The sequence below is a fragment of the Sphaeramia orbicularis genome, chromosome 17 (assembly GCF_902148855.1).
Source record: "Sphaeramia orbicularis chromosome 17, fSphaOr1.1, whole genome shotgun sequence".
Taxonomy (NCBI): Eukaryota; Metazoa; Chordata; class Actinopteri; order Kurtiformes; family Apogonidae; genus Sphaeramia; species Sphaeramia orbicularis.
The window spans coordinates 20,005,026-20,149,204 of NC_043973.1; the positions used below are offsets into that span (position 1 = coordinate 20,005,026).

At 37.8% G+C, this 144,179-nt stretch overlaps 9 protein-coding genes across 10 annotated transcripts; 6 read left to right on the forward strand and 3 right to left on the reverse strand.

Moving 5' to 3' along the window:
• Positions 1-9,751: 9,751 nt before the first annotated feature.
• Positions 9,752-26,017, forward strand: LOC115436936 (nuclear receptor ROR-beta-like). Its single transcript, XM_030159956.1, has 10 exons — positions 9,752-10,185; positions 16,122-16,207; positions 16,302-16,443; positions 18,423-18,947; positions 20,388-20,509; positions 21,083-21,215; positions 21,698-21,805; positions 22,976-23,086; positions 23,302-23,414; positions 23,504-26,017. Exons 1-10 carry the CDS (start codon positions 10,179-10,181, stop codon positions 23,663-23,665), a joined length of 1,509 nt encoding a protein of 502 aa, XP_030015816.1. The 5' UTR covers positions 9,752-10,178; the 3' UTR covers positions 23,666-26,017.
• Positions 26,018-27,164: 1,147 nt separating this feature from the next.
• Positions 27,165-41,479, forward strand: LOC115436941 (endophilin-A2-like). Of its 2 annotated transcripts, XM_030159963.1 has the most exons (9): positions 27,166-27,366; positions 32,760-32,828; positions 34,085-34,301; positions 34,495-34,628; positions 34,876-35,034; positions 36,287-36,390; positions 36,786-36,919; positions 37,059-37,115; positions 38,599-41,479. In XM_030159963.1, exons 1-9 carry the CDS (start codon positions 27,322-27,324, stop codon positions 38,784-38,786), a joined length of 1,107 nt encoding a protein of 368 aa, XP_030015823.1. In that variant the 5' UTR covers positions 27,166-27,321; the 3' UTR covers positions 38,787-41,479. The 2 variants fall into 2 exon arrangements, with proteins under 2 accessions (XP_030015824.1, XP_030015823.1); XM_030159964.1 differs by lacking the exon at positions 37,059-37,115 and having other exon boundaries at positions 27,165-27,366; positions 38,599-38,786.
• A 335-nt stretch (positions 41,480-41,814) lies between these two features.
• On the forward strand, positions 41,815-48,382 carry stap2a (signal transducing adaptor family member 2a). Its single transcript, XM_030159965.1, has 11 exons — positions 41,815-41,981; positions 42,774-42,845; positions 42,937-43,056; positions 43,880-43,936; positions 44,031-44,182; positions 44,271-44,402; positions 44,512-44,581; positions 46,296-46,398; positions 46,485-46,580; positions 46,660-46,788; positions 46,871-48,382. The coding sequence occupies exons 1-11, from the start codon at positions 41,874-41,876 to the stop codon at positions 46,924-46,926; spliced, it is 1,095 nt and encodes a 364-aa protein (XP_030015825.1). The 5' UTR covers positions 41,815-41,873; the 3' UTR covers positions 46,927-48,382.
• Positions 48,383-50,079: 1,697 nt separating this feature from the next.
• Positions 50,080-58,322, forward strand: LOC115436930 (semaphorin-4E-like). The gene is made up of 15 exons (XM_030159939.1): positions 50,080-50,631; positions 51,579-51,894; positions 52,049-52,194; positions 53,355-53,417; positions 53,513-53,611; positions 53,705-53,804; positions 53,903-54,013; positions 54,123-54,274; positions 54,424-54,602; positions 54,713-54,869; positions 55,042-55,264; positions 55,395-55,510; positions 55,615-55,772; positions 55,860-55,912; positions 57,197-58,322. Exons 2-15 carry the CDS (start codon positions 51,786-51,788, stop codon positions 57,841-57,843), a joined length of 2,313 nt encoding a protein of 770 aa, XP_030015799.1. The 5' UTR covers positions 50,080-50,631; positions 51,579-51,785; the 3' UTR covers positions 57,844-58,322.
• Positions 58,323-58,579: 257 nt separating this feature from the next.
• On the reverse strand, positions 58,580-65,294 carry cactin. Its single transcript, XM_030159930.1, has 10 exons — positions 64,960-65,294; positions 63,265-63,877; positions 63,047-63,142; positions 61,584-61,729; positions 61,269-61,431; positions 60,661-60,775; positions 60,303-60,495; positions 60,088-60,210; positions 59,620-59,972; positions 58,580-59,263 (listed from the first exon to the last, which is right to left on the reverse strand). Exons 1-10 carry the CDS (start codon positions 65,262-65,264, stop codon positions 58,773-58,775), a joined length of 2,598 nt encoding a protein of 865 aa, XP_030015790.1. The 5' UTR covers positions 65,265-65,294; the 3' UTR covers positions 58,580-58,772.
• A 625-nt stretch (positions 65,295-65,919) lies between these two features.
• Positions 65,920-69,600, forward strand: cdc34b (cell division cycle 34 homolog (S. cerevisiae) b). Its single transcript, XM_030159971.1, has 5 exons — positions 65,920-66,700; positions 66,967-67,053; positions 67,167-67,264; positions 68,133-68,267; positions 68,392-69,600. Exons 1-5 carry the CDS (start codon positions 66,515-66,517, stop codon positions 68,600-68,602), a joined length of 717 nt encoding a protein of 238 aa, XP_030015831.1. The 5' UTR covers positions 65,920-66,514; the 3' UTR covers positions 68,603-69,600.
• A 675-nt stretch (positions 69,601-70,275) lies between these two features.
• On the forward strand, positions 70,276-89,678 carry sirt6 (sirtuin 6). Its single transcript, XM_030159966.1, has 9 exons — positions 70,276-70,902; positions 71,542-71,669; positions 78,282-78,464; positions 79,487-79,546; positions 85,467-85,562; positions 85,658-85,738; positions 86,429-86,552; positions 86,685-87,313; positions 87,982-89,678. The coding sequence occupies exons 1-8, from the start codon at positions 70,837-70,839 to the stop codon at positions 87,000-87,002; spliced, it is 1,056 nt and encodes a 351-aa protein (XP_030015826.1). The 5' UTR covers positions 70,276-70,836; the 3' UTR covers positions 87,003-87,313; positions 87,982-89,678.
• A 15,591-nt stretch (positions 89,679-105,269) lies between these two features.
• Positions 105,270-110,983, reverse strand: LOC115436939 (relaxin-3 receptor 1-like). Its single transcript, XM_030159959.1, has 3 exons — positions 110,475-110,983; positions 109,010-109,453; positions 105,270-106,602 (listed from the first exon to the last, which is right to left on the reverse strand). Exons 1-3 carry the CDS (start codon positions 110,679-110,681, stop codon positions 105,991-105,993), a joined length of 1,263 nt encoding a protein of 420 aa, XP_030015819.1. The 5' UTR covers positions 110,682-110,983; the 3' UTR covers positions 105,270-105,990.
• Positions 110,984-117,851: 6,868 nt separating this feature from the next.
• LOC115437356 (cyclic AMP-responsive element-binding protein 3-like protein 3-B) lies at positions 117,852-133,690 on the reverse strand. The gene is made up of 10 exons (XM_030160583.1): positions 133,670-133,690; positions 133,335-133,430; positions 129,609-129,894; positions 127,876-128,006; positions 127,530-127,640; positions 127,187-127,293; positions 120,481-120,549; positions 119,476-119,560; positions 119,066-119,159; positions 117,852-118,955 (listed from the first exon to the last, which is right to left on the reverse strand). Exons 1-10 carry the CDS (start codon positions 133,688-133,690, stop codon positions 118,786-118,788), a joined length of 1,170 nt encoding a protein of 389 aa, XP_030016443.1. The 3' UTR covers positions 117,852-118,785.
• Positions 133,691-144,179: the final 10,489 nt, after the last annotated feature.

The window sequence follows — 144,179 nt, forward strand, 5'->3', positions numbered from 1 at the left end:
AAGCTTTAAATCAACAAAAAGGAGCAAATTGAAGTACAACAAGACAAGCACTCAGAGAGCGCAGACCTCTGCCAAGCTAGATCTGCCCCCCCGATCAACACCAAAATTTTTATCATTTCTTCCTTGTGCCAGTATCAACATTTCCTGAAAATTTCATGAAAATCCGTCCATAACTTTTTGAGTTATCTTGCTAACAACCAAACACGCACGCAAACAAGCATGCAAACACACAAAGCAAAGTGATCTCAATACCTCCTGGTGGAGGTAAAAATAGAAATAATAATAATGATCATATATATATATATATATATATATATATATATATATATATATGTGTGTGTGTGTGTGTGTGTGTGTGTATACATATATACATATATATACATATATACATATATATATATATATATATATATATGTATATATATATATATATATATGTGTGTGTGTGTGTATATATATATATATATATATATATATATATATATATATATATATATATATATATATATATATATATATATATATATATATATATATATATATAAAAACTTCTGTCAGTAATGAAGGACAGCTACATTTTTGGTGGCCACCATAGGTGAGGGTGAGTGGGGGTATCTTCACACTTCATTCATTGGTCTGGTGTCCTCCACTGTCATTATGTAAATAGGTTATTATAATCTGTTCTGCTTGACTAGTTCTTGGGCGGTGCTAGGTGCAGGATGCTGCAACAATGCATTTGCAAAGTAGTGATGAATGGTTTTGGAGACGTGTGCATGAAGAAGTGTGTCAACTATTTAAATGACAGAGTGCTGGGGTGTCACCATGGCTCACCTAGTAGAACACATCCCACATAATCTAATCACAGCAACCAAAGTTTTATTCTAACTTCAGGCCATTTGCTGCATGTTATTCCCCTGCTCACTCCCCCCTCATTTCCTGTCTATTTCCACTGAATTCATGAAAATAATGGCAAACATACCTAAAAGAAGACTGAATCAGTACAAAAGAAAATGAAGCATAAAGAGACATAGGCCCTGTCAAAGCTTGCTATTTTCAGGCTGTCATCACAGTTGCATCTTAGGAGGGTGTTGTAAGAAAAGAGAATGACAATCCAGTTCACCTTTATTCTTGCACAGTACTTCCAACAAACCAACTAACTTCATGAGGTAGTCATAACCACCACATGTTATCTAATAAATAAAATTTAAAAAATTAAAATAAAATAAAATAAAATAAAATACTTATCACTTTTATTTATTTATTTATTTATTTATTTATTTATTTATTTATTTATTGGTCAAATATCCACTGCTAATTTGTCATCAGCTTCCATGATATACATTCAGCATTCATGGGAGTGAAACACCATAATATCAAGCGTACATAACATTAAAACTAATTTGCTCTCTAATGCATTCCTTGTAAATATATGTGATTGTTAGCAGTAAATAATCTTTACCAATTGCCAATTGAGATAATGCAGTCAAAAACATTTTGCTGAGTTTGTTATGGACTTTGGACTGATTTCGACAAGATTATAAATTCAATTGTTGCCTCTAATATAATCTTTTAACTACATGGGTACAGCAGTGTGCTCATTTCACAAGGGTGGGTGAGAGAGTGTTTGCAGGACAGACAGAACAGGAAAACATTGCTTTCACCTTGGGCGGGTGGCTTGTGGTTTTGGTAAATGAAATGGTGTCAAATGTTTAATACAGAAGAACAGCTTTGTTGGAAACAAAGGTAAATAAAGTGAAGAAAAGGCTGATGTGGTGAGGAAGGACACAGGTTTATATTAGCAAAGCTGAGCCATTGTTTGTGTGTTTCTTTGCCAATCATTGTGAAAAAACAAATACAATAATGAGCATTCAATAGGGTGTTATGCAGGACTTTGAAAATCACACAAAATCATTAATTGTAGACTCTCACCAATGATAAGTTGTACAAAGTGCAAAGATATCAAAAATATTCAGACAAGGACTTCAGCATCAATATTCAGAGCTCAATGTTCATTCAACAAGTAAAGTCAGAGAAGAAACAAGACTAAATGGGCCTTTTAAAAAAGGGAGGGAGTGGAAATCAGAAAATCTGATCTGGAAAAATATTTGTCTGGCAAAATGGAACAAATGAGAATACGACATAAAAACAGATGACAGCGCAGAAAAGTTTGGACCTGTGAAGTGACTCTTTAACTTGTTTTATTTAAATCTATTTTTAGCCAATACGGATATGATTCAGGAATGTTGTGGCATGGCAAGTCTGAAAAGGCAGAGCCATCGGTTTCTCTGTTAGGGTGACCTGTGGGCTGCCATGTGGGTGTGTGGAAGGCACAGAAGGACTAGACATTGGTTGATCTGCCTGTTTATGAGGATTTGGCAGTGGAATGAAATGAAATACACACACATTCACATACACACATACACATTTACTGGACATTTAAATGTTGTGTTGCAGTGAAATAGACTATTCTGAGTTTTGCAAGTAGATCCTTAGAAGGACAACATGCTAGATTAAATCCTGTTCATTAGTGGTTGCAGCTATTGCAATTTAAGGGTAACCTTTATTAAAAACTGTTTTATGCTTCAAAGATGTTCTCAATAAAAAAAGCCAAAGTCTAATATTGCACAGGATATGAATGGATTCAGTTTTTTAGATGCAGTCTGTTGTTATCATTAATTTGTTTGAAATCCCTTTAGGCTTATCCTGTTTTCACAGAGATATTTCCCAGGTCTACCCAGATCTGGTATATCATTGTGGATATATTTGTCTCCTGGTCTTATTTTTCTTGACTCACGTCTGCCTGTCTGTTGGTCTACCCCCTGCCTGTCTGTCTTGCTGCTTGGCTATCTCTTCTTCCTGCTGCTCAGCATTCATTCCTGTCTGTCTGGTACTGTTTGAAAGTGCCCTTTACACGTCAGTAGTGAGGCAGGGTGGAAGGATGAGGGGTTGAGAGGAGGAGGGGGGGGTTTCCATCGCTCTAACTAGGTCAGTGAAGACACACCCCTCTCTCCCCTTGCTGTGCCCCTGCTTTCCCCCCTCCTGTCTCTTTTTCTCCCTTTTCCTCTGCTCCCTACTGTGACGCAATGCAGACTTTCTGCACAGACCTCTTGTTTCTCCCTTCTCACCTCCTGACTCCGAAAAACACAACAAGCCCCTGTCACAATCTGCCACATCAATAAAACACTGATGCATCCTCCATGTCGCAAACATGGTTTCAGCTGAAGAAAAAAACAGGCTGCACTTTCACAGACGCCAATAAAGTTGATGAATCAGTTGCACCATATGGATGTATCAACGAGCCAGAATTATCATGATTTGGCCAACCTTTTGTTATGATGGATTACATAATGGTCTGTATAATGTTTACGGGGTTCTCAGTCTGTTATTAGGCACTTTGGGCACACACTTCAGGCAGACATTTGGAGGCACGGTTAAGTGTAGCCACCATAAATGTGTGTCAACGTAACTGTGTTTACATGGAAACACACCCTCATATAGAAACTCCTTTGCTGTAATAAAATGTGCATATGTACACACAGTCATATCCAACTCACGGAACAGAAGCAACTTCAGTTTTTGTGAGTCATAAAATACATTACACATGACTTTTTGTGTCTGTGTCTTTTCCCAATATGCACTAAAACCATGAAATATGTCTATTAAAGAGAAAACTCCAAGTATTACATAAGAGCCTGTTATATCACAACCTCAACACTAGATGTCTCTGTTCCTGGTGGCTTTGCTGCTGAAAGTCAACCAGGCAGTTACACAGGAAATGAATTATCAAATGTCACTTATCCCTGATTTTCTGTTGCGTAGCATTTATCAGAGGTGAGACATGTGTTTACACTGCATATTATAGGTGTTGAGCAAATGCTCTGTAAACAGGAGGCCAAAATTCTGGGTGATGTTTATCTTAAACATTTGTAGAAACCACACTGTGCAGACAAATATACAGGATTTTTATATATAGTCAGTGGTGTTGTTTTGATATAAGATTTAATGCATCCATCACTCATGAATCACTACAAGACAGTTACTGGATTGTTTCTTAATCATTTGTGACGGTTACAAACGTCAATGAATGTAGGACAATAAGAAGTTAATAAGAGGTTTGAAGTAATATGGGTGGATATGATTGTAAGAATATGGGATGGGCTCATGGGTGTCAGCAGTGCCCTGTGGATGTCACAAAGGCATCAACAGATGTAGGTCAGCAGGCCAAAGATGGAAGAAAGATGAAGAAAGTCGGAAGTGACAGTAGTTTCTGGAAATATACAGGATTCTGGAATAACTTATTCCATTTTGCAGTATTTCCTGGCCTTATTTCAACATAAATATCACACACTTGTCAGCTTTCATGTGTGTGCACATGTGCCTCCATGTGCGTGTGGAGCATGTATATTTGTGTGCATTCTCACTCACTTGGGTGTAAGTGGGTCATGTTCACATGGCAAAGAACATTGATTCACACAGGAGGTAAACACAATTCCGTTGTCTTGACAACCTCCTTTGGCTCATAGAAAATCTTTGCATGACATATGTCTGCATTTGCATCACATTTATGTGTTAATGTTGACACAGACAAAGCTCTACGACTTTTTCACTCTGATGTAAATGTGTATTAAAAAACTCAGCGCTGTATGAGCAGGTTTACACTTGAATCACTCATTTTGTTTAAACAATGTGTTTCTTAAATTACAGGTTCAACACTGTAAATGTGTCAACACCATAGTCTTCCCTCTATTCAAGTGTTTGTAGGTGTGGACCCATTTACAATGAACAAAAAGAAGATACGTGTGTTAGACAGTGACGTGTCTGAGATACGTTGTCGGTTGTGTTTGTCAAGGCAAGCCTGAACATACTGCACACAAAGGTGTAAGTCCATGGTATGTATGTACATGAGCATGTCTTTTACTGTATCATCTTAAACATCTAGAACATTAACAGGATGATCTACAGCCTGAATAATGAAATATGTCAATAGTTGAAAAAGGTGTGCGGGAAAAATAGAGAAGAATCATTCTTCCTCTGTCACTGTGGAATCCCTTTTAAAAAGTCACAAGATGTTCAGGTGCATTAACAGTGTTGTGGTTCCACCGTGCAAATATAATGCATGACCCTGATATTTAATGCTGTTAGTAAAAGCAGAAAAAACTTTCACTGACACAAATATGACACATTTCCATTAAACACATTATAATTAAACTGGGTCAGATTCTGTTTTCTTGTTTCTCTTACTCTTTTTACCCATTCTGTATGGGGCTGAGGTAGTTGATTGGCCCGTATGTTATGAGAAGGTCAAAGCTTCAATTCAGGTTAAATAAAAACAAAAAAACAAAAAAAAAAAACCATGACAAACAAGGCATTGTAGTAAGTCTGTAAACTGAAAAAATATTTCGCCTTTAGGCCATATTTAAGTTTTGTTTTTACAATCTTCCCTGATCAGTGTAGATTATCCTACTGCTACTGCTCTTAAAAAAATGGATTACATTGGCTAGAGATGTAAAGATGAAAACATAACCCCAGGTAAAGCAGGTGAAAGTGAAGCTTTTGCACTTAGTATGAATATAGAATAAAACATATAATTAGGTTATTAGGGAGCTATAGAGCCTCTTGTAGTTGTATTTTTTCTACCTGGTAGAGAGCCAGACTCTAATGTTTCCAGTCTTTGTGCAAAGCTAAGCTATCTGGCTGCTGGATGTAGTCTTTTAACAGTCACATATGTGAGTCTGTGCCAGATATGGAGTTTCCACTGAAAGCAAAGCAAGTCAGTTTCTAAAACTATTTTATTGGCGCATACTGTGGACAGTATGTTTGTGCAGATATATGATATGTGTGCATGTTATCAGGTCAGTGTAAGTGCTCAGTGAGATAATCTGTACTGTAATGACCTGTGATTGAACTCCTCTGCTATTTATTCTGCAGGCTCTATCAACTGTTACAGTTAAACGCTGTTTGAATTATGAAACAGATAAGGAGAGAGAAAGTAAAAGCTAGACAGTGAATAGTGGAAGGAGAATAGAATTAAATACAGTATAAAAAAAATAGAAAGAGGTAGATAAGACAGGATGTGCAGTGGAGATGAGTGGAGGAAGATGACAAGATCATGACAGGAGGGAACAATGTTTTTACTCCATCTGACACACTGACCTAGTGACGCAGCAAAGCTCACAGCCCAGATTACAGATCCATAGCTGGAGGGAGGGGGAGAGAGGGATTAATGGTACCTCCAGAGAGGAGAAAACAGGGAGATTAACTAAATGAGGGAAGCGGGAGTGAGGGATTACAGCTCTGTGGATGGCAGGAACCTGAAATAATTTCAGCAAACTGACTGGCACAGCCGATTACCACTGAATGTGCACGTCTGTGTTGGGGTTTTTTTTATCTTTTTTTGAGCGTACAAATTAGTAAAAAACTGGCTGCTGATAAAATACATAAAGTAGAGAACACCATCCATAATAAATGTAAATCGTCTCTGTTCACATCTGAATCAAAGTGAAGATTTTCAATATGCTGTGTGAGAAGCTACATTGGAATGCAAGAAGTTGATGCTGTTAAAGCAAAGAGATTGGATATGGGGCCCCACAGAAACCATGTGCAGCCAATCAGTTACAGTTGCTCCCTCATCCCTACAAAGACTCTTTGATGTGAGCGAGGCCTTTAAATTCAACCCTGGGGAGTCACAAGGCTACACTGGCTTTGATCTGAGTCAGGAGAAGCCTTATGCTATTCCTAACAACACGAAATAGTACACAACGTTCTGAAAAATCAGTGACAAAGACAGGTTTGTGGGGGTGGTTGGGAAAATCTGAAAATCAGGTTTGCACCACACAGAGCACCAATGTATTGTACGTAACTGATTCCTTGAACTGCTTTAACACTGCTTTTAAATTTAATCAGCAGCTCTCGCTACATCCAGATAATGTCTGCAAGGTCATGGCTGTGGCTGGGCAATGTAACTTTGCAAGGTGACTGCAAAAAGAATAGCTGTATTTTGACCTTCCAAGACTGCCCCATACAAAGTGGTTCAATTTATCTTCAAGATAATCCTAGAAGGTATAAAAAAAAAAAGATGTGATGAAGTATAATGAGGCTTTGCTGCTCTGCACATAGCTCATTTCTGTCCACTACAGCTCAAGAGGCGCTCACTTTATATCACTATGCTGCTTCTGCAACATTTTTCTGTAGTTGAGAAGACCCGAGCACAAGTCTGCTTATTGTCAGATAAATTATAATATAAATATCTGTGTATTTTGGTGTTATGTCTCCTGGCTTCTCCGTCAGCTCCCTGATCCTGTTATGTTACTTCTGGCAACCCACCAAAACCCTCCAACTCTCCTCTAGCTCTAAGCCTTTGTTTTTCTTTTTGTCTTGCCTCCTCTTTCACCTCTTTACTTTATCATCAGGCAACAAAATGTCTGCCATGCTGAATCCCTCCTCCTCCTCCTCCCCTCACTCCCTCTCTTTCCTCTGCTGTCTAGCTGAGCTCTACAGTAGTTACGTAAGAGCTAAGGTCAAAGTGTCACTGCCGTTGTCAAGGGAGACACAGAACAGAGGGTCTTTAGAGGAGATGTGCACCGGGAGAGGGAGAGGAAGAGGGAGAGGGGGGAAACAGCAGACAAAAATGGCTTAAAGGAAAAACTGTGCAGAAAGGGGTAGAAAAGTAAGAATTTGAATGTGTGTGCATGAGTTAAGACGTCGAGTTACGTCTGGAATTAAAACATATTTCATTTAGGCTGAGATGCAGGAGACAAGAATATGTAAGAGTAAAAAACAAGCACATGGAAAATAGAAGAGGAAGAGGGTTTGGGAGAGGAAAAAACAGAAGAATGTAAGTGGCGGTCGGTGTGTGAGAGAGACAGAAAAAGAATCTCTGACTGTAGGTGCTCTGTGCTCGGCTGCTCCACTAACCTAGTTTGAGTAATCTCTGCCTTCATGCTGTTTCATAACACTGCTGCCAGAACATTGCATCATAAGGCCACCCGCTACAGCAACCCCCCACCCCCCTCCCTCGTCCACGGTCCATACGCACACACCCTCAGCACCCACCCACCTTCTCATCTACACCCATAATCACACTTTGTTCCAGGAGTACGTTTACTTTAGAAATCCCTTTATTCATGGAATAAGCCAGGGGAGAGGAGGTGTACATATGCACAAAAGATCAGAAAACAGATGATTTAAGTAAACGCATGAACAGTTAGTGCAGTGAGCTTATGCTTAAGCACTAATAATTATGTAACAATTCAGATACATATTTTTGCAATATTCTTGTGTCATTTAATTATTTCTGGTGCATATTCCTGAAATAAGCAAGAATATAATAATGTGAATAAGAAACAGGAATTAGACTCAAATTCAGTGGGTTCACTGGGTGTAAAGTGAACTTAAGCTACTCTGCAGAGAACAACTGGAAAGATGGTGAGTAATTACTGGGAGTGTGGCCAGGTCTATTTTCCTGACTTCTCTTCCTTGTTAAAAAAAGGCCACTAAAAGGAACCAAAACTAATTTCACCACAACAGACACAGATCCCCAAAATTAGTTCTTTAGTCAGCAACTTTGTATTAGAGTATATATATTATGTTTCAGTAAAAGTGAAATCACTTCTTTTCTTATGCCTTTGGGACAAAACTCTTTATGTTCAATACATATTACAAGCATTGATATGTATATAAAAGACAAACATGCAGTCTTAACTGAGTGAATGAATGAATGAATGCATTATTTCTTTTGATCATTCATACTGCCTACAGTGTATGACATTTTATATCAACAGATTTCTCCATACATGTTGCTTGAAAAGGAGTAGGAAGAAGCTACAGCTTATTTACATCAGCCCTGCAGTGTTGTTTCAAGGTTTTGTCACATATTTATCTCAGAATGTCCATATCTGTACAATGAAAACATGTACATACCAGATACTCTTTTATATTTTTCTGTTTCACTCTGGAATGTTCTGTTTGTCTTCTGAACTTCATTTTCTGTACTTTGCTATATCTTATCTTATCTTATCTTATCTTATCTTATCTTATTTTATCATACTTCACTTAATACAATATGTCAATATATGTCAGGAAAAATAATTCAAGTGTTCAGAGCAATATGTCCATTATCTTAATTGAGCACATCTATGCAAAAGATAGACTTTATATAGCATACATTCCCAAATATTTACAAGAACCATCACCAAAAGGCCACAGAAAAGAAAAGAAAAAAATATATAATTGCTCAAGTTGTAACAGGTGAATTTTAGAATAGTTTCAACACATGGAGATTTAACCTTATTTTCATTTTCCATGGGGAAAATAGTCACATTCACCATGGTCCATACCACTTTCAGAAATTAGGAGTTAGTAAATAAGACATCCACTGCAGTCAACAATGATCTTGTTTCATTGCTTAATCTAGTTGTTTACCTACATCAAGCCAACACCTTATTAAAAGGATATAAATCTCAATGACAGGTTTATGGGCCCAGGCACGAGTTACTGTTTTGTTACAAAACTGGTGTGAATAAATTTACAGGAAGACAAGAGAAGGGAGGGGGCTGATGGGATATTTGCATCTCTATGGACAAAAAGAAGTGATAGTGGTGCTGATGACTTTCTCTGTATGTTTTAAATGTGGTTATCTTACATTTATCAGCTTTTACTCTGTGAGCAGCCGTCAGTCGTGAAGCAGAGCCACCTTAAACACGCTCCCGAGTGCGCGCTCCCGTGACTGCTGCGAGAGGAGCTGTCGGCAGTGAGATCATGTGAGAGTCCACGCTTGGAGAAAGTAGGTTAGCAGGGTAGACTGAGAGGAGAACAGGCGGAGAGTCACAGCACTGAGGGGGGTCTGGGCACCGCTAGACTTACCGTGGGACTATTCTGTCAAAAAGTTCAGCCGAACCCGTTCACCAGTGTACCGAGCCGGTTACCATGCAATTCAAGGCGTCTTTTTTAATTCTTTTATTTCGCTTGGAGTTCACCGAGCGATAAAGGAGAAGAGTTTAGAGGTAGTTTTTTCCCCTTTTTTTTGGTCGTGCTTTACGAGTGCGGTCTGCAGCCGGGACCAAGTTAATATTCCAGAGCTTGTTGACTCTGGCTCCTGCGCTTTTATTCTCCTCATCCTGTCATCTACATTAAACACATGTAGCCCAGTTTTCATCGTCTACAAAGAAAAGCAAGTCAAAATGCGAGGTAAGTTGGCTTTACGTTGGAATAAATCCATGCGTGCGTTGGTTGAACTTGATAAACACCAGTGGGGGTTTTTTTCACGAGGTTGAATGACCACATGTGTGCGCTCAGGGACTTGAGTGCGCCTGTTTTCCTCCTTGTGCGCATTAATCCCTCATGACTGGATTAATGCTGCACAGAGCCGGAGCTTGCAAGGTTCCACGCTCAAGTTTGGCGTGATCTGTGGTGGTAGTGTTCAATCACGAGAATTAATTCCATCAGATAAATTCAGTTTTAATCTTTCGACCACTGCAAGACTCAAGAAGACTCCAAATGCAGACGTGCGTAGTTTTGGTTTATGACTCGTGGCAGACGCAGATCTGTATGTTTATAAAACAAATGTGAGTCATATCACCTGGGAGTGCTTCAGTGAATTTTGCTAGGGGATCCATGTTTGAGTTATGCAATAAGGAAAGGGAGGGGCATGATATGAGGAGGTTGTTGTTAACCAAAACTGGAATTATGTAATCGAGAAATGATTACACTGTATATGTGTATTTTGGTCAGATTATAATTAAAACTTAAATCGTGGACGTTTTCATTCATATATCTGAAAGTTCAGTAATTACAATTTCTAATCAGTCGTCTTTATTTATTTGAAGTTTACTGGTGAATACTTTTGTTTTGCATCCTTTAACAATAATAATATCCTTGCGACGCTGTCAAACTTTTGGTTCATTTTGTGACTTTATTGGGTGAATCTCAGCAGTGATGATGCAGTTGTGATGTGATGGCTGTGCCAGCATGGCTGACTGTGTGAGTGTACAGGGGGAGAGAGCCCTGGCTGTTCCACTGACCTAGTTATGTCACCAAACATTATACAGCGTTCACAGCAGAGGGAGGGGGAGCGGCTCTGGGAAGCGCCGCGCCGCCGGTGTTCGTGCAGCGCCATGTGCGGCTACGACGCACAGTGACAGTCGGCCTCCAACGTGTCGCTGGCTTACAGACGTTGAACATGAAAGCTGGCAGTCAGACTTCAAAGGTGTTATTAATAGAGGCCAGACCTGTTTTATACGCAACGTGAAAATAATGAAAATAATCAACATATTTAATAAATCATGTGTAGGTCACTTTGTAATATATTATGAGCAGTGGCTTGTCATTTTCTGTGGTGCATGTTTTACAGTTCAGATAATGGTTTATGTGGTAGTCTTCAGTTGTGTAGAGCGGAGGTCTGGCTGCAAAGATTTGCATCTTTTTTTTTTTTTTTTTCTTTTACTATTTATATTTATTTATTTTTAGCCAAGGAGGAAAGAGAGTGTTTTTGCACTAATAAAGGAGAAAGAAATGGAGGAGGCCCCTGGTGGAGGGAGGCTCCCTTTCTGGCAGGATATCCAAATGTAAACAAACTGAGGCCTGGTCTTAGCTCACTGCTCTGAAAATGTAGGTTAGTAATTCAACCTGTCCTTTTGTGATAATGAAGGCATGTCAGCATTTCCATCCCACTTAGAACATGTGTGTACAGAACACACATTTGCAGTAACAGTTCTCATCTTAGTTGGTGAGTCATTTCAGCGCATTTGGCATGCTGACTGGCGTTCGGAAGAGGATGGTGATGTTTGGATATCCGACTTTTCCCTTGGTTTGTTAAATGCTACTGTGCATTTCTGAATTCTGTAGAAGGACTTATTGTATCTAGGTGGAGTTGAAGATCATAAGACTCATGTCGCATACAGACACCCAGTGAAAGAGGCCTATGGAATTCTTGCCTCTGTTCGAATCCCCCTTCTGTGGGCCTCAACTTGGCCTCCGCTGGTATTTGCATCTTTTAAAGTAAAGCTTTTTGATTTGAATGCAGGGGCAGCCACATAGACGGACTGTATGCATGTAGTCTGTGCTGCCCCAAAAGCACTGTTTTGTGTCAAGTGGTCTCAGAGGGAGCAGAAGTTATTTTGGTGAGAGACATCAGCTGTAAGACAGCGAGACAGCCAACTTTATCAGTCTAATTAGACTTGAAAATAAGGGAGGCTGATTGTTGTTGTATCTTAGAATGTATTTGTGTCCCTTTGCCTTTTCGCTGTATCCTTGAAGTCTGGTAAACTCTTACTGTCTTAATCAAAACAGTCTAGAAAAATTCTCTGTGGTGTGTGAACGTCATGACTTAAAAAGTGCAAAACAACATAACCACAGCAGATTGTTGTGATTCAAGCCTGTGCTTCTATGTAAGCCTACACCCAACTGGGCAGGCATGACACAACAAGCGCTTCACCATTGCTAATATATAGAGAGCTGAAGAACAAAGCCCCCAACCTCGTATTGAGGGAGTCCACTCATGCTGTCAGTCAGTCCTATGTCTAGGTAATGAACACCCACTTTCACTACTAGTACCAACCTGTTGCTCGAGGGCACGTACTGTACCAGTTCTTAAACTAGAGTGACTAGCATAATAAACAAACACAACCAACTTGCATGTTGCATAAATCAATCTGCAGGATTATGAAACACCATAGTGACAAAGGTGTAAGTAAGTTTGCACATACTATATATCATTCTACATGCATGTGTGATGGTGAACATGTGGAAGGTCAAAATTCACCTCCCTTTACTGACACACTGACATACTGACATGATTGACACACTCGCACAGATGGTTATGGCTGAGAATTATTGCCTGCTTGTTCCTCATTTGACACCAAGAAGTAAAGCACAAAGTCAGTGATTTTCCTGCCCCTTGCTGCCGCACCCCTTCTGAATTAGCCTTTTGTAGAGATAACAAGGTTACACATTTAACTGGCTGATAAACACACTGGGGCCACCGTGTTTGCAGTTGAACCATAAACTGTCTTTTTCCTTGTTCGTTTTGTGAAAAGGTTTGGGTGTGGCACACAAACGGACTGTGCACCCATTCTCTTACTGGCTTAACGCAGGGAAAGATCATATCTGTTTGTTGTTGGTGTAATTTTATCTTACCGCAACATTTTGTAACTTGAAGAGAAATGCAAGACCTTGAATGCATGTGCATAATTTCAGCAGAAACAGAGGATTTGGGGGATTGTAATACTTGGAATGCAAACCAAGGAGCCAAAGGTCAAATAGTGAAGACTGATGTTTTTGTCAAGATTAACAGTGATGTTCAGGGTTAAAGGTAAATGTTGTTTTAGCATTAGTGTGACCCTTGCCCCTGTGTGTCTGTCAGCCACATGAGAAGAAGAGTGTGTCTTAAGTATGATACATCTTTAAAAAGATCTGTTTCAAGTCTTCTGTTACTGTTGCTGGATCTTACTATGCAGTTTTTTTTGTTTTGTTTTACTGCAGCTGAAATAATTTTACTACTTTTGGACAAGACAATGCTATTAAAACAAGGACTGATATAAGAGCTACATCTTGTACTGGTTAGAGCCTGAATATCTGCTGAGAGGCAGAGAAGAAGAGTGAGAAATCATGTTGTAGCAACAGGGGTGGGTGGCTGGGTATCTGTGTAATTCTGGCTCTCAGCATAGGACAAGAATAGAATGGGTTGATGCAGAGGCTCAGTGTCAGAGACTGGGTAGGGGGGCAGGCATGAGATAGCTGACATTCAAGTTCATAGTTTGTCTGATCTGAGTGGAATATAGCCAGATACAGTGAGAGCAGATAGTCAGAGATAGTCAAAACAGCTGCACTTCAATAACAAAGCAAAGTGTTGGTTGTATTATTTTATTGCAGTAAGTACACCCATATGTAGACATAAAGAAAATTAGTAGACTTCTATGTTGGCTGGACAGTGAACTTGTAAAAGCAGTTTTTCAAGGTCTATAATAAGTGTGTGACTCATTAATTTTCTTGTTATGTAACACAGTCAATTTCCTGATGTAAGCTACAAGCCTTCAGGGAAATGTTTTACAGGCGATCTGAGTATTGTTCAGCTCCACCTTAAAAGTGGTTTGCAATGAGCCGGGATCGCGCCTGACTCCCTCCTCCCACTCCCCCTGCAGTGGGAAAGTGTGTCAGTAGGACAGAATGTCCACATGGGCTGACAGGCTACAGCGGCAGAGTGACAAATGAGTCAGCCAATACCAAGACGCCTCCGAACGCTGCTCAGCCAGTGAGAAAGGGCCAGTCTGAGGAGGGTGGGGTCTCAGTGTTGCTAGAGTGAGCCTGCTCAATGAGTGTTGTGAGGAATGCTCACAGACGAGAGTTATATAATCGTGAGAGAAGGGAGGGGTGGAGGGGAACCTGAGAGAAAGACAGGAAGGGAGGGAGGGAGATATTTTTCCATTGCATGCCTGCAGCTGCCCTGATCAGTTAAAGGATTTTCATCAACAGTTTTAGAGAGACGACTGTTTCATGAAACTGGAAAGAAGTGGAAAGTAGTGTTTCCAATACCTAAGTGTAAAACAATGCTGTCTCAATCCCAGACTTTAGTGATTTTCCCCACTTAGTCCTTTCAAACAGTAAAAATAATGACCATAAATGAGAGCTGTACAGACAGTGAGGTAGAACTGCAATAATCTTATGATATACTTGTTATTCCCTTAGTTGAGAAAGAAGGAGTCTTTGTATGTGTGTCATATGTGCAGCCGTCATATGATTCCCTATCTGTTTGTGTGCTCTGTGTACTCCCTCATGGGGGCCACATGCAGGGTTCAGACAAACACAGTTGGCATGGCAAGTGAGTTTCTCTTGCAATATATGTTCATGTTGTGAGGCAGTTTGTCTGCAGTCTTGTTTCCCTTAATAGAAAAATATGTGACATATGACATGGTGTTTTTATGCATCTTGTTGTTGTTACACCAGTACACACTCATGATAAGATGTTTTCTTCTGTCTATTTCTAGTTTGGTTCATTTGTAGTCATATTGTACCAAATAATTAAGTTCAGGAACTTACAGTATTGGAGACAAACCCGATGAATCCCCTTTGAGCAAGGACTTGGCAACAGTGCGCAGGAAAAAGTCCCTCTTAATGGAAGAAACATCCAACAGACCTGGAAAGATTACAACTCTGCGGAAAGAACAGTGTATATTTTTATGTGTGGATTATTTCATGATATTCAGAGAAAACTTTGGAATGTTATGTCTGTTACATTTTAGGTTATGGAGGATGAGAACTATTGAACAAAGTAAAGATACGATTCAAAGGTTTAGTTAAAAGGTCTCATTAATTTGGAGGCACATCTGCTCATATTTGTAGGCGGTAGGAGACTTAACAGTCCAGAGACATGATCTGGTCCCTCTTGTACTGGCATGTTTTAGCAACAACTGAGACTAACTCAGATGGATCTTAGACTTCACACCAGCTTAAAAGAGGCTTTTTAAATGTAACAAGGTATCTGAAAATACAAAAACTCAAGGTCTCACAGTGAAGGGAGGTGTGATATCATAACATCATCCCAGTAAAACAGATTTTGTGAAAAGCCTTGTATCAGCTGGAGACAGGAGATGGCCTTCAAACAACAGAGAGAACACAGAGTTACAGAAGTCTGATAAACGTGTGGTGACCTTTTCAAGGTCTACAGAAGATACTAAGGACTTAAAACTTGGGAAAGATAAAAAGCCTAAAACACTGTAAATAAATGGCAAAATTATGTGTCATTCTAAGTGGAGCTAGAAATTAATTTTATATTCATGACCTACACACCATTAAATGGTAATTTAGGTATGCCATACAATCTGTTACATAAGCTTTGGTTTCCCAGTTGTCCGTTGTTGGCAGTGACTCAAACATGAGTTTTATTTGTGTTATGGTTGAATGAGTGGTACTCTGTATTCTGTTTAGATATTAACTCCCGTGGGCACTTATCCAAAGTGTGACTAAATAGTCCACATTCTGTACCTGACATAGCTAATGTAACATTTGCACTTCACTTATCTGATGTTGACTGTCCAGTCTCTACGGTCTAAAGTCCATTTTTCTGGGAATAAAAAGTACATCTCTACAGACTCAGCAGCTTTCATGTTTTTTTTTTTGTAACCCTGCAGCTCAGATTGAGGTCATCCCCTGTAAGATCTGTGGGGACAAGTCCTCAGGAATCCACTATGGAGTCATCACCTGCGAAGGCTGCAAGGTAGTAAACTAAACTTCAGCTTGCCTGTTTGACTTAAATGATCGTGTTACTGTATTTGCACTATTTACATGTGCATGTCTGTGCTTCTGTGTAGGGTTTCTTCCGTCGCAGCCAGCAGAACAATGCCATGTACTCTTGTTCCCGCCAGAGGAACTGTCTGATCGACCGAACTAACCGCAACCGATGCCAGCACTGCCGCCTACAGAAATGTCTGGCTTTGGGCATGAGCCGAGATGGTAAATACACAAAGAGACCATGTTGCTCTCTATTTCTTTATTTACAAACTTCCTCTGTCCATTACATTTGGTGTCACAGGAGTCTGTTTAATCAAGTCTGTTTAATCTACAGTAAAACTTACTTGACAGATAAAGTTTAGTGGATGCACTTCTCCAGTGCAGCCCACTATGTTCCCTTAACCCAGAAGCTGATCCCAGGAGAATTTGAAGACTTCACTGCTAATGTTTCACATCAGCTGTTGCTCATCACTTCTGTAGGATGCAAAGTGAAAACAAATATATGCATACATATATAGAGAGAGACAGGGACTAGAACGTACAGTACTTAATAGTAGATAAGGTGGCAAAAGATATCTTGTATTTGAAGTAACAACTTTAGACAACCAATTCACTGTTTACCAAACACCACTGCAACATCTCTTTAATAATAAATGGATACATGAAACATTTCGTAAATTGGTTTCAAGGTAAATGAGATAACATCACAATATAGCAGAAACTTACAGAGATGGTCATGGTTTTAATGATCAAAAAGTCAGTCCTGTGCAAATGCTGTTGAAACAATTTGTTCATAGTAGGTAATCCCCATTCAGTGACCATGTTGACTGTTTAAATAAATCACAACATAAAGATAAAAACTGAAACTACAGTGAATCTCTTCGTTTTATCTGTATGCCAATGATATTTTGCATCTTGATGAAACATTTGCTTCAGCCTTGGCAATCCAAAGCTGGTGCTGTGTGCAGTGCATATTAAAATCATGCAGAAAGAGAATTATTTTGTTTCAGCCTCCTTGAAATTCATCACAAACAAGCCAACAACATGTAGCGGCTAGACTTGATATTCCTTAGGCTGTCTTCTGGCTGCTGCTGGTGGAGACAGAAAACAAATGCACATCAGGAAATGAGCTGGAAACTGACCTTATGAAATGGAACAGTCAACAAAATTCAGAGAAAAGTGACCCTTTCCATTTAATTACTGAACTGACTCAATAAATGCTGTGTACAAGATTGTAACCAATAAAAAGTCTGTTAAAACTCATGATCTGCTTATAGTGATCAGTTCGAAGCAGACAGATGGGCCAGATCAAGTGAAAGGGAACATCACTGTCAAAAATTAAAGTTTCACCTATCATTTCTCAAATAGTCTCATTTTTTAGCTTAAGAACTCTGTTTTATGGAACTGTTTATAAAAATTTCAGTTTCACTTGTGGAAAAAAGAAATAAAGATATAATCAATATAAAATGTAACCTAAAAAGAACTACAATTTGTAAATGCACTATTAACTTTAATAATATTTTTTTCTTGCTTGTAGACGTGATATTTTAAGTCTGAGAATCTTTAGGAACTAATTATTCAACAGTACCATAATATAGAAAGGTTATGTACAATCTAATTATTTGTGAAATATGCTCCGCTATTAGCTGTATATATCACTTCAGTTGTAATATGTATGTTAAATTAAAGTTTATTAGCATATTTGTAGTGTTTTAGTTCCAGCAAAGTCTTTTATTCTGACAACTGAACAAAGTGACAAACTGCTGTCCCCATGTCATAATATATCTGTGTTCATAAAAACTTATCACGTAAACATTTTTATCCAATATTGATCACAATTGTAGTTTAACATTGGAGTTAAAGCCCTGTCTTTCATTTAGTATCAGTTTCTTATGAGAACAGCATGTTTTGTACATTTGCATAAAGTGAAAAAAAAATTATGTTCATTTTGAGTCCCCATGTCACACAGCAGTAATTTAAGTATTTTTACCCCCAAATTTTATTTCCATACATTGTAACGTGTCATGTGAAAGTACTTACTGAGACCTATTCATACATGTATTAAATATGGAGATAAATTATTTGGTTTTCAACACAGAGCTTGTTGAACATGAAATGTGTCACCACTTTATCTGGCCCAGATGTGTTTGTTATAAGTGGGTTTCATCACCATCTATGTGAATTGTTTTTTTTTTCTGCAGCTGTGAAGTTTGGCCGTATGTCGAAGAAGCAGCGTGATAGCCTCTACGCTGAAGTGCAAAAGCACCAGAAGTCTCAGGAGTGTGTGGGCTCTGGAGGTGGAGGCTCTACTGCTCTGTCTTTACCCAGGGAGGATGGTGTCTGTGGTAGCGGTGGGGAGGACGGCGAGGAAGGTCTGAGCCGGTCCTACAGCACCGGGGGCTCCAGCTCCACCCTCAGCGACCTAGATGATATCGCAGCACTGCCTGACCTGTTTGACCTGCCACTGACCCCTGAGGAGGCCAGCGAGTACTGCAGCCTGGAGCTGCTCGGCGGAGGTGGAGGAGCCAGCACAGGGAACACCTCCAACTCATCATCCTCTTCTTCTTCCTCGTCATCCTTGTCTAATCAGAATTCCCCGCAGCAGACTATACTGGATGGAGCAGACGGCAATGGGATCCAGCTCCTGCATACACACTCACACACACTGCTGGGACACACTTCACTGCTGGACCATCTGCCTGATGACTCCTCAATAACAGACCTTGGTGAGTGGGACAATGTTTTCATCTATGACTGAAAACAAACAGGATATTTGAGAATACCTTCATTCTTCAAGCCCGTAATCTACCTCAGTTTAAGAGGGACCATGGCCTTTATGGTTCACCTTTGGGCTATTTAACTATTGTATGCTGTTGATAAAAAAAAAAAAAAAAACCTCCTTAAAACACTTTTAGCATAATGAGCTAGTGGACTTAAGTTTCACCACAAACAGCTGACATCAGTCAAATTAAGACAAGAAAGAAGAGTGACTATGTAATATGAGTAAACAAGAGCAACAGGATACTGTAATTATAGGTTTAACCGGCTTAATACAAAAGTAATTTTAGTGGTAATGTGTACTTCAACAAGCCTATTATCTACTCTTATCTGCTTTTACTTAGTTTGCATTATGCGGTTACTCTTGCCAGCATGGAAAATAACCAACGGGAAAACTGACTGAAATATAACCAAATGGAATCAATTGGGGAAAAAAAAAATGGGAGTGACAAATAAACCCTGGCAAAAGGCAGTACCAGTTTCTGCAAAACATACTGTAGTCCAGTAGTTAATGGGGAAAAAAAGCAATGTCAAATGGGCAGAAGGCATAAGGCACTGCATCAGCACAACAAAAAACAGCCAAATACTGGTGTTATGGTATTTATGGAGTTAGAGAGATAGTGGGACCTTGAGGGGAAACTAAGTTTACTTTTACATCTTTATACCTTCTGGCAACAACACACTGCAAAGGAGGCTTTGAAATGGGCTCTGGAGACTTTTAAAGGAGGCACGGAGTCAATACTTTGACGTATGGATACAATAAGTTTAAGAGATGGAACAGATCCAACAGATGGGAGAATAAGATGTTTAGAGCTATGGACCATGGGACCCATTTCAAATCGGTTGGACCCATAAAAGAAGGAAGTGGCCGTTTAACTTTAGCTGTATGAGCCAAGCAGCGTTGGTGTGTGAAAATTCAATTCACATTTATCCTTTGCACTCGGCGTTTAGGATATGCAGTTATTGTGTGTTCGTGTTTATCTGCCCAGGGACTGCAAATGGAGCTGAATCTGGCACAATGCATTTTTTCTTTTTTAATGAGACCAATGCTTTGTGTGTATGACCCTAGATAAACTACCTAATCCAACACTTGGACCATATCAAATGTATTTCAAATAACAGATAATAAATAATTCATTGCTTTTTTGGGACAAACAGAGAGGGAATTCTGACTTCCATACAAATTAAGCACCTGTTCCATGGTCCACAAGTAGAACCATTACCCATCAGTCCAATCAGGGGCATCATTGGTAAAACTATCAAATAACAGTGTGATGTGTGGAGTTAAATTCTCCCTCACTTGTGTTTCTTCAAAGCCCAAATCTGCACTACACTACAAATAACCCTGTGTGTGGCATTACTGATGTATGTTTATGCTTATTTTTCAGAGCGTATCACTCAGAGTATTGTCAAGTCTCATTTGGAGACGTGTCAGTACAGCGCTGAGGACATGAAGAGATTCACCTGGGTACAATACACACCTGAGGAAACACGTGCTTTTCAGAACAAGGTATATAATACACAGCCCCTGAAAGTCTAGAGTTGTCACACACATTCAAGGATTCAAGATACAAAGCATTTATTGCCAAATACACAGTAAGGTAACATGTTCTCTGTGCAATGAGATTATTGCTTTGCTGTACATAGAATGCCAAATATATAAAAATAAGTATAAATAGATAACAAGATAGAAAAAGATAAATAAAATACTGCAAAAAATACACAGTGAAAATGTAAATAGTGCAAGTTTGTCTCTGCAACTGAAAATGTAAAGGTAGTCCTTGGTTGTAAACTCCTGTTAGCTGTTTAGGAGTGTGATGGCAGTGGGAAAACAACAAGTCTTTACATTTTACAACCATGGAAAATCAATGACAGTTCAGTATCAGCCTAAAGTTACCCGTTTTGGAGTATGCTTGCAGTATTAAGTGAGCAGGTGTATGTTCTATTCCTTAAAAATACATGATTTCATTAGCATCAATTAGGGCAGCACAAATGAATAAATATGATATTGAGCAGTTTGAAGAAGATGCTGATGCTGCACAGAGTCATTTAATTCAACAACTGTGTCTTGTGTGTCCATCAGTCAGCTGAGTGGATGTGGCAGCAGTGCGCACACCACATCACCAATGCCATCCAGTACGTGGTGGAATTTGCCAAACGCATCGCTGGATTTATGGACCTGTGTCAGAATGACCAGATCATTTTGCTGAAAGCAGGTCAGTACACGATCTCAAAATATTCCAACATTAAATGCTTGATTTAAACAGCTTATTTTTGCAAAGTCTGAAACTTGCTAACTCTAGTTCCCTCCTGTTTTTTGTTTTTTTTCTTGTCTCCAACCTTGTACCTTTACCTTTTTTTTTTACACCATCTTTTATTTTTTTTAAACCTCATACACCTGGTTCATAACTGGGGAGAAAAAATGATTCTGGAAACAAAATTCACATTTATTTATCTTTTCAACACATGGATTTCTCAATGCATTTTTTAAATGTGTTGAAATTATTAAAACATGAAATGGTTGAAATGGTTAAAAAATGTCATGTCATGTATGCCATGCATCAATCTGGTCAAAATTATTCACATTATGTTGTGTGTCTGTGCATGTTGGAGTATCTTTGGTCTTTTCTGTTCCCCCTTCCCCGTTCCCATTTCTCCATCTCCATATCTTTTCCTCTATCTGTGACTCCCCTTTCAGGTTGTCTGGAGGTGCTGCTGATACGTATGTGCCGAGCTTTTAATGTCAACAACAGCACGATTTTCTTCAATGGAAAGTTTGCCCCAGCACAATTCTTCAAAGCACTTGGTGAGGATCAGATGAGAATGTAGTCGTTTAAACACTAAAGTGTTCAGATAATTGACACCTATTAAACATCTTATGCTAGCAGCACCTTTTTCCACACAAACTATGCAATAATTACTGTTAAAGCCTAAGAAAATGCATAGGTGCCCACTGTTAAAGCAATTATCGACAGCTCATTCAGATACCTCTGCAATGATTAGCGTGATTCAGTATTTTAAATGTCATTCACTGATTCTTAAAGCAGCGTATGACTTTGATTACACATTTTTTTTCAAATTTGTAAAACCTGAGTGATAGCCTAATTATCACTAATCCATTAGTTTTTCCGTGCTTACCCACCTGAATCACTTCCCTCACGGTGAACAGCTTCCAAGATTACTCCATCATAAACACAGTCCACTTGTTTGCATAACAAACCGAAACGTCACTTGGGCCTTTTTGTAAATTTTGTCGTGAAGTGCATTGTGGAAATGGGAATTTCATGCAAAGACCAAGCGAAAGTGGTTTCTCACAGATTTGGCAAGAAAGTGAACCAGTTCGCTACAACGTAAAATTCTCCAGTCCACCAGGGTTGTTTTAAAGAATGAGTATAGTTGGTGCATGGAGGTAAAGGCGACATTTGGGTTCAGCACTCATGAAGAGACAGCAAAATTGCTGCTGCTTGGAATTCCCATTCCCACAATGCATTTCGTGACAAAATTTCCAAAAAAGCCTGAGTGACGTTTTGGTTTGTTATGTAAGCAAGCAGACTGTGTTAATGATGGAGTCATTTTCGAAGTTGTTCACCGTGAGGGAAGTGATTCAGGTGCGTAAGTGTTTGTTTAATGATTTAAGTAGCACTAGAACCATGGATCTATAGCGCTAAAATACAAAATATAAAAGTAACACAGCAGATACACAATAAACTCACTTATTTGATGTAAAAATATGTATTAAGCCAGTCAGTACTGCAATATTTCCCCATGAACTGTCCATTAGAGCATATTTGAAAATATGGCTATTAAATCACAGATCCCATGCATTTTCACTCTAGAAAACAGACAGGAAAAAACAGGTCCTTATCAGTATTATCTTATCAGTCATATTATCTCATATATTAGTGTTGATTAAGCAGGGCTTGTAAGATCCTCAATGTAATATTTTTGATGTAATCTATATTTTATGTTTGTGCAGGTTGTGATGATCTTGTGAGTGCAGTGTTTGACCTGGGTAAAGGACTCTGCCGTCTCCAGCTGTCTGATGAAGAGATGGCTCTGTTCAGTGCGGCGGTCCTCTTATCTCCTGGTGATTATTTCTGTTCCTCTTTTCACTTAGAAACATATACAAGCACAAACATGTTCATAAGGAAGTGTTCATATGTCAGTCTGTCCACTGCAGTTTTGGTTTTTAAGCATGCAAATCACTCACACTGTTTAATTTGTTGTGCCGATTTTCTATTTAACTACAGCCTTTTCACTTGCAGTTTAATTTATTTATTTATTCACCCTTGTTTCCTGTAGATCGACCCTGGCTAACAGAAGGCCAGAAGGTTCAGAAACTCCAAGAGAAAGTCTACCTTGCTCTTCAGCACAGTCTAAATAAGAGCGGTGCTTCTGACGAGAAACTGGACAAGGTAAGGACAGGCAATCAAAGCTCTTCCTCAGGAAGTATAAATATGTACACACTCATAAACATACCGTTGTTTTTCTTCTGTTCCCATAGATGGTGTCCAAGCTGCCTATAATGAAGTCTATCTGTAACCTCCACATTGATAAACTGGAGTTTTTCCGTCTGGTCCACCCAGAGACCGCCTACAGTTTCCCGCCTCTTTACCGGGAAGTGTTTGGCAGTGAGATGTCTTTGCCGGACTCTACCGACAGCTAAACAAACAGCAAGACAGGCAGAGAGTTCGGAAAGAGGGTGTTAAAAGGTAGGGAAGAAAAAGGTGAGATAGAGAAGGAAAGAGATATGGAAGCGTAACAACCAGCAGTTCAGAGACAATCCAGGACTTTAGATATTCCTTCTCCCATGATCCCAAAGTAGACCTTCACTTTCCCAGCAGGCAAAGCACCTTACACTACAGACCACACATACTCATGGTCCTTTGCATATTGTAGCATTAATAACAACAAGCTGACGGGCATCCAAATAATAACACAACAGCCCTCTTTGCATGATACAGCTCTAAGCTCTAACACTTGTTTTAACATCTGATCCGCTTCGGATCACCCAAACAATTGAATGTACCTCATCCAGAAGCACCAGTGCACAAGCCAGAACACAAAAACAGTGAATGTACAAACCCTGTCACTCTGCAACAGAGTCTCAAGTAAACCTTTAGTATTAAAAATGAGTTTTGTTAATCAGCATTTGTCAATATTAGCACAGTTCAGTCAATAGTTTTCTCTATTAATGGATCTTAGTATGGCATCCAAGCTCATACAGACAATATTCTTCTTCTGACCATCACTTAGGGACCAACACTGAGTCACTGTCTTTGATGTAAAAAGAAACACGCAGGTATGATGTGACTCACAGCTCAGGCTGACCTCCCTAATCAGCTTAAACCAGTCTCACACATTTAGACAGTGTTCGGTGCTGCCTTTTGTAGGCTCTTGTAATGCAATGAGAAACCTCAGTCCCACACACCCCTTCCCTTGTAAATGCCACTTAGAGACAGGATAAGATGAAATTAACTTTAATTTATATACACATTTATAAACAAATATTTTAAATAAGAATGTAAATAGATGACTATATAAGTATATGGAGAGAGTTAGTGATTTCAGATCACGGTGGAAGAGAGAGAAAAGTGGATAGCAAGATGCAGAGAAAACAAGATGGATACATCAGGAAAGCTGATACATGGACTCAAAACTTTTTATGGACTATTTTCCTCTCGACAGTACTCTCAGGTTTTTAATGGCAACGTACCCCCTTGTCTCAACGATGACTCATCTGGGTTAGGCGCATGCAAGCGCTGGGGTGAACACTTGTTGCACGTGCAACACAGCACTGGGGGGGCAGTGTACACAACCTAAGGCACAGAATCCATTGATTTTTGCATTAAACTGAGATTCTGTGCTGTTGCTGCTCCCCTGCCTAAAGAGACAAGAGGACAAACGGGACACTACAGAAACGAGAAAGTAAGACGAATGATGACTCCATGAACTGTATGGAAAAAAGTGGGGGCGCACAGTCTCCCACCTGTTTCTAACCAGCACTCAGTGTAGTAGGTGTAGTATACCTGTCTTTCACTCATAATGTTTCCGTTGGTTAAAAGCCAGGACAGGACATGTATCATAAACCCTCCTTGCTGGTTGGAGCAAGTGTATTATTTTGTACATTGCGGTTCCTCTCTCCTTTAGCCCCACACCTACCACATGCCCAAATACAAAGCACTTATACTTTTCCTCTTTGTCAATGGACACAAAACCTGACAGAGCTACCAGCTGCCCCCTGAGTTGGGCTTCAATGCCAGTAAGACTTATTTTGGTAAATCTGTTTGTTTTTTCTTTTCTGTTCTGTATCTGTCAGTCAACCATAACTGTTTACATCTATTATGTACATAATTACACACTCTCTGGAGGCTTTCTGAATAGCATTGAGATGATATTGTCTTATCTGGAGTGCTGTGAAGTTGTCGAGCAGAGTCTGAAGACCTGCTGCCTGCCACTCAGGGAGCTAGCTGTGATCTCTTGTCCCTTTACCAGTGTCGTCCTTTAGACTTGTAATCCTCACACCTTTGCACCTAAGATGAGACCCATAACCATAATCACTGTGGACGTAAACTCTATTTTTGTGAATGTTACTCACAAAGTGTCAAAGCCCTTCCTGTTTGTCCTAATATTGTAAATTAAATTTACGAGGAATAGGAGTTAAAAAAAAAAAATCAGTTAGAGTTAAAGATGAATTTCATTATTGGGGTTTAATGTTTCTTTTTGCTGTGATTTTCATTTATTTGTCAGTCTTATATCCACATTTTTCTTTGTGTCTCCACTTCTGTCTTGTAAAGTCAGTGATCTATTTTTTTTTAATTGAAGAAAGATTAGGAAAAGTGCAAACAAAAACAAATAGTTTGTCTCCCTTCTCTTTCCCTGTATGACGAAATGTACAAGAGGTATATTACTAGTCCAAGAGTAACTGAGTCACACAGCTCGATATATATTGTCGTCCAATGGGATACATTATATGTGGTTTTAAGAATGTAATAAATGGTTTCTTTTTCTTTTGAAATGTTTCATTGTGTCTTATTGTTTCTGAAAGTGAGTAATGAAAAGTCTATAAAATGACTCTGCAGATTTATACACGGAACTTGCATAGGAATCAGAATCAGCTTTCTTGGCCAAGTACATGAAGACATGCAAGGAATTTGGCTTCGGCTTTTACATTGCTCACGACATACAGTTTCGGCATGAACCCAGACAACATGTGGACCTAGACACAATATAGACAAACAGTCCACTGGAGACAAAGACAGCAATGGGTGGAGATTTACAGTGGATTTACAATATGATATGTACAGAGTGCAAATTGGAGTTTTATACAGTGAGTGGATGAGTGGATCCGTTCTATTAAAAATATATGTATATGTATATATTATTTACAGTGGGTTTTACATTGTAGTATGTACAGAAAGTGCAAACTTAAGTATTTATACAGTGAGCAGATATGTACAGGGGTACAGTCTGTAAAAAAAAAAAAAAAAAAAAAAAAAAAAAAAAAATATATATATATATATATATATATATATATATATATATATATAACTGTAGTGCAAATAGGGTTTGGTTTTTTTTACAGAGTGCAAATTAGACAGTTTTATACAGAGTGCAAAAATGTACGTTTGTGAGTTGGTGAATTGAAGTCGGGGGGTATTGACACTGGATGGGTATGTTCAGAGACAACAGCTTGATGAATGAATGAATGAAGGATCCATCTGATTTAATTCAGACTAAAATGCTGGAGGAGGTATTTATTTTCTAGCATGTGTCAGAGTGTGTGATATGAGCATGTGTTAACATATTACAAACTAAATCTGTGAAGATGGTAGCTTCACTATACTGTAAATGAGTCGTTTTAAATAAAAGCTAGGGTAAAATGACCATAATGTGGTTACCAGAGACAGGAGTTGCAAACTATCCAAATGCAATATATTCTTTGTGCAGAACATCAGCTGTTGTTTATGTCCACTATGTTTCACAGGTTTGTCCCTGATAAATAATTGAATAAATATAATAAATAATTATTAAGGTTTGAATACGTGTCCAGGAAACTAGATAAACGTAATATCCCCTGAACACATGGAAATACAGCGTGTGTATGTGTTTCATGACCCACTTCTCCAGCAGGATGGGGCCTCCCACATGAAGCTGAGGCCAGGAAATTGTGGTTGCCTAGCAAGTTTCACATCCACGGCGCAAAGTTACAGACGAGTGTGTGAGTCGACTGGTGTTTGCGCTGTAAACTACAGACGCACTGCACTATTTCACAGGACTTTTTCCCCATCGAGGTCCAGGTGGCAACACTGACGGGGCAAGATGTCAGTCGCGGGATTAAAGAAGCAATTTTACAAAGCAAGTCAGGTAAACACGAGGTTTTTTTTTTTTTTAAAGATTAGCACCGTGCTAGCCGAGTTAGCTCGCGACCATTATCATTACTTTTCCTGCAACGTAGCTAACTAAAGCTAACTCCAAGCTAGCTCATAAACGAGAGTGGAAAAACGTCTGTAGACTTTTTTTTTTTTTTTTTACCTTATCATGAACTATTTTACCAACTGTACCAAATGTATTGTTCATAGGTCATGTTAAAGTGAATTTAATGCTTAACGAAGTTATATTGAAGTGAATTAAGATGATAATTGCAAAAGCAGACTCAACTTTAACGTAAACCAACTAGTTACTTGCCATTAGCTTCAAGATCGATTTCTGTTCGTAAATTAGCCAATGCTTATGGTAAAGTTAAAATAAAATGCAAAGGTAGATTAACCTGTTATTGGTGAAAAAATTGAGATCATGGGACGATAAGTTCCTAGTTTTAATAACTCATACAAAGTATGTGATTTCAGTTGTGTCCTTTGCAGATATTCATTATTTTCTTGGTACCTGTCGTTTATGTAACCTTACGAAGTTGCTTTAAAAATAAAAAAGTGGTTAATCTGTTGGGTTTTACCACAGTTTTAGTCTTACGCGAATAATTTCCGTGTTTAATAAATGCTAACTGTTGTAGTTTAACTGAGCTGATCTGCTAGCATCTCTATTTTGCTACATAAACATATCACTTCATATTATTAGGTGAAGACAGATAAATATCTGATACCAGTGAGATATTAGGGCTCCAAGAACCAAGTTAACTTAACTGTATAAACCAGTGGAAGTGATTTAATGCCCTCACGACAGATTATTCAGTATAGCTACTTTTAAGTGTTGCGTCAACTTAGCCATATTTTTGTTTTTTTGAGTGTCACACCTTCATTGTTGACAAAGCAGCTAAAGGATTAAATTTCCTTCAAATATGAAGCTCGACAAGACATGTCCTACAAAACTGGTGGCCTGTGTTTTGATGTCAGGGAGCTTCCAACAGGTTCCACCTTTGGTCAGTTATGCCACATGTAAGTGAGAGCTCCTTTGCCAGTGGGTGTATACCTCATTATTGGAAAAGGAATTCCACTTATGTGAATCATACTGTGCCCAAACAGGCTTCTGAATGTGAAGTAATTCTTTAGACACATGTGTAGTCACTATGCCTGTTGATTGACACAAAGTACATGGGTTTACAAGATACCAGAAATGTAGTTGCATTGGTCAAATGTTTAATTTCAGTACAAGAGAAGAGATTATTTTATTCCTCCCTCAAGCTTGAAGCACATTTCAAGTTTTTGTAAGTGCCCCCCCAAAAGAAATCAATATGAACTTCTTCAAGAATATGCCCCTTACATCCTTGTAGACATTGCATTAAAGAAAGAATGAACATTACTTTTGCTTTCACTTAGCTCATGTACTAAGATCATTCTTTTTCTGGCAGTTAAACTGCTAGTTTCTGTGGCTTAAGGTAATGATTATTTCTGAATGAATCTTTGTCCTGTTTAATTAATATTTTACACAGGGTTACAATTTTTATTTGGGTCATATATCTCTCTGTACACAAGAAGCATTTTGTTTCTTGTAAAAATTGTTATTTAAATTAATTTTAAGTATTTAACCCTTTAGCCCAGAGATGGCCCTTCAGAATATTAGTACATCAATAATAACTTGTTGCTCTGTTAATTTTCTCTTCTTTATCAACTTCTGCAAAACATAAAATGTTCAATTACTTAACCTAAACTACAGTGTAGTGGCACTGCATCAAATCCTACTTCAGAAGCCATAAACATAGATTCAGTGGACATCCCACCCTTTATTACAACAGACATCACTAATGACTGTGGTAGCTTGTCATTGGCTATGACAATAAAAACAAAAGCAGGGTGGAAAAGAATGACTTATTGTGTAAGCTAAATAACTCAAGGTACACATCTCAGTGCTACAACATGCACTTGATTTATTAAATTATTGAACAAATAATTGTGAGAATTCCATTGTCATTCTTCACATAGGTTTTATTATGTACCTACTACTTGTTCTAGTCTACATTGTTTTTCACATTATCTTTCATTTTGTCATTGATGGACAAGATCTTACCCAGGTGCTCTTACTTTTGTCTTCTTCCAAGAACCTTGGCTCTTGTTTTTTTCTTCTAACAACAGTAACATTTTTGTAATCTAAATTGAGTATAACATTTTGTCTTTCAGTTTCATCTTCCTATCATTTAACCTAAATAATTTAACATAGGTATACAACAAATAGCCTATCAGGTCATTTATATAGTGTAGTTTGACTATTCAGCTGTGTACACTATCATTTTATTTAGTATGCTACAAGAAGATTCAATATAGGCTACCCCATATCATACTATACTGGAAACCACATTCAAATGGGGAATTGTTTTAGAGAATGTACTACAGTGTCACAAAACTTACCATGGTCTAAAACTAAAAATGTTAATATTAGATGGTTCTGATTAGGCTAATATAAAATATATGTTTTGTTTTGTTTTGTTTTTTTGTTATTTCCTTTCAGTTTAATGGCTGTTTGGTGGTTCAGAGTCAAAGTTGAAGAAACAGTTATTTGTAGCGCTTTTTTTTTTTTTTTATGGTCAAAACATTTCAGAAGTGTAGAGGTGAAACATTCAGAACAATTAAAATGATCAAATCCTCTGTAGAATGCTGTATACAGTTTTATTATAACAGCTACGGATCTGATCTCTTAGCTGTTATCATTTGCTGTTCTGAGTGTGAATTCACGGTTGCATTCCAAGTATCGTACTTTTTTATTTACTTCAAATTTTTTGGACTGGATGCATGAGTATGAGGATCAGAATTAAAGATGCAGGGCTTTAACAAAGTATTTCCCATTCATATGCATACGTCATGAAATGGTATGTACTTTGTAAGGGTAATTACAACATGTAGCCTACTAGAAGTAAAAACAGAAACAGGGGACACAGGACACAGTGCTGGTTTATTTAGCTGTCCTGATTTTCTAGTCATGATGGACCTAAACTTGCACTCCATTATTTTATTCATAATCATGGGTCATAATTAGGTCTGTGTATGCAGAATCATATCCCAAGAGCCACCAATTGGCGGTTTTTAGAGCAGCCTCAGAACATGAACACTGAGTTCCCTACAAAGGAACGTTGCCAAACATGAATATTCTGGAGTCTAGAGGGGCTGGTCGGGGCATATGAGTTTGTATGTGCAATGTGGTGCCGACAGCTGCACCATGTAGAAAGCACATTTACACACACACAGACAGTGTCTTTCTGTTTGGCCTTCCAGCCAACTGCGAGAAATGAAGAATGCACCTATGGGTTACATATGTGAGTTAGGATATGAATTAGCAAGTGAGAGAAAAGCAAGGTTAGTATGTGTGTTTAGTAAAACTATCCATGGATGTGGCAGTCCTATAGGAAACTGCATATGTGTGCAGACTTGATGGAAACAGTGAACCTTTTGTATTACTCCTTATGGAGTCACGGCCGTGCATACTGTGAAGAGTCCAGAATATAGCTGTCAGTCGCTTCTGCAGATTTTAGTAGGTCTTTCCCCTCATTGAAAAATTGCACAAATTTTAATTGTGAGCCCTAAAAATTTTTAGTATTTACATGACATAGCCAAATAACCAAGAGTTCTGGTTCACACCCATGTTACTTTTGTTGCTGTTTTTGAGCAAGTTCATCTTCCTCTATCGACTACAAGCCCATGACCCTGATGAATCCTGGCAGAAAAAATGTATTATAAGGAAGAAAAAAACAACCTTTTCACTGAACAATTCAGGTAGTCAGCTGACTACTTTTCTGGCAAAATAACCTAGACCTGGCCAAGGCAACCCCGGGTCATATCACAGAGCCCACAAGCTTGTACTGTAGGCACTAGGCATGATGGTTAATCACTTCATCCACTTCTTCTCACCCATCATTCTGGAACAGGATCAATCTAGACCAGTGTTTTTCAACCTTGGGGTTGGAACCCCATGTGGGGTCGCTTGGAATTCAAATGGGGTCGCCTGAAATTTCTAGTTATTGATAAAAATACTAGAAGCACTCGGAGAGCGCAGACCTCCGCCAAGGCTGATCAGTGGCGCCCCCCGTGCCCCCCCGATCACCACCAAAATTTAATCATTTCTTCCTTATCCCATTTCCAACAAACCCTGAAAATTTCATCCAAATCTGTCCATAACTTTTTGAGTTATGTTGCACACTAACGGACAGACAAACAAACAGACAAACAAACCCTGGCAAAAACATAACCTCCTTGGCGGAGGTAAAAATATAAACTTACTAATAAAAAATATATGGTGAGTTGAGAGAGACAATCACAATACATAAAAGACATGACAAACTCTGAAGTTGAAACTGAAACACTGTGGTACTGTTTCTTTCAAATGTTAACTGTGGCTGGTTTAAGATGTTGCAGCTCTCTCATAATTCATAGTTTGAGTTATTGTTTTTTCAGTATTAATTTGCAGCCTTTTGACTGACTGTACAAAATTCTCACTTTGTGCAGTAATCTCAACCTGGCTTTTCTGCCTCCGTCCACAATAATATACATTATATAGCCTTAATGTTATGTAAAATTAACGCTTATTTGCAACATAGTATAGCAAACTATTACATGATCAAAAACAAATTTTAGCAAAAAAAAAAAGTCTCAGTTTTGAATGTCTGGAGTCGCCAGAAATTTGTGATGTTAAAATGGGGTTGCGAGCCAAAAAAGGTTGGGAACCACTGATCTAGACTCATCAAACCACATAACCTTTTCCATTGAAACACAGTCCAATCCTTATACTCCTTAACAAATAGAAGCTTTTTTTCCAATTAACCTAATGGATTTTCTGAAGGCTACACAGCTGTTTAGTCATAATCTCTGGTGCTCTCTCTTCATTATGCATATGGAAACCCTTTTACCTTTCATTATTAAACATAGCTGAGAGTTTTTGTTTTTTTAAATATGATTTCAGCAAATCTTTAAATGATCTTCAGTCACAGTCATTAAAGACCTTTTCTGGCCACCTTTCTTTCTATCCTACCAAATTTTAATAATGCGTTAAAAAAATTGTTAGCCCAGTTTTAATAGTTTCACTAATCTCTCTATGTATTTTCTTGAGGCAGGTCAATAATTTGTCCCTAGTGAAGCAGAGTCTTTTCCATGACTACAGGATATGGCTAAGAAATGACAAGCTATTCTCTGCATCAGTTAGGGTTAAAGAACTTATTTCGAGCTGAAACATATTAATCACTGCAGTAATTATCCAATGGAGGATTCTTTTGACTCACTGGCTCAGCTGTGTTTATACATATAAGTAAAAATTTTCTAATGAAATAATATAAAATATTCTAAGTTTGATTTGCTTCATTGCTGTTTTTGCTTTGTTCAAAGCTGATGAGTGAGAAGGTTGGGGGTGCAGAAGGAACTAAACTGGATGAAGACTTCAAGGAACTGGAAAGGGTAATTCCAAATGTTTTTGCATGCATTACACACAGACTGTTTTCTTTTCCTCTACTGTAAGTTGCATAAAGCCAGCCTAGGCGTATTAAACACTAGGGTGGTCCAAACAATCCAAGTTTTAGATAGTTTGGCTCCCAAGGTCTTAAGTGAGTCTACCTATGGAAAAATTAACTTGTGCAGAATTTTAGCCTAATAGGTAAATATTTAGGGGTAGCTCAAGCTTGGTATTTTGGCAACCATATGGCTTATGGAGCTCTCCCAGGTTATCAATTTATCAATAACCCGGGGGGCGGCTGTGGCTCAGTTTGTAGAATGCGTCGTCCAATGCCCGAATGATCGGCGGTCCGAGTCCTGGCTCCAACTATCGACATGTCAAAATGTCCTTGGGCAAATTGCTCCCAAATTGAGTGCGTGAACGGGTGAATGTGTGGCTTGTCGAAGGCAATGTCCAAGCAGCATGGCAAAGAGAATGTAGAGAAACCTGATAAGTGACGGCAACTGGAAATGCAGCAAATTCAACAAATTCCAGGAAGGTAGATCTAGGCTTTCTCATAGATGATGCCTCTTCCTGGAATGACAATCCAAAGTGTCAAGAAGCCAAGGCAAATATTGCAAACATCAAGGTGGTCAATGACCATGCAGAGAGGGGTGATCCAGTATTTCAATGGCTGCAGCACTAAGAATGAGGAGCTCTACAGGTGGTCAGTCAGCAGCTCTACAGGTGGTCAGTCAGCACAGGAGACAGTTCCATGATCCAAAAAAAATCCACTATGGTTAGTGGGCCACAGTGACTTCTGTTCTCGTGTTGGCACTTCAGTAATGACAGTAATTTACAATTTTTGCAGACATAGAATGATTGTAAATGTGTTACAAACTGTTCCATAAAGCACTAAGATGCAATTATACAAATTAAAGCTTATTTTATATTATTCAACTTTTCATTTAAATAAACTGTATTTATCTTTTATAAAACAATTGTCATCATTTAATACTGTTTGTAAAGCTAACGCTATCAATGCCAAATGATGACTCCAAAACAAAACTTTAGGATATTTGAGCTACCTCTAAATATCAGGCTGATATTTTACATGGAATATTTTTTCATGGGTTAGACTCAAATAAGACCTTGGGAGGAAAGACATATGAAACTTTTTTAAAACCCATTATTTTGTGGACCACCCTATTAAACATTGTATTTGAACTTAAACATTCTTCAAATAAGGTTAATTTTGTGTCTCCCTCTAACCCTTATCCAGAGAGCAGATATAACCAGCAAAGCAGTGGTCGAAGTCATCAATAAAACCTCAGAGTACCTTCAACCCAACCCTGCAACTAGAGCAAAGCTGTCTATGCTCAACACAGTGTCCAAAATCCGCGGGCAGGTGAAAAGTCCAGGCTACCCTCAGCCTGAGGGCCTCTTGGGAGAATGCATGACCAAATATGGGCAAGAGATGGGCGAGGACAATAACTTTGGTAAGAAGTGTTGTGAAAAAAGGAAAATAGGATACAAACTTAGTGGAGATGCGTAACTATGCACCTCTTGAAACTGTACAACTGTATGCTGCTTATATGTTTATGTTTACACCTTTATTTCCAGAACCTGTGATGATTAATGGTATGTCCCACACTCCCTTATGCTTGTATTTTGGATCTGTGTATACTACAGGTGGGGCCCTAGTAGACATAGGAGAGTCGATGAAAAGGATGGCAGAGGTCAAGGACTCTCTGGATATTGATGTAAAGCAGAACTTTATAGATCCACTCCAGGCAGTTGCTGAAAAAGACATCAAAGACATCCAGGTAGAGTTGAGGAGGTAGAATTCTTGACGCATACTTGCCCCGTATAGACTCTATAGCGTGTTTGATTGTGTTTCACATGCATTAGTATGAAATAATTATTACAACTTGTGTAAACATTTTAACAACTTGCTAATGTCAAAGGAAAGTTTTCCAGATTATTAAGCAAACCACTTATTTGTGGGAAATGATCAAATATCTAGTTTTTGAGATCTCATCCTCCTTTGTCTTTACCCTTTAACCCCCTCAGCACCACCTGAAAAAGCTAGAAGGCCGCCGTCTGGACTACGATTATAAAAAGAAACGTCAGGGAAAAATCCCAGACGAAGAGATCAGGCAGTCTCTGGAGAAATTCCACGAGTCCAAGGAGATGGCAGAGAGCTCCATGCACAACCTGCTTGAAACAGATGTGAGTAGCCAGTAGACTAAACTAAACTTTACTTTGCATTTTAGGTTTAGATTTCATTTGTGTGTCCTAAATATGTTTGTTGAATGCAAACCTAGAGTATCAGTTCACTTCTCAGATAATGGCCAGATGGTGACCCTATGACGGATCTTAAAGATGCTGACACAGACCAGCAACTAATTTATAAGTTGACCAAAGAAATAGGACAAATACTAGTGAATTAATAACTTAAATTTGGAGAAAAAAAAAGCACCAAAATCTGAAAATGCAAGCCTTCCTTCTGCAGCTTTCTCTTCTCTGTCCAAATCAAACGACTAAATATAAATAGCAGATGTATTGTCATTTCACAATGCAGTGGAAAACGGAACATATTTTTCCAAACTTCATGTCTGACTCACTCTGACAAGTGACTGGTAATTACAGGCAATTTGTACAGTAGTTGCATTAAGTCATGCACTTAACCACCCTGCCTGTCTGAACTCACCTGTGATTTGCCAAAGACTGCATCATGGGGTAGGTTTTCTACGACCCACAGAAGTTAGTAGAATTCTTGTTTGTTCTCAGACCAACTGAAGTACAATAAGCTAAAAAGTAATTATGGAACTTTTTTCCAATAATGCCAGAAAAATCAGCACTAAAACTTTAAGGCTTTGACACATATGTCACTTTGCCACATAATTCGACACGGTGAAAAAACATTTAATATATTTTTAAAAAGCCACATCAAAACTTGAGCTTTTCAGAAGGTTGATTGAGCTAAATTAACAGGATTCGCAAATGTATTCTTATTAAAAACTAGTTTCAGCATCTGAAAATAAAGGGAGAAATCTGACCCTACATAAGCAACCTGATAGCAGTGTCAGTGACTGTAGAAAAGTCAACAACAAACCAGAGTATGAGTTACCTTCTTTGTTATGCTGCTCTGAGACTTAGGAAATGGATATTGTTTGCTATGACAGGTTCTCAACTAGCAAGAGAGTTGTTTTGCCTTTAAGGACAGTAAATGTCAAGGGACACACCTTATTTCTTTCCACAGTGACTTGCACAACAGTGAGCTTGTCAAACCTGTTTTGTTTGTTTTGTGTTTTCCATTTCCATATCGATCGTAATCAGGTGTTGAGTGTAGCTTTTATAATGGAGAGTTGTGAGGTAATGACAAATAAATGTGAAGCTGTAATTAAGAGCCCCATAAGGAATACAAAAGACCAATATAATGAAGGAGCTGTGTGCGTCTTAAAATATTTTGTGTGTGTAGGTGGAGCAGGTGAGTCAGCTGTCATCTTTTGTGGAGTCTCTACTGCAGTACCATAAACAGGCCACGCAAGTACTGGAGGAGCTTTCTGAAAAACTGAGAGAAAGGTCAGCACCATGACTGTTTGTGGAAGACTGCATGCCTTTTGTATGTTGAGGCTGTGTGCTCTAGCTCATGACGAACAGTGATTCAGCATAATTTTGTTTCCTCAGCTGATTTCAGGTAGTGAATGTTAAGAGGAACCTGATGCTGAGGGACACCCGTTCACGAATAATCAAGTCTATATACTTACATTTTCTGTAGAAATGATTTCACTAATATGTTTTTAGAAATTATTGTTTTTCAAAATGAATTAGTTGTACATCTTGAACATTTATATGTAGGATCTGGTTTATTTTCTATAAGGTCATAGACTAACATAATTTAAAAGCAGCCAGAGCGTGGATCATCCACCATCCCCTTTTGAGCTCAGACAGATGTTTTATTATATGTTTGCATTCAGGGTGAACGAGGCTCAGTCTAGGCCAAGGCGTGAATACACACCAAAACCCAGGCCAGTCATTGACTTTGGAGAGGCTGAGAACACCAATGGAGGATATTCCCCACCTGCATCAAGCCCTCCAGCCTACTCTGCAGGTAAGCCTTGTCCTATATATTTCGGGAGTTTGAACTTGAACGTCTGTGTGTACGTGCCGTCCAACTGCAAAGAAGGCCTGTGTTCCCGTCGGTTTCATTCTTATGATTCTTGTGTCTTTCCTTTTGTGGCACTAATCAGCTCCAGCACAATATCCAGGTCCATCCTTCCAAAGAACCTCGATCAAGAACAGACCGTGTGAGTCAGACAGATGAAGACAGAGTGGTCAAATTGACTAATTGCCCTCAGTCAGTTGTATAAGTGTATGGCAGAGAGGTGTATGCATGTCTGCGTGTCAGTCAAGTATTTCACTAACATTGTTAATGTGTGTTCGGTCAACAACTCATCCTCTGCCAGGTCTCTGGAACATGATGGGATTTGTCAGAGTTTGAGCATTACAATGTCTGAGCAAGGCAGTACAAACACAGAAGCCTCAGTATGCATTGTGGTATTTTAATCACTCTCCGTATAATGTGACATTTTAAAGTGATCTGTACTTTGGTATGACATGTACCAAAGTACAAATTACTGATATGTTTTTCTCTGTTAAGTGCAGGGGGACTTTAAAGGGGTCATATTTTGCTAAACCCACATTTATTAGTCTTTGGTACATTTATTTTTGTATTTGGGGACCCTAATAGTTCAAAAAGTTAGAATTTGAACCCTCCAGGTGCTGCAAAGCTATCTTTATATTCATTTTGGCAAAAATCGAGTGGATTTCTACAACCCATTTCAATTCCTTCTTAATTGTATATTTTATAACTAATTACGTCACAACAATTGCATATATAAGGTCAAGACTTCCGATGAACTTTCCTCCAAGTATGACATAATTGTCAGCAGCAGCGGTTGTAGTCCATACTGAAAATATGTCCAAACTTCGAGCTGGTTATCTAAAATGTTCAGTTGTTGGTTGTATTAATGAACATAAGTGGTTGAACGGGACAGAGCAGCACAGTCAACTACCTGGAAGAGGGTGGGGCATGAAGTGGCTCATTTGCATTTAAAGGGCCAGCGCTCAAAATGACCTTTCTGGTTTCATTACTCAGAAATAGGGTTGAAGATGGACGTGTGGAGTTGAATTAATGAAGAATTCAGACCCAAACAGAGTATTTACAGTTTATGTAGACCACAGGGAAATGTTTTAAAATGCATAATTCCATTTTTTTTTTTTTTTTAAAAGCAAAATATCACTCCTTTAACAGATCTTATTTTTCTTCTTTTTTTTTTTTTTTTTTTTAAATCTATAATATTTTTAGCTGAATTACATGGGTCTGCCAGCCTGTTCTTTGACTCACTGAAACTTCTGAACCACAAGAACCAAAATAGCAATTTGTCTTTCCCTAATCTAATCAGACAGTCAGACAGAGCAAGTAAAATCTGATGCTTTAAAATCAAACAAAAAAAAGTGTGTGTTTTGTAACATGTCACTGCTTTGTTCTTGCACTTCAGAAGAATTCTTCCTTACCACACTGATGACTAACCTAAATGCTATTCCTGTTCTAATGTCTCCAGTTTTATGACCTATTTTGCTGTCCTGCTGGTAAACATACTGGAAACCACACTAAAATGGGAGATAGTTGTAGGGAATGAACAAAAGTTACCATCTCGTTTCTCATGTTGCCTCATTTGTTCTTTTTCCCTTCTCGCATCTCTCTATTTTTTGTGTCTCTTTGTGCAGCTGAGCCATGCTGTAAAGCCCTGTATGACTTCGAACCGGAGAACCCCGGAGAACTGGGCTTTCATGAGGGCGACATCATCACACTGATCAGTCAAATCGATGAAAACTGGTATGAGGGATCCCTTCATGGGAAATCCGGCTACTTCCCCAAGAACTATATTGAATTGGTGGTGCCTCTGCCATACTGAAAGCAACAAGGAAAGGACAGGATAGCACAGGGAAGACAATGATAAAGATGGATGATAGACGATTATTGACACTCAATAGTCGAAAAAATCTTGTCTTGTAATTAAAGGGCAAACCTCTCAAAACAGGGAACTAAATTTTGTCAAGCTTTTTAACTAAAGTGAAGATTTTGTAAAATTAAGATGAAAAATGTAATTTTAAAAGCAGTTGTGAAAGAGGGTTATTAAAAAAAAAGACAGCGTAATGTTTAGGTGCATTTACCATACCCTGAGGCTTCATAATCATTCTCTACACACTTGTGCACTTTGTACACTACACCTTATCACAGAGAGTGATAAAATTTGAAGAGTGAAGACATTTATCATGACAGTGAACACTAAGAAGTGCAACTACGTTATTCCTATTTCTAAACCCAGTTAATAATTTAAACATGGCATGTTTTGATCTTGGTACACTAAATCATAGTTTTTAGGTCTGTCTAGCTAAAACCAATGCTGCCTACAGTCACAGATTATACCTTAGTCTCATGAAGGATTGAATATTCACTTTGTGTTGAAGCTGTTCAAAAGAAAAGTGTAAATTCATCGATAAAGGATCTGTTTTGTGTTCTAATCATTTTGTCCACCTGATTCTTATCAATGAAGTGTGAATAAATATTAGAACCTCCAGACAGTATAACACAACACTAAAGCAAATTGCAACACAGCTGGTTACTTTTAACTAAATCTACCTAATAAACTGTAGCTGAAGGTATTGTTCATAATGGTACTGCACATGCATGTATTTTTGTATTCTTTTACACTCCTAGTTTTCACATCTTTGCCTACAGGCTTTAGTACTGTTTTGGGTGACTCATTGAAGTCAACATGGAGAACTGCCTGCCATGTGCCACGTTCATGTTTATCCTCTACTGCCATCTGGTGGCCATATGAGATATCATTCATAGTGTCACATGTCCTCTGTTAGTTCATATTTTTCTTTAGCACAAAAAGCTTTAAAACACCTGGAGCCAAACAGCAGTGAACATGGAAAGACTGGCTGCTTGTGTGTAACCTTTTTTGACCTGACAATTGTTAACGTGTTTCCAGTTATTTAAATTTCTTGATGTCTTTTGCTGCACTCCATCTGCTTGTCGTTTAGAGGTGATGCCAAAGAAAAGTTGCATATCATCAAATATCCAGATGCTGCCATTTGTTATATAAGAAAATGTGTTATATCTAACCTTAAGACTTTTGTACACAATGATGCCAAATATTGTTAAATATCAGACATAATTGACATAAAAATATTTTTTCGTTTTGTCTTTTTTTTTTTTTTTTTTTTTTTTTTTTTTTTACAATGGACATGACTCCCTCCTGGCCCCAAATATTTTACATTATGATACAAAGCCATTTATTTTCTCAGGCTCTGTTGATACTGCTGGCAGTGTCACTTTCAACTCTTTTGTAGGCTCTTAGTGAACTGTCAGTCTGTTTTGTTTTCTCCCTTCGTTATTTCGGGTATGTTTGCCTTAGTGCCCTAACCTGTAATTTAGAGCATGGAAATTAATCTGATGTGTTTTGGGTGTTTCTGTAGTTGCTTCAGTTTTCATGATGAAACTATGCACCAGAGCTGACAGCAAATGCTGCCCCACGTCTGTTGTGTACAGAAGTTTGTAATAATGAGAAAGACCTTTACACAATGGCTGGGAATTGCTGGTTTCAGTTTCAATTAAGTCTTTTACAAGGAGACTGAGAAGTGTGAGGGTCTGTATTATTCACTAAAATGCTAACTTTCTCCTCTTGTCATGATCCCCTTGTTAACCCGCCCCCGCTCCAGTCATCTCACCCATCGCTATTTAAACGGGGAGTGGAACAGACAGGTCTTTTCAGCAGAGAAGGGCACACAGCAGTGGATTATGCCCTCCCCCACTACTCTTTATTCACCACCTGCCTCTGTACCCCTAACCCCTTTCATATTATTTACCCCATCCCTGTCCCATGGTGCCTCTGGAGCAGTCTCAGGTCCACCCCTGAAATAATCTTCTTTGTTATCGTAGTATGTGCCTCTTAATGTTAGGTTTGCATGTGTCTTATGTTATTCATGTTAAGTGTAGGGCCATGCGTTGGCTGTGTTGAGTAATAATCTATGTGGTTCAGGTGTAGGTTTACATGCCTCATTACACTAAATCAAAAGCCTAGAGTTAGAGGGGGAGGAAGGGTCATGGGCTCAGCTTGGGCTATTATGTGGCTTGTATAATATTGATGATGAATAATGTTGTTGAACAAAGGGGTGAGATCAATTTTTGTGTGCTGCTGTCACAGTTGAAATAGTTGTCTGAATGCTGCAGATGACATTTATTACAACACTATATTCTGTGATAGCAGAGGCAAAAGTGTCTTTTACAATAGTAATTAATGAAGTATTATCTGACTTTGAAGCTCTTTTTATTATGCACAATCTTAAAGAAATTATCTGTATTAAGATGTAACTGCTTTGCATGTGTCTACTACAGCCTCAGTCTTAAGCAATTTCTTATTTTTGTAACTGTGACACTGCGGGGAGACTAGAAGTGGGATTATCCTGGATTATCTATAGGATATATGGATTACCTCTGTACTAAGTGTAATCTTCAGTGCATTGTATATTTTTGTTATTATATAAAGGGGAGTGAATGCTGTTCATTCATTTCTTTGAATAAATATGAAACCATTTATCTTCTGTTGTGTCTACTGTTTTTACTGTGGTGGTTGTTTTAAATGGAAATACTTTCAGTGATATCCAGAAAATGTCCTAGAGCTGTAGAATTACCTCAATTCAGAAAACTTAATATGATAACCAAAGTCATTTTCTCATATCTGCACCATTTCTGTCTTTTCCTCAGTAAATTGCTTCATACATGGGACATTTATCCCCAACCATTAGATATTAGATTTTAATCTCCACAGCCCAGTGTGTGTGGGTGTGTGTGTGTGTGTGTGAGCCCTTACACATAGCAGGCTCCAGCTGTTGGATTATTGCCACAGCTCTATCTCATCGGGGAAGGCGTGTCACTCCCCGAATTACTCAGCGCCCCTTTGTCCTCGGTCGGTGCCCAGCCAGCGACACTCATGGCGGCTGCACCCGTCAGGCAGCGCTCCGGGCCAGGGGGACCCCGGGCGCAGCTCCCGCCCTGCTACTACGAAGGATACCTGGAAAAGCGTGGACCGAAGGAGAAGGTGAGCTCGGCCTGGTGCGGATGCAGTGCCATGTTGTTTGAGTGCGTGTTGTGGACAGTGGTGGTCTGTGCACCGGCTGATCCCCCATTCCCACTGAGCTGTCAACTTCCTCATTGTGTTAGGATGGGCGAGGCGAGACCTACACTGGCGTTGGTGGGGATTTTTCCACATAGCGACAACATATTTGTTGTGCTGTTCAGTCTGATTTTGCACGAGAATGACAGGCAAAGCATGCAACAATTAAAGGAGGAATCAGGCAGTTTTAGCCGCTGCATTCTGATGAGTGACTGAACATTGCATGTCAGTTTTGGTGCGCATCACATTTGTTCTGTGTGTCTGTATCATTTATCTAAACAACTAGGAACCCGAACCACAGACAGTGACATTAGCAACGCATTTTTATGCAAACTCAAATTCTTTATTGTTCTGATGATCCTTAAACTGTCTCTGCCATGTCAAAATGACTATATTATTTAAAGAATTTGTTGGCACATTTTCCCCACATATAAGGTACCTAGGAGGAGAATGCCCTCCTCCCAACCCCCATCCACTCTCATTAGACACATTTAAATGCAATATAGACATGTCATTTGAGCCAGGCTCAGGTGCAGACGGTTGCACTGATCCATGGCCACAGATTGACAGCAGCTGCTGTCCATCTCATGGGACAGGAAATGAAGGGTGATAAAAAAGACACTATCCATTACACACATTTGAAAAAACAACACTGTTGTTGCCACAGCAAGTTATCATAATTTGTTCACTCACTGTTTGTGTTTTTCTGTGTGACAGGCATCCAGGCGTTTGTGGACCTGTCTGTGTGGGAACACTTTGTATTTCTTTAATAATGCTAAGGACATTCATGTAAGTTCATAGTCATGGGCTGTCTTTATTGCATTTATAATCTGCTCCGTGTTTCTGGTACTGAAGCAAATTTGTGTGCATGATTTTACAGTATGTGGAGAAGCTGGACCTCGGTGGGTTTGTGTCTTTGAAGGATGATTGTGGTCGTGACAGAAACTTGGAGGCAGCCAGGCTCATTCTGAGAATGAAGGACGGAGAGACAAAACTTACAGTAATGACCTTGTACAGTCACACACACATAGTGGTGGAAGAACTATTCAGATCCTTTACATAAGCAGAGGTGGCAAATGTCCACAAAAAGTAAAATCGAATAAACATTTCAACTTCTTCACTCAAGAACAAAAGCACAAAAGTTCAAGCTTTGAAATGCAAAAGAGTTGATGTAAAAAGTATTTCTATACTTTTACTGAGCTTCACATCCTCCATGATAGCTATAGTCCTCCTGGTACCAGGTGACTTCACTCTAGTTATCGTCTATTTTGTCTTGTTACTTCCACAGCTTTAAAACAACACATGTATGGAGCAATGTTAGTTGGTACAGATACTTGTACTAAAATGTAATAAGTATTGAAAAGTAGGAAGTTGAATAGGAGTATTCAGTTAAAGTGCAGACCCCTGAAAACACTATTTTAGTACAGTAACAATGTATTTGTACTTTTGTTACTTGCCACCTTCCCAGCAGGTACTAATATGGTAGTAAAATACATCACCACAAGTAAAGGTTCTACATTCAGTATTATCATAAAAAGTAACTGTTTTTCACTGTGGAGTAATACAGTACCTGTCTGTGGTTTACTGCTATATACTATATGTTGTTTTTGGATTATTAATATTACTACTGCATGTTATTAGGAGTTAATAGAAAACATCATTTAACTCTGAAATGTAGTGGAGTGGAAGGGTAAATCTGCCTAAAATGGAAATGCTCAAGTAAAGTACAGGCACTTTAGTTCCATTCCATCACTGGTCACACATATATCGTACATCATTAACACAATCTTCTCTTTGAGTAAACATGATGTTGTGTTTTCCAGGCACCCAATCTGGAATCACGGGAGCTGTGGAAAGGTTTCCTCTACTCTGTTATAGATGTAAATATAAACCTGCAGCTTATTTCTTTCATTCTGCATTCTTGTTTCATCCCACCTTCCTGTTTTGTAACACATTTCCCTCGTCTCTGCTCAGCTGAATGTGCCGTCCTGTCTCACACTGCTGCCGGGCCAGCTGCAGATGCTGAGGGAGGTGGTGGACAAAGAGCGGTCCAGACGGAGAACTCGCACTCCCACACGGGCCCCGCCGTCACCTCTGTCCGTGCCTTTAGTAGGGGAGATCCCACCGTGAGTTACTTTCTAAGACAGCCACATACATTCATATTACCATGTGTGTATATACAGTATTACTTATGTACGTTTGTGTGGCGTGCAGGTGTTTTCGACCAGTGTCTCGAACAGAAGCAGAAGTCCTATTGGAGAGACACCCAGACTGTGGCAACATGTTACTCCGACCTGGCAGAGATGGATGCTCATTAGCTGTCACCACCCGACAGGACCTCAATGGGTAATGCACACTCAACATGAGGACGTCATACATGCAAACATCATCAACACTACAGTCATGTCAAATATATTATGTGCGTTTTTTTTTTTTTTTTTAAATTGTGGTTTAGGTCAGTGTTCCGGCATTACCGTGTGACTCAGAGGGACCAAGGTGGATATGTTATTGACGTGGAAAATCCTGTAAGTACATAATACTTGCAGATATAATTCACACTACATCGTGAAGCTATGGTGATAAAAGCAAAAACAATATAAAGAAAAGATTCAAGAAAACAATTAAATTCTAAATTAGGGGTGTCAAACATACAGCCTGTGGGCAAAAAACCGGCCTGCCAAAGGGTTCAAATCCAGCCTGTGTTGAATTTGCAAAGTGTAAAAATTACACTAAAGATATTAACAATCAAACTTATTTTAGTTCAGGCACCACATAGAGCCCAAGTAGATCTCAAGCGGGCAGGACCAGTAAAATAATAGCATATAAACCTATAAATAACAACTCAAAAAGTTTTTTTGAGTGCTTAAAAAGTACAATTGCATGAAAATATTTTACTTTTTCAAAACTAACCTGACATATACAGTTTAATATGGACAACCTGAAATTTCGTAAGAAAAATAAGTTCAATTTAACAATATTCTGCCTGTTATTCAATGTTTTTTGCCTTTGTAGATTCACTGTGATTTTTGAGTTGTAATACACGTGTAAATTATAAACTGAGGCATAATGTTGTTAAAAATAAACATGTTTTTCTTAAAAAATTTCAGATTGTTTATGGTTGTTTAGGTTACTCACATTTTTTTGAAAGGATGGTTTGTAAATATCAACATTTTTGTAGTATAATTTTATTTTATTACATTAAAGCAAAAACAAAAAAATTGGAGTTGTTATTTATAGCTTTATTTATGTTATTATTTTCCTGGTCTGGCCCACTTAAGCTCAAATTGGGCTGTTAGTGGCCCCTGAACTAAAATGAGTGTGACACCCCTCTAAAAATCATTTAAGATTAAGTACTAGTAAAATATGGTGAAACTAAAAATGTGAATTGCCCCAGACATAAATATGATGAATCTTAAGCTTTTTCTGCTGCTGTTCTGTGATGTAGGTGCACAATGAGTAAAATTGGATTTACCAAGATCAGTGAAAACAGGTGTAACTTGCAACATAATAAAATCATTTGAGCATGTCCTGGGGTTTCCCATATTGAAAGATACTAATCCAGTTGTATGGAGGTAAAAGACCTACATACATCACTGCATTTTTCAAACATTTAAGCACAACATAAATTTATCAAATATCTGATGCTACAAATCTCAGATCAGATCTGTCATGTCTACTGTCAGATCATCATCATATCTTATCGCGCCAATGCCGAATCCATTCCTGGGCAGTGCTATTTGCTTCCTTAAGGTCTTGGTCAAAGTAATGAGGGCCCAACGGGCACCAATGCAAGATGTGTTCCATTGATTGGACGGCTGCACCACAGGGGCATTCAGGGCTGGTGGTGAATCCCCACTTAGTTGTCATTAGTTCGGCCAACCTTTACACTTGCCCTATTCTGTGCATCCCAATCCCTCCTGGAGAGGGGTGTTTCATTGGGCAAGCTTTCTTGGATGCTTGGTACTGCCTCATTTTGTGGCTGCTGGTCATTTTTGTGCCACTTCTCAAGCCTGTACGGTGCTGCTTGTGTGCAAATTAAAACACTAAAATCTGCCATCTTACCAGAAACAAATATGACCATATCTCCACACCAGTCACAGTATTTTCACAGCTTTTTAAAAAAATCTTAAGAGTTTGATGAAAATAAGTCATTTTTTAACACCAAAGCAATTAGCTCAGTCACTGAACACAAATCAGCAGCTGTAGGAAGTGTCATACATGACCATGTTACTGCTGCAGATTCCATGTGCTACACTTCATGAGGTTATCGACGCCCTGGTTGAGAAGACGGCAGGGACGCTACAGCCTTTTCTACTCGAAGAGCCTTATGAAGAGAATATCAGTAAGGAAGCTATTCACCTCGTTTAAAGATGTCCCTTGTTTTAGAGATGATCTATGAAGTTAACCCTTAAAAATGTGTGTGATCAGCATATGTTTCTGCCAACGATGAAAACGGAGAGCGGATCCTTCACACCGCCCCCTCCAGTCCTCTGCCAAAGGCTCCTGCCCTGCCCCCAAAACAAGGTACACTCTTTCACACATAGTAAATACATGCAGACACTCCACACAGGACCAATTATGTTTGATGTTTGTTCTTGAGCAGATCGCTGGTGCACTAGTCCCCTGTCGAGGTCCCCCGCCACAGACCGCCGTATCCTGACCTCACCAGTACCATCCTCGCCCACCAACCCAATGAGACGACTCATCCTCTCCCCTTCACCTCTTGCACAGAGTAGGTTCAAGACCTTACTTGCTGCAAACCATCCTCATTTCTTACCTAATCTCATTTCACTTTGATTTTTTTCTCTCAACAGCACTCAACGAGGAGCTTAAAATGAAGCTGGAAATAAGACGAGCCAGTCAGGACTGAATTACTCAAAAGGGACAACTTCCTGTCACAGCTCACCCAATCTTCAGTGCCAAAGTCCTTCCCACTGCAGCTACATATTCATCCTGTGCCTTCAAGATGGAAGAAAAGAGGCCACAAATTACAAGTACTTTCTCACATGGAGCTTCAGGATGTTCCGGTTTTGATTCTTTTGTTCTTACGGTTTGGTTGTTGGACTTCCATGAGTAAATGGACTCTGATGAGCTATTAAAAGGTTGGTTAAGAAAAATAATAGATTTGATGCTCACAATGTCAGAAAAATGCTGCCTGCCTTAGTTGGTTTAACAGTCCATGACTATATGTTGTGTTCTTGGATGAAGCTGTTTATAAACTGCCACCGAGCAAAAAAAGTGCCCCTACTAATGAATCACCCTCAGTCCACATGAACATTTCATCTGTAGGACTATCTTCAGAAACCCTTTTGGAGAAGCACTGACACAAACTGGACCACCAACTGAGCCTCATGTTTTCCTGTCTGAGCCCATGTGTGTGTGCTGAGCTGCTGACCTTACTCCTGCAACAGCGGAGACTAAATAAGACTAACACACTGCAGATTTCCAAGATCAACACCAGAATGCAAACTATGGCCTGATACCTGAGACACTTTATCTGATCTGAGAGTAAAACAAGCCAGGCCACACACAGAGGTTTAAGCCCTGTTAATTCTGTTCATTTGTGGCTGAAAAATTATTTGAATATAGTCGAGTTGACCACAAACCTGCACAATCTCTGTCTGCTGCTCTGAGTGTTATTTGTGACTGAAGTGACCATTGACATGTTGTTAATTCAGTAATAACTGCTGTGACTCTGTCATGACTGAACTGATATCTTAACTGTACTGTTGGTGATTAGTTTCAAGTGGTACCTTCTGTTCTACTGTGTATTTCTCGCCATATGGTGCTATGGCTGACCAGTGCTCAGACCTGCCTCGAAACTTCAGGTGATTTTCTGTTTCCTTCCTAGATGTAGTATATTTACAAACTCTGGTGCCCTCTAGTGGATTATCTGTCTGGGAAAACAAAAGAACAGGAGCATGTCTGATGTGAAACCCTATTAGCACACAGTCTGAGAGAACACAAGAACAAAGCCTTGGCACACAGTCATTTCTGCTGCAGACTGAACCAGACTACACCTTTGGCACAGTGTTACCACACCCTACACCTTACCTCTCTGCCTTTCATAACAAAAGGTCCCTTTTATATACAAATGTGAAGGAGTTTTAACATGTATTTCTACATCGTATTTGTCAGCTGGGTAATCTGGGCAGATCTGAAGTGTCTTGAGTACTAGTAGTAAACTGTGATCAACTGACTCATATGTGTCTTCTTACAATGAACAATTTCTTGTATGTTTCTACATTATATGTGTTGTGTTTGTTTTATCACTATCAGAGAACAGTGTTTGTTAGATATTGGGCATTAAATTGTTTTGCATGGTTGTGACTTGTTTATTATTCATTTTCAGAACCTCTTAGTCCTTATGAAGGTTGCAGGGGTGCCAGACTATCCTGGCTGCCTATGGATGATTTTATTATCATTAAATTACAAAATTGCTCATTCTTTTCTTGAGTAACAAGCTTTATGTGAAAATCAATGAGGGACTGTTTCTTGTGCAAACAGAAAAATGAGGAAATTACACCATTTTTACACTGCAACCTCTGAGCTGAAAGATTAGATAAGTGTAAAATATGTACTGCAAGTGTCTCACATTTAGAACAAGCTACATTAGAAACATCTTTAACCCTTTCATGCACAGTGGTCACTACAGTGGACAGCTATTCTACAGCTGTTCTCTTGTATATTCATGGGTTTTGTTGTTTTAGTTGCATACACAGTGGACACTTATGGACCATGTCATACACTGCAATTCATACCACTGCTATAACTTTGGAGTTTTTGATAAACCTGATTTGCAGTAATATGTTTTAGTGTAAATCAATTGCTAATTTTGATTGATTGAAATCTTTATTTTGAACATGTAGACAGTGAAATCAAAACAAAAATCAAACAACAAAATATAAGTATTGGTACATAAAAGGTTGATAAGTCAACAAAATTTTTAAAAAATAAAATAAATAAATAATATTACTACTACTAATAATAATAATAATGATACTAATATACATGAAATGAAATTATACATACTCGAAAAGGAGTAGGAAGAAGTAAAAACTTATATAATCCTACTCCTAAGCGAGTAATAACTAGCATTAAATTATGTTAAAATGTTAAAAAAAAAAAACAAAAACATCAGATTAGCAGCATGAAAAATGTTTTTATTGCATAGTTTTCCACTATCACTTTCTGATGATGGGTTTTAAATACATGTTTCTTTGCTTCAAAAATTAAAGGCACGGTGTCCAGCTGAGTGGACATTTTTGTAACTCCCTGAAAAAAAGGTTCATCAAAAAAAAATTTCAATCCTGTCGTTTTTTTTGTTTGTTTGTTTGTTTGTTTGTTTTTTTCACGTCAAAAGATGAATAAAAACACTCAGGAAAAAAATCTCGACCAAGGTTCTTTTAATTCATGCATGAAAGGGTTAATGAGATGTCAAACTCATATATGTAATAAGGTACCACAGAAATATAGATTATATGAAGACTGTGTATGGATGTAATGTACAATGACAACTTATTCTGTTGGTGTTTGGGTTTTTTTAACAGTGTGGCTAAAATTATAATCTTATATAAATATACATTTTATAAAAATTCTAATCTTTTTATAAGCCTCTAGGTCGGTGTAGTGGTTTTAAATACTGTTGTAAACACACTTTTGACAATACAGACTGCATTTCATCATGATTTTGTGCAAATAATGTGCGAATCTAACGTTGACAGCCTCACAGCCTCAGGCCAGACAATAAACCTCCCCCCATGTGATCTTCAGGGACCCCCTGAACAGACTCGGACCCCTGGTTGGGAACCATAGCTGTATGTAAATATTCATGAAGCATAATTGTGGGCAGATCTTTCAGACTTCACAACATGAGAACAATTAAAATGGCCTTCCTGTTCCACACAGAACAGAAAACTACTACAACACACAAGGTGAGGTTGGCCCATTTCTTGTTAGAACATGTTTGCTCAAGACGTAAACACCCCCATTTCATCTTAACATTTACCCACTGCTCCCATTTTTAATCAGTTGTATTCTGTACGGGTAATAAAAGAATATGGGTGCAATATAAAAACTTTATCAGACAGATTAGATCAGCGTCGTCCGCCGGTAGTTTGAAGGAGGAAAAAAAAAAACCCAAAACAAAACAGCGGGTCCGACCGGGTCCGTGAAGGCACCACCACCACCAGCAGCAGCAGCAGCCATTCAGACGCTTCTCACCGCGGGGTGTGAGCGCTCCGAGTCTGTCTACAATAACGGATGACCGCTGGCTCTTTCACAGGATGCACAGCCGTTAGTGAAGCGATTATTCCAGGGTTTTTTTTATTTATTTTTTTTTTTCATATATGAACAAGGAAGTGAAGAGATAGCGCCAGTCAAAGTTGAACATATCAGTTCAGGTTTAGGTGTCCGTTCGGTGGGTTTCTCCCAGTTCACATGTGTTTATGTACCAGTCGGTTCGGACTAACCTGCTGGGTACTGACCCAGACCTGGGTCACATGTGGACTTTGAGCAGGTGTTGGGACTATTTCTTAGTGGAAGCCTCCGCAGTGCTGGGTGTGTCAGTGAACAGGTAAGTTGCCGTTTGTTTTCGGTTAACCTGTTTACACAGAACACACACTGCGCTAGCATGTATGTTATGTACATTTCATTTAAGCACTTCCGACTCATTTGGCATTTCAGCCACTCTTTATTTATTTTGAAAAGTATTTAAATCTCTGTAATTTTAAACCCTTTCCAGTCACAGTGAGTACACACTGATTTAAAACTACATTTCACTTCCTTAGTAGAACTTTGCGCCTTTGCTAGCGGGCTTGTTGGTATTACACTTGGACATTTTGCGCATACAGAGTAAAGGGACAGTGTATGTGTGCGCAGAAGTGTTGAGTGAATGTGGGTTTGGTCCTAGGGCCAAAAATGTGAAACATCTTATCGGGGCTGCCTGCATTCTCTGACATGCTGCAGCACCTCTCTGCAGAAAAGAACACACCCACTTGACAGGTTGGAGTAATCCAACTACTCCTACTACTAGTACTAACTGTAACTGTACAATAAGAAACTCAAAAACAGTAGCAGTCAGGCCCAGACTTTGTTCCTCTGTTTAGTAAAATGTCAGTAGTTGAAACCTCTTTGCAACAGACCTGTTGCAAGAGCCAGTGTCATCTACGCCAGGCGTTGGTCTTCTCTGTAAACCTTTTGTGTGTTTGTGTTTGGTGCTGCAGGAGAGCTGAAGTTGACATCCCTGCACCCTGCTGAATGCCTTTCATGGCCCTGCATTAACATCACTATGGCACTGACAGAATTACTGCTGCGCTGACTTTAGCTCACTCTGCCCTTTCTGGCAATTCCTCTCCTTTTGTGCTTACTCGTTTTTCACTTTTTTCTTGTTCTAAATGATTTTCTTCATGTTCACATGCCCTCTGTTTGTAGCTGTGTTGCTCTGCAGATCTGTGAGCGTTTCCTGTTATGTGATGCTTGTGGTTAACAGGTTGTGATATCGCTGAATCTTGTCTCTTTCAGGTCTTCTTGTCTTTGTTTCTTTGGTCGATGCCATGATCTGACTTACCATGGACAGCCTGCTGAGCGGGGCCAGTAAAGGGGCCAGTGCCATTCAGTCAGTACACACTTCATCACGTCACAGATGCCACTCGCTGCCTTTACCCCTGTGTGACTGACTGCTCCAGAAACAATAAAGCTTAAATTCCTCTTAGCTCAAACAAACGAACCATGCATCTGCTGCTGTCTCTTGGTGTCTTTTGGCTGCTGCCCCTGGCCTTAACACTGGAAGAAGACTCACCAGTGGACTGTTTTCCTCGTAGAACTGTGCTGTATCACAGTAAGTGATGTTCTCTGTCTTGTGCAACTTTGTCTCATGAAGTAGCAGTTCATGTTTGCTCATGTGGGCTATGTTCACACTGGCTCATTGAGAAATGGGTCAAAATCATGGCTGTAGTTGACTGATGAATAAATCAGATGTATTCTGCCTCCAGGGGACAATGCTTACCTGTTTTATGAGGAGGGAGTGTACAACTACTCCACCATGTTGTTGAGAGAGGACCTGGGTCTGCTGATGCTGGGTGCCAGGGAGGCTGTGTACGCTCTTGACCTCAATGACATCTCAAAAAAACAGGCTTCAGTAAGAACACCTTTTGTTAGAAACAGTACAGGGTACTTCTACTTTGGAGTGCAGCCAGTTAATTTTTAGTATTTCTCTTATCAGCCATTTCTTTGCCTGGGGCTAAAATAATGTACAGTGTTTTCCCTAAACTGAGCTTTGCTGACTTTAAACACTCTGTACTGAAGAAGATGCTGGTGAGAATCATAGTTCAGGGCAACAACAACATCAGCAAAAAATAACCCCTGTAGAAAATACTTAATCTTCAGTTCCTCATAAGTAGCACTTATGAAACCATTCGGACACAAACATCAAACTGATAGTCAACCTATAAATATAAAGTCATGTAACACTTCACTTCAAAAGTTCCATTTCAGTTTAACCATACAGCTTTGGAAATGATGACTGTAATACTGCACAAAAGTAGTGAAAAGCCAACATTTGTCACAAATGATGATAATAATGAAAATCTTTAATTATAGACCCCTTTTAAAATGCTTCACAAAAAACATAATGTTCAAATTGATAAAACATCAATCAGATATATTAATCAATGAAATATATTTTCATTATCCCCAAGGGACAAGCAGAAATATTGAACAAGTGCACAACAGTACAATTACATGCATACATACAAAAAGTAATGTTAACACTTAGATTATCCTACCCATCCCTAACAATATATTTAAAAAAAATAATGATTATACTAAAAACGACTGAGCTAAAACCTAATCAACAATGAATGCATAAGGTCAATAGAAAAATAAAACAAATTATGTTTGAGTTAAAACCTAATGGGGAATACGTACATAACATGTAGAATTCATAAAATCCAACAGAATTAAAAACATACAAAGGTTGTGAATCAAAGGATATATTTAAAATATCTAGCACGCAAATGAGTCTTGAAACATGAAACGATTAATATTCAAGGAAAGAATATTCAGTATAAAGATGTTGGTCTGAATTTTGCACATGGCCTTAGTTAATAGCATTTGCAAACCTATAAATAGTAAGAAATGGATGAAAACATTTATGATAAACCCAGTTACTGTATAAAAGACACAAATAGATTGCCAGACAGTGCATGCAGAAAACTGATGTGTTATTTTGTCTAAGATGTTTATCCTGAAAACCAGAACAGCTGAAGAAGTTCATAACCAAATTTGTTTTCACTTCAGGTGAAATGGGAAGTGACAGAACAGCAGCAAAACGAGTGTAAAAACAAAGGAAAAGATCCAAAGGTGGTTCAGTTTACTCTTTTTATGCAGGTTTTGCCTACTTAATTTTGGTACACTGAGACGGTGAAGTGACTGGTGTTTTTTTAATCCATTTACAGCTGGAGTGCAAAAACTACATCAGGATCCTCCATAAGATGGAGGATGGCAGGATGTATGTTTGTGGAACTAATGCTTTTGATCCTGAGTGTGATTACATGGTGAGACAAATTCATTGTTGCAGTATATGTACATGTTGATGTAGAGTCCAAAGATGTCTGTAAGTCACAGAGTCTCTGTCTTTGTCCGAGCAGTCGTACATGGATGGAAAGCTGACTCTTGAGAAGAACACAGACGATGGAAAGGGGAGATGTCCATTTGATCCTTTCCAGAGACACGCCTCCATCATGGTCGGTAAGTACCAGACCAGTCATCCATCTGAATAAGGAAGTTCAATGCAGCAAAAATATAACGGAAATATTCTGTTTGGACGTCTCTGCTTATTTTGTCAGACAACGACTTGTATTCAGCCACTTCCATGAATTTCCTGGGCTCCGAGCCTGTGCTAATGCGTAGCCCTCCTCAGTCCATACGTACTGAGTTCAAATCCTCCTGGCTCAATGGTAAGAGGTGACAGGAAGAAAATATAGTTCATTGCTGTATTGTTTGCAGTTTTGTACGTGTCTTTTGCATTTATGAAAATTCAGTTTCTTGCACTTATTTATATTCCAGAGCCTGCATTTGTTTCAATGATTCATATGCCAGAGAGTGACAAAAGCCCTACAGGAGATGATGATAAGGTTTACCTGTTCTTCAGTGAGACAGCTGTGGAGTGCGACTGCTACAACAAACTGGTGGTGAACCGTGTGGCCCGTGTCTGCAAGGTTAAAAAATAAATCACAATGACCTTAACAACATTTCCTCTGTTGCCGTCGTTCCGCCCTTTCTGTTGCTTGATTGTGCATCCTGTCTGTCTGTATTTCCACTTGCCTGGATTGTACTTTAGTGTTGGCATGTGTTTGAATTCTCGCAGGGGGATCTTGGAGGTGAAAGGACTTTGCAGAAGAAGTGGACATCCTTCCTGAAGGCCAGATTGGACTGTCCGGTGCTGGAGTCCCAACTGCCGTTCCTTATCCAGGACACTTACCGCTGGTGTGACCCCCAGCGGCCTTGGCAGGACTGTTTGTTCTACGCCGTCTTCACTCCTCAGTCGTACGTTTGAATTCACAAATGGTGTCTGTGTAAAAGAGGGGGAGGGTTTCTTTCTATTTAATGGTCTTTGGCACACCACTTGGCTCACATTGCTTGGGTGTGTGTTTCAGTGACACATCAGACCTGTCTGCAGTGTGTGCGTATAACATGCTGGACATCGCCAGAGTGTTTTCAGAGGGGAAGTACAAGGCCCCAGTCCATGTAGAAACATCTTTTGTTAAGTGGGTGATGTATAGCGGAGATGTCCCCGTCCCTCGTCCTGGAGCTGTGAGTCTGCCCACTATTCAGCATGTGTTGGAAACAAAACAAAGCTCTAAAGGCAACTTTTTTTTTTTTTTTTTTTTTTTACTAGGCAGTAGCCCAGCAGGAAGCTGATTCTTTTTGTACTCTGATCCTGTTGTTCTCCCCTTTCTCTTTCTTTCCCCATTTCTTTTGCCAGTGTATAGACAATGACGCTCGTAAAGAGGGCATAAATCAGACCCTGGACCTCCCAGATCGGACACTTCAATTTATCAGAGATAAGCCCCTCATGGACCAAGTTATCGAGCCAAAAGGAGAAGAACCCCTCCTGGTGCGAAGGGGGGCAAAGTTTACACGTATCATAGTTAACCAAGTGCAGGCTGCAGATGGCAAGATGTATGATGTGATGTTTGTTGGCACAGGTAAAGCAATGCATTTTGTTTACGTTTCTGTTAGCGATGACAAATTGTTGTTACTTTTGACAGCTTTACCAAATAATTTGTAAAGCCACAAGTATGAACATACCATATTCTAATGGTTTTTTTTATGCAGAGGACGGCACCATACTGAAAGCTGTGAACTATGATAAAGAAATGTTCATCATTGAGGAAGTTCATCTCTTCAAGTCCCCAGAGCCAATCAAGATCCTTCAATTCTCTCAAAAGACGGTAACACACTCTTACACTCACTATTATTACCTTAATGCAATTAAATCACAATGTATTCATTGCTGCATAGAGGTCATTGCTGTTTGTGTGATGGATTTGCACAGGGTTGGCTTTATGCAGGCTCAGATTCCGGGGCAGTTCAGATCCCACTGGCCACCTGTCGGAGGTCCTCATCCTGTATGGACTGTGTTCTTGCCAGAGACCCGTACTGTGGCTGGGACAAGGATGCTGGGAAATGCACTGACCTTTCTAGCACACAAAAGTAAGCAGCTATGTCCAACATGCAATAGCATTGATACCTTTGCTATCTGTAACCCAATTTCATTTATTTTTTTCTTGTTCCTTTTAGAGAACTAATCCAAAGTGTAAAAGATGGAAATGCCTCTCTCTGCCAAGATACTGGTGAGTTAGCATATGCCTCTACCTTTGGGATTCTGAACCAAAACAAATCATCTTTCCTTTGCAATCTTTTAAGCATTCTCTACTTCACTCTACTACTGTGAAGTTTGTGTTGTGCTGGAAGCCGGTAATTGTTGAAGTGGCCAAACACATTTTCAAAGCTAACACTGTCTGGGTCGTCTGCATCCATCATGTCTTTACACTGGTTTCTATGTAGGGGAAGGACTCTTAATGCTTCTCTGCTCAGCTGCTGTTAACCTCAAAATGGAGTCACCATTACCTCCATTATTTTACAACATTACCTGCTCATTTGGATGAAATTATGTCAAATGTGAATCTTTCAACATATAACTTCTGTAAATAATTTCTGTTTTAGTCATGTTACATATATTTACCTCCGCCAAGGAACGGCAGAGGTTATGTTTTCATTGGGTTTGTTTGTTTGTTTGTCTGTTAGCAAGATAACTCAAAAAATTATGGCCAGATTTGGATGAAATTTTCAGGAAATGTTGATACTGGCACAAGGAACAAATGATTACATTTTGGTGGAGATGGGGGTGGTGATCTGCCTTGGTGGAGGCCTGCCCTCAGGGAGCTTTTCTAGTTTCATTGGCAATGATGGTGAAGAAAAATCCCACCATCCCACGCTACTTAAGAACAGCTGTTTTCATACAATATCAAGAGAATTTAAAGTAAACTTTTGAAAACTCAAAATAATGGAAATTCATGTAGATTTCCAATTGCTTTGGAGTAAGTAATCTGGGCTGTGTCGCGTTGTAGGTGGCAGTGTAGGCTGCGTTACATATAACACTAATAAACAGAATAGAAGAAGCAGGGTTCCGGTGTTATTTTACATCTAAAATGGATGTCATTTATTTTTCAAGAGTGAGACTGTCCCAGACATGTTTTCACACTGTATCAGAATATCTGGGAAGATGCAGCAAATCACGACGTAAATGCTTGCTATATTAAACTGTATTAGGAAAAGAAGTGATTCCCTTTATGTGCAAAATTTACTTATTCAGAAAAGGCAAAAACCAGTTTGTGAGTTGATAAACAGGAATTTCGCAAGCATTTTTTTTCATTTGTTTTTGGTTTGCATACTCATTTTCTAATATGAAATTTCAAAAGGCACACTCAATACATTTATTTAAATACGCCTACTACCATGTCTTTTATTAATGTTTTGATTGAGAGTCCCCTAGTTGCAGAAGTCACATCTTTCATTGAGGTTCATGTGTAGCAGGTTGTTAAAAATGCATATTGAGGGTCTCTGTTTGTTTCCAGGCCCCATTAAGCCTTTAGAGGAGTCCATTTGGCCAGGTGGGAATTTGAAGCTGGATTGCCCTAAACCCTCCAACCTGGCGACAACCAGCTGGGAACGGGACAACCGACCTCTGACTCTTTCAAGTCGCCATGAGCTTTTACAAGATGGACTGCTTATCCTAAATGCCTCATTAGCAGATGCTGGTTTGTATCACTGTGTGTCTATCGAGCGCTCCAAAACAGATGAGTACACAAGTACTGTGGCCATGTACGATGTCACTGTAATGCCTCCTGGCTCTGGAAAGGGGGATCGCACATCGTTTCCCGAGGCACAGAGGGATGGCCCCTCCGTGGCCGGTCTGCAGGCAGTAGTTGCACTCCTAACAATTTGTCTTGTTGGCCTTGTGGGGTGGAACTGTTACAAAGGACACCTTCCTGTGCCTTGGAAAAACAGAAACAAGAATGGAGGGCAATCCCAGGAGAACCACGAGCAGGGGGACCTCAACGGCAGCAGGATCCAGCAGGACACACGGCCCGAGAACAAGCCTCTAGTGTCTGCAGTAAACAGCGGCAGCAGCAATAACAACCACAACAGTGAGGAAGCAGCAGACGCAGAGAATGTTAACCAACCATCTTTGCAGTACATCGATGATGAGTCTGAAATCTGACAATGGAAAACACACCGACCAGTTTGGTTTCATACAATGGGATGTTTTAAATCTGACTGATGTGTGGAAATGTCACAAATGATTTTTTTGATGAGTTAAATCAACTGTTCGAAGGAAACTTTTCCATCAACTGTTCGAAGGAAACTTTTCCATCAATTTATGGAAAATTTTGGAATAAAAAAATCATATGTGGTTCAAAGACTCCAAACTGAAACTGAACCAAGAGATAAACCTGTTTATACAAGAATGATGGAACACTTGAATACTTGTTTTCCTACAGTGGTATTTACACTTGAACATTGGTTTGTCCTACAGCTGTCCACTGATTTTTTTTCCTCCTTCAAATCCTGTAGATTTAAACATTTTCAAATTCTCATTTTACTTTTACAGGGCATGTAAATGAATTGGAGCAATTTACTTTCAAAATTTTTGCCACAAACTGCAAAGACTGTTATTTTATTAAATCTTTTCTACTGGTCCTTATGTTGTTTTTGTATGTCAAAATATATCCAACAGGGTTTAATGCTCTTCAGCAAGACTGGACCTGCCAAGAATGTGCAGAACAGCTTCTACATCTGTTCCTCATATTGTAGCTGCCGTCAGTTATGAAAGATCTTTGTGTGGTGTGTCTACAGTCCTGGGTTTGAACACAGGCTTTGTATGTAAGAAGTTACACATTTTTGAAATGTTTCTAAAATGACAAGTTTCCACTGATGTTCCAAACACAAAATAAATAGAGAAGCAGTAAAAAAGGAAAATCTTTAATGTGTAATTTTCATACTACATTACAAATAAGTTTTCAGACAACTTCTGTTGAGTGACAAAGCAGCTAAAACAATACAATGCCATATGGACTGTGTAATGCAAAAAATACAACAAATGATGAAACCCTAATAACTGGGTCCTGGTCCATTTTAATTTGTGATGTCTTATCTTCTGTAGCGGTACCTCTTGAAATGGAACCACAGCTGGAAGATCCCATTGGCAAACTGACAGCGAAAACCGTGTCTGTGTGAATATTCCCACTCTCTGTTTACGATCTTGAAAGCAATGTCCTCATATGGAGGACCTGCATGGAATCTTAAAATCCCAAAGTCCTTATTGTCAGGACTGGGCTCGAGGAAGTACTGCGGAGTAGAGCGCTTGTCAATGAGGTCTGGGTAGAAGATGTTGAACTTATAACCCTGGACAATTTTAGGTGGTGGGTTGTCAAAATCATAATGTGTCTGGTTGTATTTGTTCCACTCGAAGCCGGTGTGGACCCTGTTGAAGAAGCGCGGCTTCCTGGGACGGTATTTATCTGCCCATAAGTACATCTTCCCTGTGATTGGGAACTCCACACTGAACTGGGCCTCATCGTTGTTCATTCCCTCTTTGGCGCGACGTACAAAGGCGTCTTCTGCGCTTTCACTGGCATCACCTGACAGAGAAAATGGAAAATATTCTCGTAAGTCACTTTATACATCAAGGTTTGGTCTTCTAATACATGTCTTTCTCCTGCTACACTGATTTATTTTATATACACACTAAATATGACAGACATTTCTTGACCTGCTTAAGAAGTTGTTGCAGATGATTAAGTCTGAATGGCGATACATGATATATATCTTAGTACCCTCTAAACATGGGGTCCAGTGTTTGCTTAGAAGTCAATACAAAGGTGATGGAACAAGAGGGCTTTCCAAACTTTCCTCCACCACTAATATAATAGTTAAATGTGTTCTTCTATACCTCATTTCAAAGTTAACTAATAGACCTTTGTGCGCGGCCTCTTACCTGTGACCTGTAACTGTCTGCGTGCCAGCTGCAGCCTGGTCATGTCTTCTTCCGGGGTGATCGTATGTGTGTCCAGAGGCAGATCAGAGGCCATGAGCAGCGTGGGACTGTAGCGACCAGAGTCATACTCTGCTTGGCTCTGCTGGATAAGGTCTTCCTCAGTCAAAACTGCCTCCACTACCTCACCCTTCTCCTCTTCCTCCTTGTCACTCTTTTCACCTTCGCCACGGTTTCCTGCCGCTGATGTGGACGGGCCCTCTTCCTCATCATCGTCAGAAGATACAATGTTCCTATTTTTGGCTGAGGATGATGAGGAGGGACCGGGTTCATCTGTTGCAGTTTCCCTTTGCCTCCTGTTACAGAAACAGAAGTGAGAGTGAACTTTATGACCTCGAACTCTGGGTCGCTGTAATGTGACTTGTTTTTTCATGGAGGAAGTGTGCAGCATGTGGTTACAAGGTAACTTACTCATCCTCGTCACTCCTCTGCTCTTCTTTGATGATTGGGAACAAAGGTTCACTTTCCACTCCCTGTTCCTGCTTCAGCTTGAACAGTTTCTGCCGCAGCACATCTTGGTGTCTCTCTCTCAACCTGAGACATGAAAATTATTTTTTTTCACACCCGTTTCACTGCCAACTCCTTTAATTCCCTTTAGATTCTTTATTTTGGAAAAATATTCATACCTAGCTCTGGCCATGTAGACTCTGACTTGCTGCAGCAGACTTTCCCAGTAACCGATATCAAGATTGGATCCTCCAGAACGAATCTTGGACTCGATGTTCAGGTGTAACGCCTGCAGCTGGCTGTACGTCTTTCCTTTGAAGACTGTTTGGACATCAGTGCTCACTGCTGTGTTGATCCCCTCACGACGATCACCTGAGAAATTATTTATTTATTTATTATTATTATTTAGAAAAGGAAAAAAATGTATGTTGAGCACAGCATCCTGTTGCTACACAACAGTTCATAAAACCAGGACAGGTCAGAGGTAAAGGAGTTAAAACAGAGTTGAAAAATAGACCGTATGAAGATGTACAGTACCTGGTCCTTTCCCAGTGGCCTCCAGCTTTCTCAGTTTGCTGATCTCATCCTCAGTGATTGTTGTCATGTCCCTCCAGAAGTCCACGTTCTTCCCTTGTTCTAACTCCATATAGACCTACAAGAACAATATTTACTATATACAGTAACACATGTGCAGTTCATTTCTATTTAAAAAAATACAGCTGTAGCAAATTGTGACTTGTTCTTCTGTTAGGTTTGGGGTCAGTTTTCTTAAAACAAAATATATCAAATTAATTTAGAGAGGAGAGATAACGGAAAGAGTTTTTCCATTTGAACATAATTCTTATCTCAATTTCTTATGCCTTGAATAAAATATTTTCCTGAACTTGGTGGTCTGAATGCAAACATTTCTTGACTTTCAAGTTCAGTTTTTGTCCTGAAAAAATATGCCTATGGCACCCCCCAGTGGCCTATCAGAGTTGATCCAAACAGGTATCAGTGAAAGTGAGTGATTATATTATCAAGTAAATTTAAGCAATTTTAAATGAACTACACATTCTAAAAGAGGGTGTAAAGGTAAAGGTGCACAACATGATGCCTGCAAAGTTCATATACCATTTAAGCTTCTATTTTTCAGTGCGACACACCTTTATATCCTCCAGAAGGTCATCCATATCGGTCACCGTAAGTCCATTGAGAAAGGTGTAAGGCTCATGCATCTCAACAGCAAGATCGTCGTCCTCTGCGCTGATGTACTTCGCCAAAAGGTCGATGGGTTTAGCACGACCGTCTCGGATTCGAATCTTAGACCTTAACACAGAGCGTATATGATTGTGAATCACTGAGTCAACTGTTTTTACTGAAATAGTGTAAACAAATGGATTAACAATAACAACCAATTACTATCTGTGAAAAATGACGCGGTGCTGCCAACAGAGGAATATTTGTGGGTGTATGTTAACCTTAGTTTGGCCTGCTGCAGGTGAAAGTTGTCCTCCTGTTCAGCCCAGGTTTTGAAATGCTCTGCTTCTTTCTCTCTCTGCAGCATCTCCAGCTCTGTTTCTCTCATGGCCTTCTCTCGTTCCCTCTCCAGACGGAGTTGTTTCACCTGTATTCGAACACAGAGTTAGTTGCCAGTGTCCTTTTCCCCAACGTAGAAGTGGATATTTAGACGTAAGATTTTATCAATACTACTACTCTTATTAATCTGGTACTATAATATATTCTACTAAAATATATTCTTATTGATTCCTTTTCTGGGGTTAGGGTTACAGTTTAAATTGTGGACAGAATTACTTTTTTTAGTCTCTCATCTGTAGCATATGCCATGTAATTGATATTTCATCGATATTATTTTGTAGGAAAGTGTAATAAATCACTGCCATTGATTCTGATTGTATTAGTAAGTAAAGCAAATCATGTAAAAAAAAAATCATAAATATACTACAAAAAATTATATTTTGCTCATTTTTAAGTACAAAGCTGAATGCAGGACTTTTTCTTCATACAGTGCTGTTGTTTTCCTGCAGCTTCCAGATCTCTAGCTCCACCTGCTCTAAATCTCTGAGTGACAGATTAGATGACGTTCTGACCATTTGACATGAAATATAACCGACCCATGGTGAAACAAGCTGGTCACCAGTCACTTATAATCATTAACTCATGTTGGTATTTATGCTTCAGGCTGTTATCACAGCGGTACATAACATAAACAGAGCAGAAAGACGAAATATGAGCTCATTATCAAACTGTGCATTTCTCAGCCTGTACTTCAAAGACTTCTGCCAAGTTTTGTGACAGACTGCTCATGTTTATGCCTGAATATGTAAAAGAGTTGTTGCTCTGTGTCATCGAGTTTAGTTGTTGAGGAACGCCAACTGCTGTCTTTCAGATGTCTGTGTGTTTGAGTTGGTCAGAACTGCAGTGTGTGAAAGAGAGCTGAATCACCCATCAGATACCTGATCTGAGGTCTCTCATCCAGATTGAAAATTGCAAAAATGTGTTACAGATATATGTCTTAGTCAGAGACAGAGTCTGTGACAAAACTTTGCAGACAACTTTCATGTTTCTGTAATACATAGGAGACGTATTTTTCAGTTTTTCTTTCTCCAGTACCGTTAGCAAAACTGATACCACTGGAGTTTACTGATAGTGCAGTCTTTTCATTATCAGCCCTGGGACCTGTTTAGTACCAGGCTTCGGTACACATCCCTACCGCTAAGAGACCCCTAAAAAAGTTCAATACAGATGTGCACATGTATGTATTCATATGCAACATCAATAAAGCTTTTTAAAATAGTTCTGTAACATTGATACAGCTACAAACAAAAACAGAAGTTGAATATTCACACATTACCAAATTCACAGTAGTTGACTTAGAACTTTGCAACGTCAGAACAATACTAGAGTATCCTTCAGAACACACCTTTTGCAGCTCTCTGCGGTTCTCCTCCTGAATACATTTGTTTCTTTCTTTCAGCTCCTTTTCTCCAAGATGGCCAATGCCTTTCTTATCCAATGCCTGAGAACACACACACACAAAAAAAACAATAAATCTTAGATGATTATGATATTTGAAAGCTAACTTTAAGGATAACATGTGATGCAAAGGCTAATTGCATTAGCCTCTGTGCTCCAACTCACCTTCTGCCACTTGAATGTGCCCAGTAAGTTGTTATCGCCAAAGGGATTGTCTGCATTTGTATATCCCATGTACTCTTCACTCCATCCCATCTTTTCTCTCCTTTTTTTCTCCTTTGCTTCCTTCTTTGCCAGTCGTCTGGCTCTTTTTTCTTCAGGCGTTTCCAGAGCTTTCATCATTTCTTTCTGTTTTTTCTTTTCCTCCTTTTCTTTGACAATATAGTTTTCTTGGTTGGTCCCTGAACTATCAGACGACTCAGGCGAACTGAAGCGATGCCTACCTCTGTTTCTGTCTGCTTTCTCCCTGCTTCTCTCTCTCCTCCCTCGCTCCCTTTCTTCACTCCTTTTCCTTCGCTCTCGGCTTTTGTCCCCATCTCCCTTTCTCTCCCTGTCTCCGCTGCTGCTCCTCCTCCTTTCCCGCTCTCTCCTGTGTCTGTCTCTGTCTCTGACTGGACTCCCTCGGTCAGGACTCCTCCTTCGTCGCCTCTCTTTGTCATTGCTTTCATTGTGAGAGTCCGAGCTGGATCCAGACCTTCCCCTTCTCCTGTCTCTGGATGTTTCTCTCCGTTTCCCCATTTCCTTTCTTCTTCTCATCTTGGCATCATCCGAGTCAGAACTGAAACAGAAAATGCATATTTAGACAGATTTGATCACAGACAGAACACTGTATACTGGCATGCATCTTTTATTTAAGTAAACCACTAACATCGTATAAGGAAAATATTGCACTACAAGCAGATGTTCAGCGTTCCAACTTTTTAAAATGTTTTCAGTGTTGTGACAATGCATTTTCAAGCTAATCCAAGAGGGTTTTTTTTCATTTGGTTTTTATCTTAGTAGATTTTTCTCAAAACCTCAGAGAAACACCTTGTCCTTGAGTCAATCATAAGCATTTAAACCTCAAAGACCAAACCAGTGCACAGAACCATCTACTAATGTATAATGTTTAATAACTATGGAACCACTAATCCTATTTAGATATGTAAATAATTCAGGTAAAATGCAGTTTCTCAGCTTTTCATCGTCATCAGATATGAGGATGAAGTGGCTCCGTAGTGATTGCAGAAACAGTCATCTTCTGCAATATTAATCCTCCAATAACAAATGACAGCGGAAGTATACTCTTGTTTTTATGCTCAGGTATGGCAGAAAAAGACACTTTTTCTTCAGTTTTCTCAGTTTGATATGATGACTTTTTAAATTACTCTGCAATACACAATTTTCACTGAAAAATGCCAGATGCATAAAACTGGTGACAAATCACTTGGGAAAAGTTAAATGTACAGGAAATCTTATTTAGAAGGCGCTACTTTAATAGCCCTAGGTCTTTAAGGATTAAAATCAACATATTAGGGAAGGGGATGGAAAACTGTAATGTGAAAACTAACTAAATCTGCCAGTCAACCGTGTAGTAAAATGTTATATTTAATTCAGCTTTAATCCACTACATCACAGAGACAACTATTGCAATATTTCTCCACTGTTTTCCAGCGACCTTACTTACATATCTTAAGTACTGCAAAACAGTACTGAATGACAGATTTTTTCCAATACTAGTTTGGAGGAAAACGTTTGGAAATTCTAATGAGAGTACCAGAGTCAGCTCTAGTGTGAACATAGGGATTCCCTAGTTTAAACGGGCCTAAAACATAACTACATCGTAATAAGCGGTTTACACCAGATTGTAATCGCACTTACCTGGATGACCGGCCCCCTGACTTGCTCCTTCGCCGGGGTCCTCGCCTCTTATCACTCTCCGAGTCGCTCCTAGAACCTGCTCGGCTCCGGTGTTGAGGCCGACGTCGATCAAGGGAGCCATCGCTGGAGTCCCTGCTGCCGGATCGTCCCCGGGCCCGGGCGGGCAGTTTGGGGTCCGCAGACCGACTCCGCCCTCTCCTTTCCTCCACAGATTGAGACCTGCTCACCCTTGACCGGTTCCGTCGGTCTCGGCTTCGACTTTTGGACCTAGATCTGGACCGACGTCGAGATTTCGAACCCATCATGAACTTTCCTCTGGGTCCTATGTGCAATCTGTCGCGTAAATAAGAGGTAAGAATAAAACGGGCTGTTTGCGAGTGTTAGAGTATAAATACTGGCTAATATTTTGTACAAAATAAATTAATAATTGGTTAAAAAAATTTTTAACAATAAGTGGTTGATAATATTATAGTCAAACTGTTAAACAGTCATAAAAATTTACTTCTTCAGGCAACAAAATGGGCGTCTAAAATTGGCCTTAACACGGGATTTGCGCATGATAAATGCGTCACGAGTGTACATAAAACATTAAATGCAAAAAATAAATTTGGTTTTACTCTACTTTTTTAGAGACCACCGAGAGTTTAAAATCAAATTCACATCATATAAATGTGATAATATGTTCCAACAATGTAAGAATGAAAATAGGTCAGAGCAGCTTGTCAGAAACACAAACAACATTCATGTGTTCATGACGTCGAGGAACTGGCAAATGTAGTCCTTTTAAATATCTTGTAAATGAGCTGTTAAAAATATATGAGTCATAAGTTAACACGTTGTCCGTATCAAATGTATCACTGTATATAAAATATTTCATATGGTAAAGCAAGAACTTTTGGGGCTTTAACTTGGAAATAAATGAATACAGTTAAATACGGGACTACAAATCCCATACATCTTAAAGAGGCATTTGCGTAGAGAGGAGACCCCTTTCAGCAACATTCTTCTTCACCCAGTCTTCTGTTGGGGCGAGAACAAGTACATTTCACACCAGTAGTGTCACAGTTTCTGTTAACTAATTTTTCGGTTCGAGAGGTGTGTTTTACGTGGTGAATCCGTCTCTTGCGTTGGAGTATTTGGGAGTTACAAACTACCGCGGCGGTTAGTTCGGCTTCAGCTGGTGGATAAGGCTGTTAGCTAGCTTATATTAGCCAGCAGCTACTTGTAGATTTACGGCTTATATCTTCTGCCAGGTGAGCCAACTAAAGCTGCAGACACTGGTCATCTACAATGGTCTGTTCAGCTTGCCATATTTGAACATTAAAATTAGTGAATAAGTTATCTTATTTCATAACAAATTAGCGCAAGCTTTATCTTGTTTGTGCGCAGCCTGGCTACTTTGGCCTGTTGTATTGTCTCCGACATCGAAAACACACACATTGCTTTTCTGTCAACAGGTTTTTTTTTTTAGTAGTTAGGCTAACATAGCCTTGTTTTTGTAAACAAGACCGTCAGCTGGTGACTCCACATAATCTTGAAAATTGAATAGTCCAGTATGGCGCAACACGACCCTTCTCATGTAGCCAGCTCACAGAAGGCACTCATGTTGGAAATGAAGAGCCTTCAGGAGGAACCTGTCGAGGGATTCAAAATAACACTGGTGGACGAGGCTGATTTGTACAACTGGGAAGTGGCCATTTTTGGACCCCCAAACACTCATTATGAAGGGGGGTATTTCAAGGTAAGACAAAAGTGAGGAAACGTCTTCTCAAACATGTAAAATGTTTTTTTCCATTTTGCAAAAAAAAAAAACAACCCAAAACATTAACAACAGTGGTGTGAATTCCCAATGTAGTTAAAGGACCATATTTACCATGTCAAGTGGGAAAAAAAAAAATTGTATAATAGAACTGTCAGCACATCACACATAAGAGAGCAAACCCAAACCTGTCAGTGACATGTCAAATACAGCATATCGCTACATCTGAATGCTGTGTTGTGTTACAGGCTCGGATCAAGTTCCCTATAGATTACCCATACTCTCCACCTGCCTTCCGGTTCCTCACCAAGATGTGGCACCCCAACATCTATGAGGTCAATTCTCATTGTCAATATTACATACATGCGTATACACATACTTAAAAATTTTTTAAAGCATTCTTGCTGTACGTCTTATGGTGAAATTAGTTCATTTCTTCTATTTCCAGAATGGAGATGTCTGTATTTCTATATTGCACCCTCCAGTGGATGACCCACAGAGTGGAGAGCTGCCTTCAGAGAGATGGAATCCCACCCAGAACGTCAGGTTAACCCACTTTCATTATTTGTCCTCACATTTCCCCTATTTTTCCACGCTTTCAACGCAATGGCTTTCCTGAAAGACGATTGTGTACAATAGAGAACCAGTTAATCGGTTCTTGTTCTTCCTCCAGGAATCTGCATTTATTCCTAATTAATTAATGTTATTAATGTCACATGTATGTCACATGTACTCTATGTGTCTTGGAAAAAGACTAATTATCTAATATAAAATTAGTGACAGAAAATGCGTGATATGTTGTTGGTGCATAGTGTGTGCACAGAGGAGAAGTGCACCTACTACTTGTATGTAGTTCGTCCATTTTAATATCTCTACAATACCTTGCATGGGAAAATTCACAAATTGAGCCAATAATTTGTTAATCATATTTACCTCCGCCAAGGAGGTTATGTTTTTGCCAGGGTTTGTTTGTCTGTCTGTCTGTCTGTTTGTTTGTTTGTTTGTTTGTTTGTTTGTCTGTCCGTTAGTGTGCAACATAACTCAAAAAGTTATGGACAGATTTTGATGAAATTTTCAGGGTTTGTTGGAAATGGGATATGGAAGAAATGATTATATTTTGGTGGTGATCGGGGGTGGGGGGGCCCACGGGGGGGGGGCGCAGACCAGAAAATTTCATCAAAATCTGTCCATAACTTTTTGAGTTATGTTGCACACTAACGGACAGACAAACAAACCCTGGCAAAAACATAACCTCCTTGGCATGGGGGGGCCCACGGGGGGGGGGCACTGATCAGCCTTGGCGGAGGTCTGCGCTCTCCGAGTGCTTCTAGTTTTGCAGTTTAATTGGTCAAACTGATAAATCTCTATAATGTAATCTTCGTAATATGCCACTCATCTTTGTGTTTGCTTTCAGGACCATTCTGCTGAGTGTGATCTCATTGCTAAATGAACCCAACACATTCTCTCCAGCCAATGTAGATGCCTCTGTCATGTACCGCAAATGGAGGGACAGCAAGGGCAAAGACCGGGAATATGTAGAGATCATCAGGTAAATAGTCAAATGGTAGAAAAGCTCATTATGAGTTGGCAAAATCTAAAAATAAAGAAACTAAATGTGGATTGTTTTAAGGCTTCAACATGTTTATAATGTCATTTTTATAACATTTCCTCAGGAAACAGGTTTTAGCTACCAAAGCAGAAGCTGAGCGTGATGGTGTGAAGGTACCCACCACACTGGCTGAGTACTGTGTCCGCACACGTGCCCCGCCTCCCGATGAAGGCTCCGACCTCTTCTATGACTATTACTATGACGATGAGGACGTGGAGGGCGGGGACGGCGACTGCTGCTATGATGAAGATGACTCGGGCAATGAGGAGTCCTGACATGCTTTTCAAATCTAGCTGATGTATGCTACCCCACTATTTCTACCTGGGTTGCCAGATATTCAAGGTCTACAACCAAGAATGATTTGAAGCGTCCCACTTTTAAACCAATGAATAGAGTTGTTTTCGCTCAGCCTCGTGTCAGAGACTGAAACCAATGCACCGTTGCAGAAGGGTCAGACGTGGTAAGATTTGCACCAGCACAAAAGTCTCCAGCTTCCTCTTCATTTGTTATCATTATGATCTAAAACTTTGAGTGACTCATTTAAAATACTTCTTCATCACATTCACCCATTGTACAGTGTTGTGGGGTGAATCCCACTCTCAACAAAAGCAACATTTGCACTGGTGCAAACCCAAATTATGCTCAGCCTCAATTGTGCATATCTGTTTCCTTAATTGTAACCGGAAATCACTCATCTATAGATGGTCTCGCTGACTGACAGAAGATTATGGACTTCACGCAGCCAGTGTGTGTTAAACAGTGCACTGCAAACAATTGCACATTCACTTGGACACGTGTCCGTGAGCGGAGTTGTTACAGGACAGTGTTTGAAAACCTCTTGTGCATGCCGCAACATCTTGGGAGGTTTTTGTCTCTTGTACTGGTGGACTGTTTACCTTCATTATGGTCTGTTCCAAGCTTGGTGATTTAAAAAAAAATAATTATAATAATAAAAAAAATAATAATAAGACCTGTGATGATGGAAAGCCATGAGAACTCTTGAGGATCAGCCCAGTCAGTGGGTGAGGTCCTCCTGTGAACATTTTTGGTAACATGAAATTGATCTTTGCTGTGTCTCTTCTGGTTACTGTTGGATGTGTTGCTCTGTCATTTTTAGTGTGGGGGTATGTTATTTGAAGTAGCTCAGATAAAGAGTTGTGTATGATGACCAAGTTTTTCAGTGGTGGGGGGGCAAAACTAATTCCTGATCAGAATTGTATTTCTTCTCAGGTTCACTCTCTGAGAGGCCTGATGGAGCCAAAGAACTACTGTAGAGCAGTATAAAAAGAAAGCCACAGAATATTTTGTGACTTATTTGTTGTTTTGTTTTTATTTGCGGTTTGCGCTCTACACATTTGTTACATTAGTCCCTATATTTGATTAGACTTAATGCCTGCAAACTTTGCCTGAGTGATTTATGTGAAGACATTAGGTTGACTGGCAAAACTAGTCTTTGTAGGAAAAGTGTCTGTCAAAAGATGTTGCAGTATCAGTTGGGGTATTAAAGATCCTCAGCCTGAAAATCTCTGGGTGTGGGAAAATAACAAGGCTGCCATTTTTTTTTTCCTTTCTAGCTTTCATATTAGTGTGCTGAGAGTGGACAGTTTTGATATAAATTTTTGGGTGTATGCGTGTCCTGTGTGTAATTTGCATCGGCAGTACAGATTGTTTAATTTACACAATTTGGACTTCATACTGAATTTCTCAGGATAATAATTACATATGACAGACAAAAATCTATTTTCTCCTTGTAGGTGGTGTTGACAGTTGGTTTACTGCTTCAACAGGAACCATAGCTGATTATGTACATGTAGCTGTGTGGATGATCACTTCACTGTTTTATTTACCTGTGTTATTTTTTTATTTTCCATTATTTAAAACTGAAAAAATAAAGATTTATTGGAAAAAAGAATTCATAGTGGAATTTAAGTGCTCTAAAGAATCGGAACATATTTTTCTCTTATTTTTCTAAGGAATTAATAGAATAGAAAAATTAAGAACCCATGCTGCGTTCATACCCTAAAGGATATCTGGATATTACAGTTCAAAGGACCATTTTGAATAAAGTTGTGTCGAGCTCCAATAGGATACAATGTCTACATTTTAAAGACTTTCTTACTGTGTTACTTGCAAATGCTTATTGCTCAAAAAACACGTTTTTTGCAGAGATATCTTCTTTATTTCAGGTATAAGAAAGATAGGACTACGAAAATATATTAACACCTTCGTCGTTAACCCAGTTCTTTTTTGTTGGTTTCATTACTCAGCCTTCATCAACATGACAACGCGTTAAGTTTTTATCGAAAATAAAATGCCAGGGCCACAAAGGAAATTACATAATTATCTGGAACCTACAGGAAAGGCTATTTTCGAACATCATGAATGCAACACTTTGGCGCCTAGAAATGACGTCATTGTAATAAGTCAAATCGAGGCGCCGGGATTCATTCCGCTTTCAACTACTAGTCTTTAAATCTAAAATTACAAAGAATACCGTACAGTCACCGACATGTCGGTGAATTACGCCGCTGGACTTTCACCTTATGCGGACAAAGGTGTCTGCGGTCTTCCTGAGGTAAAATATGCTTCTGTTTACTAGCCGGTTAGCAGGTAAACAATTAACGAGCTAGCAGCTTAGCCGATGTCTGAGGATACAAAAGTGGACGAAGTGCATTTAAAGTTTTTAGACTTATATAATAATAATTATTATGTTGTAATTATTTCTGTTATTTAAGTGATGTTCCTTGCTCTGACCCATTTATTTAGGTCAGTATAATATTGACTATTTTACCTGTGAGTTGCATGTTAAAGTACTTTAAAGTTTTCTTGTTCAGCATTACATTGGGTAACACTGAAAAGTTACCTATAATGTTATTTTTTTTAATTTATTTTTTCAAATATAGTTATATACTGTAGTCATTTAAAACATTTTGCTCTGTCTTAGAGCTTTGCAGACACAAAGACCATAGAATGCTGGCTTCATCCTTACTGACTTGTTTGCAGTTTGAAGCGAAAATTCTGTATATTACTAGACATATTTCTACAGCTAATGTGTTTTTTTAACCTGTGGTCAAATCACTCATCACTGTCGTTGATAAAGTGCTATATGAAAGCACCCATATTCAGCCCTTAGTCATGCCATGACAAAAGTGATGTGGTGCTGATGTTGTTAACTGAGCTTTTCTTGAGCCTGTTGTATTCTGTTCTGTGGCAGATTTTTGATGGTCCTGAGAAGTTGAAGACTAAGGTGGAGACCCTCGCTCAGCTGATAAAAGACTCTGAGTACTTGGTTGTTCACACTGGAGCAGGAATTAGCACTGCAGCAGGCATCCCTGACTTCAGGTGAAATTTACACCAGATCACTGAAGTGCTTTCCCCCTGTCACATTCTCTTTTCCATGTCAATCATGTCTCTTCAACCTCCTGTTAGAAAAGAAAGTAGTTGCTGGAGTAAAACCTGAACTTGTCACATACTTTTAAAATTTCATCTTAAAGTTATACTCAAAACTTGGACATCTAAAAGTGCAATAATATGTTTGATCTGCAGTTCTTTGTTGCAACACATCTCAGCCCTGCTGCTTGCCTCAGCTGGTGCACTGAGTTAATGAGCTTCTGAACTTGCATTCACTGGATGATATCCTGTTTTTGGCTGATAATCACATCGCCTGTTGTGTTTGTCAACCCATATTCAATGCCTTCCCGGGTGCACAGGATATTAAACAAGCATGTCCTCGTCACACTGAGTTGTTTGTTGGCATTGCTGGCTTTGTTAGAAAAAGGACACTCCATTTATGAAGAATATTTTTTTCAATACAGCGCCTAGATAAATTTACACAGGGATAGTTTTAGCTATTTAGGAAGACTAGCTTACTTGTTCACAAATCAGTTCGCAATTTGAGTGAAAATTCCTCATGGACAAATGAAGTGTATGTATGTATGTATGTATATGTGTGTATATATGTGTGTGTGTGTGTGTGTGTGTGTGTGTGTGTGTATATATATGTGTGTGTGTTTCGGCTAAAATTTACTTAGGATTCAAAGGAGTTTTATTTGTCATTCCATCACAAAGAAGAGAACAAAACTGGTTTCTGAGGACCCGTATTTGCCATATGAATAAAATAAATAACTAATAAATAAATGAATACATTAATACTTAGGGGGTCAAATGAGTGGCCATTTTTGTAAAAAAAAAAAAAGTTGTAAGAAATGCATAGAACTGTGTTGAAATAATGCTAATACATTTGTGCACAGACTACTGATATTATTTGACAGTGGAAGCTATATTTTCAGAAATATTGGATTTTGAATAGCACGTGTATGTGAAAACTTTTGCTGGTGGACAGACGTGACATTACCCATGATGATCTGGTCAGTACCAGTACTTTATTAGTAATAAACTTATATACTTACTATTGCTAATTATCCTGTTATTCATAAATGTTAGTATTGTGGATCTAAAACCATAACAGCTTAACAAAAACACAAAATGTGGCAGTGGACGGATGTGACATGGTTGTTATGGATCCCATCATACTGATGCTCGGCAGCCATGTCACCATTTCCAGAAATGATCCCTGTGCAAAAACTAGTATCATAATTATTTATTGTATAGTTTATCATCATACTAAAGAGTAAATAACAACATAGAATTGCTATTTCTTTATAAAAATGCCTATTATTAGAAAACTGTTGATTTAAATTGATTTTTATGTATTCACGTAACATAAGCAGGATGGATCAGCACGGCACTCCATATTGCAACCTGTAAAAATAAAACATGTGATATGTAGTATATAAACTTGTAAGTAAAAGTGGGGAATCTAAAAGAATAGAATATTTGTTTTTCAGGTAAATTCAGTTAAAATTTGATGTTGCAACAGAGCTGAAATCCTGTAAATTTGCATAAGTTGCATTTACCAACACAAAGTTCCTTTGGGGATTCACTTATATTGATTTCTTATGCACAAAGACATAAATAAGACCTCTAAACAATTTTAGCCTATATATGTGTGTGTGTGTGTGTGTGTGTGTGTGTGTGTGTATATTTATATATCTATATATATATCTATATATAGATATATAGATAGATAGATAGATAGATAGATAGATAGATAGATAGATAGATATAATATATACACACACACACACACACACACACACACACACATATATATATATATATATATATATATATATATATATATATATATATATATATATATATATATATATATATATATATATGTATATAAATATAGGCTAAAATTGCTTAGAGGTATAGATAGATAGATAGATAAAAAATTACCCATTCTGTGCCATTATTTTCTCCAAAGTTTGTTTTATATCAAAGGAGACTCATGCTGTTGTCAGTAAATTATGATTAAGGTTGTCACAAATTATGTTACAAAAGAAGGCTGATTGTCTGTGTCTTCTGACCACAGCATGTATACTCAAATCATAGCCATCATTCTGGAGATTAACCTATTTCCATAGGTGCATACAGAGGAAAATTTTAACTGCATGTGAACTGCACAGCGCCCTATTTCTATGGCAGCCGTGTTCCATGAAAAGAAATAAAACGATGCTGTACAGTAGGGTTTTTTTTGTAGAATTGTAAAAATGTATATTCAATATGTTTATTGCAAAGTTGTAGCTCTTTGTCACATGTCGTGACTGTGTTTAAAATGCATATTTTAAGGTATATTCATAAAACATGGTCTTGTTAAAAGGTAACATTGCATTTTTACATGCAGATTTGAAACAAATCAAAACACAGTTGGAAAATAAGTAGGAACTGACTGAATGTGAAAATCTTATCTGATGCCGTTGCCCTGTTTTTATTGGTATTTATGTGGTTTTTTGGCAGTTAATTATTCCCCATTTTTGCCAGTACCAGTGTCCAGACAATGCAGTAGAAAATGGTACCACAAAGTAAATAAAATGTTTACAAGTGATTTAACTGGGAAAAAGCGGATTTTTTAACTCCATTAAAAGGTGGAATTTGCTTCTTACTGTATATACTTAGGCTAAGTTTTGTGTCTTTAGCTATTCTTTTAACTGAACACTTATTCAGTCTTATAATTATAATAATAATAATAATAATAATTATTATTATTATTATTATTATTATTACGTTTCTATTTTTGGAAGACTAGAGCCTATCCTGTCTGACCCTGCTACTCTTGTAGTACCACATGTGAACACATGAGGGAGGTACATGGTTGCTGAATGTTAGCTCAAGCCCCTTCTAAAAACAATAACACTCTAACTAGCGCATTAATTTTCTTGTTATTGTAGTGCAGTTTGTGTGGAAACATAAGTGTTGCATTTACAACATCAGATACTTATAGAATTTAGAAGCACTATTCATGCCCCATTTGTGAAATTATTCAGTGATACCAGTACTAAGGGTTTTCAAACAAAGTCATCTTCATTGAAAAACAGGCGGGAGCTGGTGTAAAGTCTTTTAACTCTAGATACATAATTAATGAATTTGCAGTCACAATGTCAGTCTATGCAATCTGGTAAAGACTGCAGTGCCATTAAATAAAATATGTGCATGTATCAATGTGCTTGTCCTCTGCTTGTGCACAGTGTGCACTAGTGCTCATTATCTACTTCCAGAATAGAGAAAATAGTAAAATGGTTTATGTTTTGCACATGACAATCCAGTGTGTAGACAAGGTGAAATGTATAGTCAAGTATTTTGACAGCAATACAAATTTCAGGAGTTTTTTTTGTACTCCACTGTAATTATTGTGAAATGAAGCAATCAAGATGTGATTGAGGTGTTGTGGCCTATTAACAGTACGATGAACGATGAACTTCAATCACATCTTGATTGAAGCTTTAATTCAAGGGATTTAACAAATATATTGCCTTAACCATTTAGGAGTTATAACCATTTTAAGAGGCTCAAAAGTAATGGCACCAACCAAGGTCGTTAATAAATATGAGGATTCTTTTTAATACTTGGAAGAAGATTCTTTGCAGTCAATGACCAGCTCAAGTCTGGAGCTCATCAACATCACTAAATGTGGAGGTGCTTTACCAGACCTTTACTACAGCCGCCTTGAGTTAGTTACTGTTTGTTTATGGACTGTTTGTGTCTTCAGTTTAGTCTCCTGTAACCAAAAAGCATGCAAGCATAGGTTGAGATCAGGTGACGTGGCTGTTGAACAACATCCCATTTCTGTATCTTCAAAAGCTCTTGGGTTACTTCTGCAGTGTATTTCAGGTCCTTATCAATTTGCATTGTGAAGTGCCATCCTATCAGCACTTTTTGCAGCATTTGGTGAATATGATCAGAGGGGATAGTCCTGTATACTTCAGAATTCATCCTGTTCCTTCCATCAATGGTCACATCATCAGTAAACACCAGTGACCCAGTTCCACTTACAGCAGCACATGCCCAGACTCTTACACTGCCTCTACCATGGTGGTCACATGAGATGTTTTCTGTCTCCACACTTTCTTTTTTTTTCTCACGATCATTCTGGTACAAGTTAATTTTGGTTTTCTTCTGTCCAGAGAATCTTTTTCAAACTGGGTTTGCTTTTTTTTTTTTTTTTTAGATGTTGTCTGTCAAATTCTAGTATGGCCCCTCTGTTGTTTAGTGTTACCAATGGTTTGCACTTTGTTGTTAATCCTCTGTATTTACATTCTTGAAGTCATGAATTCAGGTATAATATACATGCTTGGTGATGAACCTTACATGCTGGACATTCATATTTGATCAGTCTGCCTGTCAGGTCAAGTTAACCTTGGGTGGCAGTATTATTAAAGCCAAGGTGCCTATATACACACAAGACCTGCTGAAGAGAATTCTATTCCCACTGCTGTCACTTGTTTGCTGTCAAACACACATTTTCCTTCTCAGAAATTCACCCCTCAGGTTCATAATATTGACCACTGAAAACAAGAATATACCAGCTGTATAGATTTTATATGGCTGATATGTCCACTAACATCTCTCTGCTGATGATTGGTGTGTAATGCATGATGTTCACACTTGCATAAAGCGAAAAATTATGCTTTGATATATGCCTTAGGCATATACACCTCATGAAGAAGAGCCATAACATTACATGACACAATAAACAAAGCTCAGTACTGAAATATTGGACCATTATACAAAATCAAAATAAATCACCACAATGCCAATTATCCTTTGAAGATATATGCATATACATATGCATTTCTTGATTTCTCCATTAGGATACTAGAAAAAAGTAAGATACTCTGAATCTAAAGAAGGACATTTTTTTGAAGTATGATACAAGGATAGTATAATGCACCACAAGAAACTTCAAGAGAGGAGATCTGCTAAGTGCCAAGAGTGGTCACACTGAATACTGAGTTTCTTTTTTAGTAACCATATAGTTTAAATCTTTGTGTGTGTGAGTGTGTTTTTATTTGTTTTTAATATTGAACACAAACTTCCTGTTAGGGCTGGGTAATCTTTTGATCTTACAGTGTGATTGTTTTTTTTTTTGTTTTTTTTTAGTTAGCATTAATATTCAGGACATTCCCACACACTGTAGGGCTTCCAATAGTTAGGATAATTTATTTCAAGTCATGCAATTTTTCAGCACCAGGGCATCTGTTGCCAGAGGTAGATGTGCGAAGTGTCCATTCTTTATTGGCTTGTCAGCAAATAAAGATAAATAAAATAACAGGGCTGTCAAAACATTCCTGCTCACCTAATGTTTGTTTTAAATGGCCTGTTTATCAGAGTATGTATGATATTTTACAGAGACTGTTTCTCTAAGCTATGGCAAAGACCTGCATGTATTTGTAGTCAGTGTTGGGGAAGCTACTTTGCAAACTACAAGTATTTCAGCATGGCAGTAGTTCAAACAAACTACATTTCTACCCCTGGAGAAATGTAGTTTGTAAAACTAAGTCCTAGAAAAAGTAGTTTTAGTAACTACTTTTTATTTTCAGCGTTAAATTGAGAGTGTATATGAAACAAAATGTGGACATGGTTGGAGTTGCTTTGTTTTTATTTTGAATTGTGATGGTGTTATTGATGAGCTGGAGGTACAAACTCAACGTCAAAAAGTCAACATCTCGAAAACACCAGAACTCTGCATAACAAGAGGAAAATGATAAATACAGACAGATGGGAGGTTCTCTGCATGCAAATACACTGTCACTCACTGACAGAGAGTCGGAGATTATGACTGAAAGGATTCTTAATAATGTCAGAGTCTGTATAGTGTTTTTTAGGAAAATGTTACAGACTCCGGCTTTAAATATGAAAAGGTTTTTGTAAATACAACATAAAAATGACTAGAAGTTATTCTGTCAACACCCTGATCAGAATCAGATCAGTTTGGACATTCATTACTGAAAAAAAAGCTAAAAGTACAGGTTGTAATAAGGTTTACGAAAGGTAACTCCGTATTTCTTTTTCGTGTCCATTTATCTGCTGTTCGTGATGCTTTTACCATTAGCTGTCCTTTAGGTCAGCCATTTACCACTCCCATGAGCCTTTTAGTCTTCACAAGCTAAAACAAGGTTAAACACTGCAAATCTACCCTGGGATGTAACAGCCTCTCTGTTGCATTTTAAAACATTTACTTCTTGTCTGTGTTATGTTGTATTTTTATATCCTTTTGTACTTTAAGTGATCTTTTTTAATGTATTTCATTAAGTTGGTTAAATCAGGCTTCATTTTTCTTTTTCTTTTGTGTATGATCCTCCCTGTTTGTGAAGCCGTGGTATCAAAACAGCGCTGACAGCATTGCAGCCTTTGTTATACGAGAACAGATAAAATGAACAGAATTAAATTAGAATTGGATTTATTTTTTCTATAATGCTGTAGATTTTTGAAATTTATTTATTTTTGATATAACCTCTCTTTATATTTTTGTAGGTCTATTGTATTTTTATTGAGCTTGAGTCATCAGCATTCCACATCATGCTGTTTCATCACTATATTCTCTTTCAGGGGTCCAAAGGGTGTGTGGACGTTAGAAGAAAAAGGTGAGACGCCTCATTTTGACACAACATTTGAAGACGCCAGACCCAGTTTGACTCACCTTGCCCTGTTGGGACTGCAGAGGGCAGGGTACCTCAAGTATCTCATCAGCCAGAATGTAGATGGCCTCCATGTCCGATCAGGCTTCCCCAGGTAACAGACACTGTGCAGCACTTACTATTACACTTTTCAGGCTTTTGTAGGTCAATCCATTTATACAATTTAAGTCAAATTATATTCCAGTGCTTCCCATGCTCAAATGTACATCACACTGTAGGGTAATTACTGTGTTTCACTGTGTCATATAGAGTGTTTAATCGTCAGGCTTTTAAAAACTTTAGTTTATCATATTTTACCTCTCATTGTTCTTGTTTTAGCTAATTCATTTGTTTATATTTTAATGAGTGTGTTTCTGTCACTCAGTTGTATTGCAAACAAGGTTTCAAAATATGTCTGGAATATCAATGAAGATTGAATGAAAAAATTAATGAATTTGGAGTTGAGTCAGAGCAGAAGAGGGGGATAACAAATGAGGAGAAGCCTGTTTGTGGTGGTTGAGCTTTTTTTTCCAACTAGTGTATCACAAAAACAAGTGCACTGATTATGTATTAAAAGTGATTAGATGTTGAATGTTTTTGTGCTGATTTTTAAAGCAGAAGGTGCCAGAAATTAGTTACTGTTTAAATACTGTTCCAAAAACTTCAAATAAGGTTCAGTGTAATGGAAAATGTTTGGTTTGACCCTGGTTTAACCAATCTTATTAGACTCACCCAAGGCTAAAAATCCAATTTTTCATTCAGTATATACATCCAGAATTCATGCATATTGGAAGGCTTGCTTCTCCTGGAAGCCATTCCTCCTCCTACTATTCATCCGCTTGGGTTTTTTAGATGAGTCCAGACAGCAAAGTGGACGTTCTCTGAGGGAAACATTGAAACGGTAGATGAACAGGAAAAGCAAACTGGTTGACACCAATCTGCGCAGGTGGAAGGTTGAAGGAGTCAGTACAAGTGCCCAGAATATTTATCAGGGAGCAGGTGGCAATAAGAATAAAAAATGTGACTGAGGTTGTGTTGAGGTGTTGTGCCATTAACTTTAACCTTGGAGGCTTTCATCTAAGTGAACTTCGTCTTTATGATCTTTCTGCTTTTGTTCTACCTTTTCTTCCCTCTTAGAGACATGTTATCAGAGCTTCATGGAAACATGTTTGTGGAGGAGTGTGAGAAATGTGGCAGGTATGTGACAATACTAAGATGCACCCATTCACTGGATGCCCATATCTTGACTGAAGCCTGTTTAATAAACCTCTTTTTTACAGGCTCCTTTCACTGGGTAGCTCAATCAAGGCAGTTTTTTTTTTTTCAGGTTTTTATTTAGAAATATTGAGAAAAATTCAACATACATTTAAATTACATTGTGGTCACGTAACAAGTATGTGACCAATGACCAATCTTTCCATTCTCAACATTTCAGTTTTTCTTTTTCTTTTTTTTTTTTTTTTTTGTTAATAAACAAAACAATTGAACAGTGAACAATGGATGCATTGTTACATTAAGAAAACACATACAAAAGACCAAGAGACTTTGACCTTCTCTCTCTAAAGAAAAAAAGAAAAAAATAAATAAGTAAAATATAAAAAGTAGAATTAATTAAATATACAAAAAAACAAGACCATTCCAGATACATTGTCATTATATTGTCATTTCTTGTACATTTGGGGTTCCAAGAGATTGTGTTTGGTAAGTGTAAACAAAAAATATCCACTTTGACCATAGATTTGAAAATTTGTTCATTTGTAACCAAAGGAAGAAGGTTAGTCTTTCCATCTGGTAAATTTCATTCACAATATCTACCCATTTTTCCAGATTAGGTGGTTCAGGTTGGAGCCAGTGCCTGGTCACAGCCTTTTTGCCAGCAGTTATTAAAATTCTATCCAAGTAGGCATTGTTCACTAAAATTTCAGTTTTTCCCATAATTAAGGTGGCAAATTCAAAAGGTAAGGTAACATTAAGTATATATTCTCTATTTTTGTGTATATTCTTCCAAAATTGTTTTATTTTTGGGCAGTCCCAGAATATGTGCCAGTGGTTGGCATCTTGGCTTCCACACTGTCTCCAGCACTTAAGCTCCTCCCCGCTACAGTGGCCTTTTTGTTTAGGAGTAATGAAAAACCTAATCGAGCATTTCCTATTGAATTCCCTCCAAGAATATGAGTTTGTGCATTTCCACACAGATGTACAGTAACCTTGCCATTCTTCATCAGTAATAATAGTGGTGCTGTCCTTTTCCTATTTGCTTTTCACATATTGTGTTGAATATGTTTTTTTACTCATAAACCCTTTGTATAATCTGGATATAATACCTTTTTTAGATTTAGCCCTGTAGGAATCTAGTATTTCCTTAAGCACTGGTTCTTGTACATCCAAAGGGAAGCTTATTTCCCGATTAGTGTAGTGGCATACCTGCAGATATCTGTAGAAATCTTGTTTTTCTAACTTATTTTCTATGAGAGTTTGAAAATCTTTTATTACTCCTTTCTCTGTTAAAGAAAAATAGGTTGTTATACCTTTATGAATCCAATTCCAAAATCCCATATCATTTTGATTGGGTTTAAAATCAGGGTCATATGCACACCATCTCACAATCTTCAGATTATCGTGTAATTTATATTCATCTTTTGCATTTGACCAAGATTTTAATGATGACTCTCGCCATTGATTTTCAACCTCATTAAGGACTTTTCCTAAATCTTTATTTCCCAGTACTGCCTGTAATGGGGGTTCCGATATTAAAAGGACCTCAATGTCCTTCCATCGAGCATGATAGTTAGGATTACACAGGTTTATTAGCGGTTTGATTTGTGCTGAATAAAAATAGTCCTTTAAATTAGGCACTGCCATTCCCCCATTTTCTTTGGAGAGTTGTAATGTTTTGAATCTCACCCGTGGTTTTTTCCCCAACCATATGAATCTAGAAATTATTTTTTCCCATTCCAAAAGTTGCTTTTTTGTGATTTCAATAGGGAGAGCCTGAAACAAAAAAAGGAATCGTGGCAGTATGTTCATTTTCACTCACTCAGTTCTTTGAATTAGACTCATGAAGGGAATGGCTCAATCAAGGCAGTTTTTATTTGTGTAGCCTGTAAATCCCAAGTTTTTCTCAAGGAGTTTTACAGGCTGTGCAATATATAACATCTTCAGATTAAATAAGGGAAAATCCCACAACTAACTTAACAAAAAACATATAGCCAAAACTTCAGGAAGAGCAACAGAGGACAAACCATTTTTCTAAGACAGATGCATAGAGGTATACACATATTATATACACATATGCACATGTACGTCATCTGAGAGGTGATGGGCCTTGTCCAGGCATTTCAGTGAACAGGACAAGAGCCACATACTTTCATCAGGAGTTGGACAAAAGACAAGAAGCACAGACACACAGCATTTTCCAGTTTTTAGAGCCCTGAAGCGCCTCTTATTTTAAAATCTGAGAGTGATCATCTGTTATTACTGGCAACTTGAGGCGAGTATCCTCATATAACAAAAGACCTTTCTTTCATAACTGCAAATCATTTTACTCTGAGATTAAATATAAAGAGAGAAAAGCAAAGGGCCAAGGACAGAGCCTTGAACAGGCATTATTTTAATGTACAGTTTTTTATGCTATTTTACTGTTAATTTATTATACTATTATCGCAATTTTCTACCAGACAAGTATGGTTTTTAACTATGCAATTACAAAGTCTCTGATTATTTTCCACTGATGCGGTCTTGGGTGATCTGGTAAAAATGATTATATATGATCTTTTGAGGTAGAGTTACAATTCATCATCTGAATCACATGTCTAACTATAACAGGCTGTCCTCTAATTTTCTGTGTTTTTTTTTTTTTTTTTTTGCTTAGGTTGTGTGATAATTGTTTTGTTGTTTCCTGACTAGAAACAACATAATTGCAATATCTGAACCATAACTAGATGGAGAAAAAACTAATGATATTTTCCTGTTCACAAAGTTGCAGTATTATCATTAATTACGTAATTACTAATTTGTCTCACTAGAGTTTTATAATGAATCTAATATGTCTTCATACTATCATATCTCTAGAACATATGCAAGTTCAGAATCTAAACTTGCAAATGGCACTTAAGTAATTGTACTTCATTATTTCTTCTTCAGCAACAGCAAAACAGTGTGTTACATAAAAATTAATCCAGGATTAATTCAAACACTTTAGCACGTCTCTCTAAATCAACTCAATTAAACTCACATATTGGCATTAATATTACAAACCCATAGATTACGGCAAAGCTCACTGTGTAGCACCATAATTCCACTGACAAATGGGCCTTTTAAAATGAATGTCAGCTGAGTAGATGATTTGATTGTGCTGTTATTGTTTTCCTTTGTTGACATGAACTGTACAATCCCTCTGAAAAGCAGATCATATTTAGATCCGAAACTACGATTATGAGAGCACCCAGTTTGTTATAATGTACAGTTAAGGTCCAAAGTGTCTGTATTATCCTTAAGGGGTAATTTGATATACAGCCAGCAGTAAATAAATAAATATAGGGGGGAAAAACAGCAACCAACATCAGCCATTCAATAACAACAAATACCAACACATTTCCAGATTACACCGTGTTAATTACATGCTCAATGATAGAGGTCAATGATAATTTTTTTTTTTTTTTTTTCCCCAGGGTTAGTGCAGATCATAACAAAGGAATGCAGTAAAACCTTGACTCTTCAAATAAATAAAGTGCAATTCAATAATATTTCAACAATATTAGTTGTTTTTTTCATGAGCTAAAAATAAGATAAAAATAGTCTTTTTTATTATCAAAAATAGGTATGTTATTAAAAAAAAAAGCTGAATATTGTATCTGATAATTGCTCATGGTTGATCATCGGTCTTCTCTAAACCAGAGTCTGCATTTAAGTCTAAAAATAAATGCAGTAAATTTTAATCTGAAGCTGTTACAGTAACGTTTTTAAGTTGAACTTTAAATTATGTGCCTGAAGCACAATTGCCAAAGGGCAAATATAAGAGATGAAATTGAAATGAAAGATTCACTCTAACTAAGCTTTCTTGCACCAGGTGTGTGTGTTGGCACAATTTATGTTTTTTGCTTTTTTCTCAGACTCGCACGCACATGGGATTTTCACACACTTGGGGCTGTACAGCTCAGAACAAAATTAAAAACGCTGCCAATGAGAGAAGGCCATAACAACCTAAGTAATAGCCCTGATGCTGGATGATAAGGGTTACTGTGATCCTTTCAGGTCAAAAAAGAAGGAGATCAAGTGACAAAGCACGAGCACTTAAAACGGACAAACAAATGGTCCTCTTATCTAGAAGGTCTCATTCCCTATCTCTTTAAAGGTCATTCCATTTAGTTGGGTTTTTTTGCACATACAAGCTGTAGCTTAATGAGGTGAGGTGAGGACAAGGATGAGGATGATTTTTTCAGATGAAATCTTTCAGGAGAATATTGACCCTTTGTATTGAGCACTCACTATCTCAAAATGAATCCATGGTTGTAACTTTATTTTCCTCCAGTCATTGATCTGATCTAAAATAGATCATATAGATGAAGTAGACCAGAACTTTTAGTTAAAATCAGTAAAAATCTGAGGACGAATATTCAGTGACTTAAGCTGTGTTAAGAAATGTTTGATTTATATCTAAAATCAGTTATTTTAAAACAGACTCTCCATGCTTCTATTTGCAAGTTATATCAGACCTGTCTGCTGCAGTAATCATATGTGTTAATAGTATCTAGTGGCACTGGTGACAAGGCTTCGTGGCTTTTCATTCTTTTGAGGTTTGCCTAAACAGAGATCCCTAAAGTATCAACACACACTTTATTTGTGTGTCTGTTGATTCTCGTTCTCTGTCATCCTCAATAGATGTAGCATTTGATTTCTCAGGGTTCCCGCGGGGTCTTAAAAAGTCTTGAATTTACAAATCTGCATTTAATACCATAAAAAGTCTTTAAAAGCCACAAAATTTTATATGGTAGCTCTTAAGTTATGTTGTCATAAAGGTGTTGGTTGTATTGTATTTAAATGTGTCCAAGCTGCAAAAAAAGTAACGTTACTTGACTCAGTTCCACCCGTTCCAATTCCAACCCGACAGTTTATACTGAGATTAGGAACCTATCATTAACTTTGCAGCCCTCAGTGAGAGATGACCCAGAACGGTGGGAATCAAGGAACTGGAGTAAATAAATACATTTTCCTAAATTCAAGGAGTCATGAATTTTTTGCCAGTATGGCCGTGAAATAGGCTGCAAAAGAGGCATTGAATTTTGTTCTAAGCAGTCTTAAAAAGGTCTTCAAAACTCTTAAATTTAACATGTAGGAACCCCGTTTCTGCTTATTGCTCAACTCATTGTGGATTTGGTCTTTGTTGTGTGTTGTTTTCCAAGTCTCACAAAAAAGAAACTTTGAAATCCAATTTGAGGCCCATCTTTAGAGGTCTGACTGGCACTACTTCTTTCAAACCTCCAAATGTGGTTTGGATCCAGTTTGCAAACATCAGATTTGGTCTGTGTGGGTTTTTCCTTTTTTTTTTTTTTTGCTTTGATTTAGTCTGGGCATACCTAAAAGGATTTGGGCTGAACAAGGCCTTACTGAGTCCAAGTCAGCAACAGAATCAGGTGAGAGGATGAGCCTAAAACATTTGGCTACTGAGTATCTTCCACACATGTTATATAGCCTGGGGCACATTGACTCTGATGTAGGCTGTGTGAACAGCTTTATTTTCTTTAGGGACAACAAATCCCATAAAAAAATAAACTGAAAAGGTTAACATGTAGTGTATTTTAAATTGTACTGTCTTTCTGTGTAAATACTCAGTATAACTCCAAACATACTGGTGTTCGACTCATGCTTGAATAATATTTGCCAGAAATAACAGTGCTGAGTTAAAATCACCAATTCTTACCACAAAGAATTTTAAATGTAGTTAGAGGGTTAGGGAATGACTGAATTGTGGCTTTTGGTCTTTTATATGTTTTTAATGAGAAAATTACATAAATACAAGCTTATTTTTTATGATTATGAAAAATGAAAGGATGAAAAGGGAAAAGTTGCTGTTAATGGACAGAAAAGATACTAAAAGGCTGCCGTTGTGGTTTTCTAGGCAGTACGTCAGAGAGAAAGTGATTGGTGTGATGGGGCTGAAACCGACAGGACGTTACTGTGATGTGGTTCGCTCCAGGGGGCTCAGAGCCTGCAGGTAACACATGCTTCAGTGTGAGCAGTTTATTATATCCTATCATGTACTGCCAGGTATTGATTGGTCTATTTCTGTTTATTTATGCACTAAAACAGAGGGAAACTCATCAGCACTATCCTGGACTGGGAAGATGCTCTTCCTGACAAAGACCTAAACAAAGCAGAGGATGCCAGCAGGTGAGACACACAGAAATGCAGTCCCGTATGATGTTTTATATGTAAATCAACTGTCATTTAGAAGCTTTTTACTGGTAATGTATGCTTTACAGTTTCTTGTTGTCTATTCTGGGTCAATCCTTTAACCATTAAAAGCCTTCCCACATTGATGCTCTCAGTGAACCAGTTTAATGCGCACTTTGGTTTGCATGTGTTCCTCCACAACAATCAAATGCAAATGAAATACTTGTATTACCATCATTCCCTCAGGGGTATTGCAGTCAGGTCAGTTTTTATATATATGTGTATGTATTTTATGCATATTATATGTCTGTGCATGTAACTCAAAAACTACAGCACATTTTGACCTTAACATTTTACTTAAGGCAGGTCTGTCCCATATCTTGGTCCTCCTTAATGTTGATTTGGACCCAGATCATCTAGGAGACTACATGTATGTATAGAGTAGAGCATATCACACATGACAGACATAGCAAATAGTAAAGGATGTAACAGTGGAAGACTTGATTGCAGAGAAATGGTACCATCTATTTAAGATATGTGCAAGACCAGGAGAACTAATACCTGATGACATGGATGAGGTTGCATTAGCATCGCACACAAATGTAGAAGTAATTAAATACATTTCAGAGCTTCTGCCTCTCCTTGAGTAAAGAATGTGTGTGCCTTTTCTACCTCTGCTGCTTTCAGACGAGCAGATCTGGCACTGACTTTGGGCACATCCATGCAGATCAAACCCAGTGGGGACCTTCCACTCCTCACCAAGCGGAAAGGTGGAAAAGTTGCCATAGTCAACCTGCAGCCCACAAAACATGTGAGTCTTATTCATGAGCAAACACTGACAGACATGTTGGGCCTTAATAAGATGCAAAATTATGGTTTAGATGCTGCACATATTCATGTCCAGGACCTTTATGGTGTTCATTTGATGGTTTCTGTCTTGTAGGATAAGCACGCACACCTGCGTATCCATGGTTACGTGGATGAAGTCATGACACAGCTGATGGAGCTGCTGGGACTGGATGTACCAAAGTGGGAGGGGCCAACCATTTGTGAGAGCTCCACAGCCTCCATTGAGTCTACCACTGATGTCAAACCAACAAAGACAGAAACTGCAAAGGAGAAGGTGAAAAAGGACCTCATTAAGGAGGAAAGAAAAAGAGAAGCACCATCAATAATAGAAGATGGAAGTGCTAAGGAGGAGACGGTGTCAGTAAAGAGGGAGAGAGCAGAATCCCCAGTTGGGATCAACGACAAGAACTAGCCTCAGGATTTTTTTCTTCAAACAGTTTCAAAACACACATTTCAGCTGAGAGCCCTCTGATCAATTTCCCGGAAGAAGCAGACTCGTCATGTACTGTAGTGGTTTTGACGATACAAGATTTTTGTTTTTGCTTGAGCAGCAGTGTGCACCAGATACTCATCAGAAAACATCCATAAGAAGCAGAACTGACCATGTGATTGTGTTAAGGGTAAAGAGTGGGACTACATTTGGTGGCTGTTTGATCAGGAAGGTTTTCGTTTCTATTTTTTTCTCATCAGCCAATGTAAAGTCCATTACATACTAGAACACAGGTGTCAAACATGCGGCCCGGGGGTCAAATCCGGCCCGCTAGAGGGTCCAATCCGGCCCCTGGGATGAATTTGTGAAATGCAAAAATTACACTGAAGATATTAATAATCAAAGATGTTAAAATCATTTTAATTCAGGTTCCACATACACACCAATCAGATCTCAATTGGGTCAGTAAATACTATCATAATAACCTATAAATAATGCTGCAGAGTTCATCTTTGTTTTAGTGTAAAAAAAAAAAAAAAAGTAAAATTACATGAAAATGTTTACATTACCAAACTATCCTTTTACAAAAAAATGTGAATAACTTGAACAAATATAAACAACCTGAAATGTCTTAAGAGAAGTAAATGCAATTTTACCAGTACTCTGCTTGTTGTTAAATATTTTGTGTATTTGTAATTGTAATGTAAGTTGTAATGCACATGTGTAAATGGTAAACTGATAAACTGAGGCAGAATACTGTTAAAATTGCACTTGTTTTTCTTAAGACATTTCAAGTTATTCATGTTATTCAGATTTTTCAGGAAACATTGTAGATGTAAACATAATAATGTAATTTTTCTTTTTTCACTGTTATTCTTTTACTGGTCTGGCCCACTTGAGATCGTAATGGGGTGAATGTGGCCCCTGAACTAAAATGAGTTTGACACCCCTGTACTAGAAGAACACAGACCTCCGCCATGGCTAATAGCCTTCTTTTCTTGTTCTACAAATTATGTCCTATGTTTTCCTCCTTTTTAGCACCGCAGTAACAATAGGGTTGGTCAATTTACTTTTTTACCTGTGACGATAATTACTTCCAAGTCAACCCGGGACTCCTTCATATTAAAAGATAAAATAAAATAGCCCCAAATGTTATATTCGGTTGTCTCACTGACTTTTATTTGATCAAATTCAGAGAAATCCATCAGTGTAGAAGTGTGTATCAACTGGTCGCCTTACTGTCAGTGGCATCATTTCAGAGCGACACAGGATGTATCAAACATTGTAAAAAAAAAAAAAGAATCAAGAGACCACTGGTTTTCCTGTATACCAGTATGTGCTGGAGTAAAAATAATACAAGAACAACAATAATAATAATAACTTTTTTATTATTTATTGCTCCAAAAATACCAAATATTGCAGCATTTTCGGACCTCAAATAATGCAAAGAAATTAAGTTCACATTAATTTCTAAACACCAAAATACCAATGTGATGCTCCTGGCACAAAATATTTTTGTATTTGTGATCCTCAGTCTTTGGTTTGTAAAGGGGATCCAGTCTAGAAGTTTAGAGACATGGCTTAATTTTTTTCAAGACTGTCTTTATTGAGGTGCCTGTTAAATTTTAGTTTGGTCATGCATTGTACTATATGTTTACATTATTTGGGAAAGGTAATTGCGTATTGTGCTGCCCATTAATTCTTTCAGTATTAACTTCACTGAGGGACTTCTAGCAGCAGAACGTACATACTGTGCACCTAAAGAGAGTGTAAACAATCCCAGCCTACAACCTTTTGTATGGATTTGCTCCAAATTCTTAGTTTTATCCTCAGCTCATTCATAGCCTCTAACCGCATTTCATGAAAACAAATGCAGTGTCGACAAACAGAGAAGCAAATGGGAGTGATCGCCTATCCTCCATGGTGAAGGTAATTAGGTGATGTAAATGTTCTGCCATTTTCTAGTAAATTAAATTAGTGTACAAGGACACGGCAAGGGAAATAATTGCAAAGGAGGAAAGATAAAATCTAGAGCACACCCTTAAAAATAAAGCGTTCAATAAGGAATGTGGGGCTACTGCACATTATTAATAGCCTCTGTACTCAGTGTGCTCCAAATCTCGTCCCCGCAGATGTTACCTTTTACAGCAACAAACAGGCCTGAATTCAACTTCCATTTTAAAACCAGCTAGAAGCAAACTGTAACACTCGGAAGACATGATTAAACTCCATCTCTAAATGTACAAACGGACTCTCTGCCTGGAGTGGCATGTATAATTCCTTCTTTTTTTTTCTGGATAATGGGGCACCTGCTAGAGATGGGCTATAAGTGGAACATGATAACACTGTTTCTGAGAAAAAACATTTTGAACTCAGGAAAAAAAAACATTGTACACCAGATGAAAGCCACTTTACTGTTTATTCCTTTAGTATAGTGATTTGTTAATAAATGTGAATTCCTAGTAGCTGGTGTGTGGGGTCTTGGTGTTGTGTATTGTCTTGTATGATGGCTGTGGTGTGAACCAGTAGAAAGTATCATCATGTTTGTCCTTCTTTATGTTTTTCCAAGAAGCAATTTATATCTTAGTAATCAATTGTATAATGATTAAATGGCATGCACTGAGCTGTGCATTATGGAATATCCTCCACACACACAGACGAATCCTAGTTGCTGTTTTTTTCCCATTTATTTAAACAAATGTTCATATCTGGTGGTCTGCCACAGGTGTTTAAGTAGGCGATTGCTTTGGTTGACATGATGCTGCATCTGATGCTGAATAGGCTTCGGTCCATTAAGCTTGTCAATTCAGACACATAGGTGTGAGATGTAGAATGCAGGGAAAATGCTGCCAAGTAGAGTCAAAACAGCTGCAACCAAAAATATATTCACCGAGGCGAACTGGCTGTTCGCTGAGTGGCTCATTACACAATCCCCGTTACCGTTATGACACTTTATGAACATTTAAAAGATCCGTTCTGGAAAGATAATGAGCTGAATGTTCCCACGCTGCCCTTGAAAAATATTCATCAGTTTTGCTCTTCATTTTGAGATGTTGCAGCTCAGTTTGGATTCAGTAACCATCACAGACCCTCTCATACATCTTATACTGAGTTATTTTAATGTTTTGGATGCATATTGTGCTGTTTTACACAAAAAATTGTCATATTTAGTGTCACTTTGATTAAATAACTTGATTTTGGAGCGATTCAGTGCTTGCAATGTTAAGTCCACATACTCTAGGATTTAATTCATATTAGGGATGTAACGATTACCGGTATAATGATAAACTGCAGTAAATTGGCCAACGGTTAGTATTACCGTTTAAATCATAATTATCATGATAACCGTGTTTGATTGCAGCACTTTTCCGGAGAAAACGCCTATTTAAAGATATGTTTTTATGTCAAATATTTGAGTATAGTTTTAATTTTTTACAATTTTAATTTCACATACCTAATATTTGGAACCAATATTCCCTTTTAAAGTCTTTGAAAAGACTCGTTAAGCATCTTTGTGTTATTTATGCAATAAATTATATACATTTTTCAAATTGGATTTTTTTTTTTTTTTTTTGTGTGGTTTCTGGCCTTTTATGTTGATATAGTAGGTTAAAGTGAAAAAAAATAATAGGCAGATGATACAGATGAAGTTGTGCTGAAAAAGAAAGATACCAAACATGAGTATAGTAAACATTTGTTTATATAGTATAGAAAGGCAAACTCAAAAGGACTGAAAAACGGCCAAAATAGACTCAGACCACTAAGGGTTAATACTTGAATGTTTCTGCCAAAAGAAAGTGCATTGTGCCAATTATTTTTTTTTGTTGTTGTTTTTTTTTTTTTTTTTTCCAAAATACAACGTGGTTAAATTATTTCAGTGTGTGTATAAGCACTTTTTGAGCATTTTGAGCACAATTTCAACAATACCGCGATAATAATGATAACCGTGATAATTTTGGTCACAATAACCGTGATATGAAATTTTCATATCATTACATCCCTAATTCATATTCACCACTCTTATTATACCCTTAATTGAACTTTCTCTGACTCATCTCTGGTAAGTTATGGGACGTCCATGTGATCAGTTCAGGTGATATTTTTGGAGATGACAGTCATCTTCAGAGCAGAAGCAGTAGTCGAGGAAGATAAGAGATATTAAGCATAGAATTGGAGAACAGCATCAAACAATTTCTTATGTTTTGGTGTTCACAGCCGCCATCATCTAAAGCACCCAACAGACTGTTCCTATAACTCCTCCCCTCAGACTCAGAGATGATGGTCAATGAGGGGGAAAAAAAATGCATGACACAGCCCCCTTTGCACTGACAGCTGGAGTCCTGGATTTTTAGAAGAAAGTATTGAAGTTTGTGAGCCTTCTTCATAGATGAACAGTCAGAAGGAGTCAATCAGTGTATTTGTGATGTTTGTTCGCAGACTACACAACTATACATCAAAGATTTCGCAGTTCAACGGAGCCAGAATCAAACTCTTGGGCTGTAACTCAAAGTGCTGTGTCTAAAAGAAAGCAGGCACAGCTCATTAACCATTTAACATGACCGCCTCTACGGCAGCGTCATGCTGTGTGGGAAAGTTTCAGTTACTTTTAAGCAAGTCAAGCAGGATCTAACTAACATGGTCAGACCAACCTACAATATGTCAAGACGCTTTCACACTAAAACATTTATGGAAATAACACATCGAATTAGAACTATGTGCAGCATCCGAGAGTTCAGCCTCCAAATCTGAAAAGTGACATGAAGATGGGCAGTCATCCAGTATAAGTGAGCTCAAGCAAATGTCTGCTGGGAAAAGCTATAAAAGAAAGATAATGGTGTCAGCAGCGTTGTCCTGGAAATGTAATGAAGATGGTGAAGTACAGAGAAAGGCCCAAAGGGACGAACATGAAGATAACAAATGATGACAAAACTGAAACTTTATACTTCAAGTTTAATCATGATTTTACTCAAAGATCAGTTTTACAAACACTGAATCTGTCAAAGTAATTTCTGCAATGCATCATTAGTCATTTTCTCTTTAGGATGAAAATCTTCCTATCTCTATCCCACTGATTTGACCGTTAATGTCTCTCCAGGGATTTAAAAAAGTGCCACCTCGAACCATAAAACAAAACCTCTAGGACTGAATTCACAATAAACTTGAAGAGTATTTACTTGTGCATCAAAGTGAAGGAGCAGCTGTGATAATGGAAAGTATAAAATCAAACATATGTTCCACTCCACAGGGGGAAGGTTATTCATAGACTTAGAGAGCTGGAGCTCTTCGACCACAGATTCTGGTTTTGTAGAAAATCTTTTATTGTGAAAAAGTAAAGTGAAAAATAATTGACTGTAATTCTCTTGGCGGAGTAAAATGGACAGTAAAACGTTCAATGGGTTTTGATGTTGAGCTGTTAAATGGAGCGGCTTTTATATAAAAGCTAGTGGACTTTCACACTTTTATGTTCTGATTTGCAGTGTAAAATGTAATCAGTAGCATTCGGTTCATATTAAATGCTTTTTTTTCCCACCAATGGGCATAATTTTCTAAAATAAAGTCAGTTGGTCATTTAAAAAATTATCTTATGTAAAGCTGGATCTTAATGAATAACAAATCTGCACTAACAAATGTATTTTGATTCACAGGCACAATTCTTAATGGAGATAATTCTCTTGAGAGAAATGTGTTTGTGTTCTTTGTGCTGGCAGCTGCGTATGTTCTGTGGTGCAGGGTAAAAGCGGTCAAAACCATTAAATCACAGTAAAATGGAGATTTTTTTTTTTTTTTTTCTGAAATAGATGGAAATATTGTAGGTCACAGCATTTAATTAACTAGTATAACTCATAGGAGGGAGTGAAAAGAAAAAAAACCTTTAATTACATTTAATGATTGCACAATAACAGCAATTTATGTGACATAAAAAGAGGTAGCATAGGTGTTTTAAAGCTCTTTTAAGTCGGTCTGAAAACACATGATGTGCAAATCACTACCAACCATGAAGACACAGTGCACAAGAGGTGTTCTGAGAGTAGATTTAAGGAACTGATAAAATCACAGTGAGCTGATTTTTAGGTTCATCATATTGTGCATTTCTGTCACATTAATGTGTCAGAGTCCCTTGAATAGAGCGAGGCTATCGACCTTTGTCACAGCAGACATTTTGGCTCGCAAACGCAGACACAGCACAGGTGTTGCTGATAACATTAACAGTTGCTCAGTTCCGTTTAGTTCCCCCAGGACACTATTCCACTGAACACAGCATGAACAGTTCCAAGGCCTGAAACACATACATTTTAATGTGATGCAGATATTTTTAATAATACCAATTATGCCTGTGTGTTTCAGCCTTAACAAGTCAAACTACCAGTTGTGAGGGTTTTCAGGTGACACAATATTTTCTCATTTTAGTTATTTTTTTTTAACCCATAAAGACCTAGGGCTACTTTTATGTCAATTCCCAAAAGAATTTTTATCTCTATTTAACCTTTCTTAACTCTGTAAAGCCTGAACCATTAAATTATTGATGGAAAATTCCAGTTCTTTGAAACTGGAGCCTTTATTGGTCCCTCTGAACAAGAAAAAAAAATTATTATTATTATTTTTTTTTCAAAAATTAATTTCCATGTATGAGTTTCAGTTTTTCATAATATTTGATACATCAGGTCTCAATGCTCAAATATTATTTTTGAACAAACAAAAACATAATATAACGCAAACATGTCTACCAAATTGGTAATTCCTTTTCAAAACTGGCAAAGTTCTGCTTCCTTCCTCATTAATGACAGTCATGTAGTGTCACTGGAAAGGCCTCTGGTGAACGAATTCCCCCCCACTGGTAGATTATCTGTGTATTGCTTGTATGTAATCGTATTCATCAGGTTTTTCAAGAAAAAAAAATATGACGCCGATCATGTAGAGGGCTTCAAAACTCATGTATCAAATATGATACGTTTGGCATTATAGGGTTAAGTGATTTATCACCACTTATAATATTATCCTCTGTATTTTGCATTTTTCAGAGAAAATCAGGTATTCTCTCTATATTTAATTATTGACCATGTAGATGTTCATAATATCTCAAATTAAAGTTGAGGGTTATTACATCAAAAACAGATAAAACTGATAAAAAAAGTGACTTTTTCATCAAAATATATCATTAACTGAGTGTTAAAACAAGTTCCTCCATCCACTGTCATTTATCAAACTCCGTTGGTTTTTACCGGTGATTCAATGTTGCAGAAGGTGAGTGTTTCCATGGTAACTATGGCACCTCTGAACATCCAAATTGGTCATGTCTGATGACCATGAAAAAATGACAAAGCAAATTTTACACCAATTATTTACATGTATCAATAGGATTAGTGGATCAACAGGTTTTAAACATTTTACACCAGTAAATGATTTTGGTCACCAGTGACTGGGTCTTTATCGGTTAAGCAGTGGTAGTGTGGTGAATCCATTCCCAGTTCCACAACATTTACACATTTTTATATAAAGAAATGTCATAATTGGAAATAACCTTTAAGTATTTGTGAGTGTTTAATCTGCTTCTTAAGTCTTACAAGCTCATTATAGCTGCTGTCAGCCACCTCTTGGCATCTGGAGAGGTGGTTGACAGCAGCTCTTCAGATGCTAAGAGGTCACATCTTTTATCCGTCATGAAAAATGAGACGGCTTGTTCTGATCTTTATTCAAGATCCACTTACAGGTTTTAAATTAAGACGTGTTTAAGGTGAGAACTTGTCCGAGTATTGGTGTTTTTGCCTTGAAAACCTTGCCTCGTGGGATGTCAAGAAGTTCAGGATATGAGAACTAAATATAACGAATAAATATAACGAATATAGATCTTTCAACATTCAGCATGGTCACAGTGAATGCATAACATCCAGTCATACATATGTATAGAAATTCTGCACATGCCCAGTTGAGTCAGATTATGAATACAGATGAAGAAAAGGGGGCACACTGTTGTTGGCAGGAGCTTCAGTCATAAACACTGCTCCAGTTTCAGTATGAACACTGAGATCTGAATGTACCAGTATGGAAGAGACATTGGTAAATACTTCAAAACAGACGGGATGTGTGCGGATTTGTGGAAACACTCCAACTGTCATTGTCATTCACCACTCAGTGTGATCAGACTGTCAGCAGGAACAATTATGCAGAGTGGGATGTGAACAATAGCCGTTCAGTGCATAAACCCTCATTACAAATATGAATGCACCTGGGAAAATTCAGGTGTTAGGAAAACCACAGACTCTGCTCAACGGAGCTGTGCAAAATAGTGATAAGATCAGATGAGTCATGCACCATTTTGGCTGGGTGAGTGCCTTTGTGTCGTACATCAGGAGAATTGTACAGAACATTTTGCATCCGTGCTTTGGGGACTCTTGTCCCCTTAGATCAGGGGTGTCAAACTCATGTTAGTTCAGGGGCTACATTCACCCCAGTATGATCTCAAGTGGGCCAGACCAGTAAAATAACACCAGTGAAAAAAGTAAAATTACATTATGATAATGTTTATATCTACAATGTTTCCTTAAAAATCTGAATAACATGAACAACTTGAAATGTCTTAAGAAAAACAAGTGCAGTTTTAACAATATTCTGCATCAGTTTATCAGTTTATCATTTACACATGTGCATTACAACTTACATTACAATTACAAATACATATAATATTTAGTATCAGGCAGAATATTTGTAAAATTGCATGTACTTCTCTTAAGACATTTCAGGTTGTTCATATTTGTTTAGGTTATTCACATTTTTTGCAAAAGGATAGTTTATTAATGTAAACATTTTCATGTAATTTTACTTTTTTTCACTAAATCAAAGATAAAATCTGCAGTTTTCATTATTTAGAGGTTATTGTGATGATAATATTTTACTGGTTTGATCCAGTTGAGATTTAATTGTTCTGTATGTGGAACCTGAATTAAAATGATTTTTACACCATTGATTGTTAATGTCTTCAGTGTAATTCATCCCACGGGCCAGATTGGACCCTTTGGTGGGCCAGATTTGGCCCCGGGCTGTATGTTTGACACCTGTGCCTTAGATGGAGTGGTCGGTGTAATCACATACAATTTCTGCATGAAAAGTTATAAGAAGAAAAGTTGGGGAAATTTTCCTTAGCTTTACATGTGCATCACTGGTTTACATTTTATTAAGAAATATAACTAGTGTTAGAAAGTTTTCAAGTATTATGGGAAGCTGTAATTTATTGAAGCTGAAAAAGACAGGATCGTAGGAAGAATGACATTAAGTATGACATATAATTTTCATTTGATTTACATTTAAATGTCTACACTCAAAGAATTAGCCTTTCAGACCAATACTCCTTTGAACAGTTCATCCAATCCAACGTCCAAAGTCCAGTGTCCTGGCCCACCTACTGACCCATTCACCCCCAGAGTCGCTAAACATCCCTGGGTGGGTTTTGGGTGGGATGATTTTATCCTTATAGCCAATGAGCATCATGCTTCCCTGCAGTGAAAAAAACAGTTTGGTGCTGCCTCGTAGACAACCCACTGACACCCAACGTTAATGCGGAATTCAACAGTGTAGGCTACTGATATGAGACTGTATCAAGGAATTCATGTTGGAAAGCAAACAATAAACAACTGACCAGAATAACATACACTACCGGTTAAAAGTCTGGACTCACCTTCTCATTTAAATGGCATGAGATGGACCACAGATGGCCAACAAGTGCTCAGCATCACTGGGAACTCCTTCAAGACTTTTGGAAAACATTTCAGGTGACAACCTCATGAAGCTCATTGTGAGAATGCCAAGAATGTGCAAAGCAGTAATTTTGAAGCATCTAAAATATAAATCATGCTTTGTGTTATGTTACACTTTTTTTAACTACATAATTCCATATGTGTTCGTTCATAGTTTTGATGCCTTCTGTGAGAATCTACAATATAAATAGTCATGAAAATAAAAAAATAAAAAAAAACAGCTGAGTCTAAACTTTTGACCGGTAGCGTAGCTCTAAAATTAAGTGCATGCTTGTGCAATTTTAAGGTAAATGTAATTCATATCTTTATTGTAAATTCAACAGTGCAATTCTGCCCATTTGTTTCTTGAAATGTTAGGGGAAGTTCAGCTTCCGTTGCTATCTCAAAGCATTCGCCTCTGGTTGAAGTTGTCCAATAAGTGCCATTCTCCCCTACATCCACTTCTATCTTTTCTCTTAATTCTCTTGAGTTTGTAATTAGACTTATTCAGTGATCCATACTGTCCATACTAGACTCTATTTTTCAACACTTACAGAATAATTTCTAGGACAATACATTTTTCATCAGCAGTACTTAATATAAGAGTGCACTTGTCGATACAGCTTGTGAATAATTTGTGAGGAATCATCCCCGCCTACTCTATGTTCATTAGAAAACACTCTCTTTGTTTCCAATCATAGACTGAAGGTTTGTAGAGGCATATGATGTTGTGGAGACCCATTTTCTTTGTTTTTATTTCACTAAAAACAATGCTCTTTTGCTTATTTTGGACTTAAATTTTAATGCATACTATATAGGAAATACAGAGATTAGCCATGACGACCACTGACAAGATAAGTGGTAATAATATTGATTATTTCATTACAATGACACCTTTCACTGGGTTGGATATATTGGGTGGTAAGTGAACATTTAGTCCTTGAACTTGATGTGTTGGAACTGAGCCACATAGGGAAGCTTTGACCAGGTCCATATTGTAACAGTGATGATCCGTCAGAGCACCTCCACAACTGCAGGTCTTGTTGGGTGTTCCTGTCTGTAGTATTTAGTTAGTTAGTTTATTTAGGTACCTATTAGCTTTTACATCACTGCAGCAGCTCTTCTTCCTGGGGTCTTTTTAAATATTACAATTCACATTTAATACATTACAACAGGGGTGTCAAACTCATTTTAGTTCAGGGGCCACATTCATCTAAATTTGATCTGAAGTGGGCCGAACCAGTAAAATAATAACACGATAATATATAAATAATGTCAACTCCAAACTTTTCTCTATGGTTTAGAGTGGAAAAAAAAAAAAAATTACGGTATGAAAAGGTTTATATCTCCAAACTATCCTTTCAAAAGATGTGAATAACATGAACAAACTGAAAAAATAAGTGTAATTTTAACAATATTATGCCTCAGTTTATCACTTGCACATGTGCATTAGAACTTACAGATCACAGTGGATCTACAAACACACAAAACATTTAGTAACAGGCAGAATATTATTAAAATTGTACTTACTTCTCTTAAGAAATTTCCGGGTTGTTCATATTTGTTCAGGTGAATCACATTTTTTGCAAAATTACACATTGTTTTAGTGTAAATACATGAAAATATTTACATTTACAAAGAGAAAAATTTGGAGTTGTCATTACTTAGATGTTATTATGATAGTATTTTACTGGTCCTGCCCACTTTAGATTGAATTGGTCTGAATGTGGAATCTGAACTAAAAGGATTGTTAGTGTAATTTTTGCATTTCACTAATTCATCCCAAGGGCCGGACTGGACCCTTTTGGTGGGCCGGATTTGGCCCCCGGGCCGCATGTTTGACACCTGTGCATTACAAGATCATGGAAGTACAATGATACATTCAGATGAGAAATGCAATTTCCATATGTCTTCACACACACAGTATAGAAATGCCATCATGAACTGCTACACAGTGACATCACTTTCAGTTACTAGACAACCTCAGACAGAGTGCTTTGGAATTCTCTCGTTTAGCCTCATCACCAGGTTCAGAGATGACACAACCATAATTAGTTGATAAAATTTCTCATTAAATACCTACCACAGACAGATTAAGGAAGGACATCCCAATCTCAGGACATTTGATCATCTGTGGGAGGGATTAGATGAATAAATCTGATCTATGGTCTATGGTCCAGATAACGCAGCACACCTTCAGAAGTCTGGTAGAGTCCAAGCCTCGGGTCAGAGCTGTTTCTGTGGAAAAAGGTGGACCTACACAACATTAGACAGGTGGTAATAATGTTCAGCTCCCAGAGATGCTTGATTGGTTGAGATCCTGTTGTTCTTTAGATACTTTTGGTCGGTCCCAACCACTTTACATTTAGAATGAACAAGAACTGAAAAGAATCTGAACCATTCATTTGACCATCATAATTTCTCTCCTTGTCACAGTTGCTCCGATCCAGACTTATGCCCGTTTTGCTGCTTCTAACACATTAATAATGAGGGCTGAATGTTCACTTGTTACTTAATGTATCCCACCCACTGACAGGCCCCATTGGAATGAGATAATCACAATTACAGTTTTTCTCCATTGCTTTGGCACATTATTCGGAACAGAAATTACATTCTCAAAACTCTAAGATCATTTGGCGAAAGAGTCTTACAGTTCAGTACAACACCGTCGTTCACTTCCAAAAGCTCAGATCTCTCCCAAAACAGTTCACGTATGCTCCAAACTAAATTCATTTTCCACATAAATAGTCAGTGAAACCAAAAAGACAAAGATCCTTCTCCATTGTTTTGCCTCATTTCTTGAAACAGACCCAACATTCTCAACACTCCTTTGTGCTTTTGCCAAAATAACCTGGATGCTTCCGCACAACACAATGGTTCACCTGCAAAAGCTCATATCTCTCCCAAAACAATTCACTCATGTGTCAAAATGAAATGCCTTTCTCATATAAATAGTCAGTGCCCCCAAAATGCAGCGTCCCTTTGGCATTGTGTAAACACCACAAGTCAAAATGTTCAGATGTTTGGTCACGATGGCTGAGGAACACTGAAATATCCCTCATGTCCAGCTCTCAGTCTTAGCCCAGTCCTTCATTGACATTGGTTACTGTACTAGTTTCTGTTGTCTAGCTAACAGAATACAATTGTGTATAAAACTACAAAAAAAAAAAAAAAAGGATTTTACGGTAAGAGTAGGTTTGACATCACACATTGCATTCATACCACCAAGGAAATTGTAACCATTTCAATTCACACACATATAAAGTAACTTACATACATCAGAGTAAAAAGAAAATGCATACAATATAATATACTGTAATATAAACAAATAAACAAAAAAATAAGGAAAATCATATAAAGCACACAGTGCTGTAAATAAAGCTTTCACAACCAACATTTCTTCATTGGTTGCTGTCCTCATTGTCCCTCTCCTGGCCACCCTCCTTGCCCTCCTCGCCCTCCTGGCCGTCCACACACTGCTGTCTGTCCAGCCACAGATTCTCCTCCATATCACAGCATATATTCTCCCTTGCAATGCAACAAGGGAAGAAACGGCGTGCATGTTGCAACCATCCCCTACACCAGGGATGTCAAACGCCGGTCCTCAAGGGCCGGTATCCTGCATGTTTTAGATATTTTCCTCTTCCAGCACACCTGGTTTAATTAATGATCAGCTCATCACCAAGCTCTGCAAACACCTGATAAAGATGTAATGGCTTCCAGGTGTGATGGAAGAGGGAAATATCTAAAACATGCAGGATACCGGCCCTCAGGGACTGGAGTTTGACACCCCTGCCCTACACTGGTCTCCTGTAATGTCTTCACACTGTAAAAAAGGGGTGTCTAAAAACAAGATAAAAGCACTAAATCTGGGGGAAAAGGTACTCAAAACAAGTGAAATATCTTTCCATGCAGCAAGATAATTTTACTTGACAAGATTTCTTGAATTAAGATTATTAAATCTAGAAATAAGCATGTCTACAGATGTATGAACACTTAAAATAACAAATTAACTCTTAAAGCAAGATAAATATCTAACACTTCTAAATCTAAGTTTGTTTTTTTTTATCTTGGTAAGAATCAAATAATTTGCAGTACACACACAGTGTCCATTGCACGGAGCAGGGACTTCTGATTTTGAGCCTGATTCTCATATACTCTCCATCTTGAAGCAGAGAAAAACTCCTCAATAGGACTGAGAAAAGGCAAAGAAGGTGGTGGGAACACATGTCCATCCTTGGATGAGTAGTGAACCAGGCCCTGAGGTGGATTCATTCACATTGTCCCACACAAGGACACAGTTTGGTAGGTGAGGCTCTTTGAGACCTTTCTCATTTTCAGGGATCAAATCTGAATAACAGTCAAATATTCCAAGAGATTCATATATGGTAATCATGGTATTATCTTCTTGACTAATGTTGACAATTGAACAGACTATTGTGCATGTGATGACTTATACAATGAAATGATGCTGGTATATTTTGAAGAGAACAACCATTAGACTGAGAATAAACAGTCAGTTTAGATCAACAAGATCTATTCACCTGGGAATTGTGCCGTATGTAGGCTAACTGTACTTAGTCATTTTCAAAGATGTACTGAGGCGTCAATCATACATAATGAAATCAATGAGAAATTCAATTCTGTTGTGAACAATTACCAAATGGTTTGGAGGTCTGTCCATGATATTTTGAGAATGTTATTTCTGTTTTAAGAAATGAGCCAAACCAATGGAGAAAAAGTGTAATACCACTTTAACAGCCTGTCAGTGGTCATAATGGTCATAACATTATGATTGATTGGTGTATATAAGTTGTTATAATAATAATAATAATAATAATAATAATAATAATAATAATAATAATAATAATAATGAAAGCCTTGTACAAAAAAGAGGCACAGATAAAGCATGTTTGGCTGCAGTGTATTCTCCTTTGTGTGCACATTTGAAAGGCTATTACTCTAAGTCACTGTTTCTCAAACTGTGTGTGTGGGGGTGGGGTGGGGCCCACTGGGGTGGGTTACAATATTGTTGGGGTTGAGGGGGGCCTGCAGATTTTTCATCCCCCAGGGGGCCCAACAGAAAAAAACTGAGAACCACTGCTCGAAGTGTAGCTCAGATATTCTGATAAACATTCATTCATAAACCACATTTATGATTGTTTTCAATTTTCAGCTGAAAGACAGAGATTACCTGTATGAGGCATCACGTCCTCCCACTCACAGACCTTGAATAACATCTATGATTGTGATTGGAAAGGTAATTACTACAGGAGTGACACACAATAGAAGGACAGTGCATGTGTGTTTGGTATTTGCTTATCCATATTTCAGAATTTAAAGGTTGTAAAAGGGCAAAAACGTGGCAAAGCTTTTGTGTGGTTGATTCATTCTACCTCATCTTCGTGAATCTGTTGCTGTTCACGTGTGAGGGAAGTGACTGCAGACAAGATAAACTGCACTGGGAAATAACAGGCCACTTTGCCCTCTCCTTTTATTTAATGTCACAATACATACATGTGTTCACAAAGCAATTTACAGCAGAGCAGCAAACATACTGCGAAAGAAATGCTGAAGTCAAACACCGGTTTAATTTGATTATAAATATCCTGCTGCAGTGCACATTAAAGTGTGGAAAACTCAGGTGTCCCACTGGCCACAATAACACAAATATATACTCAACAGACTGACATTTATTTTTTACAGTCTACATGGGTGACTGTGTAGGTGTATGAGCTTCAAAGTAAAAATTCACTTATCACTTTGAACTAGTGAAACATTCTTTGCTGGATTGTGTGGAAAATCAGCCCACAGTGGGATTTGGGATCCCACTGACTGGAGGCTCTGATCAAGATGTAGAATGTGCTTGCCCTTCAAGGGTGGCATGTTGTATGAAAGAGTTTTTCAGTGTTAATAAGGCTTCAGTTTTAGCATGTGTGTAAATGATATGAGGACACAGCAGGCAACATAAGGATAAAAAGCTGAACCCCACATTTTTATTAGGGTTGGGCTCTATAGCCAAAATCTTCTATAATGGTGTCTGTAATTTGGAAGAATGCTAACAGTTTATATTACAATATAGTTGTGTAAATTCAACTGAAATGGTTTAGAATAATCATAGTTTACTTTACACTTGTTAATTTTACTTTCATCTTCCAAATTCTATACAACCAATTCCCTACGTGTCATATTCAACATCATCCATTTTTATTTCCTCCGCCAAGAGGTATTGTGATCCCTTTGCTTTGTGTGTTTGTTTGTTTGTTTGCATGTTTGTTTGTTTGTTTGTTTGTTTGCATGCTTGTTTGTTTGCATGTTTGTTTGTTTGTTAGTAACTTTATGGGAAAACTATAACAACCATCTTTACCAAATTTTACCCATAGATAGGCCTAGGCCCTGGGACAAACCCATTAATTTTTGGGCCAAGTAGGCCAAAGTTCAAGGTCACAAAATCTCAAATTTTCCTATCTCTCATCACTGAGCAATTTTCAAAAATTCATAAAAAATTCAAAACGACGCCGATTAGCCTCCAATTCGATACACCCGTAGCTTATAACAATGTCTTGTATCTGGCACAAAATTGTTCACATCCACTGTGGAATGTGGACTCTGTGGACATTTCAATTTAACATTAAAAATCTCATTTATGACTCATTTTTCAATAAAACTCAACAGATATTGATTGGAATTTAACATAATTTGACATACACATCACTGATACCAAGCTTCAACTTTTTCTGCTGTATGGAACAACCTTGAAACTGTTTAATTTAAAAAGAAATAGTCGATCCATACATGCACACCATTCAGGGTGCTTGGCGGAGGTTTGCCATCTCTGAACACTTGTTTTGTTTGTGTTGCCTTCAAGGACATTTCCATTTCCTGTGTCATTGCAATGTGAGAGAATGCAAAGCACCTAAAAATCTCCATAAATAGTGTGATTAGTTACACAACATGATAACGCTCAAGCACAGTACAAAACAATTTATATTCTTTTATAATCAGGAGCCATCATGTCATCATTCAATTCAAGAGTTTAGAGTTATCTTGATTTAGGGTTTGGGTTAAAGGGGCTGTATGTAGTATTTATACTTTACTATGAACGACCAAGAGTTATCATTAGATTGTTTAGAATAAATGGTTCTGAATTTATGCCAAAGACACCAGTATATTGGATGGTACAGATATGACCTGAATCTATTTACACAGATGAACTGTCTATTTACTTATGTGACCCCTAGCTGGAGTAGTGAGTCATTCTGTCAGATAGTCTCCCATGGTCAGGAAAACTAATGCCACAGGGCCTTTGACCAAAATGTTAGAAAGCAACCAGATGGGATGAGAACCGCTAAGAAACAACTTTTAGAGTATATAGCCCCTTTTACACAGCACCTCTGTTACGGGAATATTTCACCTTTATTCGGGAACGTCTGTGTAAATGAAATGGTGGGATCATTTGGTCTCACCCCAGATAGCAAAGAGATACTGGAACGGATCTGGAACAGAATCGCATCCCGACTCGGCCCGAAACCGTTTGGCAGATCCGTCCCAAACACACATCGGGCCAAAACAGGTACTGCTCCACGTAACGGATCTTCTACAGAAACGATCCAGCTCTGGCCCAGGTCCGTTCAATCACATCTAGAATATACACAAGAATCATGTTGGCCCAGATTTGTATTACGACTCTGGTCCAGGTTCATATTACGATTCTGGTCCAGATCAGCATTACAACTTTGAAAATCAGTCTTGGTTGTGGGATGGGAGACTGTTCTGGGCCAAATCCGTAAGCCAGCACAACTCCGGAACTGCTAGAGAGAGCTGAAAGACGGATCAGATGCAGATTTGGTCCAAAGTCAGAAAAAGGATGTAAAGGCTTTAATGCGGATCTGGCCAAAAGGTAATTGCTATCTGGGACCTTTATTGCAGCTTTGTAACGCCTCTGGAGGTAGTAACAAAGCTGTGATAAAGGTGGAATCATGATTCCGGAATGCTATGTAAAAGGAACACCTCTCTTTCCGCAACCAAAGTTTGACATTTTGATGAAGTATTGCATGTGTGGCCCCTGCGCTGGGGGGGTTTAAAATGAGCGTGGGCCGTGTACAGTAAACAGACATATCATCGTGACCAGAAAGATGTCGAACAGGGAAACGCTGAGATCCACGAGCTGTTGTCATTTCAGGGGGAGGACTCTATCCATGCTAACATTTGTGGAATGGTGAAAGATCAACTCTGGAGAGGTTAGCAACACCACTATGCTCTGAGTATTTCCAACGCGGAAGTTATACGTCACACTATACACTGTGGTGCGTCACCGCCCCTTTTGATTCCAGAACACAGGTCCGCTGTGTGAAAACCCAGCCTGGCTCACCTCTGTTACTCCTCTGGCTTGGCTGTGGAAATCAGTCAGTGGTGGAAAAAAGATGGAGTCACCATCTCACCTTTTTTCCTGGGATCTCTGTGTAAAAGTGGCTAAACAAAGTGCATAAGCTGACAAAACTAGAAGTACTGCTGATGTTTTCACCACGGGTCACAGCTCTAAATTAACAGGATCGAGTTTATTGCTAAAATTGCAGGATTTCGTCTCCACTGGTGAGCTTGATTACAAAGGTTGCGAACATATAAAGTTACTGGTAGTTATGTTATTTTGTTTCCTAAGTTCAAAGTTTTTTGATCCACAGTTAAGTTAAGACTTGGATGATTCTAAACTAATCTTTAGTGCAGCTATTAAAAAGACAAAACGTGTGGAAAACGGGGGTGATTTGTAGTTTCACTGTGTCAGTTTTCTGTCTAAAAACAGAAATAAGATAACAGAGCTATACTGTAAAATATTGGCAAACGCAGTAACCTACATCAATATTAGAAGACTGTTATTTTCATTGGCTGTCAAAACAACAAGCTGTCAGTTTGTATTTGGCTTGAGAAAGCTTGAGAATACCATAGAACAGATGTGTGCTGTGTTTACCAATGAGCTTTATACTGTATTCAATGAGTGATACGGTTTGTGGATTCATAGTGTTGATTGGTTGATGGTTTTAGTATTCATAAGTGTGTTCTGGTACATGACATCCCTTTGGAATATCAATACTACATACAGCCCCTTTAGATTAATGTAAAGTGCTTTAAATGTGAGAAAACCTAATATGTTTTTAACTGATAGTGAAATCGTCAGACAGAAAAAGGTTAGAAAAATGGCACCAATGAAAACACAACTTCTTTCCCTTTAGTATGAACAGAGTAAATCACATATTAATGTCTTTGTGAACCATAACCAGACTGGGTGGTGCTTCCTCTACTCTCCTCCCTCTGAGGGCCCGAGTCAGAACGTTCTGGACAGAGTGAGATACTCTGACCAGGAGCTCCTTCAGTCCAGCTCTGTACTCTTTGCGGATCAGGCAGTAGAGCACAGGGTTGAGGCAGCTGTTAGCATGAGCTAGACACACAGTCAGCGGGAAAGCATAGGCCTGGGTGTTGTAGAAGGCTTTACTGAACGGCACTAAGTCAAACTTAATCAGCACCCCCCACAATGTCAGAGCCTGGTTTGGCAGCCAGCAGAGGAAGAAGGACAGAACTACGATGGTGACGGAGCGAGTGACTTTGGAGCGACGGCGGTGGCGACCCTTCTCGTACTCTGACCTCTCCATGACGCCCCCGCTGACCACGCTGCCAACAATGCGGCGGCTCAGTATGAACCTCAGCAGCAGGAGGTAGCAGACACTGATGATAATCAAGGGCACAACAAATCCTAGAAGGACTTTCTGTGTTTGATAGAGTCCGAGTAAGACTTGGGGATCCCAGCGTCCTGAATCTGAGTCTGAAAATCGCACCAGGCATAGCTCATCATCTGCAGATACCTGTGAAAACAAGAGCAGGTCCATAAGCTTTGACAGAAACTCTGACTCATGTACTCAATGAAAAATGTATTTGAGAGAGATGCTAAAGTCCCAACTGTAATCAATTTTACAATCACAAAGCCTCATGAACACTAATGCACATCTTTGAGTTCCCTGTTGTTTTAGCAGAATTCCCTGACAAAACACAGACTCGGGTTCACCTGTTATGTATGAAAGATCAGATACTCACACCACATGGGAATGATGCATGTACAGCGGTTTGTTCATTTAAGTACATAGTGAATTTGAGGCCAAACTGACAGATATTCAGCCTCAGTGAGTTCAAGATTAATATTTAACTGTGGATCAGCTAAAGTAGACTCAAAAGGCAATGACATCCAAAAATGAATATCTTAAATATTCAGTCTGGAGATCCTTAAAACATCAAGAATTATAAGCAGAGTCAGGCTTGTTAAAAAGTGTCAGGACTCATTGAGTTTTCTACAACACATTTTTGCAGGATGTTTCACCATAAAAGCCTCATCACGAAGTCTGAAACCCAAGAGGACCATTCATTTTAAACAGTGTATTTTCAATTTCTGGTAAATTATGAGAAGAAAATAATAAGAGGAAAAAGGCAACGGAGGATTAATTCACAACTCCCCTGAAAGACTAGATATCTGCTGAACAGAACAACTAAGTCAAAGGAGTACAAACCTAAATGAATATACTATATATAAATCAGTCTAAATCACTGAACATCAAAAACAACAGTAAAAAATCCATAACCTATCTGTGGTTTTCATTAGTTTCCAGTTGATAAACCTGATTGTCTTTGGTCACTCTCAGAGTCAAGTTCTGCTGAAATATATTGGTGCAGATTTATCACTAATGTAAAGGTCATGCATTCTCACTATTAACTGTCCTCAAATTAATTTGTTTACATTTTTTGGTAACTGAGGTTTATTTACTACAACTCATGTCATAACCAGTGCAGATTTTCCTCATTATTTGCAGCTCTAAATGTCAATGTATATCTTGGTGAGTTATTCTCTCTCTCTCTCTCTCTCTCTCTCTCTCTCTCTCTCTCTCTCTCTCTCTCTCTCTCTCTCTCACACACACACACACACACACACACACACGTGGACTTGACAATTCAGTCTAATGCAGTAGTTTCCAACCTTTTCTGACTCATGACCCCATTTTATCATCACAAATTTCTGGCAACCCCACACATTCAAAACAGAGACTTTTTTTTTTTTTCTAAAATTAATTTGTTTTTGATCATGTAATAGTTTGCTATATATGTTGCAAATAAATGTTAATTTTAGATGACATTTAGGCTATATAATATATATTATTATGGACAGAGGCAGAAAAGCCAGGTGGAGATTACTGCACATTTTCCTTGGTCAGGATATGTACAGTCAGTCCAGCTTGGATTTACAAGGCTGACAATTAATACTGAACAAACAAGAACTCAAACTATGAATTATGAAAGAGCTGCGGCATCTGAAACCAACCACAATGAACATTTGAAAGATAAACAGTACCACAGTGCTTCAGTTTCAGCCTCGGAGTTTGTCATGTCTTTTATGGATTGTGGATGTCTCTCTCAATTCATCATATATTTTTTATTTGTAAGTTTGTTTGTTTTTGTATCAATTACTAGAAATTTCAGGCGACCCCATGTAGGGTCCCGATCCCAAGGTTGAAAAACACTGGTCTACACTGTAAAAAATGACTGTAGAATTAACACTAAAAAAATTGTAAAATTGCAACATAAAAAACTGTAAGTGACAATACAATGTAAAGTTGTTTATTTGAAAAGATTTTTGTTTTAACGATTAAATCAAATATAGCTGCAGTTTTTACAGGAAAAGTATGTGAACAAAACCAGATTTGTATGTAAAAAATTATGTATTTCTATTGTTTTTAGAAAATAAAACTGTAAATTGAAAAACAAAGTGGTGCCATTTAAACTGCAAGACCATAATGTTGAAATAATGGCCTATTTGCTTTTTTTTTTTCTTTATAAATTAATGGGTTGGTAGAACTGGTAGAGCGGCTCTTCCAATAACCAAAGGGTTGGTGGTTCGAATCCTGGCTTCAACTGTCCATATGTCAAAGTGTCCATGGAAGACACTGAACCTTAAATCATTCCCAGTTGGACCTGGTGGCTTTGGAAAGTGCTTTGGACACCATGAAGGTGTAGAAAATGTGCTAAATAAGTGCAGTCCATTTACCTTTTCGATCCAATGTTAAATCTACATGTTTAAAATGTTAAATCTACATGTTACTCCGTAAATATTAAAATGTTTATAGTTGGATGTGTTTTTTACAGTATTGTTCTGGTAACCACAGCTGCCAGTTTTTTTCCGTAAAAACAACAGGATTTTTTTTACAGTGTAATGTTTCCATTACAAACCTGGACTGTAGTGGAGTAGAAAGCATGAGGCAGCGTAGCCACCAGTGACACCACCCAAATGGCCAAACTCGCCCACTTGGCCCTAGTGGTGGCGATCCTCGGACTCTCCATCTTCAAAGAGGTGACCAGAGAATGGTAACGTGTCACGCTCATGGCCGTGAGGAAAAACACGCTGGCGTACATGTTCAGGGTAGTGACCGAGCTCACAATCTTACACATGACCCGACCAAAGGGCCAACGGAAGTCCAGCACAGTGTCCACAGCCCAGAAGGGCAGGGTGAGAACAAACTGGAGGTCCGTCAGAGCCAGGCTCATCACAAAACTATCAATAGATGAGTGATGGTGACCCCTGCGGCGGGAGTGGAGCAGGAAGAGGGCCAGGAGGTTCCCCACCAGCCCCAGGACGCACACCACCAGGTAGACCAGAGCAATGAGGATACGCACCTGTCAGACACATAGAAGGAGACGGACTGTGAGGACTCAGTTTGGAAAGTTGCCACAAGAGATCATGAATGCACAATCAAACATTAACCCTTTCATGCATGAATTATGAGAACCTCAGTTAATATTTTTTCTTGAGTGTTTTTATTGCTTTTTAGGCATTAAAAAAAACAATGCAATTGATTTTTTTATGAACCTATTTTTCATGGAGTTACAAAAACGTCCACTCAACTGGACACCATGTGTTTAATTTCTGAAGCAAAGAAACATGTATTTAAAACTCATCATCAGAAAGTGATATACTGTGTGAAAACTATGAAATAAAAACATTTTTAATGCCCCTAATCTGATGTTTTCTCACATTTTATCCTACTTAAGTACTAGTTATTATTCATTTCAAGGAGATAATATCCTCTGAGACCCAGGAAATTGATAATTTTAGCTTTTTTACACTAAAAAATTGTCTTGATTGGAAACTGCAAAATGCAACATTTTTTTCAGATACATTTTTTAAATAATTTTTATTTATTGATCGATTTTTTAATGGAATGTCCTTTGCAATGGGCAGCATTTTAGTTAAACTGTCAAACTTTTGTCCCCTATAGAGGTCAAAATGCATTGCTGGGTTTCAGGAGGATATGCAAAAAAAAAAAAAAAAAAGTTTCAGAAAACTGTTAATTACAGTCTCATAACAATTAGCAATCGATTTACACTAAAACATGTTACTGCAGATCAGGTTTATCAAGAACAGCAAAGTTACAGTAATGATATGAATTGCAGTTTTTGGGATGATGCATAATCGTCCACTATATTGGTTGATATGGAACTAAAACAACAAAACCCATGAATGCGCAAGAGAACAGCTGTCCACTGTAGTGACCATGATGCATGAAAGGGTTAATGAAAGGAAAATACGTCCGAAATATAGGTGAAATAGCCATAAACACACATTTACAGCAGTTTTTTTTCATATTATTCATCTGGAATTAGAATTCTTGTTAAATAAATCCTAAAGTAAACCTACAGCCAGGTTCGCGCTGTCTCCGTGCAGGTCCAGGGAGGATTCTTTGGACAGGATGTGGAGCCAGCAGTTCAGGGAGAGGTTAAAAGCTGCCGGGTTGGAGGCTGCTCCTGTGGGGTTGACCAGTTTGGTGATTTCGCCTTCATCCTCTTCACCTCCGCACACACTCAGCGTGGTCAGAGGTCCGGAGGCGCTGCTGTTGGTCTGCATGTTTCTGCACAGAAAAGGCGAGTTACTTGGAGAAGTTCAGCAGGGTTTCCTCCAGACTAACTTCCAAAAAGATGCAGCACAGAGGTAAGTGTGAAGATCCCCATCATCCTCAAACAGTGAATATTTATAGATTTTTTTCTTTTTTCTTTTTTTTCCCCCCAAAAACCTCAGAGGGACATCAACGTTGCATAATTGATCTCAGTGTTCTCCGTGCGTAAATGCGCTTCTTCTACTCGCATGGTATCATTTCCCCCAAGTAAAAGAGCGGTGCAGAATAAGGATTGATCAGTGGTATCCTACTTTAACCCTGCTCTCCCAGACGCTTTCAGCATCCTGAGGCTGCAGGCTTTTATACTCGCGGATTCTCATCCACCGCTCCGTTGCGCACCACTGGATGCGCACATGGACACATCAATATATACACACCATCCCTGTGCTCTTATGATTATTTGACACAGTATATATTAGTCAGGAGTAAAGCTCTCAGAGGACGCAGATAATGCCAATTTCTCATCCGTGAGATCAGAACAGTGACATATTTCTTTTCTGCACAGCTCCTGGTGGTAAACAAACAGAGGAAGCCTGTTTTAATTGTGTGAAAAATAAACAGTAGCAGCAAAACACAGGAGAGTACTCATAATTTGAGAGGCTGTGGAGATTTCGCATTACCCAAATTTCGAACCACTCGTAGACGTTTTTGTGTGTCTGTATGTAGAGTGAAACTTTGGAACAGTCTGGACATCCAACACAAGCAATGCCAAAATATCCACCGATTTAAACTGTTATAAAAAAAAATATGGTCTGGTCCCAGTATAAAGATGGAGGGTCTTGACTCTGTTCCATCAATATTCTGTCTTAAATGTTAGTGTGTGTTTGTTGTTCCTCATCTAGTTGGTATGTGTTGTCCATTACCATCTGGTATTGTTCTTACCATTGGTGCTGCCCTTTACCATTAGTGCTGTTGTAGTTTGTTTTTTTTTTCTTACCATTGTTGGTATGTAATTATCACTGTTCTTTACCACTTGTGGTATTGCAGTTTTTTGTTTTTACCATTGTTGGTATGTAATGATTATCATGTAATTTGACGGTTAACTATTACCTGTGGTAACACCACCAGCAAGGTACTTTGTTTCTTTTCTTTTTTTTTTTTTTTTTACACACATTTCGGTTATGGAATGTAAATGCTGTCAAATTAGTTCATTCTAATTTGGTATGGGCCTATTTTGTCCATTGTTCTGGCTTGAAATCAAAGGACAGGAGTATTTAAAATGTTATTATGTTAAGTTATTTGATGATGAGAATGGGGGTGGGATTAAATAAGTTTTTCTTCTTCCCACTCCTTTTCGTGTATAGATGAATGATTTTTTTTTTTAATTTTTAATTTGCATGTATTCTGTAAATGCTCAAAATAAACAAACAAATGAATGAATGAAATGAAGATTAGAAGAAATCAGCTGTTTTACCCTTATGTGAATGTTGTAAAGGTGTCTCAGGTGTTCTTTTTTCTGTCATCGTCTTTTCTTTCTTATATTCACTTATATTTCTTATATTCATGTCCGTTTTCAAACACCTGCATTAAACGTCACAGATGTCTTCACTAAGGTTACCTATGCATGCACAGGTTTGTAAAGGGTTAATGCACATCCGAAGTGATGATGCACATCAGAGGAAGGGCAGATTAAATTTCAAACAATTTTCAGTCTTTAGGAGAGAGTGAGCCAGTGTGTGTGTGCGTGTGTGTGTGTGAGAGAGATTGAGCTTTTTTTGATTTGCATTTCTTATAGGTCACTACTGGTATGAACACAACACGTGAATACCAACGGTGACACTCAAACTCATGCAAGACTGGCTTTGCCTATATGTGCATCTGAGAGAAAGAAAACAGCAGCCTCATTAAAAATGCTATATTCAGGGAGAAATTTAGAACCACTTTCTTCAATCATCTCTGATAGGTCTGACTGGACTGTGATCCACAGTCAGTATCAACGGGAGTTTCCAGTATTTCAGGCATTTGAGATTTAGTAATTGATGTCTTCCTTATGTGGCAGTGGCTGTGGCAGTGGCTGAACCCCGTCCAACATAACATCTGTGCTTCCTGATGGAGGCAACCACTAATATACGGTCAGAGTCCAGCTATAAATCTTTCTGTGTAGTTGCTTATTTGTATTCTACGCATGCTTTCAGTGACAATTAAAGTTGTCTAATTCAATTTGCATCAGGTTGTCTTTGTTTTTCATTGCCCTCAAACTAGAATATCATAACACGGTGCTGAAAGTGAGATCCACTTCGTTCTGTGTAATTACTTCAGAAGAGGGTTGACGGAATTAGCATTTAAAAGTAAATCTGCATTTGTAAGTTGTCTAAGTATGCCCTGCTGATACATTTAACTTTTCCGTGCAATGTTTGGGGGAACACTCCGGAAATAGTGCAAGAATATTTATTTCAGAAGGTGATAATTGTGTTTTAAATTGCTGCAACTGAGATTTTTCCGACATTACATGGTCTTTAACGAGTGAGTGAGGGAGTGAGTTACTGTAGTCATTATCTCCTCTGCTCAGAATGACTATACTGTGAGCTTCACAAGCCTCACAGATGCTGTCCTTTGGCTGATCAAGGACATTTAGCTGACTGACACTCTGAGAGCATCTCACATACAAAGCAATTTCAGTCCACCCTCTGAATGATTCACTCCATATCACTGCAATGCACAAAATACAGCAGCAGTGAAATGTAAAAGACCCAGTCAGTTCTTCTAAAGGTGTTTGTGCCCTTTAAGGGAAGGGGTAGTATTGAACAGATTAATTTATTATAAAATAATAACTGTGTGATTTGTAACTGTAGGAGGAAAATGAAATGCTTTATTTTCATTTCATATTCACATCTATTCATACAAGCTAGTCCTATATATCTACCCAAAAGTGAAAAGTCAGTCAAACCTTTAATGTAAAAACAGTCAGTGACCTTTCATTTTTGCTATAAAATATACTATGACTCATGAATGCAGAGTAAATACTTTGCTGTTTCTTTATTCAAGAGGCCATGATAGGATAAACTAAGACTAAACCAGTGATGTCAAACTCATTTTAGTTCGGGGGTCACATACAACTCAGTATGATCTCAATATGACCAGTAAAATAATAACATAAATACTATATATAATGTCAAATCCAAACTTTTGTTTTAGAACAGGGGTGTCAAACTCATTTTAGTTCAGGGGCCACATTCAGCTAAATTTGATCTCCAGTGGGCCGAACCAGTAAAATAATAACATAATGATATATAAATAATGTCAACTCCAAACTTTTCTCTATGTTTAAGAGCGAAAAAAGTAAATTTAGATTATGAAAAGGTTTGCATCTACAAACTATCCTTTCAAACAATGTGAGTAATATTAACAAACTGACAAAATAAGTGTAATTTTAACAATATTCTGCCTCAGTTTATCATTTACACATTTACATTATAATTTACAGATCACAGTGGATCTACAAATACACAAAATATTTAATAACAGGCAGAATCTTGTTAAAATTGTACTTAATTCTTTTAAGACATTTCAGGTTGTTCATATTTGTTTATGGTATTCACATTTTTTGCAAAATTATACTTTGTTTTAGTGTAAATATATGAAAATATTTACATTTACAAGGAGAAAAATTTGGAGTTGTCATTGTTTATATGTTATTATGATAGTATTTAACTGGTCCTGCCCACCTGAGATTGAATTGGTGTGAATGTGGAACCTGAACTAAAAAGATTGTTAATATCTTAGTGTAATTTTTGCATTTCACAAATTCATCCCAAGGGCCAGACTGGACCCTTTGGTGGGCCGGATTTGGCCCTCAGGCCGCATGTTTGACACTTGTGTTTTAGAGTGTAAAAAAGCTACTTTTACATTATGAAAATATTTGCATCTACAAACTATCCTTTTGCAAAAAATGTAGATAACCTGAACAAATAACCTGAAATGTCCTAAGAGAAGTAAGTGCAATTTTAATAATATTACACCTGTTACTATATATTTTGTGACTTTGTAGACCCACTGTGATCTGTAAGTTATAATGCACATTGTTAAGTGGGTCAGTTTTGGTCCATGAGCCGTATGTTTAATACCCCTGATCTGAACTGAAAAGGTTTTTGTCTCTTCCTGTCCAGCTGTTCTTTCTGGTAACTGGTAAGTCTAAAGTGATTGATATTTTGATTAATTTTCTACTTGCACCTTTGAGTTTTGATTGCACCGCAGCAGCACTCTCTGTAAAGTATAAAGCGGCATGATCAATATTTCAGTTTTTGACATTTTGTAAAGATAATATTGTATCCATCGCCATAGTTTGATGTTCAGTTTGGAAAAGTAACATCCAGTAAGTGAATATAAAATACATATATGACATTACAACATAATGGGCTAATTACCTCCGCCAAGGAGGTTATGTTTTTGCCAGGGTATGTTTGTTTGTTTGTTTGTCTGTCTGTCTGTCTGTTTGTCTGTCCGTTAGTGTGCAACATAACTCAAAAAGTTATGGACAGATTTTGATGAAATTTTCAGGGTTTGTTGGAAATGGGATAAGGAAGAAATGATTAAATTTTGGTGGTGATTGGGGGTGGGGGGGCGCACGGGGGGGACGCAGACCAGAAAATTTCATCAAAATCTGTCCATAACTTTTTGAGTTACGTTGCACACTAACGGACAGACAAACAGACAGACAGACAAACAAACAAACAAACCCTGGCAAAAACATAACCTCCTTGGTGTGGGGGGGCCCACGGGGGGGGCCACTGATCAGCCTTGGCGGAGGTCTGCGCTCTCCGAGTGCTTCTAGTTACATTTATGAGATAACTGCAGTTATTCATTCAGATAAAACTAGCAGATTTCCATTTTTCTTTCCATTTTCAACATCATTTATCATAGTTTGAGTGTGGACTGACATACATTGCATTGACGTCACCTCGAGGCACTTAACTTGAATTAATGCTTGTCATTTCACTTATTTCTTTGTAGCCTATATTTAAATGGTGAATGCTTAAATGTCAGCTTTTTCTTGATCGTCTTACAGGCTAAAATGACAGGAATAGATGTATCTTTACAAGTGAAGTAAAGTCAAATGTTAATATTGCTGAATTTTTCCAATTTGCATTTTTATTACTATCCAAATTATTTCTTATTTGAGGAGGTGTCATAAAACCCTTAAAATATTTTTGTGGTGGTTTCCAAATAATTTTTTTTCTCCATCCAACCATTTCTATGTGATTTATCCCCATTTACTATAATACTATAATGCATTCATGCATTCAAATCATGTATTTTTATGTATTTTCCTATATTTAATTTACTGAGATGTTCATAAAGCTCTGAGTAAATCCAAAGGTTATAATATGAAAACAGAGAAAACTGGAGCAAAAGTGTCTTTTTCACCAAAATGTGTCGTTAACCGAATCAAAAAACAAGCATCTACAACCACTGCCATTTGTTAAACTATATGAGTTTTAATGGTGTATCAATGCTGCAGAACATAACAGTGTTTCCATGTTCACTATGAGCCTCTGAATGTCCAAATGGGTCGTATCCAATTCTGCAGAAGAGCTGAGAAACTGCATTTATCCTGAATCATTTGCATGTATTGAAAGCATTAGTGGTTCAAAAGTTACTAAACATTTTAGATCAGTACATGTTTTAGGGTCACTGGCAGCTGGTGTTTGAGGGTTAAAACCAAACTTTGCATGTAAACTCCTTATGTCACAGTAAATTCTAATTAAAATGATTTATCTTTTATCTTACAGTATATAAATTACATTTTAGTTGCCCTGAGCTGACTTCACTTGAACCTTCAAAATAGGTGCAAACACTGATCTCGATGTTGCCCTTGTTCTTTACTAGGCAAGACATCACACTAACAGAATATAGCATGTTACATATCTATTATGCGTGCTAATGAATATGCATGAAAAATCAACTTCTGTACTGTTTCTGTGTCCTTTAAGATGTAAGTTTTGTCAGAGATTTATGGCCAAGGTCTTGTGAAGATGTTTCTGTAGATAAGCTGTCTGAGCTGTGACATATAATAGACAGGAGAAGAAATAAGGGTGCAAAAAGTGGATGTTCTTCTGGGTGGAATATAGGACAGAGAGACGCTGCATCAGCAAACTAGAGACAAGACTAACAGTTTAGTTGTTTTATCCGTGTTGCTGAAGGCAGTTTCATTCACACATTACTTGGTAGAGAAGACTTCAGAGCTGTAGAGATAGTCAGACTCCTGGGAAAGTCTCACTGTGCAGTCCTGAAAATACGGTGGCAACATCATTCCATCAAGTACAGAGAAATAAGACGGTGGTGGTGCATTATTTGGAAGAATTGATTTTCAAGCTACTGACATTTGCTTCCCTTAATGTGTGCTGGTAAGATCACTTCATCACTGAAATGTGTTGAGAAAAATATGAAGGTGGGGAAACCTTATTTTTTGACAGTCTCCACAGGCTTAAAATCAGCTTTGCTAAATTATGCATGCTCATCTTAAAAGTGAACTTTACAGCAATTTGTGACTGTTTATAACAACCACATTTATGGAGAGGCACCATAATTTATTTTTGAATAAATATTATAAGGCTTTTGCTTCAAAGCAGAGGTTGGAGTCTTGAGATTTAACTAAATGAGACAGACAAATGGCTTTCATGTAGATTTACAAAGCTCTGCTTTGATATTTTTCAGAACTAGAGCCTGCATCCTTGTGTTGACAACTGGCATTAAAGTAAAGCCTATTAGGAGGTCTTATTGAAGTTAGGGCACTGTTTGCTCAAACACAAAGCCATTGTTGAGAGGCCAAATAATTATTTTCAGTTATTGCCTCATTATTTTTGAGATGAAAATCACACACGGCACTGCTGTAAGAAGTACGACAGGAGCTTTCAAAATTAATAAAGAAATGCTTTTATTCTCTTGTGCTCTTTGATCTGTACTATACTGTCATAAACCTCAAATCATTAAAGTTCTCACTGAAAATAAGATACAGCAATGAAGATACATTTTACAAATGAATGACCACATCAGACTGTTTGTTACACATGTTCAATAATATGTCTTTAATAATGTATAACCCACCATATGCATCAGGCTCAGTTTTTCACAACTAAATGAAAACATATGATAAGGTTCATATATTCATCATTAACTATTTATTATCATACATTTTAGAAGTATATTAACTTTTTATTTTTCCTTATTAAGCACCTCTATTTGAAGCATTGAGGCCATTAACTTTTTTTTGTTAGCTTAACTAATGTAAGTATGGAAGTTTTACATGAATTACAATTTCTTTCTCAGTATTCACTATGGGCCTTATTCTTGTGACACACAAGGACAGTCCACCTCCCACAATAGTGCTTAATAAATATGTTCTACTGTTGTGAAGCAAACCCTATAGACAAATGGTATCTAAACGGTATCTAAATGACTAAGTATGTTCTCTGTTCTAGAACAAGGTCTTTCCTATAACTATTTCAATAGTTAGTTTTTAAAAGTGAATTACTTTGGGTAAGATCTCCCATCAGAACAGGTATTGTTCTGCGTCAGAAAGAGTTCATTTAGAGTTATTTGGACATGATTAACATTTAATGTTTGTGGTTATAAAATATAAGAAAAGACCTCTAACTATTTGAGCATATAGTTTTATAGTAATTAAAAGATGGAGCAAAGCATAATAAGACAGTAATTCATGTCCAACAACTTCCATAATTACTACTGACACACAGTATTCAAGATGTCATAAAGGAAGAACTGCTAGAGAGTAACCATAATGAATGAATATAATGACGAATAAAAACCCAATATAGTAGTAGCATGTATGCCAACAATAATCACCAAGTTAATGCCGAATATATGCACCTTAAAATAAAGTGTTACCATAATCGCATAAGTCTGTGTGCCCTTCTCACTGTTGTCCATCTGAATATGTGAATATCAGAATATTCATTGACTGGATGACGGAGCCAGTGATAATAACACCTGGGTCAACCTGAGAAACAGGTGCTGAAAAGCAATTAAACTGCTCATTTAGATGCTGAGCTTGCAAGCAAGCCTACACTCATTCTCCTCCAGGGGCGTTCGAGGAGATCAATGATCATCCCTGTGCCTGTGATCTGCAGTAGGCAGATCTGTCCAAGACCAGAACTTCTCCATTCCACTGCACAGTGCCTCCAATCCCCAAGAGGCAGAGAGGAGAGGAAGGGGCTGAGGAGGAGGGATGTCACGTACTTCCATCGACTGCAGGGAACGCGACGGCACTGAAGGGAGCAGACATGGAGATGTAGACTCAGAGTGTGTGTGTGTTGGAGAAAATGAGTGTGTGTGTGTGTGTGTGTGTGGGGGGGGGGGGGGGGGTATGTCTGCAAACCTTTAGTCTCTGTGTACTCGCCCTGGCTGAGCTGGCTGTACGGGTCTGGCTGAAGATTTGAGGAAATGAGCAGAGAGAAGGACAGGAGCAAAACCTGGGCATAAAAATGGACAGTGGTCAGAAACAGGGTGATAAAGTGACAGAAAGTAAATGTACAGGAAGGGAGGGACATTAACACTATATATAAACCAATGCATCATGAACGTGTACTTCTCAGACATTTACATCCTGGAGGTAAACACAGCAGTATCAACAGGAGAGCACAGGCTACAGTTTTTAATGATGTGTTCGGGCACTGTTAAGGTCAAGACTTTAAATCTATACCTGTATCTATTATTAGTTGGTGCAGCTCGTGTGCCTGAACAATCTCTCAGTGGTTTAAATTAATGTAATGCTGTTATACATCCTACCAGAATGCAGGTTCCTCTGTGTGTTGCCTTCCTGGAGTTATTAGCAAGCAGAGCCTGTAGCTGCCTTAGCTGTTCCAACAGAACACTGCAATCAAGCATAGACAGCAAGATGAAGGGGGGAACTTTGCACGAGGGGCCACTGGTTTATTATACAGGCATATTTTTTTCATAGTTTGTGATCAGCAGCAACTAAAGCAGCAAAAAGAAATGCGGCACACGGAATGAAATGTATGCATACACAGCACCTTCCTACATTTTGTTTCAATTCTCTGCAGCGCTCTGTCAGCATCGCAAAGAAAGCTGAGCATACTGAGGTAGCACGATGAAGAGAGAAAAGACAGAGGAACTTCTGAGGTTTTAAAATTGGATGGGTTTTGTACTTTGGTAGTTTTGCAGCAGCCTCACTCCTCATTTTCAACTAGTAGAAAGTTTTGTGGCTTGTTACAGTATCTGAGAAGGAGGGGCCAGGGACAAAATCAATGTGGATCAATAAAACTGATAGACATAATCCAAAACACAACACAACTACAATGTGAGGAGGATGAGTCAGGATTCACACAGAAAAAATAGTCACTGAAAATGAGTCTAAAAGTTAGAAGAAGAGAGACAAGGGTCAACAGAGGTGACAAAGACAACCCCTGTGGTGTTATTTCTCCATTTGAGATGATTTCCATGTTTTTACAGAAGCCAGGATTTTATCCACGGATGAAATATTTTGTTGATTAATCTGGAAATCAAATGACAGTTATTTAAATTATTTATTCAACAAAAACATTCAGAGGTTCCAGCATATCAAATAAGGTGTTCATCTAGGGACGGTGTGTTGTCATGAACCACAGTATCCCCTTGTTAGTCTGGGTGACATTTTCTGCATGTCACTCTTCTCTCTCTGTTCATTTTCTGCTCTCTTCTATCTGCTGTTAATTAAAGCACAAAGTCCCCAAACACAAACTTAGTAAAAAAAAATAAAAATAAAAAATGAGAAAGTCAATCAATTAGACTCACTTGTTGGTTTCCTCCAACTGGTGGATCTTTCTCTGCAGCTCAAGGTTGTGAGAGTTACATGCAGACATCCTAAAGAAAGAAACAGAGGGAGCATTGACACATAAAACAAAGGAACCAGAATCAAATAATATTACAGCAGTGCATTGTGTCTTTTGTTTGTCTTTTTTCCAATACTTGTTGACTGAGTGTTATCTGGAGCCCTATTTTGCCATCCAGCGCCTCCACCCTCGCCCTCCCTTTCTTCTTCTTCTTCTGCTGTCTGGTTGTTTTGGTCACTGTGAATCACCCTCCATTGTGGCCCTCTGACTTTCTGATAAGATTCCATATAGATAGAATCTCCATGGAGCTGACTTAATTACCAGCAAATGCTGACTTTGCTTGGTGAGAATGACATCTTCATGATTAAATTTTTGTTATCCAGAGACAAAGTAGCTGAAACCTGAATGCGACCTCGATGGCACACAGTTAGTCTAGATAAAGCCCTAATTATGTATTTATGGATGGTTATAAACAGACTAGTTTCAGATTAGAGGAAGCTTAGATGGTTTCTTGGCCTGACTTAATTTTGATTGGTATAACTGTTATGAAGAAAAATATGAAAGTAACTAACATCACAGTTAATTTATCCAGAGCAGCAGCTGTCCAAAGTCATTAAATATATTAAGTGATGTTTGTTTTGGCTGTGACTTTCATAAAGGACAATTTTGCTGAAGGATAATTAATGTGCCCAACTAACACAAACTACGTAGCTGCCAGACTATTTTGCTTAAAGTTCCTATGAAACATCTAGTGGAGTATAAATTAATTTACACATTTCGTGTTGTGAAGACGACTCCGCCATATCAGCATTTTTCAAAGTTTTAACATGTACTTAGGCCCTTTTCATTGATCATAACTGGCAGACTTCGTGATAATTGGAGACATTACATTTCAAGAAAGTGTTTTAATGGGTGAAGTCCCATTTCCATTAGTTAAAGGTTAACTTTCTTTATTAACCCTGTAGGAAAATTCAGTCTCTGCATTTTACCCATGCTAATACAAAAACAGTACCTTGCATTACCATTAGAATCGAATCGAATCGAATCGAATCGAATTGAATAGAATCGAATAGAATAGAATAGAATAGAATAGAATAGAAGACTTTTATTGCCATTATACACATGTACAATGAAATTAAAAAACAAGTCTCATGTGGTGCCAAATACAAGTATGGAAGACAAATAGATTTGAAAAAAAATGTCTCTCTCTCTCTCTCTCTCTCTCCCTATATATATATATATATATATATATATATATATATATATATATATATATATATATATATATATATATATATATATAGGCATCGTGAGAAGAACAGGCATTATGCCCAACAAACAGTAGAGATAAATATTGCACTGTTGACCTTGGCTGAATGCTGAGGATGTATGTTAAATATGTACCCTTATTCAAGGTATTGACACTATTATCCCAGATAGCAAAATCATTATGGCTTAAATCTGGCCGAAAACTGGCATGCCATTTTGGCAAAGTTCTGGGTGGATGTATGGCCCAAAATAGGCAAGCCAAAATCAAACCAGAAAGAAGCCAAAATTCACCCAAAAGTAATTGCAGACTTCCAAAATATAGCCATAATTGTCCCAGAAAAGCCCTACATACCCACAATCCAGCCAAAAAGTAGTCAAAACTGACCCAAAGAGAGGCCAAAGGGAGGCCAAAATTCACCCAACCCAGATAGCAAAATCATTCTGGCTTAAATCTGGCCCAAAACTGGCATGCCATTTGGCAAAGTTCTGGACAGATGTATGGGCCCTAAATGGCCCCAAATAGGCAAGCCAAAATCAAACCAGAAGGAAGCCAAAATTCACCCAAAACTAATTGCGGACTTCCAAAATATAGCCATAATTGTCCCAGAAAAGCCCCAAATCCCCATAATCCAGCCAAAAAGTAGTCAAAACATGCCATGCCATCCCTATACTTGATCCCACTCTTTGCCCAGTCTTTTGGTTAACCAGACATATGCCATAACTCAGCCATATATTGCTGGTGCCTCCATATCTATTATGGATAACCTTAATCATACCACAGTTAAGCCTAAAGGTTTTCATAATGCCAAAAGAAAGCCAAAAATGCCAAATGTATGCCATAATACTGCCAAAATATTTGCTATCTGGGATGTGTTCAGTACCCGTATTGCAGTTGGGTAAAGCATGTTGTTGAACCTGGAGGTGTGGGCCTGGATGGATCTGTACCTCTTTCCTAAGGGCAACAGGTAGAATTGGCTGTGTCCAGGATTGAACTGTTGGAGGTGATACTTCTGGCTCTGAGTAGACATCTGGGGTTATAGATGTCTGACAGAGTGGACAGCTGTACTCCTATGATGCTCTGTGCTTACTTCCTGACTCTTTCCAGAGCTTTCTTATCAACCTGAGAGCTGCTCCTGTACCACAGTAAGATGTTGTGGGTAAGGATGCTCTCTACAGAACATCTATAGAAGGACAACAGCAGTTCCTGAGACATTAGGGACTAGCATTAGCATCAGTGACTAGCATTAGCACATAGCGCACTAGTAGCACTGAGCTGTCATTGACCAACTCCAGATCTTCATCAGTACCATGGTCACTGACAGGTGAATTAACCTATGTACCTATATTTAATGGTAGGGGAAATGCACAGTCTAGACTGAACTGGTAAACTAAACCCAGAAAAGCTCCAGACCAAGTGAGAGTCACCACTCATTACAAAATGTGTTTTGATACCGTTTGAATGATGTCATTATCATCATTCTTCATATCTTCAAGTCAATTTGACCAGTTTTGCACATTTTATTATTAGATTGTCATTACTCAATAACATATATTGGTGGAAGACTGGAAAATTTGTTGGGTTTTTGGTTGTTTTTTTACATGTTGCATAAGTCAACATGCTGGAGAAATTCTGAACTAAGATTTAGAATCAGCATGCCTGATTTAGTCAAGATCAGATGACTTTCCTCCAATAGAAAATGTTTTTTTTTTTTTGTTTTTTTTTTTGTCATCCAGTGGTATCAGACATTGGAAATATGTCAATAAAAAGACCACACAGTCAAAGGTCATGCTATCATTGTACGTCTCTTTCTGCACTGTCATTGAAAACATCTGTGATTAGACTGCCCCTGCTGAGGGTCGGATAATCTTTTTTTTACATAATTTTCCAGGAAAACAAAAACTAAAATACTATAAAATACTGTACTGTTGCTACAAAACAACTTTAGTGACAAAGTTAGTTCAGATTGAAGAAGTTACTGACAAGTCCTGAACACTACTGAATTATTCCGTAGCTACAGAATCACACCGCTGCTAAGCTATTTTTCCACCAGCTTAGTCTTTTTTTCTATAACCTCTTTGTCTCTGCTCAATGCTACTGTCAAGTTAATTAAAAGTGAAAGCTTATGGTTTGCTCTATTGCAACATCTGTTTGCAGCAGTAAAGCTACACATTCAGCATGTTGGACTGAAAGTTATTGTGGAAAAGTTTTGTTTCTGTAGTGTTTTGTCAGACATATAGGTGGTGTATATTAAAGTATTTCATTTCGTAGTGACTTAAAAGGAGGTTTGAAAATGATAATGCTAATATCTTGTCATTTTGAGTCAATGCTGTTTCAGAGTGTTTCAGAGTGTCAGGTATTGTTTGTTTATGTCTTTTCGGTGATTCTGATTTTACAATGTGTACTTGTTTTTATGGATCCAGGAGAAAAACACACATAGTTTCTTGAGTTAGAATTTAATCAACACTGGTCAGTGTTTGTCCGTGTTTGGCCTCAATGCTACTCTTCTCAGTTTTCTGCCTCTGCTTGTTCTAATTTAAGATTCAGCTCTATTCAGCAATGGCAAGTCAGTTCATGGAAGACTTTATGAAGGTCTGCATCAGTAGTACATCAATGTATCCATACTCCAGAGAAATATGGGAACATTGCTGAGTTGTCCATTTTACTGGAGCTCAAGTCTTACAATATGAATTAAGCTCTACCACTCTGTATTGCTTGCGGAGGTGTTCTTGGGTGGAAGAGCCAATGTGTGGGAGGCAGGAGAGATTAACATAGGTTATTTGATGACAGAGGCTGGAAATGTTGTAGGGCTCATTCTCCACGGCCTGGAAGAGGAGGAGGAGGAGGACTAAAATGAGCTCCAGCTTGGCAAATGCTCACTTGACTCTGTTGTGGGTTACCGAGATGACAAATTATCGTCAGCTTCGTTTTCATTCTCCCAAACTGTGGCACAAAGCAGTTTAGTTGCTCTTTTGTGCCAGTGGCTGTCACACTGTGCAGCATTTCCTGTCAAACTGACCCCAAAGGAGATAATAAAAGATCAGATGCACAGCAGCTGCAATGTTAAAATGAAATGATATAAATGCATTTGAAGCCACAGTTGATGCATAACAGCTGTCAGCATGACCTATCTAGTTAGCCTGCTAGTTTATCATACACTTAACTATAATGTATGTAACTCTGTACATGGCTGAAACATTGTGTCTCTAGTCTAAAAACCAGGGGACGATTTCAGGCTAAACATAACAGCTTATTTTGAGAGTTCTTCTGAATGAGTAAAGAAGAAACTTGTAGTTAAAAATTACATGGCAGAGCTTTATAGCATACTGGACATTTCTGTTAAGACTCATTATTCATGCATATGTTTAATCTCTGAAGAATTATGGAAAAATGCAACACAATTAAAAATAAATAATGCGCACCTTTAGATCCAGATTAAGTTTTGGTGTCTCACAGAGAAGAATATGGGTAATTCTGTACATAATTCACAATCCACACTAATTCTCTTCCTGATCATGACTATTACAGTAAATACCACCTTAAGAGCACATCCTACAATAGAATGGATGCACATATTAATAATGACTATGACTGGTTTTCCCAGTGTTAGACTCAGGACCTAAAATGAGTATATAATAATGAAATGATGTATCAAACTGTCAAATCTAAAGGAGACATTTACTACCAGAGCACCTTGGTTATGAAGCAAGTTGGAAAAACTACAGAATCAGAAACCTCCTAAACCACACTTATTCTTTTTGATCCTCTTGTTCCATTGTCTACTCTACGTTATCTTGTGAGACGCCATGGGTGGTGTTAGACCTGGGCATTCAGGGCTTAAGCCCCAGATGTTTTGGCAGTAGCCCAGGATCTGTGAGCACACCATCAGTGTCACGGTAGCGTTCCATCATGCATGCCCCCCCCAGTCACAAATTGGTTTTTAAAGCCCCGGATGTTTTCAAGTCCTCTGTGGGATGCAATTTTTTTCCTCTGATTTTTATCCTTTTGTTTTATTGCTTTTTGTGATTATCCTTTTATCATTATCTTTTTTTTGATCATTGTCTTTTCATTATCATTATCTTTTTTATTTTACTTTTGTTTAATTTATTTTAATTGTTTTATCTTCATTCTTTTTGCATTCATTAAACTGCTATTTTGACTCTTTCTGTTATGGGTCATTTTGTTTTCCTTGATTTTTGCATGAACATCTCTCTTGGATTTGTTTGGCATTAGGGTTGTGCATTTTCTGTTGTTGCACTTTCTTTTGAGCTTCCTGGGTTTGTTTTGTCTGCCTACTATCTGGATCTGCAGATAATAAGTTGGCCATTCTGATCTTTGTAGATGCATTGAGCCTAAATTTTCTTTATAAATGCGCTAACATGTGTCACTCAGTATGATTTTTTTTAGGTTTTAGTGTATAACTAGATAGCAGGTGTATTTAAACTGTTCAAGCATTTATGGAGAGACACATTCACTTATTATTATTATTATTATTATTAGTAGTAGTAGTAGTAGTAGTAGTAGTAGTAGTAGTAGTAGTAGTAATATTAGCAGTAGTTGTAGTTGTATTAACAGTAGTATCTGGTGTCCTGTGTGTTGCTCACTAACTTTACTTGTCTATGTAAGAAATTTGGATTGATATTATTTTGCTACCTGTGACAGACATAACAATATTCTGTTCCAGACCCTAATGTGCATAACACAGTGAATATGCAGTGCATTTATTTCATGTCATTTTGACAGTGGGAGAATCAATACAATGATTATTTTATGGGAATTCATGAGTGTTTTTGTGCTTTGGGGTCCCAGAGAGACAACAGATGTCTCATTTCAGTCTTGAGCTGAACTCTAGTCCATGTAATGTTCATTGGGACCTACATTGGTTTTGGCAATTTCTCTTGTAACAGTTATTTTTCTGTGGTGTAGTGCATGAGGCTGAATTCTCTAGATAATATTTTTGCGTCCAGCTCCATGACGCATTTGTTCATACTCAAAAAGTTGATGACACTGTCTTGTCTTTCTCAATTTAGCCAGCCATGGAAGACACCACTGACTGTGCTTAGTGCTTTGGGTTTTTTAATCCAAACAAACCACTGCTGGTGCCACATGGGTTCTTCCAAACAAAGGCCTGATACACACCACATTCGAGTGCATTTTTAAAAAACCTTCTCGTGAACAAAACTTTAGCTAGACTGGCAGAAAACTGTAAAATGAATTGTTTTTCTTTATAAATCCAGTCTCATTTCACAGATGATCTTTACTCAAGTGTTTAACAAAATGGGATGTTTGCATAGTGCATATAGAGCAGAACAAATTAATGCAGATTAAAGTTTAATTTTCTAGGCCAAGGATATTGTATGCAGAGATGTGAGGGAGGATGCTAAATGTAAGTGGCTCATACCTTCCCTCCAGACTATCAATGTATTCCCTCTTCTTCTTCCGACTTTCTTGAGCCGAGCGTTTGTTGCGAATTTTCCGCCGGATCTTCTTCAAAACCCTCTCTTCAGACTTGTCAGGGAGATGAAACACATGGGAGGACAGGGACAAGAAGGGATGAAGAAGAAAGGGGAAATGAAAGGAAACTGGGTTGGTGAGGGCAGACACTGGTAGAGGTTGTGTATCTGGGGATACAGATCTAGGCTTAGATGCACATGCAAATTTAAGAGGAGGCACAGGATGTAGCAGTGAATGTGAGCAGACATGTTCGCCATATATATGTATGTAAGTGTGTGTTCTTTGTGTACCTTGGACAGGGGCAGTTTGCTGGGTAGGTTTACCCCTTCTTTAGCCAGAAGCTTCTTCTCATCCTCATTAAGTACAAGCTCCTGAAGGGAATGCTGGGGGAATCGCTGCCCCTGTGAAACAGATGGACAGACTTTCATAGTTAACTCTCAGGACAGTTTACCCAATCCAAATTCTGTTTATTTTTTGACAGAGGTGCTCCCTTGTTGATAGATATGCAGTTCACCACTGTAGTCTGTAGCATCAAATTTATTCAGAAGTCTGACTCTGACCTCTTTTACCACTACTCCCAAATGTTGAGCTGAAAAGAAAAAAAAAAAAGGATTTCTCTTCTTTCTTTGTCCTCACTTTTTGTCCGAGGTTGGATAACAGCAGGTCCTTCACAGTTAGACTCTGACTTGACAACAGCAGGGAGCTTTGGTTTGTTTTGAGGTAGTATGCAATTCCAAGCTGCTCTTCTAGGTCACCACAGTCCCAGCCTGTGGAGTGAACCAATAAAACCAGTTTAACAGTGGGAGATTGTTTAGAAAATTACCTTTAAAATATGTTTACAAAGCTGCCTGTCTATCTCTACACCATCGCCCTGCTTTGCAAATGTCTCTTAAAATGTACAGTATGTCACACTCTAATGTGTGTGTGTGTAGTGTTTAACATTTGGTCGCTGCAGATCTAGTTAACGAGGACAACTGACAATTTTCAATATGGTATTGACAAAAAAATGACGAAAAAATTATTTTTACTACTGGGGGTGAAGAATAATAACCATGAAAAGAGCAGCCCTCAGAATACCAATTTACATGCTGGTTCATGTGAATCACATGATGGCTGATAATAACACAGTTTTTTATGGCTCAAAAGCTCAGAATTGATTCTGAATGAGCTCTTGATAATCAGAAACTCAGTTGGTATCCATTAGTATTCACATTCAGAAAATACAAGTGCAGCCTCACACTAAGTTCTCCTTTTATTGTCCATGTGTGTCACTGCCCCAGTTCACTCTGGACTAGTTTGAGTGCACTGAAAATTGCAAATATACTTATTTTTGTATATTTTTCTAATTCTGTATCTTTGGCCAGGTCCATATTGTAACGCCTTAACCCATAACTTCATATTGTAGACAGGTGGTAATAATGCTCCCACAAATGAGATCCAGATATTCTTTAGATACTTTTGGTCGGTACCAACCACTTTACATTACGAATTAACAAAATCTGGAGATGATCCGACCCAGTGATTTGACCATCACATTTTCTCTCTTGTCACACTTGCTCAGATCCATACTCTTGCACATTTTCCTGCTTCTATCATATTAACTTCAAGGGCTAAATGTTCACTTGCTGCCTAACATATCCAGCCCACTGACAGTTCCCATTGTAATGAGATAATCACAATTAATACCACCTCTCCTACCAGGGCTCATAATGTTATGGCTGATCGGTGTGCGGTGTATATTTCCATGAAGTGGTCATAGTTTGATACATTTTCGGTGGTAAACAAAGCAGTGTGTGGGAGTTATTCCCCATTGTTCTTAAGTCAAACTTCTCCAACTCAGTTGTTGCTGAAAAACAAAGGGCAAAAAGGACTGCTGCAAAAAAAATCAATCACCAATGTTCCAAAACTAAGTAATGCAAAAATACAACAACCAGAAACAAGTCTGAGATATAAAAATACTAATGCCTTTATTATTCATAGGGACACCATTGCTAATATCTTTTGACTACACACAAAAGCTAATGTGTCACTTGTTCAGCCACACTTATAGACAATTGTTGTCACATGATCTATATGATTAGCTTCAAATTGACCACATCTTTTGCATGACAGACACTCTGTGTAGACATGTTGGTAGTGAACTATTTAGTTATTTTCATATCAGAGTGCCTGAGACATGTTTGTGCTTGTATTTTTGCACTTTATGAACTTTTTTTTTGTGGAATGTGCTTATTGCTCTTTTGTTTTTCATGCATTCTGCTCCTGTCCTTGATTTACATTTTGTGTTTTATGGACCAGTGAAGCCTGTACTACCAATTTATTTTCTTCACTTGGTGCTGACTCAGGAGTTCAGTAGATTTTGTTCTTACCTAAATCAATGGAGACATCAGGTGTTGTTTCATTTTTGATCTTGCTTGGAGGCGGGTGGTTCTCCAGAGGTGGAGGCTGAAAGAGAGACTGCGTGACAAAGTCTGAAACCGGGCCGCAGGGGGGTGAGTGAGGACTCTCTGTGTGATCTGCTGTTTGATCCTCATTAATGCCACTGTCAGTGGTACAGGGTGACCACAGGGGGGATGTTGATGCAGAGGATGAATCACTCCCACCCAACAGGGTATCCAGGAAGTCATCAGCACCACGTCCCTCTGGGCTCAAGGTCTGAGGAGAAGAGTTTGTGTATATATCCTCAGTAAGCATATGGAGTGACAGATTTTTAATCAGATCATTATATTCCCACACACGCGGACAGGTGAGAACTTAGACGTAATTGATCTTCTCTTGGAGCTTCTTTCTTAGTCTTTGCATTCACAGTTTCAACACCTAGCCATAGACAACATCCTGCAAAAAAAATCAACTTAAGAAACCTATAGAAATAAATAAATAAATAAATAAATAAATAAATAAAGGCCTTGTTTCCCAACAAATCTTTTAGATAATCTCATTTTCAGTTTGAAAATATGCCTACATTTGTCTTAATACAACATAATACTGCTCTGGATTGATAGTAACAGGTTAAAATAATGGTTGTACAGTATAATATCACCAGAGGAACAAGATTTTTTTCCTTTTTTTAGGAGTGACCAGGTTCAGAACAGTAAATACATTTTAGATAACTTTGTTTTCACTGATTTTGTTGATTCCTTACACACTAAAAATGACACGAGTTCAAACTTTAACTAAAGTCACAATGCCTTAAACACCAAAAGTGCATTTTCATAAACATCTGCTGCTCTGCTGCATGTTTTCAGCTCTACAACCAAATGCACACTGTCTCTCACATTAGACAAAGCTCTGAGCACCTTTTTGTGAAACATTTGTTAACATGTAAAAAGTGAGAGCAAAATGAAGATGAAGAGGAGCAAGAGGATGAGGATAAAGGAGACGGGGCAACAGATGGAGAATTATTTGATGAGACCAGGATTTATATATATATATATATGCATATATATACATATACACACACACACACACACACACACACACACACACACACACACACACACACACACACACACATATATATATATATATATATATATATATATATATATATATATATATATATATATATATATATATATATATATATATATATATATATGTCCTCATTATTGACTATCCTGGTAAAGCATTATTTGTGATGTGGATAAAAACCCTCAAAAAGGGTAGAATCCATAAACCATCCACTCCATCCCTCCATCCCTCACTCTCCTATTTTTCTGTATTGCAGTATAACTTTACTGTATCATAATTATTTCCCCTATGGTTTAACAATAGCATATTGTATTGACCAATGTACTGTGTTTTTTTTCCTTGAAAAACCTGCTACGGTAACAAGAATAAATAACCAGCTGTTTTTCACTATATTTCTCTCTAAATACATATTATTATTATTATTATTATTATTATTATTATTATTATTGTTGTTGTTGTTGTTGTTATCATAATTTATTTAGCTTGTTTCCTGAAATGTGAGCATATAAACTGTTTTGGAAAGAAGGCTTCATTAAGACATATATATAGAACTAATGTTTTATATAGAGTACATCAGTGTGTTGTTTCTGTGTGTAGACTTTTGGCACAGTGAGCCAAAGTCTGCAACAAGTGTGTGAACTTTTTGCGAAAACGGCACTTAACACAAGCACAACCTACCTACATTTTCTTTTCCCCATCCTTTTTCTATCTTTTTAGTTTGATTTTCAGCAGATTAACTTTATTCTAGTTTGAATAATTTCTGATTTGATTTCTTTGGCGCAATCTTTGAAACTCACTCACACTAACTATAAATTCTCACATCAAATCAGCAAAACATTTTACATGGCTTGGCAAGGCAAACAATTCTGTGAAAACTCTATGAAAAAGCTATAACTACACACTGTCAGTATAAATGAAAAACACTTGTGGATTTTGCTTTCCTTTTCCGTTTACAAGGAAGTTTTGTCATAGTTGTAGAAGAGTAAACACACAGGTATCCACATGTGTAAAGAATGAATGTGTACTCTGAACATATCACAAAAAAAGTGCTTCCCGTCAACCGTCATGGGTATAGCACCGTGACTGTAAGGCTGTCGTATTCCCACATTACTAATATCTCTATCTATATAATTGGTCCTGTTAACTTGCTGATATTTAATGTGGAGATGGGACATTTTTCTCAACTGTAGGTACCAAATTGGCCAGTTAAAAACATATCAATTTCTCAGAACTGTGCAGATACACACACACACACACTCACTCTGAGACCTTCTAGTATTATATATATATAAATATATATATATATACATATATATATATATATATATATATATATATATAGAGAGAGAGAGAGAGAGAGAGAGAGATAGATAGATAGATAGATAGATAGATAGATAGATAGATAGATAGATAGATAGATAGATAGATAGATAGATAGATAGATAGATAGATAGATAGATAGATAGATAGATAGATAGATAGATAGATAGGTGTAGGTAAAACTTTTTAATCTGTAGGAAATTTAGTGGAGTACATTTTAGAATTCATTATTGATCTCTATATTGAATATTGATATTCAATACTGAGCTCAGGTTTTGATTGGTAAGAAAGCTCATTATCTGGGTTTTTCACACACGCAAATGTGTAAAGGCAGAAAAGTGTAGTAAGGTACAGTTAGTGTGTTTGCAGTTTTGCTGTTTGCTGAAGTGAGTTATAACATTATAAAGTGAGTGTAGTGCAGAGACTCTGCAACACTTGGTAAATTTGTTAGTTACAAGTGTAAATAATAATGAGTTAAGGTGAATGGCTTGTAAGAAAAGATGCAATTTATGATTGTTAAAATGTAAATGAAATATACACAACTAATTTTGATTGCATTTCAATTGGCTGTTTACTCAAATAAATTATGCTTAAATATAATGGAATGACAGATGTCATTTGTTAGAACCTAAAAGTGATTGTTGCATAAGTTTTATCATTATTCAAGAAATGTGATGTCACAGCTTTATTTTAAGGAGCACAAACAAAAGGAATTCATGAAGTAATGCTTAAATAAAACTAAATGTGAAATTGTATTGAACACATTCATGTTGTCGTGCCTCTGGTTGGTGAAGATGTGAACATGCTTAATACATGAAGAATCATGAAAAGACAGATAATTAATGTATTAGTTGATGTATTGGTCTTGCATGAATCCATGCATGACTCACTATTAAATCATGTACAGTACTGATGATTTTTTGATGTACTCCGTGTATGAATTCACAACTTTCATGCATGAATTAATACATGAATTCAAATTAATTCATGTAGCCTCACTATAAAATGTTTAAGTTTTAGAGATGAAGCTTCAAAAACCATCATCAGTGTTTTAGAAAAGGGTTTAACTAATTTCAGGTGATTAGGAATATTTGGCTTGTTTCTAGTAGAGCTGTTCACATAGTGCACAGTGAAACTGTAACCGAGCTCCCATAGTCCAGAAAGTAGCTCAGTAATAAAAGCCTCAGAATACAGATGATGTCACTCGTCTCTCTTGAGATTCAATGAAGTTCTAGTAGTCATTATGATGTCCCCTGACTGACTCTGCTCAGGAGCAAATCCTACAAAATGACCACTATACTCACGTCATGAATGTTGATAGTCCATTGCTGGTTGCTGTGGCAACCAGTGGTTTCATCGGTGTTCCTGAGTAGGTCAATGAGCTCCATTCCATCCTGAACCTGAAATAAGTAAGCCTATAGTTACTCTGTTTGCCAGAACTTCTGAGAGACTGTTTGATTTTCATTTCTTTTCTTATCTGATGAGGGTTGCAAACAAATACACTTTCCTAGCTGAGTAACATTGAACCTTTGTTAAATCAATCAATATTCCATTTAGTTCATTGTAAGCCAACAGTGATTTTCACTTTCAACACTCTCATTTGGAATTATCCCCATTGCTTATACACAATGTGTCTTACCTTGTCTGTAGTCAGCGTCATAATTCCAAAATGAAAGAAATAGCTGATGAAATTTCAGTGAAACTAAACTGCAGGGAAACAGTAAAGCCCACCAGATGAATCAATATTTCACTCTAGCTTTGGCGTCTCGGAGGAATGCTTCTGTAGGTTTCAGAGGACAAAGTTGAAATTCCATATCTCTGAGGTGCAGTCTTCCAACCCCGCTGATCACCGTCCAATCTAATGTTTAACACACAAACCACAACCAATCAGCACCAAAAGATGAGTCTATGACAGATCACTGAGTCTGACATGCCCACTATGTTGTCACCATGACTGGGTAGGATCTAATCCCTGCAGTTTCACATTCACTTTTTGTTGCATGGGTTTGAATTAATTTGTAATTCATTTTACTTGTATTCTTTCAGTTAGTGAAGATAGTGTGAATCATGTGTTTCATTCAATATCAGCTGAAAGCAGAGTTTTTCTGAATATAAGCTGAGACTTAAAACAAACAGAAGTTCGTTTACCCCATTTGAACCTGAAATCAGACTATTTCCATCATTATCCATGATCGTTTTGATCATTCTTAGATAAATGTCTTTCTTATTGTATAGTCCACCAAATTTGTCTTGTTTAGTATTGATTTCCACACATTTCTTAGCTTTTCAAAAGCTAATCAATGACAATATTTCTAGTTTTCTGAAACAGTGTCTTAACATGCTTATCTTTACTGGCTTAATTACTACCATCTTTTTCATGTTATTTCAAAGCATGAACACCATAAAACAACAAATTACATAATATGTTCTCGGTTCAGTTACACATAAGGAACATGCACACATTGCAAAGCTGTATCTATTATCTGACAGTATCTGTATCTAACAATTATCTCAGTGGGGGTGAGATTCTCTCTGTGAGGTTTACACCTGTCTACAGCTCAGAAAAGCAGAATGAACATTCTGTCTCCTACTTTTAAGAATGAGTATCATTAACACAATCCATCCATCACTACCTCTGCTTCTCCGCTTCAAAGCACTGGTACGTGTCAGAGAAAAGATACACAGCCTTTCATGTTCAGAACTGAAACCTGTTTTCTTTTCTCTTCAGATGATTTCTTTGGACATTTTTTTTAGGGGCCAAGCCCACAGGGAGGGGTCCTCTCCACTCAGCCGTGCCCACTTGCTCTTGTATTTAGTTTGGTTTTTATTCTCATGCAGTCACTTTAAACTGAAATTTGACCCTCTCAGCGTGTTCAAAAACTCAACAAATGTGTCACACATGTCACATGTCAATTTGATGCAATATAAAAATTAACCCTTAGATGCCAAAATTTGCTTTCTAGTGACACATAGGCACATGAAAATGGCTTTAGCGGCCAGTAGGAATGTCGTAGTGACATGAAACGAACGCCAAATTTTTTGTTACATCAAGCCCTACGAATCACATGGGACAGCCATGAGCTAACTCAAACAGGAACTTGGTAATTTGCCTTTCAAAGTGAAATGGTGACCCAAAAACTCTCATCAATCATTCTGGATGCATTTTCAGTTCATAATACAACATGTTACTGATCAAAACTATACACATTTTTACCTGACAGAGATAAAGCTGATATATAACCAGCTTGCGATGAATTTACAAGGTAGTTTACATCACCTTCTACAGCAATGCATGTACACTGTAAAAAAAAATCTGTAATTTAACAGAATTTTTACCATTTATTTTCCAGATTTTTCCTGTATTTTTAAGATACAGGAAAATATCAATGAAATTACAAAAATAGACTGTGATTTTACATGTCATATGTAAAATAACATGAAAAAACTGTAACTGTGAATAACCATAAAATTTCCATTTTTTTAAAAGAAAATTGTTTTGGTTTTTTTTCACAGAAAAATACAGTTAAAATACATTTGCAAATGTATCGTAATTTCACAAATATTTATTTTCTATTTATGACATTAAACTGTTAATTTAAAATTTAATACTGTAAAAAAAAATAATAAAACGAGATAAAATTACTGACAATTAACCATAAAAGAAGTATTTGTTCTGTAAGTTTAACAAGACTTGTTTGTTAATTGACAAATATCTTGTGTAATTACGGGAGGTTTCACAACAAAAATGTTGAATAAGTGTGTTTTTGTGAATGTATAACATGTATAAGCACCGATAAACTGTCAAAATACACTTTTTATCAGTGGATTGTACAACTTAGTCTCATTGAAAAGTATATGTCATTCAACCACATTCAACCACAACACTTCACATATTCTTAAATTAGCAGTAGAATATTGTAAATATAAATGGTTGGTTATCTGTATTATGACAGTTTTTAAAAGTAAACATAATGTTGTGGTATGTTTGCCGCATTGCATTCTGGGTATTGGGCATTGCAAGGAACCTCATGGTGCATTATGGTGCACCTTGTATGTTCAGAAATCTAGACTTAAATGGCCACTCAATGGGGGCCACGAACGTTAATCAAACTCTGCCATATGCATGCACAACAGGTGGTCTGTTTTCAGCTTTACTGCAATATTTTGGAAGAATTAAACACTGAAGTCAATAGCCAATATTCATACATTTTGGCTGACGGAGTATTTTTATGTACTTTCCTCTTGGTTACTATACCTATATTCAGTTGAGTTCATTTCAGTTTTATTTATTTAGCAACAGTCATAATACATGGCAATCTGTAGGCACTTCACAAATACAGGCCAAGGTCTTAAACATACTTTACAGAGAAGAGACCCAACAAAATCTCCCAGAGCAAATCTAGTGCAACAGTGGGGAGGAAGGAAAAACCCTCAGACAGAACCGGGCTCCAGGTTGGCAGCCATCTGCCTCAACCAGCTGGGGCAAGAGGAAAGAGGAGAGAGAAAAAAAAATGCAGAGAAACAGCAACAAACAGCACAGACACTGGGCAGGTTGGAGGAGAGAATAAGTACAACTCTGAAAAGATAACTGGAGAAAGGAGTGGGAAGAGAGAGGACAGAGAAAAAAGTACCAACTGTAGGAAAGAGAGGGCACAGAGTTTGTGTTTTTAATCTTTATCTAACCTGGAAAGACTCATTGAGTGCAGCAGCACATAAATAGACATCATATGAAATGCAAAGCAACTATGAAATAATAAATGCAAAAAAGTTATTTACCTATTTAAGTTTAATTCAGCAAAACATCCGTAACTAGATGTTCCTGTCTCCAAGCCTCCCTTCAGAAGAGTTCAATGGGACCAGCTCATTATGTTTCAGGTCAATTTTTCACTGACTCCAAAAAGAGGAAGCAGAAGATTTATTTGTGTTTTTTTCACAAATCAGTACAGACCATTGAAACAAACAAAGAGAACAAAGACAGACTGGTTCTTAGACTAATGTATTGATGATCCCTTTAATTCAGTGTTTTTCAACCTTGGGGTCGCCCGGAATTCAAATGGGGTCGCCTGAAATTTCTAGTAATTGATACAAACAAACAAACTTACTAATAAAAATATATGGTGAATTGAGAGAGACAGCCACAATCCATAAAAGACATGACAAACTCTTAAGCTGAAACTAAAGCACTGTGGTACTGTTTATCTTTCAAATGTTCATTGTGGTTGGTTTCAGATGCTGCAGCTCTTTCATAATTCATAGTTTGAGTTATTGTTTGTTCAGTATTAATTGTCAGCCTTGTAAATCCAAGCTGGACTGACTGTACATATCCTGACCAAGGAAAATAAAATTCTCCCTTTGTTCAGTAATCTACACCTGGCTTTACTGCCTCCGTCCATAATAATATACATTATATAGACTAAATGTTGTCTAAAATTACTGTTTATTTGCAACATAGTATAGCAAACTATCACATGATCAAAAACAAATTAATTTTAGCAAATTTTTGAATGTGTGGGGTCCCCAGAAATTTGTGATGTTAAAATGGGGTCACGAGTCAAAAAAGATTGGGAACCACTGCTTTAATTCCAAATATATTTTAACCACTGGTGGATTTGCAGGGGTGTACAGAGATCATCTGTCATTATATTCATTATATTCCTTTCCTCTTTTTCTGAGGGTTGTACTTAAACACTCCATGCAGATATTCATTTCATTTAATTTTATTAAACCTTGAATGTTCGGAAAAGGTTGGGTTAGTTACCAAGAGTGAATTTTACTCAGCTTGAGGAGCTTTCACTGACTGTGAAACTAATGGTCTCATTTCCATACCAGAAGAAAAATACTTTATAAAGGATAGCAATTGTATGAACCCTGTTTGAATCTTTCAAGTATTTGCTTCTTAAGTGTATTATATCAGCGCTGTAATTGCCTAAATGCATGACAGAACAGCTCTGTTATCTTTATTGTTGTCCATTTTAAGATTACTGTTTCAAAGTACATGCAGATATGATCTCACCAGGGCATCAAACATATCAGAGGACACCAAGAAGAGGGTGTAGCTCTGTCAGCAGCTGTGTTTCTCCATTCTATCATATCATAGCACAGTCATAACACAGTATTATCTTCCACACCTGGATGCATTTTACAGCTGGGAGGGGGTGGGTTGAGGAGGTATTACATCTTGTTGGTGCAACTGATCCACTCAAGTATATTTGTCATGAAGGAAAATTGATTCAGCGGGTCAACATTCCTGAGAGTGATTTATCAAATAGTATGAAATGTCGCATGAAATCACAGGTATGGTATTAGATTCCCTTTCAATCATGTTATTGGACCTGAAGATATCTGCCCACAGTTTGAATTATCTTGACAAAGAGGTATGAAATTGAAAAGGCACCTTTCATGTTAAAAATGCAGGGTTAAGGTGACCCAGCTGTGAAGAAAAAGCTGCAGCCGTGACAATAAACCCACAGGGTGTCTACTGTACTTTTTCAGATTTATAGGTGAAGATGAGGAGTGGAGAGCATGATCTACACAGAGTTATCACTCCACCAGCCATGAAATACGTGCTGAATGGCTGTTATCTTACTTTACTGATAACTACAGTGTGCATCTGGGAAATTCCAGTGTGCACAGACCAGAAAAACGAAACCTATTATGCTATATGAACTGCAGTTGTTGCACAGATTTACCACTGAACCTGTCAAATCCATAGCCTTGCTTCAGGAACAGAAGATTAAACACCCATGGCCACACAATATGGCAGCAGCTCTGTCTGTTTTTTTCATTTTCCATTCTCTTTTACATCATAAACACAAAATAATGGCCTCCTAGTGTAAAAGTTTAATGGCAGTAAAAGTGGAGTGGAATGTAAAGATGCAGGTGGGATTTTTTTCCCACACACTTAAGTTCTTGATCAGCTCGCACATTTTCTTTAGGAGCTTGACCTGTAGTGTTCTTGTGACTCCTCATCCATTATAATTCAGGTCTCATTCCAAAGGTTTGTCTCAGGGTCATCTTATTAATATTGCCATGTTATTGGGATGTGCAGAAAGCCCAGCATTTGTATTTATTTGTTGAGGCAAATCCAATTAATTGATGTTACTGTTTTTACACCGATATAAAGAATAGTCAGTGTGTTTTTGATAAACTAATAATTATGACGCTTAATGTAATATGCTTTTTTGATTTTTTTTTTTTATAATTTTGAATAAGTATAAACATTAATTTTTCAGTTTCTAATTTATACTCAAACTAATAAGGTAAACTCTAAGCATACTTGTTAAGATAAAAACAAAACCTCATCAAATAAAACAGAGGCAATACATCATATTTTTGATATATTTTCATGCAGGCTTTGCTGCTGTTTCAGTCTGTGTCCTCTCTCATCTATTGTGTCTCTGCAGTGTGCATACACCCACCACGCTCACAATTATTCGGAACACCAGCTATTTGATATTCATTTTTCCGTACTGAAAATAATGTACAAAGCGACTGGTTCTCAACTCATATCACTTTGGGATCCACATTTTCTCCTTGTCATGAAGTCATAACTCACTGTTACAAAACTGAAACCAATAACATATTTTCCAAAATTGGTCAGTTAGCGTAGATTCAATATCAGCATGAGTTTTGTAAAAACAAAATGATAAAATATGTAAATCTGCACTCATGGATTTAAATCATGTTCTCTTAATAGTCAATTAAGCGAAAACTGGAGATTACAGCAGCTGATACTTATAACTATATCTTTTGAATGATATGTCAATTTTGGTTTTTCAGTGTCCATAAAATGTATTGACAGGTTTAGTTTATAATATTCAGTGACATGGAATTGGCAGATTACAGATTGTAATCTCTACCGTTCTCTTGTTTTAGGGCAAGAGAACAGTAGAGATTCTTCCTTTTAGGCTTTTTAAGATAAGATAAGAACTTCGATCCCCATTTAGATACAGTGGATAACAGTAATTTACCCATATGCTGGATGCCAAGGAGAATAAGTGCTGTAATTCTCTGGGCTACTGGCAATATGTGGTGGTACAACATGGCAGACTTTGTGAACAGTGACTCATTCTATCTATATAAACAAACACTCAAAAAGTTACCTTCAAGCCCACTCAGGTGACAACATCCACAGCAATTCTCATTTTCACACCATTATGCAATAACACAAACAAAATGTATAAATATTATATTCCATTTCAGGAAGTTGTGACCGTTGTCACTTCCCGGCGCCGGCCATTGGTGGAGTTTGCATTTTCACTCTATGTCTACACTGGTTCTCTCCAGATTCTCCAGCGTCCTGATATCATCCAATGACATGCACCTTAATAGATGACTTGGTCAATGTGAATGAGTGAATGGATGCTCATCTCTATATGTCAGCCCTGCAATAAATTAGCGCCACATCCAGGGTGTATCCCAGTTTTACCCATTGATAAATATCTGTCAAAATACATGATCAACAAAGACAAAGCATAGAATGTTATCCTTACATGACACTTTATAGGCTCTAAAAATCCTCTTGACCATCACTTCTGACCCTCTGTCAGTGTGTGGTGGTCAAGGTCTAATTTATTTATGCAACACATTTAAAACAAGTGTTCAGAGAACGAAAACCTCCGCCAAGCACCCCGAACAGTGTGCATGTGTGGATCGACTATTTCTTTTTAAATTAAACAGTTCAAGGTTGTTCCATACAGCAGAAAAAGTTAAAGCTTGGTACCAGTCATGTGTTTGTCCAATTATATTAAATTCCAATCAATATTTGTTGAGTTATAATGAAAAATGTGTCGTAAATGGGATTTTCAATGTTAAATTGAAATGTCCACAGAGTCCACATTCCACAGTGGATGTGGACAATTTTGTGCCAGATACAAGATATTGTTATAAGCTACGGGTGGATCAAATTGGAGGCTAATCGGAGTCGTTTTGAATTTTTTTATGAATTTATGAATATTGTGCAATGATGAGAGATAGGAAAATTTGAGATTTTGTGACCTTGCCGTGACCTTGAACTTTGGCCTACTTGGCCCAAAATTCAATGGGTTCATCCCAGGGCCTAGGCCTATCTGTGGGTAAAATTTGGTAAAGATGGTTGTAATAGTTTTCCCGTAAAGTTGCTAACAATCAAACAAGCAAACATGCAAAGAAACACACAAAGCACAGTGATCACAATAACTCCTGGCGGAGGTAACAACACAAACTGGGTTAGTGTTACATAATACGGTAAAATATCAAGAATAAGAATAAAGATATACTAAACCTGATCAAATATTTTTTAAAAAACATACAAAATAATAGGATAAATAGGATAAAAGCATATAAAACACAACCAGTTTTTAAAATAAATAAAAGTCACCCACTTAGTAATTTAAAGTGCTCAATGGACTGTGCACTTGTAATTTCTTGAGGTAGAATCTTCCAGAGTCTGAGACCTGGCACAGAACAGGCTTTGTTTCCTGTAGTCTTTAGATGCGTTGTTTGTATCATCTAAAACCAGCCAACTTGAGGATGGTGTTTCCTGAGCTGGACTGCTCACAGTTAAAAGCTCTGAAATGTATGGGAATGCCAAACCATTCAGACACTTACTACAGTGGTTTACTTATCTGTAGAGACCCCGCCCCCTGCATGTATTTATTATTTTCCTCTTGGTTTTACTTTACTCAGGATGTTTATGGCCACTGACTTTCGGGCAGTGAGTTTGTATTTCCAGCCTATCAGTGTCATGCAGCATGCATTTGCAGAAAAATGTAAAAAAAAATTAAGTGACATACTCTCTGCTCTTTCTGCTCTTCTGTGTCACCGCACAGTTCTGTCTGAGAGATGAAACTCTGGGCAAAAAACACACACAGAACTCTAACCGACTTGAACAATCCTGTCTAGTTTTGGAAAGATGTGGTTGTGTTAATGCTGTTAAAATATAACCGTTGTGACAGAATCTGCTTTTTTTTTTTTTTTTAAACTAATTCTGCCACTCAATTCTCTATTGTTGGTTTGACCACCTCTCTTGCTTTGTTGTTTGTTGAGTTAAGAGGAGGGGCCAAGTTTGACCAGTTGTTTTTAAAGAGAGAAGTGTCATACATACAGTTTTTCTAGCCACCCATCATGGTCTACAACCCACTTCTAGGTGTAAACACACCATTTGAGACAGCCATATGTAAGCTGACAGCTTTACTTTGGATACATACATACAATTATTTGCTCTTTTCTTGTCTTGAAATTATACACCACATATTTGGATTTTGAAAGTCTTTTCTGAGAACACACTAAGCTGATTTACACAATTCTTATATTTACAAAAGGGTGATTTGAAAGCGCAGATTAGCAGTCAACATCCTGCAGAGGAAGCCTCAAGCAGCCACCAGCTGTTCTAAAAGTGTGAAGAAAAGATGTATTCCACTAGCATTATAATATGAGCTTATCTGTGCAGGCATCTCGAAACAGGCTGCATCTGCATCATGCATCACTGAACATATTAGACGGCCATCTCCAGGGTTGGAAATGTGACAGTGCACAGTGACAATAAGGAAATGAAAAAATCATTATCAGCTGGAACAGCCACAGAAATGACTGGTTTGTAACTCAGATAAGATGCAGCTCTAAATGATTAACAACAAGATTTAAATCCAGTGAGAACAGAAATTAAAAAGCAATAAAAAGCAATGTTTTCACAAAAATTCACCAATTAATCAAGAGCTTAATCAAACCTATACTTGTAGTTATAACTAGATATTACTTGTTGTCCCTGCTACTTGTATTCATTATTCTTTGTTGTCCAGTGTCCCCATTTGTTCACATTATTTTGTGAGTATATTTCTACAATGAGATTTTTATATATTTTTTTAATTGGTTTAATCTTTAGTAAATTACTGTCAAATTAAAAACAAAATAATAACAAAATTAAAATGGTAATAATAAAATCATTTGGGAGTTTTTTGCCTGTGGGTACAGTAAAGTCTCTTTTTATAAATGAAATAAGCAGCCATGTCAGGTACATGTGTCTGTTCTTGTGAAATGTATTTTTCAGTGCAGTATTTCTGCTCTGTTTCTCCTCTGAGAGAGCACAGAACAGTTTACTATGGTTATTATTCATCTGTTGGGTTATTATTGTCAGAGTTTCCCTAAGCATAATTTTCAAAGGTAGTATTGTTTTCCCAAACCCAGACTACAAATACAAACTGTATTTATAGCTTTATTTGACAGTGACAGCGGTAGTGCTCATTATTCAATAGAAACAGAAAAAAATGTAAATGAGACAAATTTTGCCAACAGGGCAAATTTCAATCTGTTGTCCCAGACTACATATTAGTGGGAAAAATACATTCAAATGCAATACAATGTAATAGGCACCATTCTATGCAATATATAGCAACTCTAGTACTAAATAAATGAAGAAAAATACACTATAGCAGTAAAGCAGCAGGAGGTAGATCCAGCTACACTCAATGGCCTCATGCTTGGATACTTTTGTCTATATTGCAAGTAGAAAATTTAATTCTTTGAATGCTTTTTTTGAAAAGTATGAAGGTAAATTTGTTTCTGTATTATTCAATCAAAAAAGTTGCTTTAACCAAAAAACATATTTTCAATCAAAAAGGACTTTGCTTCAATTAAAAAATAAAAATTAAAAAAACAACAACTTTCAATTAAAAAAAGTGTTTGAATGCAAAAAAAATATTTGAGACCCAAAAAATTGCATTTGAACACTTAGTTTGTTTGATTGAAAAGGTTTTTTTTTTTTTTTAATTGAAGAGTTATTTTTTGTTTCAAAATAATTTTTTGATTGACATTGTCGTTTTTGTATTTGGGTCATATTATGGGTAGGACATTTGTGTCTTTAGTATTCAATCCCAAAAAATGTCACTTCAATCAAAAAAATATTTTTAATAAAAAAAACTTCACTTCAATCAAAAAACCTTTTTAATCAAAGGAAAAAAGTGTTCAAATGCTTTTTTTGGGGGTCTCAAATATTTTTTTTTTGCATTCAAACACTTTTTTTCTTTCATTGATAAGGTTTTTTTTATTGAAGTAATTTTTTCTTTTTCTTGAAAAATATTTTTTGGTTAAATACATTTTTTTTTTTTTTTTTTTTTTTGATTGAATAATAAAGAAACAAATCTACCTTCATAAAACAGCAGCTTGGTTAAAAG

What these genes read in the sequence shown, in the direction of transcription:
- LOC115436936 (XM_030159956.1), top strand. An exon ending in CTCCTCAATAACAGACCTTG is followed by an intron (nt 18,948 to 20,387) that starts GTGAGTGGGACA and finishes CTTATTTTTCAG; the next exon opens with AGCGTATCACTCAGAGTATT. An exon ending in GATCATTTTGCTGAAAGCAG is followed by an intron (nt 21,216 to 21,697) that starts GTCAGTACACGA and finishes CTCCCCTTTCAG; the next exon opens with GTTGTCTGGAGGTGCTGCTG.
- LOC115436941 (XM_030159963.1), top strand. Translation starts at nt 27,322, where the DNA reads ATGTCAGTCGCGGGATTAAAGAAGCAATTTTACAAAGCAAGTCAG. An exon ending in TCTGAAAAACTGAGAGAAAG is followed by an intron (nt 36,391 to 36,785) that starts GTCAGCACCATG and finishes GTTTGCATTCAG; the next exon opens with GGTGAACGAGGCTCAGTCTA. An exon ending in CTCGATCAAGAACAGACCGT is followed by an intron (nt 37,116 to 38,598) that starts GTGAGTCAGACA and finishes CTCTTTGTGCAG; the next exon opens with CTGAGCCATGCTGTAAAGCC.
- stap2a (XM_030159965.1), top strand. Translation starts at nt 41,874, where the DNA reads ATGGCGGCTGCACCCGTCAGGCAGCGCTCCGGGCCAGGGGGACCCCGG. An exon ending in ACGGAGAGACAAAACTTACA is followed by an intron (nt 43,057 to 43,879) that starts GTAATGACCTTG and finishes TGTGTTTTCCAG; the next exon opens with GCACCCAATCTGGAATCACG. An exon ending in CCCTTCACCTCTTGCACAGA is followed by an intron (nt 46,789 to 46,870) that starts GTAGGTTCAAGA and finishes TTCTCTCAACAG; the next exon opens with CACTCAACGAGGAGCTTAAA.
- LOC115436930 (XM_030159939.1), top strand. Translation starts at nt 51,786, where the DNA reads ATGCATCTGCTGCTGTCTCTTGGTGTCTTTTGGCTGCTGCCCCTGGCC. An exon ending in TAGAACTGTGCTGTATCACA is followed by an intron (nt 51,895 to 52,048) that starts GTAAGTGATGTT and finishes TTCTGCCTCCAG; the next exon opens with GGGACAATGCTTACCTGTTT. An exon ending in GCCGTCTTCACTCCTCAGTC is followed by an intron (nt 54,603 to 54,712) that starts GTACGTTTGAAT and finishes TGTGTGTTTCAG; the next exon opens with TGACACATCAGACCTGTCTG.
- cactin (XM_030159930.1), bottom strand. Translation starts at nt 65,264, where the DNA reads ATGATGGGTTCGAAATCTCGACGTCGGTCCAGATCTAGGTCCAAAAGT. An exon ending in GTCTACATGGCCAGAGCTAG is followed by an intron (nt 60,211 to 60,302) that starts GTATGAATATTT and finishes TTCATGTCTCAG; the next exon opens with GTTGAGAGAGAGACACCAAG. An exon ending in CAGACAGTTACAGGTCACAG is followed by an intron (nt 59,264 to 59,619) that starts GTAAGAGGCCGC and finishes TTTCTCTGTCAG; the next exon opens with GTGATGCCAGTGAAAGCGCA.
- cdc34b (XM_030159971.1), top strand. Translation starts at nt 66,515, where the DNA reads ATGGCGCAACACGACCCTTCTCATGTAGCCAGCTCACAGAAGGCACTC. An exon ending in GGCACCCCAACATCTATGAG is followed by an intron (nt 67,054 to 67,166) that starts GTCAATTCTCAT and finishes TTCTATTTCCAG; the next exon opens with AATGGAGATGTCTGTATTTC. An exon ending in AATCCCACCCAGAACGTCAG is followed by an intron (nt 67,265 to 68,132) that starts GTTAACCCACTT and finishes GTTTGCTTTCAG; the next exon opens with GACCATTCTGCTGAGTGTGA.
- sirt6 (XM_030159966.1), top strand. Translation starts at nt 70,837, where the DNA reads ATGTCGGTGAATTACGCCGCTGGACTTTCACCTTATGCGGACAAAGGT. An exon ending in GTGTCTGCGGTCTTCCTGAG is followed by an intron (nt 70,903 to 71,541) that starts GTAAAATATGCT and finishes GTTCTGTGGCAG; the next exon opens with ATTTTTGATGGTCCTGAGAA. An exon ending in AGGGGGCTCAGAGCCTGCAG is followed by an intron (nt 85,563 to 85,657) that starts GTAACACATGCT and finishes GCACTAAAACAG; the next exon opens with AGGGAAACTCATCAGCACTA.
- LOC115436939 (XM_030159959.1), bottom strand. Translation starts at nt 110,681, where the DNA reads ATGCAGACCAACAGCAGCGCCTCCGGACCTCTGACCACGCTGAGTGTG. An exon ending in GAGACAGCGCGAACCTGGCT is followed by an intron (nt 109,454 to 110,474) that starts GTAGGTTTACTT and finishes TGTGTCTGACAG; the next exon opens with GTGCGTATCCTCATTGCTCT. An exon ending in TCTACTCCACTACAGTCCAG is followed by an intron (nt 106,603 to 109,009) that starts GTTTGTAATGGA and finishes TTGTTTTCACAG; the next exon opens with GTATCTGCAGATGATGAGCT.
- LOC115437356 (XM_030160583.1), bottom strand. Translation starts at nt 133,690, where the DNA reads ATGACGCTGACTACAGACAAG. An exon ending in GGACTATCAACATTCATGAC is followed by an intron (nt 129,895 to 133,334) that starts GTGAGTATAGTG and finishes TCTTCTCCTCAG; the next exon opens with ACCTTGAGCCCAGAGGGACG. An exon ending in TATCCAACCTCGGACAAAAA is followed by an intron (nt 127,641 to 127,875) that starts GTGAGGACAAAG and finishes TCTGTTTCACAG; the next exon opens with GGGCAGCGATTCCCCCAGCA.